Here is a 138,125-nt window from a genome sequence, read left to right on the forward strand (position 1 = left end):
GCGAGGTAATCAATCTGAGACGTGCAGCAGCACCACAGAATCTGTCTGTGTGTGAGAGGAGGAACGGTTCAGTCAGAGACCCCAGTGGCTGGTTTTTACCCGCCTGCTGGGACTGGTCGGGAAGGGGCAGAGGGGGCAGTAGCTCAGACTGTGTGAGCCTGGATGGTGATGGGATGTGAACTCTCAAGGCTGTGTGAGGCGGACAGAAGGAGACTGATGATCACTCTGTCCTCTACATGGACTCAGCTTCTCCACCATACAGTCCAAAACTGAACTGTAAGTATAACATTTCGCATACTGATTGATGAAGTTCCTTCCATTTTGGATTGTTTGTAGCCACAGTGTGATTTCCAGGTTAAAAAGTGACTTAGTTACTTACTTTGCTTTATCTTTTTAAAAGAGTCATATATGTTTTTTTTAGGAGGAGTAACAGTTATTTCAAACTCTTGTTAGCAAGAAAGTATGTACCTCAAACCCTCAAATGGATTGTTAGTGATGACCTGCAACAACAAATAATTTTACAAGCAAAAAAAATTTTTTTTAATAATTGGCAGATTAACCTATAATGAAAATAATTGTAAGTTGCAGCCCTAGATGTTTTTTTAAATGGCTCTACTTTAAAATATAAAGGGGTGAAGTCTAAAGTTTTCATAACAACTGTTGTTGGGTGGCCTGTGTGGCACTGTGAGGTTGGTACGAAGTGAGGTTGGACCAAGGTGTCACATTCCACAGTTTGGTGTGTGTGTGTGTGTGTGTGTTTCAGTTGATCAGTTCAAGTAACTACCCATCTATGTACAACAGAGAATGTACTTTATCTAAACTTGCTTAAATTTAAAATGCAGTTCCTCCAGTTAATTCCTTCATTTTCTGGGTAAAGTTTGGTTGAGTGTGTGTGTGTTTGTGTGTGTGTTTGTGTGTGTTCATGTGTTTGCGTGAGTGTGTGCACACACTAACTGCAAAAATCTTAATCTAAGCAACTACTGTGTCCATCTTCCCCCTCAAATCTGTCTTATATTTTTATCTGTAGAGTTACAGTAAGATATGACAATGAAAAATGATGAAACTGCAGCTCTCCTGTCATCTGACTAATTTGTTCCCTTGGTAGATTTATCTGATGGAGTTCCCCCCCTGAGACTGCCCTATCTGTTTTTTCAGATCACATAAATATTGTTTACCAGAAGCCTGCGTAAATGCGGCTATTTTAAACCTTATAGTTGCTCATGGAAAAACAACAGGAAAGGTTTAATTCTTGTAGTTGTACAAACATATTATTGTAAGTGGAGCTGATGTCCTACTGTCCAGAACTTCACTGCTGTCTTGATTTGAATCAAAACAGTAGATAAGGACGTATGAAGCCCACCGATGGATTTATTTCAGTCTTTAGCACAGGGACATCAGCCCTGTGGAATAAATCACTGTGAATTCAAAACATAAGTCTTGGCTCCAGGACACACTGTTGTTTACTGTCCATCCCAGTGGAGCAGGGCATGCTCCTGACCTAAATCAAACACACACAGAAGCCACCTCTAGTGGCCACAGAGGAACAACTTGTCTACTTTCCTAAATGGGACATAGGAAGAGGAGAAAATATATATGGAAGGAGTTGGTGTTCATCTTATTAACCAAAAATCCTTTCTGAATGAGTTTGAAGTTTTTATGGTTCTTTTACTGGATTACAGATAGTATATGCCATTACACATTATAGATTTCTTTCAACCCACCAGTAATCCCCCAGTTAATCCCTTAACAGTTTAAATTGAAGATTATAGAAGGGATTGGTAAATATACTGCATGTTTAATAGAAGGTACAGAATAGGAGACATTTATGGTACACACCTACAACTGTACACTGAGCAGTAATGCTGTGGCTACTGGGAAACGATTTAAAAGTATAAAAAATAATTTGGATCACTCACTGCAGCTTTTAATCCCCTAGACAAAGACCCTGTATTGCATTGCTAAGAATAAAACATAAATATCCTGCATAAAATGCTGTATTATATTATGCAGATTGTTTCAGTATCATAACTCTGATCTACTCTTGAGATGTGCCCTACCTGATACAGTAATTCAGATTTAGACAATGGTATCATCAATGAATACATATACTGTACATGCATATGGTTTTATTGCAGTCATACAAATATTGGAGTATCTGTCCACTTCAATGTCCATTTGTTTTGAAAGAAATTGAGTATAAATCTAACATTGAAATATAGCACTCTGCTTGAAAAATCTAACCATTGTTTGATAATCTCAAAAAAGCCAATCACCAATAATAAAATCTGAGGCTATAAGGTTTTGGAGCATAGTTTAGTTCAAGATCAACCATGGACCAAATTGTTCCCAGTATGGGAGCTTCATGGGATTTCTGTTGCTTGTCATTCCCACTCACTTCCTGTCATCTCTGTACTGTCAACTTGGGAATAAATACATAAACTGCGCCCAAGATTCTTAAAAAAAAACACAGCTAGTCACTATGTGGCCATGACTTACATGGCTGCAGCCTCACTTCCTTGACCAAAATTATACAGGACGGACTAAAATCTGCTTCAGCGGGCATCGTGCTGGCTCAGTTGGCCAACGCGTCTGCACCTTGGATGTGTGCCGACCTTGGATCTTTGTTGACTTCAGCTTGACCCATTTTTTTTTGTGCTCATGTGCAGTAATTTCAACCCAGTTAGATAAGTAAGAATTAAAAAGAAGGAAAAAGAGAAAAAAGGGGCAAATGGAGGAAACATAAAAGAAGAAAATCAGCCCTCGCTGACAGTGAAACCAGCCTAGTGGAAAAGGCAAGGGCAGCAGAAATTATAGGGTCAACCATGGCACAACAGTTACGTGTTGGAGAGAGGAGTGTATATTTGCATAGTTCATATGTGAGGTATGTGTCCGTCTGTTTATATGGCAGATTATACGGTAGACATATACATGAGACTAAATGTAGATCCACTGTATATATAACAATACTCGCAGTTAGTGATTTACATTGTCACTTCTGAGTTTACAGTAATGTCTCTGCTTCTTTTTGCTTCCCAGAAGTGTACTACATCAAAGTCTGAATTTCCCTCAGTACTTTCGTCAGCAGCACAGCAACTCCAGTGTATTTGTGTGAGCCAGAGTGTGTTGTGTGACTGCAGCCAGTGACAGTGTGTCCTCTTGTCTCTGTTGGATCATTGTGATGTCTGGCTCTAATGGCGTCTGACAAGAATCTAGTGCCTCTCTCTAAATATATCCAAACCTAATTAACTATCCTCACTGCCCCCTCTGTTTAAACAAGTTGGCTTAACACGAACTTCGCATTTTCACACAAAGCATGCGTTCTCACAGAAAATGCTGCATTCCAGCAGTAAAGACATGCTCACCTCTCTGGTTGTTTTAGTGTCTCATTAAGGGTTTTCTTGTGATGCCTGTCAGATGTTACATCCTCTCATGAAAAGCTTTAATAAATAACAATTTACTGTTCTTTTTAGACATGAAGATGACATATCTGTCTTTGTCTATAACAGGAGGATATATGTCAGTGGTTTGTAACGGCCAGTTAAAGGATTGGGTATTCCCCTGACCATATTTAAGGGGAACGCCATTGTAGGGAGTGACCTGAGCCACCAATCCTATGCTGATGTCTTCCTTTCTTTTTCCTTTTGAAAAGCAGCAGAATAAGCTGAAACCCTAGTCCATTTGTATTGTCAGGACAAAGAGAGACCATTGTGGCAGGAGGGGTGGAGAGGAGCTGCCGGTGGAGGTAGGGGTGTAAGGGGTCAGGGGGGGCAGAGGGGACTTAGTCAGAGTCTGACCCCTGCTGGGTGGAGTGTTGGGGCTCAGAGTGGTGGGGGTGTGCAAGTCAGGTAGTGTGTGTGTGTGTGTTTTTCTGAATGATGAGCCTGAAGTTGCAGCAGTGTCCATTTATCCAGCTGGAAGAGGCTTCAGTAGCAGAACAGCAGCAGGGCGGGGGAGGTTATGTTGGAGAGAGGGAGGGAGGATGAGTGACGAGGAAGCCAGCGCACTGCCTCTCTCACGCAGCTTAATCTGCTCCAGCTGCCAACACCACAGCAGACGGAGAGAGAGAGTCGGAGAGAGGGCAGAGAAATTGCACTGGACCTGTTGATATCACAGCAATGAATGACTTACAGCACTTACGGAGTGGATCATACACTGGATTCTAGTACTTGGAGTTGATGTGACTTATTTATTTTCTTAAGTGTGGGATTTTTTTTTCTGTGGGTGTCTAAATGCTGTCACTGGGCAAAATGCACTCCAGAGCAAAGTCCCGGAGTTGTGACAACTACCTGAGTATAAAGGTATGATCTTGAAACATGCTTTGAATTTCTCACCATTAATGTTTTTGGAAGTTGCTGTCTTGTGCTTTTTTTCTTGTGTGATTAAGCTCATTGTGTTGTGTTTTAACTTTTTTTGGCTGTAGCCCTGGCTTCTTCAGCAACTGTGTTGTGTGTGTGTTATTGTGTACTTTCAAAGGCTGGATGTTTTTAATGCCTCAGCTTGTAGACAGCTGATATTTTGACTTCTCGCTCCACAGCCAAAACATAGCTGGCAGCTTTTTACACATGCATAAAGTGAGGGAGAAGGGAGTACAATGTGTACACTGGTCTGGGGTTATATTATTGCTCAATATATAAATATATACACATATCCCTTCATTTTCATTTAGGGAACCAAACACTGAAATTGGAGACCAGAATAAGGTGTAATTTAAATTCTATTTTTATTTCCTGGGTAGGTCGCGACATATTTCAGTTATGTGCAATCGTGAACAAAAAACAAGTTTGTATCTGGAAAAAAGAGGGGAAAAAATGTTATTTATCTTTTCTGGGGGTCAGTGAAATACACAAGTTTGTGTCCTCTCTGATAAGGCAGGTTTCTTTATCATCCTCCCACTTGTTTTGGTATGCATCCTTTCTATATTTACCCTGTCGAGGTATCAACAGACTTTGTTAGTCTCCTTTGTCTCTGCTGTCACCGCTCATCACTGCTCTGATTGGTTGAAGGGCCACTTTTTACCTTCTTGGTGGGCTTTCTTTTATGCAAAGGCCAAAACAAATATGTGAATGTGTGTGTTATTAAGTGCATGTGTATCTGTCTATAGGGTCTGTGAAGTCTGTCAGGGCTGCTCAGGAACAATATCCTGTCAGTGTTGTTTACATCCTGTAGGACAAAGTCGCTAGGCGCCTACTGATGACATAAATCAAATCTTTCTGATAACTAATGTGGGAATTTGTAAAAAGTAAAAAAAAAAAAAATCCCCCACGTATCCATTAGGCTGCAGTATAGTTTCCTTTGGTCTTATTAAAAAAGAAAGAAAGAAAATACTATTGCTGCTCTGTAACTATCGTGTAGTCAGGTCATAGGAATGTAACTGTAAATTGTAGGAAAATTAAAAATAGTAAGTTTTGCTTTACACAAGTGGGTGGGCCAGTTTATCACCTCCAGACTTCCATTATTGTTGATCTCGCTGTCACCCAACAGACCGAGCTGCTGTGTCACACAATCAGTGTGTGCCTCTCAAGGTTAAAGTTTATCTGCTGAGATAACATTATAACATTTACTGAAGTGTCTTTTTACAATGCCATTCTAATATTGTGCTGCTGTCCACGGAAGAGTGTGAGCTCTAATGTCTATAGACAGAAACAAAGTATGTTTTTTGTGTATAATGTATCGGTGAAATGTTTGTGTGTTCAAGGACAAAACAGTTTGATACGTAGGTGGGTGTCATAAGATAAGACACTTTAAAAAAAAAAAAAAAAAAAGAAAACCTGAATTCAGACAAAAGGTCTACAAACTCCACTGTTTACTTCCAGTAAATTCAGTTAAACAGAACAATGTTTTTATTTAACAGGGATCTTTGTCTGGCATTGTTAAGTAACTTTACTCGGTCGGTCTGTCTATAAGTAATAAGGGTTAAGGTTGTTCTTAGATTTATTGGGAATTTTTAGTACATCATGCAGGTATTTTGTCTGCCCCTCTCCTCCTCTCATAAGATAGGATTTCTACTGGTACAGATCAAAAGCTGAATCAAACTGCAGACTCTATAGTGAGGTCTCACTAGGCTCCTTTGTTGGCATCCTGGCACCTGGCAGTGGGGCAGGTCTGTGCAACCTGTGGCCTTTGTCAGCACCGCTGCCTTTGAGGCTGTTAGCAGATTGGTTAGTGAGCAGCCTGTATGGGGGCTCCAGGGCTCTCCTGTTACACTCCCCTGGTGGCTTCATGGTCCACTGGAGGCCTGGTAGGCAGCGCCTTTTGTGTCCCTGACCCACTAAATGTGTCAGTGACCACCTCGCATTCACTCTCTTTCTGTCTGTGTGTCTCTCTCACTCTTTCTTTCTCTGTTATTTACCCCTTCTCTTTTACCCCCTTCCAACTCTTTCTTGTTTTTCCACTTTGTTCTCTTGACACATGCTTTAGATTTTGCCATGCTTTTAAAATGACCAACTAACACAACATTTGACGATGTTTGATGTCTCTTATACACTGCAAGATTTGCTCTCAACTCTCAGTTCTCAACCAGCATCCATCCTCTCATTTTGCCTGCTTCACTGAGAGACAACCCACCCCCATCATTTAGCCTACCTACTTGCCCTGTGCACCTCTTGAACAGCTGGTTTACCAATGGCACAGACAAAAATGTCCCACCTGGAGCACAAAGCCATTAATTACCACCTCAGTCCTCCATTGCACAGGCAGCCGCTTACAAAGACCTGGCCTCAGAAAGGGTGGGACTTCCCACTCCACTCGTGTCCTGGCTGAGGGTCTGAGGCTAGACATACACAGCCATACGCACCACATTCCTCTCTGGCTCAGAGCGGATGGGAAGCTCAGTCAGCTCTGGCGGCTTAGCCCAGTCACTCTGCTGAGACATGCAGATACAGCATGTCTCCCACTCACCAGGTGACACTTTCTGAAAAGCTTCAAATGCTTCCTGACAATGGGACACTGAATCTGTTGTACCTTATATAAGACAACATCACCAGGGTGATGATGTAATTCTTATTTGCCACAGCTCTGAATGTAAACAGCGTTATGCACCTATTGTTCACATAAGTGCAGTTTTTGTGCTCATATTGTAGCATTGGATTACATGGACAGCCACTCCTATGCAACAGGTTGAATAGCATTTTATTTATCACTACACTCAAGTAGCTGCTTCCCTGAGTAATTGTCCTTCAAAACACTGCTTCTGTCATTACCACTGTTTTTTTTTTCTGCCTTGGGAACCTGAAGAGAAACTTGCTGCTCTGTCCTAACTATGTAGTGAGGGCTTTCCTCCCATTGTTAGCTTTCCTCCAATAAAACACCATGTTATTCTTCTCCTCCCGGGTGCAACAGTGACTAATGCCCAGAGACATTTTTGTCTCACTAAAAGCAGACTGACTGCTAATGGAGGTGGGCGTTTTGTTTCAGGGCACCAACACTGTACTGCACATACCACTTAGAGAGGCGGAGTGCACAATGAGCGCCTTGTAGTAGAGTGGTGGCATGTGTACCAATGCACTGAACTGTACTCACTCGCCTCTAATTGATGGTTCTGAGCTGCTTAGATCAACAGGACAGATCCTACAAAGGGTGAAACATGGGCTGTCTGACAGGTTGAATTCACCCGAGCACAGGCACATCTCTTGATTTCCATGCGTCGTTTTTTACACACTTGTATTATCATGTAAATGCAGCGTAGACAGTCAAGTGCGAGTTAGTTGTGAGGAGCTGCATCATCAACCCCCACGTTCTTCAGCATGGTACACAGTTGTCATAGTGTGGGACTTTTCCTGGCATTGCTGTTTGTGTGGTTATCACTGGAGACAGATGTCTCTAGTACACTGTTGTGTTCCATTCGGGAAGGACAGATAGCGAAGGGATGTTTGGCCTTGGCTATCACCGCTGAGAGGAAGGTCATAGCCTGAACCATGAGCATAACTACAAGAACAGGTCAACCTAATCCAGGACTGCTGTAATCCCAAATGCCCCCGTCTCATTCATAGACAAGTTGTAACTAACAGTATCGGACATGTCATCTGTTCTGCTTGGGGACCATTGTGGTTGCTCAGGTCATGTAGGGGTCAAATAATAGTCAGCAATGACATGGGTGTTATTAGAGGGTAACATCGCACCATCCTGGCCAAAACTGGAGTCCAGTCTGGACTTTCCAGTTCAGCTGTTTGTGTCTGCTGACAGTGACGTCACTCTTACCAGGTGTTTCCCCTCTCTCTGATGGAAAAACCATCATGGCCGACATGTCATGTTTCCTGTCATGTTTAAACTTCCTGACTATCTGGCTAAGTGGGATCATTCTCTGTAAATCATGCGCATATGCCAATGCATGTTTATCTAGTTGAATTTATCTACAGTGAGCAGATGGATTGTAATTTGATCATAGTTTTGAAAGTGTAACCTGTGTTTACTTAGATCAGTACTTTTACTACTTCACACATCTGAAAACTTTCAAATGAAAGAGAAAAATCACTCTCTGTTTGGCCTTCTTACGGCCTGTGTCCACATCAAGGCCATAACCTGTGATGAGGACTCACAAGTAGATGCTGCTTTGTTTTTAAGGTGTTTGAAAAAGCACAAAAGGGTTGACATACCCATATCAATTAGATTGTGTCTTTTATTCAGTTGCTCCTGCTATGACAAAATTTAGCACAGGGAAAAAGTCCTAATTTTGACACTGACTTTGGTTAAATGTTATTTTAAGTGAACTCAAGCCAAAAAGGCCAGGATCCACTGGTCTAGACTTGCATCTCCAGGTACCTTATGCTATGATGTTTTGTTAGATCTTGAGAAAAATGACCTTTTGTGTGACCCTGAGCATTGTTATGTTTATTGTCGCACAAGCTTGACGTGATTAATTATGTCCATCCTAAATTGTCTCTCTCTTTCCTCAGGACGCTGAGTCTTTGGACAACTGCATCCAGGGCACCTTGTCGGCCCTGTACCGCCCCTTCACTGCCACCGCCGCCACCGTCCTGTGGCAGCTCTTCAGCGTGGTAGAGAGGCAGTATCGAGGAGACGGCCTCCGCTGCCTCATCGACTTCTTGCTTCCTGCCAAGAGGATTCTGCAGATCATCCAACAAGAAACCTCTGTGAGTATCTGATATCACTGACATGGCATCTGAGGTCAAATGGAGGAATCCAAGAATGCTTACTATGATTTGTTTCTGAATTCCTTGTTGGGATTTACCTGCAACTAACACCGATGGAGATGTTTGACTCAGATGAGGAGGATGTGGAGAAAATACAATAAACGCACCATCAAAAACACCTCAAACATGGAATAATACTCACCTTGAAAGATAAGCGACTGGAGTGATAACACAAAATATTTGTGCAAAAAGAATGTGCGACCAGCTCTGCTGAGTGTGAATATCTTTGCTGAGTGGGAAGGGGGAGCGCTAGACTGAGACAGAGTTGATTATTGTTCCGAAAACAAGCTGAAAAGCAGCCATCCTTCTCTGAATAGGGAAACAGAGGGAAACTGTGGTCTGTTTGAGAGACTGTCATGGACTCTTGTGTCCAAAGTGAAACTCAATATTCTCTCTCAAAAGCTTTCACTGCTTTGGGTTAGGGCTCTATGACCAAAGCACTGAAACGTTATTCCTCTGTATTCATCTCTCTGGTGATTACACTGTGACGATAGCCACAGAGCAATAGTTTTACCTAAGCCTAGCCCCTGAGAACAGCCTGCTGTGCATGAGAGTCTTTGTATTGCAGGCAATATGAGAGGCTTCAGTGGAAGATCACATCCCCAGTCTTTGCCTTGACATTCATAAGAGATGAAAAAAGCCAACCCTTGAGCACCATGTCTTTTCTCCTTCGTAGGATCTGTTTCTTTATGCTGTCACTGTGAAGATTTGTGTTGCGGTTGCTGCGAAACCAGGCCTGATCAGACAGGTTTTCCTCTTTAGTAAGATGATCGCTGACAGTGATTCATGTGATGAAAACATTGCTCCTCTCCATTTAAGTTAAACATGTGTTTGGACACAGCTTGAAATGATGCAAGACAGCTGAGCTGTGACACACAGATGATAATAATGTTTTATGAGAGTGGATACTGACTGACTTCTCTGTTTTCTCCCAGGTGAGGTTCAGAGGCCTGTTGTTCTATCATGAGGGGTGGCCTCTCTGCATCCACGAGAAAGTCGTCCTGCAGCTCGCCCCTCTGCACAAAGTCCGACTAAAGCAAGGAGACTTCTACCTACAGATAGTTCCATTAGGCCGCAAGACTGTCAAGCTAGTGATAAAATGTTTGTCAGCCAGTGGGCAGGCCATTGCAGAAATCCCCATCGCAGAGAGCATGTATGGCAGCGTCTTCACAGCTGAGTTTTTGCAGAATGTAACGCGTGACCGAAACCTGCACCCGCTACAGAACTGTCTGCTCACCACTGGTACCTCTGTGTACAGGACGCCGTGGAAGAACGTGGTCAACCCTCTGTTTGTCAGCAGCACGTCGGACGCCATCATGCAAGCACGCTGCAGCAGAGGTGGCTTCCGCGGCCATCTCAGCACCTGCAGCACTAGCGGATCCACAGGGACTCTGGACAGCCACCGCAGCTCCAGAGAGTCGCTGCACTCTCAGGGAACTGACTCCATCTTCTCTGAGCCCACAACACCAAGCAGAAACCACACAGACTCCATCGGTGAGAACCACAACATCAGTGCAGCAGACACTGCTACACCCATCATTAAGATTGAAAGACCCACTGAAGAGTGTGGGATAGGACAGGGGGGTGAGGACAGTGGTGGGAGAGAAAGAGGGCCAGGGTCCAAGATGCTCTCTTTTAGTACAGACCTCAGCAACCCAGGCCCTCGACGTCGCCTCCAAAGGGACTCTGTAGCCTTCGAGAGCAAGAGACTTTTCAGAAAATCTTACATGGAGGCGTTGCAGAACCCTATGAGCCTTGGGTCCAGCTCTGAGTCCATCCTGGAGGAAAGTCCGGAGCACAGTGCTGGCCTCAGAGAGAGAACAGTGACAGCAGGCAGCAGTCCTGAAACCCGTACCTCCTCCAGAGAACACTTATCTCGAAGGTTGGGTAGCCGGAGTTGGCTCAGTAGTGACGACTCCAGGCCCAGCACACCTTTGCTTTACTTTCAGAGGGGGTTACGGAGTGCAGAAAGACGTGCAGAACGCCGTTCAAAGTCACTGGAGAGGACTAACAAGGCAGGCCAGGTTAAAGGCCACCGGGAACGATCCTCCTCTGGAGGCTCAGCCAGTATCTCACCCAAAAAGCTGATGAACGGCTACACTCTTCGTTTTGGGAAACTGGATGTGGAGGCAGTTTTTCCTGGTTCTGAGAGGAGAAGCAGCAAAGAGGAGCCAGGTGTGTGATATTGCTCCTTTTAACCCCTTGTTGTCACAATGTACAAAAAAAAAATCACGCTGAAGTTACAGTTAATCATATTACAGGCAAATACCTTGTTTATTTGCTTTACCTGCCGTAAAACATGCTCAAGTGCATTTGCTAGTCCTGTTATACAGTATGTATATTATTTAATTTCCTCAGAGTACATTTTACCTATAATAATTTGGTATGTACATTGTACATTTAAAGTTCTGAATAAAGGACAATATGGCATTGATATTTTTACTTAAGGATAAGGCTCACAGTGTTCAGTTTTTTTTACTGTCAAAAATCCTTTGAAAACACCAAAATCAACAAGACGCTGATCATAATAACAGATACTGCCTGTGAAGCCAAAGCTTGTTATAGCTTATTGAGCCATGCCATAGAGCTCCATTCTTGTCCAGAACTGTTAAACACAAGTCACTGAGTGACACTGATGGACTGTGTGACATCTTCCTTCATCAAAATGAAGGAAGCAGTGTAGTTCATTTTGATTTTTGGTTTTTAACCCCATATATACAGTGCCATAATAGACTACCGAAATGGGTATTAATCCACAGCTGAAAATAGTCCTCAATAAATGCAATGTTTTGTCCTGCTTGATTAAAACTGCAGTGCTCAGCTGCTTTAGAAAATTACTGAGCCTTTATTAAAAGTGCAACTATATATTTGTGATCTGTTTTTAAAGGTTTATGTCATCGATAGAACAAATGATGCTGAGTGCCACTGGGTAGGGGAGTTGGAAGTATTGACAGATGGACTAACACATTGTTGGTTTTGGTTTTTACATGGGACAATAACAAAAATATAGAATAGCGCCTTTGTCTTCAAACAAAGCAATTTTGTTTTAGTAATATGTTGCTTTATAGAACCTTAAACTTCAGTGTTGACAAGTTTCATTTTCTCCAGTGGATGAATCATCAGTCCACAGCTCATCATTTATTGCTTATCAAATAATGCGACCTGAGGGCGTGAAAACCAAGTTTCACTCTTTAATAGCGAGATAATGGTGGTTCCTCGCCAAGGTGTGTAATCATACCCTGCAGCAGGACTGGTTACAACAGTTCACCAGGTGGCTGATGCTGGAGTCTGAGCTGAGACAGCTCACATCTCTGGAGCATTAACGCTGTCATCGGTGACAGATTGCCTTTCAAAGCCCACATTCTGTGTTTCTTGGCACGTTGAGAAGGCAGGTATTGCCCTACCCTGGAAACAGAACTTTAGTCACAACCCTGTGTTTTCTTTACCACTGTCAGTCTGTTTTGTTTTGTGTTGGTTCATACTGAGTAGCTCAGGAAAGCGGCCATGTGAGAATACCACCAAGGGAATCGTGCTGTTTTTAGAAAACACAGCTTCTTCCGTGAATTGAAATGTGAGGCTAAAACTGAATTTGTTTAAATCTCATAGCCGGCACTGTCCAGGGTTAGGGTGTGAGTAGGCATTTTTTTTTTTTCAATAAATCATATATTTTCTTATTTAAATATATTAAAAAGGACGCTACACTACCACTCAGCAAAAATACAGTAGTTAAATCACATCACTGTTGCTGAGATTACCTCAGAGGGGATTGTATTTCAGCTATTGCAAAGCAGGTTTCCACAACGACCTTTCAAAGGCAACAAAGGATCCTGTAAACCCTGTAAACTAACCACAGGGACCCCAGCATCCCACAATGAGATGACCCTACAGTGTTATTGGGGGCTGGGGGCTGCACTGATCCCAGATGGGTTCCCTCATTTACAAAAGTTTCTTTTGTGAACCAATCAGCCACTGGGGATCCATGGGAAAAAAAGGCTTTCAAACTGTGCCTATGTCTTTGGAGAGTCCATTCATGTCAGAAACATGAGAGCTAACTTGCACGGACTCACGAAACTCTGAAAAAAAATACTCCACAAGTAAACTCCTCAATGTCACAACACATCGCTATTTACTGATGTGACCAGTAGGTCAAAGCAGCAACCAGTGCAGGTTTAGCCCCTATCATGGCTTTGCATCCAGAAGAGTACACAAAAAACAGACTCTCACACAGGACAATACTCAGGAGGCTTTACTCTACTTCTGTCACTTCCTCTGAAAACAAAGCAATTTAGGAAACATGCAGCAAACACAAGCCCGGCCACACAGTCACACAGGAAATGCACTGACTGTTTGAAGACAATAGAGGCTGAGCTGGGAGGGTTTACTGTCACAGAACAGAGCAGGACAATGCAAGAGGCCTCAAACTGTTTAAAAAGACAACACACAACAGGTGTCCATCAGGCACAAATCATTCGGCAGAGTTTGTTGAGCAACAGCCAACCAACCAGGTTTTATGTCAAGTTTTAGGCCTGTTAATACTTTGATGACTGATGTTGCTTGGGCCTTGCTAATGACTGTCCTGTCCCCTCTTTTTAGATGGTACATTCAATTGTCGTAAAATATTCAGTGTCAACTTTTGTCTCAACCCGGCTCTTAGACTGGGACAAGGATGGGAGACATACAAGTATAATCAACAATTAAGTAAATGTCCAAACAAAAGAGGTAAATTCAGCCAATGAGTGAGAGTTTTTGCCCCACAAAAGCCAGAAGCTAGAACTGAGGCGTGTTTGGATAGACTAGATTTTGCTGCTGCACTCTGGCCTTATAAACAAATGGGAGGCACCAGGCCAAGGTGTGTACCATGCTACTGTTAGAGCTGCCTTCAAGGCCAGCCTATTTTTATGAAAAGCTCCACAAATCATACACAAATCAACAGTTATTTTGTTAAATGTAATCTTTATTGTGAATTATGATTTCCCAGTGTCCAAAGTGATGTGTTTAGATGTTGTTCTTTGTCTGATTAACAGTTCAAAACCCCAAATATTCAATTTAACATCAAATGTGATAGAGAAAAGCAGTAAGGCCTCACATTAGACATGTTTTTTAGCCTGAGCTCAGTATCCAGTAGAGTATATACAGATAGTGCACTCTGTATGAAGACTTGCAGTCTGTTTTGCTGCCTCAGGAACAGGATCGAGTCTAAAAACTGTGGTACCACTTGGGAATGTCAGGAGCAGCATTCCTGTAAACAGAGCCTCGAGGTATGGAGAGTTGAAGAGGAGGAGGTGAAGATATGAGAGTCTAATAACACAACACATGACTCAGGCTGACTTAACACCTGGTCTCCACGATGAGTCAGTGTGAACTCACTACTAGAGCACACCTATGTTACCGCTAGTAAACACTTGCTTCATGAGGTATTACGGTGAGCTAAGAAAACCCTGAGGTGAAAGGAAACTTCTAATTTCTGTTGATTGTACTGTATTTTTGTGCAGTAAATATCACTTAGACAGTCCGTCAGATCTGTGCTCACTATTTATAATTATCTCCACAGGACAGCACGATCACGACATCAGCAGTGAGAGCAGGCGACACAGGCAGAGTGGAGAAGAATCACACAGTCCTAAAGCTGCCAATGGGAGCGCCATCCGGCTGGCCTCAGTATCAGGCTCTTCATATGACAGTGCCCTCCCCAAACTGGTTTCAGAGGTCAATCAAGAGCTGCTCACATCGGGTGCTGTGATCTTGCCAGGTAGGAGACGAGCAATTAGGGGATACATCTGATTTTAGCTGCTTTCATTTCCACCCATCAGCTTGTTCTATATTTATTGTGTTCACATTAGAACTGCTAAAGTCATTAAATAGTTTCAGATGTCCGTTACATTTTCACAAAATCTTTGTGTGAATTTTGAGTTTTTCTATTATTTGTTTATTTCTTGTTAATAGTGCAGTGTGTTTGGTCTGTGGGTATTTCTGTGTTCAGTCTTATTTCCGATGCACAACGCGATAGTAGACATCTGTGAGTGTTAAGTGTTGACCCTCCCTGCCGGCCTTCTCTCTTCCAGGAAACCGAGATCGCAGTGGGAGGGCAGTGCTGCAGGTGTGCACGAGAGCTCAGGTGTGGGCAGGTGAGAGTTGCACGGTCAATGACCTCACCTGTTTACTGGGCTACTACTACTCCACGCTGCGGTAAGTGGCACATACTTAGGTTTTATTTTGTCTGTGTTAAGAATAACTCCAGCAACTTTCACACCTGTCCTTTACCCTTGAGGTGACCGTAACTACTGTTCCATCCAGAATTTATTAATGCAGTTTACATTTTTCTGCTTAACATTTATAGTCCTCCTATATGTCCCTAATAACCATGTATGTAAACATAGAATAAATGGTTTATAACACACTGCGATGTAGTGGTAAGCTTATAGAAGGACATTTTTAAGTGTTTATTAATGAACTGTATTTGTTAGCAATTATCACAAGTCCTATGAAGACATCTTTTATCTTAAAACAGCGATGCTCTACTTTGTTGTCAGCCACGATCTGATTATACAGCAGCCTCATTACACTTTGTTATTAAACCATTTATCCAGTGTTCGTATAACCTGCTCATAAATGCTAAAAAGGTATTTTAAGTAACATTTTGCTAAAAAATGTTTTAATAAAATGCATAGTTTGGAAACTTTTTTTTGTCATGCATTATAATACCTATATTCACCAAGGCTGCACAAAATAAATGTCTCTTTACCCAACTTCAAAAGTCACGTACTCCCTTGTTCAGGTTTTTCTCATCAATTTCTTAGCTGTCAAAACATAGTATTGCACATGGTCAGCTGTTTGAGAAAGGCAGCAGACTGACTTTAATGCTCTGGTTTCAGGAAAGAAAGGCGTGATCAAGGTCTAACTGTTGTAATAGACAGCAGGAGGCAGCAGCCTGTCCCAGCTCTGTTGTCATCTCTGTCTGAATTGCAGGTGAGCCCGCAGTGGAAAATATGTAATTACCCTCCAACGCACCCAGAGAGGTTTCAGGCCCTGCTAAATCCCTGTGGTCTTCTGAGCTGTAATACTGTGTCTCTCTTTGTCAGCGTTACTACACCATGGCATTCATTACACATTTCCTATTGTTCTGCCTCTCAGCTTCTGACACAGTTTTTTTTTAAGGGCACACCTTTAATTTGTAGTGTACTTCCAAGACATTTTTGTGAAAAAAAAAGGCTAGCCTCAGGGCTCTTGTGGAGAAGCCTGTGCTTACTTGTCTGTTTTTAACCACGCACTGGGAGCGGGTTGGCTGTAGCCGACTCGCAAGAGACATATCATCATGTTATGATGATGAGTTGCTCTCTGATGTAAGGCTGATAATTCTGTAAACCACAACACATACATTAGAAGTTGCTTCAAATGCGTATTTCACAGTATTTAGCTGTTCTTGTCAGGAATATACATCTTGTAATTTTTTTTTTAATTTTAAGAGACAATAAAAATAACATACTTTTTTTTTCAGGCTTCAGTACCAAATGCACTTTACTCAATTCTCTTCCTGGTGGACAAGGAGGCAGCAGCTAAATCTGAACGAGACATCAATGTGCAGGTAAAGAAAGAAAGACTCTTATCAGGTGGATAAGAGGCATTTCAAATAAAGTGATGTATTTATGTTGCTGAATGCCAGATTTAAGTAGATTTGATAAAGGATTCGCATGAATTCGGATTCAATAAGCCAGTTTGTTAGTGGATTCACATTTGATGAATCCCTGTCTAATCTCATTGCTATAGGCTGTGATGACAGAGATTGCAGACGAGCAGGAATTGGCCTTTGGGTAGAAAAAGTTAGTTTAGCTTTGAAGGAGAAAAAGGAGACACACTCTAACTGAGACCTGTGTGTGTGTTTTTTGTTTTTCTTTGTCTTGCCACAGACTGAGATGCTGTCATCTCTGAAGGCCCTGCTGAAACACATCGACCAAACCCAGCTCACACGAGACTTGGAGGGCACCTTCCACTACGACCACAACCACTGGATCCACTTCAGACGGGTGGGTGTGACAGAGGTGGCTGGACTGTAGCCATCACTATAAACATACTGTATTTGTAAACTTACTTAAGAACCTGGCAAAGGTAGAGAAACATTCTGAAGAATTGTATGTTCAGTTTCCTGTTAGATTTTTTTGTTTGTAGGAGAAAAGAAACAATTATATTAATTACTGTTTTGGTTACGTATAGTTACAAGTAATGGCTTCTGTGGACCAGTTGAAACATGATCAGGTTAAGATATGTAGATATGACTTTTCTTGACTTATCCCTTTGCATTTCAGGCAAAGGCACGGGGCCAATTTGTTAATTTTCTCCAGAACGACGTGCAGAATTTAAGAGTTTGCCATGTTTTAACACTTTGAATTATTTCCTTTGTCTCTTCTTCTCTGTCTTCCTCTCACAGAAAATTGAACCATTTGCCAGCAGTTGTAGCGCAGCCATCACCTCCCTTCAGGAGTCTATCAGCACACTGAGCAACAGCGGCAACCTGAAGACCTCTAAGGTCAGACCCAGGTCCTGCAGGCAGTCTAGCCTTCTGATTTATGTGTCTCTACTGACACACAGTAACTCCCCGCTGGAGCAACCAGTTGAGCTCTTGCCAGGATTTTGTTTTCAGTTTAAAATAAAGCAGATATTCCACAGTGAAAATGTACTAATTTATACAATTTGCTTGCCTTTGTGCGCGTTCGATTCAGGAGGTGTCTGAGGTGATGGAACAACAGAGGCACCTCATGAAGTGTGTGTTAGACGACGCTCGTCTAAACAGACTGCGTCTAGAGGGAGGAACTGTCCTTGCCCGCATCAGGAAGGAAGAGGCCTGTGAGAGTGAAAACTACAGGTACTGCAGCACGAGTGTATAAACTCTAAACCAAGATAATAATAAGCAGTGCCTGTCATGATAAAAAAAAAAAAAAAACTGCTTTTCATTTCCTTTTTCTCTTTTGTTTATTCAGGGATGCTGTAGACATGTTAAATGCACTGTACAACCAAGTAGATGAAGAGGTTCATAAGCTTGTGATCTTGTCCAACAAGTCTCAGAAACAGTTAGAGAGCCTGCTGGAGGTGCGCAAGTTTGAGGAGCAAACACAACAGGTGACCTCAAGTTTTATTTCTCTTCAGATATGGTCATCTGTGCTACAAAGTTTCTCTGCTCTCAGAGCAAAATTGGATAACAAATCTATCAAAAATCCTCTCTCTTTTTTCAGATCAAACTCTGGTTCAGTGTAGAAGGAGAGAAGCAACTCACACCTCTGGAATCATTAACTCTGTCTGTGGCCAAAATTAAGGAGATGAGAGAGGGACTGGACCAGTTTCTGGAGGAGTCTGTGGTAAATATTGCCACAATATGGTTCCACGACAACCTTTTAACCTTTTTTAAACCTATTCAGAGGACCATCAGTGCTATATTGATTTTATCCTCACAGCACCAACAGAGGCATGGCCTGCAGCTTGTGAAAGAGTCCCCGGAGTCCCTTCCAGGCTCGGTTCTTCTCGACTTTAAGCAGCATCTGGGCTCTATCCTAAGCAGAGTGGAGCAGAGGAAGGCCCAGCTCGACATCCTAACAAACCTGTATGAGTTCTATGACTCAGTAAGTATTTAATAAATCTGGATAGGATTCAGCACGGTCTTTAATGCAGAGCATTTTACAGTATCACAAAAGACAAATCTTAAACCCTTAAGAATATGGACCTAAAATCTGGATTCTGATCTTTTAGTTGGCTTAACTTTTATTTTATTATGCTATATTGCTATATTGCTATATTACTTTATAACTATCACTCTTTCAAATCTGTAGGCCAACCAGTGGATGGACCACTGTCAGGATTATTTCCATCACCTCAGCCTGGACAGTACAGGGGTCACACCTTCGCCAACTGTGGTGCAGGTCCTGCAGGATTACTGCACAGAGGCCTCCAAGTTCTCCATGGACAACTTTAGCAGACTCAATGACATGGTGCTCTCCCTGGAGAGTGCTCAGCAGCTGCAGCAGTGGAACACCGTGTGGCACAAATGCCAGCAGACCAAACAGCAGCTGGAAGAGACTTTGGCCAGAGCTGTGACAGCAGTACAGAACTCCACAGCCATTGATACGGCGGCTTCTTTAAAGACTGCAGAGAGTCAGATTGCCACAACAGAGCAGCTTGGGGCTAATGGTTGTTTGCATTTACCTGGGGCAATTACACCATTGACTTTTGAAGATAAGCCTCATTCTGCTGGGCCTTACTCCAAAAGCTCCTCTGGTTCAGTCTCCTCCTCCACACACTTCACGTTCCCGCCCGACTGTGACAGCAAACTGAGGCAGAGTCCGTCCATGTTTGACGACACAGACAGCGACTGCACCATCGACTCTACCATCTCCTGCCACTCGGAGCCTGTCTACACCGGGGCCGCCCGCCTCCGCAAGCAGCCGATGAAGAAGATCATGAAGAAGACCATGAGCTACGAGCTGACGTCAAGAGATAATGGTCACTCAGATGTCAGCCACATTCACGGTTATACGGGTGTGTACATCAAGGGTTTGGAGGTGGCAAATAATGTGTCTGCAGAGAAGAAGCTGCAGAGACCTGATGTGTTGAGCCCTGCATTGGGACGGAGTCGCAGCATGTCCACGCCCTCCAGGATTCATAACAGACGCAGTGATGGAGACAGCAAGAAACAGAGCAGGTGAGGAAGGGAACTTCTGATACATTACATAAACTGTGGCATTCCTTTATGTGTATGTAGTAAAAAAACAAAATGTGGGTGACCACCTTCAAGAAGAGCCTCAGTCCTGCTTAGTTGTGTTGAATTATAATGCGTTTTTAACAAAGTGCTCACAAAAAAACACTTAACACTGACAAGTATGGTGTTGTGGTGTTTTTGTTATTTTGTCTACCCAACTTTCTTATACATCAAAGTTAGTTACAGACTTATAACAAAGTTAATAAAGTGATAATATAGTCTTTATACTAATTTATGCTGCAGTCAAGAATTACTTTGGTTACTGATTACTGGTAATCTGTTAATTTCCCATAGCTAAATTTTAAATTAGTTTAAATTAGTCTGGCAATTAATAGACCATCAAAACTGTTAACATTCTATTGATTACCTAAGGTTGTTTGATATCATATGAATAATGATACTAATGTACAGTAAATATCATCAAGAATATTCTTAGTCTTACGCCCTCCTTGTTACGTCTTTCTGTTCACCAGCAAAGTGCAGCACATCATGGATGAGATGATATCCACGGAGAGGGAGTATGTGCGGTCTCTCAGCTACATCATCGAGCACTATTTCCCGGAGATGGAGCGCCTTGATTTGCCCCAGGACCTGCGGGGGAAGCGGAGTATCATTTTTGGGAATGTGGAGAAACTGTGGGACTTCCACAGTCAGTACTTCCTGAAAGAGCTGGAGTCATGCTCCCACTCCCCTCTATCCATCAGCAGCTGCTTTCTGAGACACGTGAGTCCATTCAGTCAGCCCTGAGGCAGCACATTGACAGTTTAAAAACAGCACTCAGGTCTGGTGGGTCTCATCAACAGTCACTGTAATGATGTGTTTACTGACTTCTCTTAAACAGCTCAATGTGTTTCCAGTGTAGTGCCATGGTTTCGCTATCAAGCTGTTCCATTATAGTTTGTATACCCATGTATTTAAGTCACTTGTCAGCATCAGCATAATGAGTGATGGTAGAACCCATACGATTATATTTCCAATCTCTTTTTGAGCCGAATCATCTATAGTGCTTGGCAAAGAATACTGTAATGTCAGCATGCTTTTTACTGTAGTCAGTGTTGTAACTTGTTAATCTTGTGTGCAGGAGGATCAGTTTGGAATGTATGCTCTGTACAGCAAGAATAAGCCCCAGTCCGACGCTCTGCTCAGCAGCCATGGGAACGAATTCTTTAAGGTGCGTCTGGAAACTCTGCCTCTGGTTATATTCCTCACACAGCGACGTGCCATCGTGCTATTGACTGATATATTATTGTTTGATTTTTTTTTTAACTCTTTAATAGAGATACATTTTAGTACTTGTTAGGCTCTAATACATGGCCTCAACTCAAGTACAAACCACATAACGACAGAATTAACCAACAGTTGGCACGGCTCGCCACATTTTTGACATTTGCAAGAATAGCCCAACATTCAAAAGACTGTTTATTTGCTAATCTGTTAACACCATGATAGTAATCCTCACTGTGTGTCTCTTCAGAATAAGCAGGTGGAGTTGGGGGACAAGATGGACCTGGCGTCCTACTTGCTGAAGCCCATTCAGAGGATGAGTAAATATGCCCTGTTGCTGAAAGACCTGATTAAGGAGTGCAGCCAGTCCCAGGAGCAGGAGCTGAGTGACCTACGCACTGCAGAGGAGATGGTCAAGTTTCAGCTTCGCCATGGCAATGACCTGCTGGCTATGGATGCCATTCGGGGCTGTGATGTAAGTGGGCAGAGAGCCATGTGCTGCTATGATGAATATTTTGATGTCAGTATAAAAGCCCAGCACCACTTAAATTAACATTATTATTAAGACAGTCTGGCAAGACAGAGGTCATTCAAACTGTTTTGGACTTTGAGGTCATCTTGTTATGTATACAGTAGCATGAGGTCAGATCCCCATCAGGAATTGTATTGTTCTCTCTGACGCATGTGAACGGTTGTGTTTCCTCTCTAGGTGAGCCTAAAAGAACAGGGTCAACTACGCTGCCAGGATGAGTTCATAGTCTGGTGTGGACGGAGGAAATACCTCCGCCATGTCTTCTTGTTTGAAGACCTCATCCTCTTCAGCAAGACCAAGAAGATAGAGGGAGGATATGACATTTACATCTATAAACAGTCCTTCAAAGTAAGAATTTATTGTTTGAGGAGGATTTTTTTTTGTCTGTTTTGTTACATTGCCTGTAAAATGACAGTACATTTAATGGGTTTTTAAAAAATAAATTTCTGTTTAGACAGCGGAGATTGGTATGACTGAAAATGTTGGTGACAGCGGCTTGCGTTTTGAGATCTGGTTCCGTCGGAGGAAGTCACAGGACACGTTTATACTTCAAGCCAGCTCTGCAGAGGTCAAGGCTGTGTGGACGGCCATTATTGGCAAGATCCTGTGGAGACAGGCGCTCAGAAACAGAGGTGTGTTCCTCTATCGGATTATACAGTTTTACACAAGCTTGTAAAATTATTTTCTGTCCTGGTATCATAAATATTTGTCAATAAAGAGATTTATATATTTATATATTTTTATTTTTATTTTTATATTTATATTTATATTTATTTTTGGCTCCAGAGTTGCGCATGCAGGAGATGGTATCTATGGGGATTGGAAGCAAACCTTTCATGGACATCAAGCCAAGTGATGCAGCTATCAGTGACAGAGCCATTGACTATATAATGAAGGGGTCAGGTGAGCTATTCTTGTACACCTTTTTGTATTTTAAGCCTGAATATGTGTTTATTCCTTCCAGCTGTCTGACTCCTCCAGCCCCTTTTCCCTCTCTAGTTTGTTTCTCTCAAGGAAAATACATGTGTTAGTGATTCAGTTACCTCATAAGATAATAATGCAGACGTGCAAGATTTTTCTTTGCTGAAACCACAAAAACTTGGCTCTGGCTTACAGGTGTTTTCATGTAAGTTGTATATTGAGGATTTTGTTGAGTAAACGCCCAGATGTAATCTAAGCCATGCTGAATTTTAAGCGTCATTACACCTACAGTAATTTTTTTTACGTTACCTCTCTTTCATGGTTTGCCAGAAATGCTGTAAAAAAAAAAAAAATTCCACACCTTAATTGTCACCATTAAAAACCCCAGGAATTTCCTTACATTCCTGTCACCTTTCCTCCCTCACATGATCTCACAGCTCTCTGTGTTTCTCTCTACTGACAGAGTCTAGGACGAGAGCTTCCATCGCGGTGCCTTCATTTGAACACTGCACTTCGTTCAAGAGACCTCACTCCACCATCTCTAACAGCAGCACCTCCTCCTCCAGCAGCCAGTCGTCATCCTCCCTGCTGGGCTCACTCAATCTCCACCTGTGCTCCTCACCCTCTTACCCCCACACACACCCATACCCAGTAACCAGTGTTCCTTCATTTGCCCAGTGGCCCTACGACTGCATAGAGGAGGACGAACTCGAGCAGGACACTGGGAGCCAGCCCTCCATGAGTGAGTGGCTATTTTCAGTTGTTTTCTTATTAAGTTTAGATATCATATCTGTGTTTATTTTTATTAAAAAGTGGTGACCATTAGATGCAGAAAAGTTGTGGGTGAAAATAAGATTTTATAGAATTCTATTTTCATCTTAAACACTGTATTTTAATGAGTAAATTCATAATCTGCAGCTCATTTATGCAATAAAAGAAGACACATGAATTTCAAAATGAAAACGGATCTCTTCAAAGTAATCTGAATTAATTACAATTATAAAGTAAATATAAAATGTGTCTGCATAGGTAGCCACCCCCTCCAAGTCAGTTTTAATGTATGTGCTTCACTAGACAATAAAATGAAGATAAACAAAGCAAAGGCGAGCACACCATTGAAGCAAACATAAGATATATTTTATTTTTAATATTTTCACTTCTACCACTAGGAGTTGCCAAAGTGAACATTTTAAATCCTACACATCAGAGCTGTAAGAATACATAAAAGCATTGGCAGTCTTGGTAACTGCCCACTTAATGGAACTCTTAATGGAGTTTTGTTTTGTTCTGCCCAGTATTACAGTGCTCATGTGTCTCTCTCCCGGTTGTGTCACAGTCACTGAGAGCTCAGAGACGTCCTCCCAGTGCACCTCCAGTGACAGTGTGACAGGGCTCAGTACCCTCACCATACCGGGGCACTCCAGCATTGTCATGGACTCCTACAACAACAACAACAACGAGCCCTCCTCTTTCCTCTGCTCCTCCACACCTCCCTCCTCCGTAACGTCTCCTTCGATATTCCAGAAAGATGAAGACCTCCAACCCCAGGGCACCAAGTTCATAACAGCAGTGAGTATTTAATTAACCTCCTTACATTATCTTCTTATGCCACAATGACCTGATGTACTGCTGATAGCTAGGGTGTATTTTGTGGAGTGTATGGGGATGTATTTTGAGAGGTATTAGATAAAGCATAGGTGTGGTGACACCCATTTATATTTTGTGGCTCACTCTCAGAAGTCTCAGTGTTTTAGCTGTTTTTTTCCACTATGGTCTATTTCATTGACCATGGGTTAACCAGCCAAAGTGCTTTTCTTTTGATGATTACATTAGTCTGATTTTTATATTGAAAGATAGTAGGTAACACAGATGTATTGTAGTTATGTTTGTACCCTCCCCTCTTTGCTCCTGTAATATTTATATCACATTTATTTATAAAGAGATTAAATTTAAATAATAATATACTGTCTTTTTTCCTGTTGATCCTGTGAGTCCCCCTAAGCCCAGCAAAATAAGAGTCCTACAGTAATTTCAGGCCTGTTGTTATTCATTTTAGTTATTAGGTGTACGAAATTAACTGGCAACTATATTTAAGTCAGTATATTTCCACTGATACAGAGTGAAGAGCATTTAAGTTTGGGTCTTTCTGTATATTTTGTATAAACATATGTATTTTTATTATTTCTATTCATCACACTTGTTTATTCTGTTTGGATAACTTAGTACACTTAAAGAATAAAATGCTATCTATGCTATGTTACTTTTTTAAAGAGTGAGGAAGACACGCTGATGCAGAAACTTACAAATAAATAAAATCTAAGCTCATATTATTCCAAACTGCTCCTGTTTTCTGGATATTGTTGCCTTCATATACAATGACAATAAAGTTCAGAGAGAAGAGTGAAGCCCAAGAGTTAAAGAAGAGTTAAAGCCTGATTATAACCCCAATTTGACCACAATCGATTTAAAAATCCAGTCAGTGTAAAGTTGTGGACAGACAGCACAGGAGATCTTGTATTGTGAAAGGCTGAAAAAGTTTAGGACACAAGTCTCACAGTCAAAGCTGTTGCAGTTACACTGAACACGTTTGATTTTTACACTTGGTACCTGGATGAATGTTAGCGTGAAGCTGTACTTCACGCAGACAAGACTGTTATCTGCAAACGTCTTTAGATGACAGTGTTTTGTTTTGGGTTTTTTTCAGTCACACATTAATCCATATGTCAGCTTTCATTCTTGCTTGCACACCGGCTCCTCATCGCACAGCATAATGAAATCCAGAAAATTACAAATTTTAAAAAATTAAGGTTGCAAATTGTAACCAGTGTAGGAGAACTAATTATTTCAGTTAATTTGTATGTTTTAAATTGGATTTCAGAATCTGAGGATTTAATGGAAAGTGGCAGAGAATAGTTGTACCTTCCATTTCACTCACAACCTTTTTGCTGTTTTGTTTTTGCCAGAGCAAGACCTCTCATGTAGCAGTAGGCCTCTCTACTGTGGTCTGACTCAGAGCTGGGGGGTTTTAGCTCAGTAAGTAAATGGTGTCACAAGAGTGGGCATCTGTTTTGTTTCCTTTACAGACCTCATTAACAAGTGTGAGGTTTTAACTTCTGCATACTAATCTGTGTGAAAATGTGTTTCCATGCTTGTGCTGTGTGCTGCATGGCAGTGTGTTCTGATGGGCTTAGAGGGCTCTCGTCCTGATGGGTGATTTGTTTTTCTTAACTTCTGGCTTCTTCATGTTTTTCTCTGGGTTTTCTCATCCTCTCATTGTCCTTTGTGCATCCATGTTGAAATGAGGATGAAATTTGGGTCACAAAATATTATGTTCTTGAGAGTTTTATGTATGTTTATACACATGCATGTTCTGTTATGGCTTTTGTTTTGTGGTTTGCAAAGCATTTTGGGCTGAAATCTTTTTTTTTTTTGTTGATACCTGAGTTTTGTGTTTTCAACAAACTGGTTATTTTTGTTTGTTTGAAATGTTCATGTTCAGCCTTTTTTGTATTTAATGGGCAAAAAAATGAATTCCAGATATAGAACTGCGTAATTATAAAATGCTTAAACATTAAATGCACAAAGTATTAGTACAAATAGCAGTATTAAATTGGATGACCTGGTTAGTGAAAGATATGCAGTGAACAATCTCATCTGCAGTTATATTTAATCAAAATGAAAGCATAAGTGAGAACTTAAGTGTGTTCATCAGTTTTAGGACCTAAATGGCACTAAAATATTTACCTTTTCATTACATCCCACCTTTAGTTGTTGCTTTAAATGTGTCATGCCTTTAACCAGTAAAACTCTTAGGAGGTATATTACAGTCTAAAATACAAATGTGATGTTTGCTCCTTCATATGTTCTCGTAAAGGTTTATGCAGGAGTATTTTTTAATGTATTTTTAACAGCTTTCTCAGTAAAAAAAAAATGCATTTTTAAAAGTGTTAATTTTAAAGAAACATTCATTTTTCAAGCTTCAGTCAGTAGTAAAAGTCATTCTCTGTATCTTTCAATGTGTAAATACCACTGTAATGAAGTCATGATACAGTAAAAAGTTCTATGGACCTGAATTTTTATATAGAGTATGCGTGACTCTATATATGCTCACATTTTGACTTCAAGAAAATACATTATGTTTTCCCCTTACTTTGTTAGTGCTGAGAAACTAGACTATTTAAAAGTAAGTCTGAAAATCTCTGGTTTAATACAATAACTTCATAACACATTTCTTTGTCCTTTAGGGAAAAAAGGGAATTAATAAGTTTGACAGAATCTATGTTGTGTTTACATCCTAAAACAGTGTTTGAAAAGGCCTGTTTTTTGGCTGACATTCTTGATATTGCATGGTGCGTGACATAAAAATATTTTGAGTGGATAATGTGTTGAAATTTATTTTTCTAAAATGTCTTTTCCTGTTTTTTTTCCCCTTTCTTTCTTCATAGCTGTGAAGTCCTCCAACGTGATGCCACAGCAGCTTGCATATCAGGACAAGGAGATGGAAAGAGGTCCAACTTCAGAGCACTAAGACTTTAATGAAGCTCAAATACTATATGACATTTCTTTATAATACTGTAAATTGGAAACTGACACATAATATACACTGTCATGATGGTACGTCAGTGTTCTGTACATTTGTTTTAATGAAATAGGCATGAATCAGTGTTTATATTGTAGATGAGTTTTTTATTATGTATTTTACAATACAGAACAAAAAAAATAGCAGGCAGATCCACACATACAATGTTGTACTGTCATATTTCTTCTGTCGCCAGTTCTGAGTTATGACAAGTTTGTACAGATGATTAAAATATTGAAAACATATTGTTGTAGTCATTTCTTTGCCACAGTAATGATTAACACGAAATTAAGTATTTCCACCTGTGGCTAATGACTGTATTATTTGAAAACAAAGGGCCTATAGCAGACAAACATTGTACAGTTCAGTTAAGGTTTCTGTTCGTGACACCTGCTGAAGGTTTGAGTGCACCTGAAAAAAGTAGCAGATATTTCCAATGATAACAAAGCATGGGTGTAAAACCACAGTCAAAGAGACCCTTGCAGATAGACCGAAAGAGCTGCGCTATGAGACCCGCTACTACCGTTACACGAATGGACGCAAAGGTTGAGGAGGATGAAGTGTGGTGTTTTTTTTTTTTTTTTTTCACAAGAAAGAAGCTGACATTTCTTAACCACAAGTCTTGTGTTCTCAGTGCAACTCAAACATTAGACACAGACCACAGCCCAGGCTTTTCAGCACAGGTTTCAGCTCCAATATAGGCAATCGAGACAACTGAAAGCCATGCGTGACATACCAAAAAAAAACCCATGAAAATGTTTGGTAATACAGTGGCTCTACTTCTTGTAAGCACAACAGTTAATTTCAAGTTGATATATATATATATATATATATATATATATATATATATATATATATATATATGTATATGTATATATATATATATATATATATATATATATATATATATATATATATATATATATATACACTATATATATATATACTGTATATATATATATACACTATATATTTGTGGTATATAAATACCAGCTTGATCATGGGGATTTTGTACGTTTCTCTCTAGAGAACCAAAAGCAGAGTACTGCAGAGAGGGAAGCCTCAAGCCCCAACACACAGAGTACCAACACCTCCATCTGTGAGAGACATAAAGATCATCATGTATATATTCATTTTATATTCGCAAATATACCAAACTACTCATTGCCAAACAAGTCCATATTTGCATACTCTTACCTTCAAGAAATCTTCATTTGCTGAACTCCATTGAGACAGATCAACACTTATCAGACAGACTGCAACCACAGCCACAATAATACAGCCACAGTTAACCCTGAGGGACACCTGGAACACAAGTCATTCCAATAATCTTTAAACTAAGAGTCGCCTTCACCAGCCGTAATGTCTTATTTGTCAAGCTTCTGTTGAGTTGTACTTACAGGTAGTAACCCTGGAAATCTGAACAGCAGGTTGGAAACAACTCCAGCAATGATGAACTGCTTAGAGGAGAGAAAAGCAGTTCAGAGTTGACTTAAAACATCAACACATTTTCACATTGTTTCACTCCATTTCTCGAAAGACATGGTTTTATCTGCTTCACTTGATGTATGCTTTTTAAGAATTGAGTTCTTATTTGAGCGGAGACTTACGAGTACTCCAGTCAGGTGGGAGATTCTGAACAGAGTGAAAAGGGAGTGTGTCATCTCCTGGGTTACCGCAAAAAGAAGTCCCACTCCGACACTGAAGAGACCACTCGCCACCTGCAGAGACTGACAAAAAAAAAAGGGGGGGGGGAGCGGTGTATTACAGTAAATCTTCAATAAATATCTTCTCTTAATTTATCAACTCAGCTTCATTTCCAAAAGAATAAACAGAATTGAGGTGCATTCAGCCGTTGTGCAGATCTGCAGCAACAGCAAATGCTTGGTTGAAGGCGTTTGTGGCTATTCTACCAAAGGGTGTTTAGTTAGTAAGATTTTGCAGGAAGGACACATACAGAAGGAAATTGCAAATACGTGACTGTGTAAATGCAGCAATAATATATTTGACTGAAGAATATGAGGAAGACACATTACCACAATTTCACTTCAGTTTTGAAAAGCTTGAGCTGAGTACATACGTTGATATATTTAACTAAAAAGTGTTTTTCATGCATGATTCAGTGCACTAGTTGATGCCAATGTTTCTGTCTTTACTGTAAACGTGTTTCTACATAAGCACCCTGGGCGAGGGTTGAGGATTGTAATTGTTTTTCAAGTGTTGTTGTAAATTAATGATATGTGTTGTTGTGTAACTATACAACACAAGTCCCTCTTGTAAAACGGCTAATATTCACAAAATTAGAAAAGATTATGTGTACATTCAGAATTTCCAGAGCAACCAAGCATTTCCTGTTTTTGCTACTCAGGTCAGCACAGCACATACATGTTATTTTGGACACATCTGTTTACAGCACCTCTTGTTTGTGACATTTTGCGTGAATGACTGTGAGCAGTGATGCCTGTACTTAAGTGTTTGCAAAGTAAAATACTATGTACACAAAGCAGGAATGTGTGAGAAAAAAAAAAATCCACCATCTCATTTCCTTCTTTGTATGACTGCACAATTGTATTGCAACTTAGAAACTGTGAAGAAATTCAGGCTGGGCTGGTTTAAAACAGATTATCACATTACACTATTCAACACAACGCATTATCCTTGGAATCAATAGTTACATTCATGAAACTAATAATGTTTCAGTGTGATGTTATTTGGCTGACTCTGCCCAGAGAAACATATCAAACTGACTCAACTCTCTACTTGAGTCATGAGAATTTTTGGGGAAAAAAAAATAGAGCCACTAGCCAAAAAATGTTGATAAACCCTAATCTAATGCAACTGACAAAATATCATGTTTTTTTGTTTTGTTTTGTTTTTCCAAAAAGAGAAGGGTGAGACTACAGCAATACTGCAACCACTCGACCTGGGTTGTGCTGACCTGAACACTGAGACCTTCATAAAGGTATTGTTTATTTCTTGGCTATTACATTGCATGGCTATGACACATTTCGTTCATGTTTTTGTATTTGATGAGCTGTTTTAACACTCTTACTCCCAACACAGCAGGTTGCTTCTGCAGCAGGTCATGCAGTGGCCCTTTTCTGTCTGGTACAAGTTCTGTAGCTTGGTAACATTGTACCACGGGCAGATCTTTTCTGTTGGAGCTGTCCGGCCTCTCATCTGCCAAAGAGATATCCATGTCAACATCAGCACAGGCCATGGTTCTTCTGTGATCTGGAGGGATATGATTTTCCTTGTGACCTATAATAAGATAATGATTTAAAAATTATAATATATTCTTTAAATTGTGCTGTGTATCCTATGCATGGGACAAACATGCTGCACACCTGACGGGTTATATTTCTACACCATTGTATATATTATTGTACATATTATTCTCCTTCCTGTTTTTGTTTTATGTTATTTTATTTATTTATTTGTTTGTTTGTTTGTTTGTTTGTTTGTTTGTTTGTTTGTTTGTTTGTAAATACTTTTTATATCTTTATATTTTGTTGCACTGTATTAGAGTTGCTAAGTGCTGCCAGTCAGCTGTCAACTTGCATACTTTTTATCTCGACTTTTTACTCGCTGCTGTAACATAACAATTTCCTTCTGGGGGATGAATAAAGTGTATCTATCTTCACCATCCAAACCTTGCAGTAATCTTAAAAGGCACACAGTGTGACTAGAAAACATGAGTCCACATATGTTAGACATACTTTACACGATAATGCAGTCTAATACAAATTCACTACAAGGTACAACTTTGGAAGATGCCTAAAATTAAATCTGCATTCTCAATAAAAATATTAAGGTTGTAATTTTGTTTTTTACTGCTGAAAAAGCAAGATTAGAGATTTAAATATCTGATGGTGTTTGAAGATTCATTCGTTTGCAGTTCAGAGAACAAGCATCACTGGCTTTTCATGATTACTAAACATACAAAAGAGGTTTTTATCAAACGAACTGGATAGGTATTAATCATACTTAGCATAACGTAATAAGGTATCACACATTTCTATCACACATTGTCATAGCTTTTGGCTATTTTATATAAAATGTGATATAGTACAAAATATTACCAGCAGTTCCCAACTGTCTAATCCTAATCATTTTTCATCTTTACTGAATTGTAATGTGTTTCAGGAGTCATATTTAACATACATGCACAAAACCTGTATATACACATACATATGCAGACTTTAAAATGTTTGCAAATTCAGATTCTGTATTGAAAATATGTACAACAAAGGAACAAAGTACTTTTTTAGTGCGAGTCAGTAAAGACCTTAGATTGTTATTCTTACCAGTTTTGGGTTGAGCCGTGTCTATTTCACCCTCTGAATCTGTCTCAAACAAATGCCTTGTTCTTCACACATTTTCACTTCGCTGCAAATACTTTGAAACACGAGGTCATCTCACACCTCAACTTCCTCACCGTGCCAGTGTCTGTATAGTATGTTCAGTCCCCTGTGCGTCATCACCCTGCAACACTATTTATTCAACAAAAATATTTTTCTTAAAATGCATGAACATGAATAAGTTAAAATATTTTATCTTTACAGTTTTTAATTTATTTTTGGGGTTTTTGTGCATTTGTGTGCATGTGTGTGTGTGTGTGTGTGTGTGTGTGTGTGTGTGTGTGTGTGTGTGTGTGTGTGTGAGGAGGGGGTGGGTGACTGGGGGTTGGGGGAGGAGGGGGAGTGTAGAAAGAGGATGAGAAACAGAGACAGTTGGTTTACCAGGTCATTTCCTTGTCAAACTTATTTGACAAAGCAGAGAATCTCAAGTCCAAATCAAGAGAAGAAAAAATAGGTAAGTTACTAAAAACATCAACAATAGATCACCTGTGATAAAATCTGCTTCACCATCTTCTGTGTTGATCTTCACAGGAGAATGAAGAAGACATTTGTGTGTGATGAATCAATGATCATCACTATTCCCATTGGGAATCTGAGGGACCGTGAAGTGAGCCATGTGATGCCAGAAAACTTCCGCTGTGTGTTCAAAGATTCCTTCAAGGTCTTTGTTGTTAAGGGAAAACCTAAACCTCTCGGAGTAAGTTGAGTTGTTTCTTTCACAGGTAGACACGTGTGGTACCATGCCGACAGACTCTTAAATAGTTTATGTTTCTATTTTGGCATAAATTTACACTCAAAAGTTGCAGCATTCTTATGCTGTATTTTCTGTTTATTCTCTCTTTCTAATAAGGCAGCCCAAGCCATCACTGGTGTGTTTCTTTGTGCTCTTGGTCTGATTTTGAGAGACTCGTTCACTATGATCTTCACCCTGCCAAGTGTTCTGGTAAATACAGTTTCAAAAACAGCTAGAAACTATGTTTCTGAGTGATTCTTTGCAGAACTTAAATGAGGAATAAAAATACAATTACAAATCAGCAAGTTTATGTTACATTTCTACTGTCACTGTTTCTTGAGAAGTGAGGAACACTGTTCATCTGTGCTTATACTTCCTTTTGCTGCTGTAACACATCTTATCTTTGTTTGTTAACACACACTAAATGTTTTATCATCACTTTAGTTTGTGGTCACTGGTGTGCTGACTTATGCTGCAGGACAAGCTCCACACATGCCTGTGGTAAGTAATCTAATTTAAAATAAAGATTTTGCTTGGAAGTGAAAAACCCTTCGGTGTGTGAAACTTGCTCTATTAGTGAAATTTTAATAGCAAAGAAATAATGTTGATTAGTTCATAAAGTTGATAACTGCACCTTGATTTTAAAATGGCATGTGTTGACTATTGTAAAGTATAATAATAAGTACATTTTTTAATTTTTGTTTCTGATAGTATCTTTGAAAATTGTATTTTAACATAATTAATTTTGTTCAGCTCAAGATTTAGGTGTGGTCTCTCATCTCCCAAATTGTGAAGTAAGGTGTTCTTTTGATATGAATAATCTTTAGTGCTCTTAAATAGATAGATTGAGAGCCAATATAGTAACTTGAAAACAACAATAATAGTAATATTCAAGATGACTCTGACCCTGGTTTGCAAAACTTGAATTACAGAATCTCTTTTCAAAAACACTGAGAAATGTGTGGTACAGCTGTTGATCACAGCTGTTCGATCACTTCTTTAGTCCTAATTCAGCAATGCATTAACCCCCACATTACTGCTGGATGGATGTTATTTATAGTACAGCAGATATTTATAATTATAAATAATGCAACATAATGTCTTTTTCCAGGCAAAGCTGTCATTCTCTCTGGACATTATCAGCTTCTTCTGGTCAATTGGAGCATTGTCTATCAGCGTGATCCACTTGTATGCCCCATATTATAACACCAGCAATGTGACGGTAAAGGACAACAGCATAAGCCAGTTGCTAATGCAGTAACCAATAGCTCTCTGAAATACAAAACAAATGTGTGTTCACTTCCAATAATCTCTCAACTTTTCCATAGGTGATGCAAGGAATCAGTGGATTGGTAATGAGTCTGCTGGTTGTTGAAAATTTAGTATCCCTATTCTTGATCTACTGGCTGAGTAAAGCTGTTTGCAGACAACACTTCAACACTTTGGTATGTTATTTTCTTTGCAGCTACATATACTGTTAGATGAATAAAATATTGTGTAAAAAAATGATTGTGGTTGTTCTCTTTCTTGCAGCCCACCATACTGCTGAAACGCGGTGACTAAATCTAATCTTCATGGAGCTCAACAAACCAAAGACCAAACCAACAAACTATATTTGTACATAAACTCTTAACTTCTCGACTGTATAAAATGTGCATAGCAGCCTGACAGTTTGGTATGTCACTCAATATCTGCAATGCAAAGCGGTATTACATATGAATATAATGTGTTAGCCATTACTTGTGTGTTAACTTGCCTGTTAATATTGCCTTTTGCATAACTTTATAACAGCAGTCACATCCATGTAAAGATTTTTTTAAGCTGTATAGAGTCTCAACTCCTAGCAGATGTTAGATAATATGTGAAAACCTGCACTGGTTCTCTATATCACTAATAACTTTAGACTGATTATTGATTGTTATGATAGCCTGTTGATCGGCTGGCTTGATTGCATGGCTGTTTAACAAATACCAAACATTCAGGAGTTTAGGAGCTTGTTCCGACACAATTCTTTAATTTCATTTAAAAAAAAACTGCAATGACATTTAGATTTGTCTTAAATTTTCAGCGACACATTAGGGGTTTTCTGTGAATTCAATCTCACCTTGACAGCTGCAATTTATGACCATTAAGACTTGATTTTAGATTTTGATTGTAGTAAGAGTCGGGCTCCTAGTACAAACTTTGATCTTGAATGATTCTACATTCAGCTTTGGATTAGTGTGTTATTCTGGACTGTTCTTATCTAAAAATAAAGGTGAGGCTTTTGTTGAGGACTCCTGTGCCCTCAAGCTGACAAGAGTCTGTCACTTTTTAAATTTTAATCCATGTTTTTTTTTGTTTCTTTTGTTTTTGTTTTTTTAAAAAAACTTTTTATAACCTGTTATTCGTTCACTTGTGAAACACGTAACTTTGTTTTGAACCTCTAAATAAAGCAAATTAATACATTTTGTTTACTTATGGCGAATTTGTCTTTTTATTAAACTAAAATAATACTCTTCTATTATAGACAATGCACAACTACAAAAGAATTAAACATGTCTGCTTTTAAGACTGGAAATATGTGAAAAGCAGGTAATTTATGTTTGAGATAAAAACATTTGTGGTGCATTCTCTTTTAACTTTAAAAATGTTAAATCAAATATATAAATGTTAAATGGGGAGGTTATGTGTAAAATAACTTTTCATGCGGATCTGTCTGCACTTAACTACCAGAAATAGCATAAATAGTATACCCTCAGAAAATTGCTGTCCATGGGGACGTGACTTTCTCGCTGCTCTTTGTGAAAAACGATAGGGACCCCTGCCGAGAGCTGAGGGTGGTTTTTTTTTTTCGGTTTCAGTGTCTTGTGAGGCCGTGAGCGGCCACAGGAGGGAGATAAGCACACACCAAGCAAAAGTAAAAAAATACCTTTTAGAGAGAGATGTACTCTAGGAAACGCATTCATTTGACATTCAAAGAAATGGCAGCGTGTTCAAGTTCACAAAAAGTACTGGCGGACAGGGTTTTTTTAAGCCACTGGTTAGAGGGTGGAGGTTTTGGTTTAAGATGAAGTGGATGGATGTATAAGTCAACCTCTGTTCATTTGTCATGGTTTTAAAGTCTTTGCATGGAGGTCACGCTAAAAACAATCATAGCAGCACATGATGAAGGAGGGCATGGTGACTCTTCCGCTTTGGGACACTCCCCAACAGGCATGTACACCAATCAAAATCAAAAGTGAACAATTTCTCTCCAGCCGTCTTCCCCTCGTTTAACCCTCTGCTGCTCGCCCTGATCAGTTGTCACTATTCCTCTGGATATGTAATTTATATATTCACTTTCACTGTTTCCTGTCTGCTGTAGAAGTTTGCGGTGCTGCTGCTGCTTCTGCTGCTGCTGGTGGTTGGGGTGGTAGTTGCTGCTGCTCCTTTCCTGGTTGTGTCCTGCTATGGCGTCTGTGTATAGCGGATCCCATACCTTGAGCAAGGATGATGTGAATTACAGGATGCATTTCCGAATGATAAACGAGCAGCAGGTTGAAGATATCACGATAGAGTTTTTCTACAGGCCGCACACGATAACCCTGCTGACATGCACGGTGCTCAGTTTGATGTATTTCGCCTTCACCAGGTAAGTCGTGCACAGCTAACGCTAGCTCAGGGAGGCTAGCTTGGTTAGCATTGAGCTAACAGTACAGAGATGCTCTGACTCTTTAGTGGTGTTTCTCGCCGAGAGTAACTTAACACCCTCATGTAGGCACTGGGATCACTTTCTCTGCCTTAACCACCGACATTTCACCGTCGTTAATCCCCAATCTGAGCTGATAAAGAGAAGCGTTGTGTTATATAATGTTAGTCCAGTGATGAGCTCTGTTTCCTGTGATGAAAGCTTAGCTACAACCATGTAACTAGCAAGAAGACGGGTCGAAACGTTACATTAAAAGCAATTATTTGCTTTACAAACCATATTTTTCCATATAGATATAATGTAATGTAAACATGAATGTCTTTACCAGTTTCTGTTTGAAACTTAAAGGCATCGAAGGCATATTCACATCACTAAGGTTGTGGAAGGAGCATATGTACTTAAAAACGGCCTCTTTATCTCATATATATATATATCGATAAAGATATAGGTAGATTTATAGATAGATGTGTATCAGCTGATGGTTCTGATTTCTGTTTTCCCCTGTCTACAGAGATGATGGAAACCCTGACAGTAATCTCTGGGTGGGGCTCATCCTGGTCATCTCCTTCTTCCTTGTCATCAGTGTTTTGGCATTTCCTAATGGTAAGAATAAAAAAAAAAAAAAGTCAGGTGTGTTCGGATACTGCTTAACTATAGTTACCCTGAAGGTAGTTCACAAACATGTCATGTTTTAGCACAGTGTATAATGACGGCCGCTTTACATGAGACCCTCAGTTGATAATGACCTCATTATGAGAGGAATTAAAAGATCAAAGACTGTAGAAGCTCAATTGCGTATAATCTTACTTATAGTTAAACTCCTGTTGTTTGTACAGTTCTCATCACAGGGATGGTAACTCTGGAAATGTGTCCAAAGTTATTATGATTTATTATGATAGAATGATAGCATATGTGACATAAAGAAAAGCTGATTTGTTTTGATGTTGTTTTGCTTGATGATTAGCAGAATGTGTAACCTGTGTATCTTATAACTTATTGTTGATTACATCTTTCACATCGTGTTTCTCCTTGTAGGCCCATTCACCAGACCACATCCAGCTATATGGCGAATAGTTTTTGGTGAGTATTTGCTGAAAGTGACTGAGTGCAAAACTGCTGTTGTTCGGACCTTAGATTTCCCTTCTTAATGTCGTGTTCTTCTGCTGCTAAGGTCTGAGTGTCCTCTACTTCCTGTTCCTGGTTTTCATCATCTTCCTCAACTGGCAGCAGGTGAAGCAGCTAATGTATTGGTTGGACCCAAACCTGCGCTATGCCAAGAGAGAAGCAGACATAATGGTGAGTGGTTTAGGCTTACACAGAAAATAATTTTCAGATTGATTTACATGCACTGGTTGTGTTCACTACCAGGGGATTATCAGTCACTTTAATGAGGCTATCTGTGTTGCTTTCTGTAGGAATATGCCGTGAACTGCCATGTCATCACCTGGGAGAGAATCCTAAGCCATTTTGACATTTTTGCATTCAGCCATTTCTGGGGATGGGGTATGAAAGCCCTGCTCATTCGAAGCTATGGCTTGTGCTGGACCATCAGTATTACCTGGGAGCTTACTGAGGTACAGGGGAACACACCAGCTGAATGTTGTCACCACACACCTCCGTCTCCCTCTGTCTCTTTCTTTTTATAATGGAGATTTTTTTTAAGGTCAGCTAAGCTGCTGATGAAAGTGGTTTATCTGGTGGAATTTGATGATGGGTTTTTGTCCTTCTCAACACTTTTTAATAACACATATTAAATATCATTGCAGGCTGAGAAGTTCACAGTTATATGGATATGGTTACATTACATTCTTTTCTCCTGTTTACATAGCTGTTCTTCATGCATCTGCTGCCTAACTTTGCTGAGTGCTGGTGGGACCAGGTGATTCTGGATATTCTGCTGTGTAACGGAGGGGGCATCTGGCTTGGCATGACTGTGTGTCGCTTTTTGGAGATGAGGACCTACCACTGGGCCAGTATTAAGTATGACCTTGCAGTCTGGAAATGAACTACAACTGTGTTAAAATTGTATCCAGTTCTGCGTTGATCCTAGGTCTGTGTGAACAGTGCGAACTCAAATATGCCCAGGAGTGGGGTTTGTGTTATAAGCCTATTTCACATAAGCAGCCCTGATTCAGTAACAGTACACCTAGTTTATTGGCAGGAAAACTAGCCTATATAGTTCCCTATTCTTTGGCCTTCATGTTTTATTATCTTCTGTTTTGTAAGCTATGAAAGATAGGTTTACTTCTACTTGAGTAGAGTTTTAAGAGTTATCAAAGAAATATTTAAGAGTTTTAAATATTTATTTGATAACTTTAATCCACATTATAAAAATATGTGCGTAAAGTCAGAGTAAGCAAGCCAGTGTACGTTCAGCTGAATATGCACTAATACAATTAATTTGCTTTTACTAATTTGTAACACAGTAATAAATTCTGTTCCACTCAAGAAAATATTTTCAGATGCATCTGAAGATGCATAAATAATTGTTTTGAAATATGATTCCACATGTTCATCAGAGAGGAGTGGACTGAATGATTAATGTGATGGCATTACTTTCATCTGGCTGTGTCTACTGCACTAACATAATACTTATTGTAAATCTGTCTGCAAGTCTTTGTAATCCCTATCCTGTACTTCCCATCCAGGGACATCCACACCACCACAGGGAAGATCAAACGAGCCGCGTTACAGTTCACCCCTGCAAGCTGGACTTACGTACGCTGGCTTGACCCAAAGTCCTCCTTGCAGCGAGTCATGGGCGTCTATCTGTTCATGATCATCTGGCAGGTGGGTCCATGAGAAATCCCTTCTTGCCATCTCATGGTGACTTAGTGCTGACTAGACCGAGATCATCCGATGTGCTCTGCGTGCTAAGTCCTGGCTAATCTAATTAACTCCTCCGTTGCTGAAATCTAAAACCTGTCCCGCATGGATCCATATAATGCATGAGTGTCCTGCTGTCTACACATTAACAGCTAATCCCTTAAGAGTGAAAGACAGGCTAGATTACTTGGGAGCAATTTATGGTAATGAGAAAACCATGGATGGAGAACTTGAGTAAGCTCCATTGCTCTCCACTGGAGAGTCATCTATGGGTGCCAAACTTTCTAGCCACTGGCTGCCATGGCGATGAAAGCTGGCTTTTCTCTCATTTTTGTGTGGTGATGAAACAACATCGTCATGCCCTCTCCCTCTCTCACTCAGGCAGTTCCCAACTCTCTTGAGGCTTTAAATAGTAATTACCCGTCTTTGAGAATTATCTGAAGAGACGGGGGACAGCTCCGCTCTGCTCGGTTGCAGTGACAGTTTAGCTGCTCTTCAGACACACAGGCTTCAGGCTAAATGAGTGAATAACACAGCAGCAGGCCTCCCTCTCATTATCTTCCAGTTCGGATGAGAGGGACTTGGACAGTGTGTCCCTCAAAATGAACAGTCTCTGTTGTTGCCAGCGTGTTAAATCAAGTGTGACTTGCATTGTAAGAGAATCTTGTTTGCTAGTGTCCTAAAACCAGACTGGTTTCAGCAAGAGTTTAGTTTATGTTATATAATAAAAAATGTATATAGTTTCTCAAAGTATTCATTCATTCATTATAAATAACCCTAATACAAAAAAAATCTAAGATTAGTTTACTGGAATTGACTTAGATAAAAAAAGAAAGGCGCAGATTTTATTACTAATGGTCAGCATTGCACAGGCTGACCTTTTCAGTGCATCTGCCCTTAACAAAGCACTAATTAAGAAGCTCATTGTCAGTAGTCCTTGTTCACAGCACCCATTTTGACTTGACTGGTATAACTACTAACAACAGAAATAATAATGGCTGCATTCCTTTAAGGTGGACCAGTTCCAGGGCACTGCTTTCCATGCGGTCTCACTGGCATGACTTGCTGGCACACGTTAATGGAACAGAGCCGTCCTTAAATGTTGTTTTCTGCACCTGTGCTTTTGCTTCTATGACATCAACATGTCTGTTGTGAAAGAGATTTATGGTCCCTAAAAACAAAGCCGGGAAAACTCTTATGCCTCTCTGCACTCATTGTGAGGGCCGAACAGTGGCATGGTCTTGATTGGCCAAGTTAGTCATCTGACCTAAATCCAACTGCGCATTTGTTTTATTTGCTGAATACATGGCGGAAGACAGAAAGCCCCCAAAGCAAGCCAAGCATCAGCAGGGAAGATACTGCTCATCTATGGAGTCCTGGACCTCAGCCAGTCATTAAAATTAATATGTACCAATTATTTGGATAAAAATATTCAAGATCATATTTATTTATTTGGAGGTCTATGTATAAAAGGATAAAAAAAAAAGTAACTTGAAACATGTTTGAATGCAGAGCCAAAGCAACAAGTATGTGTCTCCTGTCCTGCTAATTACAAACCACACAATAAATGTTTGCATAGCATTTACATGTATTATCTTCTGTCTGTCCTCTTTTTTTTTTGTTCACAGCTAACAGAACTGAACACATTCTTCCTGAAGCACATTTTCGTCTTCCCTGCAAGCCACGCTCTTAGCTGGTGTCGAATTCTGTTCATTGGTATAATCACAGCTCCAACAGTGAGGTAAAAACACAGTTTTATTAGCAGGGATCTGATCCTTAGAAACAGTTGATGACAGATACATTTTTTTCTTCAAGGTCTTGCACATTGCATATGCATATGTTCAGTTGCTTGTTTTCACAGTTTGAGAAAATTGGCAGCTGACAGAAACTGCGAAAACTGTGAAATGTCTTAACGTTTGCACTGTGTGTGTTTGTTTTTGCTTTAGGCAGTATTATGCATACCTTACAGACACACAGTGCAAGAGAGTTGGGACCCAGTGTTGGGTGTTTGGGTAAGTGAAACCTTTAAAGAAAAAAAAAAAAACATTTAAAATTGTCACCATGACTAAAGCTTTTTTTTAAGTAAGACCCCCAAAATCAGTTGTACTATAGTGCATATTTACATGTGAAGAGTTTTGTGGGGTTTTTTTTTTCCTTTGTTAAAAGTTTTCTGTAGGTGGGTCAGAGGTTTCAGTTGTATGTGTTTGTTTTGTTTTCCTCTTCTTTCCCAGGGCAATTGCCTTTCTGGAGGCCTTGGCATGTATTAAATTTGGACAGGACTTGTTCTCAAAAACACAGATCCTCTATGTGATCCTCTGGCTACTGTGTTTGGTAAGATCAGAATCACATGTATTTCTGTGTCTAAGCGATTTACTGTGGTTCTACAGTGCATAAAATTTTTTATAAAAATATAAAAATTGTCTGGGCTGCAAGTTATTGATTATGTATTTTCCATGAATCATTAATCACTCTGTTATCTTTTACTTGTTTTAGGCCTTCATTACATTCCTTTGTCTATATGGAATGGTGTGGTATGCTGAAACTTATGGTCCAAGAGAAAAGGTATGATTATTGCTTTAGATTTACTAAGTGTCCCTGTGGCCTTGTTATGTCTATCAAATAATGTATTACAAAAAGTAGTTAATGTTGGTCGCTGTTCAAAATACCTTAGCCTTGTCAGGGATACACGTCATGGAGAGTGTTTGCGAAAGGAACTAGTTAGTATTTGTGTTGGCTTAAAACCCTAAGGCAGTGCCGATTTATACACCTGCACAAGTGTTACAACAAAAGCCTCTTGGATATGTTGCTCCCAAAAGCATCCATTTCACTTTCATGTAAAAGTCACGGCAGCGGTCTTTCCATGCTGGACCCAGTAATATTTCCTTAACACTTCCAGTGAAAGGGCACTGGGGGAGATATTTGATATTTGATGATTTTTAACCTTGTGGTGCAGGCAAAAAAAAAAAAGACCAAATAAGCAGCTCCTGCCACTATTTTCATCCACAACAGTGTTACACTTCCACGTCTAATGAGTCAGCTGACTTTCTCTTGAGGAATCTCAGTGAATATTAACTTGTAGGCATAGTTCCTTTAAAGATTCTCGCTGGGGGTCAGTTAGCTTTTCTATGATCCATGTCCAGTCAATGATACAGTGTGTGTGTCATGTGTCTGAACCTGCTCTCCTCTCACAGAGCCTCTCAGAATGTGAGGACAGTAATTACACAGAATTTGCTGACCATGTGTCTGAAGTATTTAAAGGTACAGTGACTTTTTAATGTAATTTATCAAGTATACATCAATATTGAACTGTTATCCTTTAAACGGCTGACCTCTAGTATTTTCAATAGTGTTTCAAAAGTTCAGTTACATCTTTTTAGAAACACATTAGGATGTGATCGTCATGTTTCAGGAGAGACGGAGGTGGACGGAGACAGCCCTACTACCAGGCGAAGAGGGAAGGGATCGGGAAGGACCAAATCCATCAACGGCCTGGACGGCCAGTAGGAACTGGAGCCAGAGGGTGGTGGGCGACTCCCGAACTTATCCCAAGGAGCCAGGTGTGAAGGATCACAAGTTGAATAGGGGGTTAAGATACGACCACTTCCTCATGTAATTGAAGTCTAGAAAAGCCCTCAACTATAGTAGAAGGGAGTGTAGACAGGAGAGACTAAGTGGATGAACAGGTCCTTGCAGTGTTATTAGGAGAGTGCAGAGACTTGGACTATAGAGGTGCACATTAAACTGTGTGCTGTGGTCATAAAAGCTCCTAAACCACTGATCACAGGTTTGTGTGTGTGTGTGTTGTGTGTGTGCGCGTGCGAGACGAGAGAGAAATAGTGGTATTTTGTGTGTGTGATAGAAAGAGGTGGCAGTAAAAACAGCCAATTCTAAATGTGACTGCATGATCATTGTAGCTGGTAGACTATAATTTACAGACATTTATCCTACAATACAGTATATCATCGATGATTAATGTGCATTTGACTGGTTTGCACCAGCCTCAGCTCCAGTATGTTGGTTCAACGCATTTTCAATGTTAAAAGCCATTATGTAGAATTTATCACCTTAATTGGAGCATCTATCTTTATAGCACAGAAAAGTCTTTTTTATTAGCACCCGTCATAGATGGTCTATTCCATCATAGATATTCACACTTGTTTCGTGTTTATAACTTGAATGTGAACAGGATTTCAATGCAAGAGAGCTTTAGCTTGATCGGATCTTCGACTGAGGTTTGTGTTTGACCTGGAACAAAGCGAAGCACACAGTTTAAGCACTTTGCAGAATGTTTTCTTGGAAATACTGTACATTTTGTAATGTTTTAATGTTTGAGTATTTTGTGAATCATTGTGACTTTGAGTGATTTTACTCTCCCTGTCCATCTGTGGCTGCTATCTGTTGGTTTTTTTTGTTTGTTTTTTTTTACTGTACTGATAACAGAGGGCAATTATTCAAATTCCTGCATGTGTTGTCAGGCTCTTCCTGTCTGTGTGCAGGTGGTTTTGTTTTACCGTCGACCTTCTTGTTATTGCATAAATCGCATTTGCATGGCTCTGTCAAATCTGATCAAGTGTTTTAGTAGGAAAATGTTAAAGATTAGTCAATGGGTCTTTGTATTTCACCATATACCAGGATGCCAGTATTGTTATTTTTATGTCTTTTGCTGTAATTTTAACATTTTAATTCACCCCTTGTGCCTGTTTGCATGTTCTTTTTTTTATTCTTAACTTTTTTCAGTTCGTATTAAGACTAAATTCTTTGCCTTTTTGTGTTTGATGCTTCTGCCCTTATTTTCAATTGCTCTGTCGGTATCATCTCAGCACAGATATATCCCTCATAATCCTCGACAATCCAGACATTGACCTCTGTGGAATGGACCAGGCTGCCGTGCTACAGTAGACACTATAAATGGTACATTGTCTCTGGATTTAGATGACATTTGCCAAAAACAATTCTGCTGAAAATGACTTGTGCTGTTCTTTTTCACTGTGAAATAATGAAACATTAAAATGTTTTACATCTCCTCTTAATCTCTTTGTGAGTTATTGTTGAGGGGCTCTGCCCTTTTTTTTGGAATAGATCAGCAGCACTAGTACTTACACCTTACTTTCAACAATAAATGTCTTTATTACTCTGTTGACCAATTCTTTTTGTCCTTGCTGTCCCATTCATATAAGTCGGAGGCAGTTTGTGTACTTTACAATAGGAAATCATGAATGACCTTGCTCAACCCCTGAAGAGCACTGTGCTGCAGCAAAGGAGTGCCAGATTGGCTGACTCAAACACTGCCCCGCTCGGATCAGATTTCACTCTGTCTGCACACCATGAAACTGAAATAGCTTCCTCATGCTGACCCATAACAACATGTATTTAAAGGCACGGTTGATGTTCTCTTGGAAAGAGAGAGCAATAAATGTCATATAGTCCAACACATGAACATTAGTAGCAGAGGTACAGCAGACTCTGAATTTCTACAGAGTCCGCTGAAAGAATAACCCTTGAAATATCAGCACAAATCACCCTACAGTGAGTATTATGGCACAGTGCAATACTATAACACCTAACACCTAACACCTGTTGGAGATACTGGCTTTGAATCCAGCCAAATACCTTTCTATTTTAATATATATATATATATTAAAAGGGAAGGCTGTCCGCTGAATGTATTCTGAGCAGGCTGCATTGTTCACAAACATAGAAAGGGCTATAACCACTTAACCTCTCCAACTTGTGTGTAATTTGATTTCCAGAGGGGGGCAGCAGAGACCCTCAGTGCTGTGCAAAATGTCACGTGATCATCTGGGCCTAAAGCACAGGACATGAGTGTGTGCTCAAAAATGTTGCAGTACAACGCTTTATTAGACCTCTCTTCATAATTTGTTCCATCTCTATGAAATTACCGGTCGTTCTGTTTTGGTTTCCTGAACCTTCGGCTGCCTTCATCAGCTGACAGTCTCTGTTAGCTTTTAAAACATCAGGATATTTCAGTCATGGCCTTCAATCCTGGTCCCCGGCGCTGTGGCAGCCTGAGTCCTGAGGGGATCCTGAGGGAGATCCAGATCAATTTGCTGGAGTGTAAAGTTTGCTTTGAGAAGTTCTGCACTCAGCAGAGGGAGCGCAGACCACAGAACCTTTCCTGTGGCCATGTACTCTGTCTGGAATGTATCACAGCTCTGTCCCACCCTCTCCTGAGGAAGCTGGAGTGCCCGTTCTGTCGACAGCTGTGCAGCGTTGACAGTATCTCCCACTGCCAGGTTCTTAGTGACCTCCAGGAGCTGCTGTTGTCTTGGAGTCCCATATCCTCTGTTCCTCTTCACAGAGCAAAAGGAGCCTCTGACTTGGCTGCAGGTCTGACATCAACAGCTCTGCACCTCTACACAGCTTTTGGCGGTTGGGGGACTCTAATCAACCCCACTGGGATAGCTGTTTTAGGGTCCTCAGGGACAATAGTGGTGGTGCATGATGGTGAGAAGAGGGTGTTGGTGTTCAGCCCACAAGGCAGGAAGCTGCACAGTTTTGGGCGAAGAGGACAAGCCAGTGGAGAGATCTGTTACCCCTTGGATGTGGCGGTGACTCCTAGTGGTTACGTGGTGGTGACTGATGCAGGGGATAAAGCTGTGAAGGTTTTCACCTCCAGAGGGAACCACGTGTTGACAGTCAAGGATTCCTTCCAGATGCCCTGGGGTGTGGACATAGACAGCTGTGGGCACATCCTGGTCTCAGACACCCAGGCTGGCTCACTGTTTCATTTAAACGTGGACTATAGTCATGGTGTTACTATGAAGCATCAGGCGTCCATTTCAGACCTCCAGCATCCAAAAGCAGTGGTCTGCTGTCGAGTGACTGGGAACATTGCAGTGATGGAGCACTTAACTGATGACACACATCCACCAAAGAGGCACCAACACACAAGGCTGAAAGTGTTCAACAAAGACTTCCACCTCCTTTATCAGACAGACAGTTTCAGCCTCAACCTGCAGTCCACGGTGAGGCTGAACATGTCAGGTGTGGTGTTTGACAAAGATGGAGATTTGATTGTGACTGACTCTCAACAGGGGATGATTTGGAGTTTAGGGAAGCTCCAGAATGGCCCAGTCCTGACTCCTCTTGTGGGACACCACCTTATCCGCCCGGTTGGACTGGTGTCACTGAACAACATGCTCATAATTCTGGACAGCGGAGACCACACAGTAAAGATTTATTCTGCTAAATCTGATGCTGGACCCATGATATAGCTCATATATGAACAGGCCTAGAGTAGCCTATGTGAAATGTAGCTCACCATATTATAAAGTGACGAGGTGACCTTGCAATACTGTTTATAAATACAAGTAAAGTTCTATGTTGAAAAACATGTTTACATTGAAAATGAAAAATGAGAATATAATGAGTGCTGTAGCCTTCTGTAGTATTGTTTGTGCAATCATGTCAAACTAATGTTTCTGTCACATTGTTGTTGACCCAAATAAACTGCACAAATACATAATAGCCTGCATTAGTTTATTGTTTTTGTTTAATTTGCTTAATTTTGCTGTTTTCTTGTGAAATAATATTATCAACTTTTGGGGACCACAAAAAGCCTTCAAATAAAACAATCTAAGGAAAACAAACAAACAAGCAACAACAACAACAACAAAAATCACTTAATTCTTGTTCACAAGGCCATAAAGATGTGAGGAGAGGTGGAACCACAGGCTATATATAAAAAGCTGGGTGGGTGGGACAAGTGGAAATTCCTTCATTTTAATGGGGTCATATGTCTAAAGATGGGACTTCAGTGGGTGTTTCCCTGAGCTGTGGTCACCACTGAGGATACTCACTTAAACAATCCTTCAATTAGATTTTAAATATTACAAAAAAAAAAACAAAAAACAAACAAACAAACAAACAAACAAAAAACTCTTTTTGGTTCGATGGATAGCCGTAGTGGAGGGTGTGGGGTGAACTGGAACTCAAATTTCCAACAACATGGTTGAATGTAACTATTTTTCACAAGGAGAAAAAAGGATAAGTCACTTTTAATACAAAAATACGTGTGTGTTTGGTAACTGTTAAAAAGGATTTGTGTTGGGGAGGGGGGCACTGGGATTCCTGCCCTTCGTATTTCTAAAAACATGGCTACTGCCCTGCTGCTGTAAGAGCCAATACAATTCTATTTTTATGCATTTTATTACTCTCATGTTAGGTTTTTGTTTATAAAAAAAAAAATAGAGAAAAGAATGCTGTGTGTGTGTATGTGTGTGTTTATGCGTGAATGAGAGAGAGCGAGAGAGAGAGAGAGGGATTGGAGAGAGGGTGACTGTCTTTTTTTTTTTTTTAGACTATTTAAACTTCCTTTTTACTAAACCCTCTTCTATTTATTGTCACCTTCAAATTAATTGTCTTATCATGAGGCGGATCGTCGATCCATATAAATCAACTTGTCACAGCGCCTCGCATTTCTCGTCCCCCCGGTTTCACCCCCCGATGAGCGGCGCGGTGCGTAACTCCTTTCCCCCTCTCTGCCTCTGCCGTCTCCAGTCTGCCAGAGGATAGCAGTCGTGCTCCCAGTGGAAGATGGCGGTGGGGATGCTGTCTGGGGCTGGAGCAGAGTACTGGATTTGCACAAGAAGCGAACCCGGATGGATATAAAGGAAGGAGGGGAGAAAATGAACATATTCCCATCTCTTCTCCTCGAGGTCTGGACTCTTTTGGGGTTGTTTCAGTAGAGTCCGATGCCCTTTTTTTAAGGCAGGAATCCGGGCTTCTTGTCGGGGATTCACAGACTATACACACTGATAGCTCGGCGCATAGACAGGGTGGGAGTGAAAAGTGGACGAAAATGTCGGATACAAAGGTAAAAGTTGCAGTGAGAGTTCGGCCCATGAACCGCAGGGGTAAGTGCTTTTGTTTACAAACTCGCATTTCTGTCTCCTCCGATTCATGCTACATTATCATAAAGTTTTGATTTCTTCGCCATTGCTGCTTTCAGCCTTGAGTTATGAGCCTGGAGTCAGACTCGAGTGCAGTTTAAACACGGTTAGAAGCAGCTTGGATTTTCACTTTTCACACCCCCGCATTCTGCTTTACTCTCCCGACAAACTTCTCTCTGCAGAAATTGAACTGAACACAAAATGTGTCGTGGATATGGAGGACAACCAAACAGTTCTTCACCCACCACCCTCAAATGCAAAAGGAGAGAACAGGTAAACAAAGCTGAAAGACTGCCAACAGTTTACAAATATATCTTTTAAAACAGAAACACTACAAGCAGTATAATGCAGTTGGCTTGTTGTATCTAAGGCATCTTTTGCCTTACTGTGGTTAGTTTGAGTGCATAAGGGTGAAACAGTCTTTGCACTGCACACATTATGGAGACTGGGTATTTAGGAAATGCCTGTAAGAGAAGAATGCAGATTGCACTGTCATTGTAATAACTTTATTCCACCCTGCTCCTAATATGGTTACATTAACATTCAAGGTTAGCATGTGACTATATGTTCACTAACCTCCCGGTTACAAGTCTTGCTCAAATGTCTGAAAACACATGGCCATGATATACACAGCAGTGAGGATTAAACCTGCACCACAAACTTTCACTTGAATTCAAAGTGAACAGTTTCTTTACATAAACGCCAGTAAATAAATGCAGTGGACAGACAGGAATGCTGCACTGCTGTTGCTGCTGAGGACATGATGTCTGTCACCCACCTGCTTGCAACATGATATTATGTTATGTAATTCATGTGAACTTTCCAATACTGATCACCTCACCTCGCAATAATAACCGCACTCTTACATTTTGCATGTCTAATGTCGAGTTTCAAGACTCAGAGAGCTGGCTGAGTGTGCTCGACACATGAAGACGCCTATTAGACAGAACAGATTAATGTCGAGCCTCAGGGCATCACTGTAAATCTCCGGAGTCAGAACTAATTTAAGTTATGTAGCTTTCAAAGTGGAGTCAGACCACACCACGGCTGTTTGAAATGGTAGGATGCTGCTCGCTTTGTCGTGGCTAAAAGTGGAGAAAAGCATCCTCTAATGTTTCGCTCTCAGCCTGCACACTGAAGGTCAGCAAATAAGCTGCAGTTTCTGCTGGTTGGTGATCTGACACGCTTTCAGATTGTAAATGAGGACATGTCTGGAGTCACACAACATGTAGGCTAAATGACGGCTGCATGCTTGTGAAACCATTCAGATGTTATGCCCGTCAGCAACGGTCAGAGATTACTGTTTCACCCATCGTGGCCGAAGTAGCTTTCTTCATTTTTGCGCTTGGTTCGTTTGCTCTCCTCTGCTGTTGGTATCACACATGATTAGACAGCTGACCTCATTACCCACAGGCGCAAATAAATCTGAAAGGATGCTCATTTGGGAAAAAAAAAACAAGCCTGTTTGCTTGTTTCTTTGATTTATCATTCAAATAATATACTTTCTGATTATTTCAAACGAACAAACAACTCCTCAGGCTACAGTGGAAGTCCACAGTGTGACTGCTTAGAATGAAGTCATGGGAGGCAAATGTGTGCCACAGTCAAGGCTTTTCTCATGGCCCTGATCCAGTCTTGTTAAAGAGTAACACTTTCTCTGCTGTTCCATGTAACCAACAGTCAGCATTAAATGGTAATGAGCTCGCTCTCTGCACATTAACCTGTATTTAAGGTAATTGTCAGAACAGAAATTGCCACACAATGGCAGCGTTCCAGGCAATTAAACAAATCACGCTCAAAGCTAACATATGTGGAATCGGACAATAAGCTGTTGTAGGTGAGAGGTCAATGGAATGACGTTAACTGTACAGAGATCCAGAGTGACTACATCTCCAGTATTTTATTTTATTGGATTTTTCCGGAGCTACCTGTCGCCATGTTGTTGAGCGAGACACAAACACATTTCACATTTTCATTCGGCTGAAGTTTCCATATCAGATTTAGATGTCATATCAGTCAGGCAGAGATTTCTTACATGTACTTAGACATTGATATAAAATGTTTTTGCCCTGCCCTGGATTCACTTTTGCTCTGACTGGGTTTGTGCAGGGTCAGTTTGTATTCTGCCAAAGCTATTTAAAAGAAATCGAGCAATTTAATCAATTATAATTCCTACGAGACATCTTGTAACTGTACATTGGCTTTAGCCTTGGTTTTATTATGTCACATTTCTATTCTATAGTGTAGTTGAGGCATATAATTACTTGTTAACATTTCAGTGCTAGTGCTGTGTGTGTTTTGGGTCTCTGTGTTTAGGCTGCCATGGTTTTCTTAAACCATATAATTTTCCTCTCTGCTGCTTGTGGAGCCACATAAGGGGATACCCTGATCACTAAGACTTTGCCTTGTTTTGAAGACACCTGTTCCTGTGTGTTGGAAATGTGTCAGGTTTAGTGGGTATTAGCATGCCAAATATGGCTGCAGGGCCAAGATCATGGGAACTTTTTCTTTCTCATGGGAATTCTCAGGCAAAGCCTCAGAAAAGAAAAATCAGTAATAGATATTTTTATGTAGACATATCTGAAATTTCAACTCCTGTTCATTTCTTAGGCCATAGATTTTGAAATGCAGGATTTAACAAGGGGGGGAAATGGCATAACAAATTAGATCTTTTTACCCCGATAGTTTTGCTCAATACCTAAAAATATTAAATATGGCTTCAGTCTGATGAAATACAGAAATTAATTCTCTAGTGGCGTGAACTTGGAGCGAATACCATATTGGATAATTAATTAGACACTGAAAACTTTCCAGATTGTGCCTGTGTTTTAATCAGGTTTTGCACTGACCACACAGCACCGCAAAAACACGTAAGTCACGTAAAGAATTTGAAGAAATTTAAGGGATTTCCTTTGATGGCTAAGCCTCATTCTTTGCACCGCTGAGCATTATAGCAACACTCGTGATCCACCCCCCCCCCCCCCCCCTCCCCCCCGCCCACCCTCACCTGCCTCTCCTATTTCCCTGAGAAATGAACAGTAACCTCAGTGGTGGGCATATGAAACATGGATTTTGACTTCAGGGCAACAGGTTAAGTTTCCCAAGTTTCATCTTTCATCTACCTGTTAACCTGGCACGAATGGCATATTTGAAATGGGAATCTGGGAAAGTAGTTTAGCTTTCACGCACCAGTCTGCTCTCCTTAGACACAATGAGGGTTGGGGGTGGAGAAGCAGAGAAATACCTGAGGCTGCTGTCTGCACAGGGGATGAGCTGTGGAGCATCATGACAAGAAAATACCCTTGGACTCACACAATGGGGCTGTATTACATCTGTCATGCCCCAGCATGTCGGTCAACATGCAACAATTGAATACAGGGCCATCAAGTCTTGGAAAATCTCCCTTATGCAAACCCCATTCTTTGGTGTATTTCAGTCTAGATACACAGAGTTGTTGCAAAATCCAAAAGCTAACCGCAACTAAACTTTTCAGAGCGGGCACACTGGAGTTTATGTCAGAGGAAGTTGCTGTCTTTTGTCTTCCTTTCATTGTAGATGATTAAAAACATGTTGTTTTTTAAAAAAAAATACGTATTTAGCAAAACGTGTCTTTGTAAGGTAAAAATATCTCTTATTTTTCCTCATCCCCATGTTTCTGTAGCTCTGCAGTCCTGTTTCAATATGATGAGTGAAGCATGCTTCTATGCATCTATCTGTAACCAGGCTTGTAATTTCCGCTCTAATCTCATCCTTATCACTAATGGTTACAGAAGCTCAATTGGGTTTATCTCCACTTGACTGTGTTATCTTGCTTGCATGGGTATTGTTATCTGAACGTTGTGGAGAGGAGGTTCAATTAAGTCATCCACCAGGACGGTGCTACTTCCACTGTACTTCCCATTTTTGAGTTTCTCTGATGAAGTATTTTTTTGAAGCATTTTCAGAGATTGATGAGTGGTTAGGTCTTCCATGTTTACCTCCTTAGAACCTAAATGGCAAAGAAAGATATTTAAAATCAAAAGCTCATTAATTAACATGTTTTATCTCAATTGTGTAGCCTGTACAAAAGCTCAAGTGTAAGGTCATCAGTTTGCCGTTTTACGAGTGGTTATGTGCCAGACTGCTTCTTGGCTGAGAGCATTAACTTTCTGGAGTCCCCACTGGTTGCCTGGCAACTGCTCCCCACCAAGACATAGTTCGGCACATTAACCCTCGTAACACAGCAAAAGTTTTGTTGTTATACTTCATTGTTTGTAAAAACTAAACAAAATATATATGTTTGTTTAGCTCAGGTGAACTTTGATACCTTTGGTTGCATTTTTCATTATAGTCTTCCCCTGGTGACTGCCAGAGACCGGCCCAATGTGGTCAACATGTGTTGGGTTAAGGCTTTTACAGATAGCCTCTAATGCTTTCTGTTTGTTTGTTAGCTAACTTATGGTGCAGAGATGTCAAAAACGACAAAGCTTCCATCTTTTAAATAAAGGTGTAGAGTAAACAAGGCAGTCTCCTGTAATGTTGAAGTTTTGGAGTGTGGTCACATTTTCTCTTAAGTCACACATGACCACGTGTCATCATGCTTCCCAAAACTTACAAAACAAGCCTTTACTAAATGACAATGCTGCCTTGTCCAATGGCTGCCCTCAGGAATGTTCCCTTTGTCTTTCCATTTTGCTCTCAATGTGCCAATAATCAACCTTTCCATTCAGTAAGATGTTGTTCTCAGAGTTAGTTGGCCAGAAATACACACAATCAACCCAACTCTCCTCTTCAAGACCCAATTCAGGCATGCTATTAGGAGAAAGTGTTGTGCTTTGCTGATAAAAGGATTGTATTCCCTCAAGGTCTGTTCCCTGTTTGTTTAGAGGGTGGGACATTGTTTACATCTTGATACAGAATTGAGAAAAGATGGCGTCCTCTCTCTTTGTCAAGCCTGTGCCTCATTAATCTCAGATGTGGCTTCTCATTCTTAGAGGAGCCTATGTAAAAATCCACTCTCAGACATTTCTTCCATAACAATTCTGGTTTTCCTCTTCACATGATTCTCTCAGATGAGGCCTTTTTGAAGTTTTGAAGCCGGCCTGTTATGTTTACATGAATTTAATTTCATGGTGGGATAAGTTTATTGTGGACTCACTTTCAGTCTTATTTGGGCGAAGTGGAGCCAGGCAACATTAACGAAAGCTTAAAAAACAAGTTATTAACTAGTCTCTGGAAAGCAATACTCAGCTTATTAGATTTCATTATTCTGAAGCATGTAATTACAGTAAAAAAACATTGGGCATGTTTCCAGCTGCATTTAATAACTTTTGTGATATATTTTACACATGAACATGCTTACTCTGGCTTTTGCTGTCTATTGTCCTGAGCAGCCACATGCCACATCTATTCAGATAAGTGACATCTAGCAAGCAGACAGGGTCAAAGGAGGTGTGTCCTGGTAGTAAATGTGTCACTTCATTTCCTCTTCGGAGGAAGCCTTTCCATATTGAACAAATTGATGAACTTCGCTTCTTTCTGGTTTGTTTGTTGCCTTTGAAACGAACCAGATTTAAGGCGTGAGAGCAGATGTGGTCAGTATCCTTCTCTGTGTTTTAGCATACACATACACACACTCTTGGCCCACAACCTGCTGACCCAGCTCGTCACACAGTGGTGTCAGAAATGCCGGAGAGGATTAAATTAGACCCTGTCCGCATCATATGTTGTGTTGTTAACATTTGTTATGGAAACTTTGAGGTCCCACGCAGACGTTGGTATGAGCATCATGTGCACCGCTGATGGCTGAGCTGTTCATTAAGGCTGTTTTTGAGATCCTGAGTTTGGCTTTCATATTGGAACTTTGACTCATGAGGTTGGTAGGTTGTCTCATTGCCATGTTTACCTCCGTTGCTTAGCAATTGCTGTTGCCAAGATACAGAAAATTTATGCTGGAAAAGGAGTTGGGCTGATGACCTAATGAGTGATGTCCCTCAGCCTCCCCAAATATTTTCATATGAAGTTAATTTTAGCATTTACAAGGATGATCCATGGACGCATTAGTTTTAAGCACAGTTTGTAGGTACTTGCAATTTACATAGGTATTTCCATTTTGGCATGTTATACTACTTGATATTTCCACTTCAGATTCATTGGGAAATAATTTTATTCCACTACATTTATCTGACAGTTGTAGTTTCTATTTACTTTTCTGATGAAAATTTTACATACATACATTAAATAATTTAAAAACACAATGCAAATTATCCAATATTCAAATGATCAAAAAGCAGAGATCAGATAAAAGTTTAAAAAATTAAAATTTTGATATATCTGAACATTGTTTTTTATTCTTTCCTCTCCCATTAATCATTTTTCGACCCCTCAGATTCATCTTGTGATGTTTTGCAGGGGTGCGACCACAAAGTTGTACGCCATTGTACTAAACTTCCTAACTGTATATAAAGTGGTTAAAGTTAGCCCCACCTTGACCAGCTGCAACAGCTTCAGATATTTTCTGCAAAATGATCCCATTTACTTGTAATACTTCAAGTAAATTTAGCTGATAATATTTCTGTACATTTACTTAAGTAGGATTTTTAATGTAGGACTTTTTACATTGTGGTATTGTTACTTCTACTTAAGTAAAAGATGTGAAGGTTTTTTCCAGATCCACTATTAAGTAATGAATTGGAAGATGTTCCAGAAATGGTTTGTGTAACAGGAGTCAGAGTTAGCTGTCTCAGTAGCTTGGATCAGTCCTGCAGGTCTGATTCTATCCTCAGCCAGCAGACATCCTTCAGTGCTCTCTTGGAAATATGTTTGAATGTCTTGCATGTAAACCTATGACTTCAACCACTTGCCATGTTTACTTATGGATCACTGATGCTAATAAAAGCCTGGTCAATGCTTCCTTGGACTCATCTTAAATGTAACTGGTCAGACGAGAGACCCAACTCCCCTCCCATCTACTGTAACTCTGCTCGGCATATTCCTGTCTGTCCTGTGTGTCTCTCTGCGCAGCAGGGTGACCTCTGCTTTGAGTGGGTGTTCTGTGCTAAACATACTGGAAGACCATTTGAAATGTTAGCTTGTGGCCTATGAGAGCACAGTGTGCTGTAACCCAACTCTTACACATACACACACACACGCACAGCTCTGGACGTTGTGTTTGGCTCTTGAGCTTGTTGAATTGTAATTGTCTGAAGCATATCAAGAGCCAAACCGGGGAAAGAGTCATATGTGCGGTTAAATGGAGGTTAAAAGGGTGGGGGAGGCAAAGTTTTAGCAACAGATCAACGAGAGGAATTTGAATCTGTGGGGGTTGTCCCTGGAAAAAAATATGTTTGTGAGTGTGTATGTGCACAAGACAAATACATGTTGTAAATGTCCTCACAATGGGGGGTGATGAGGTTCACGTCCCCCCCTTTGAGAGGAACATGATTTTCATGTTCCATTTGAGCAGCAGGATTATGTCATCAGAAACTGTTGCAAAGCCCAGTAAATCACACAGTATGAATCTGACAACATATCCCTCTTGCAATGGCAAATGTGGAGCTACAACTTGTCCATTTCCAGATCTGGATTTGTTTATTGTGATCATGATTTGAAACTCTTTCTGGGGTCATTTCAGAGGATAACACCGCTTACATTATGTCTAGTAGCAAATTCACACCGGTCTGTCAGTTGAAGGGATGTCAGATTAGATTAAATGATACAAAAAAAAAATTAAATCTCTATTTGTTTGATAGTTATGTGAGTGTGGGCATGCAATGTAATTTTTTAAATTGTAGATAGATGCTTCAGTGGGTGGATGATACAGTGCATTAATCTGGTTTGTTGCCCACTGGGCAAGAAGAGTGCAGTTTTCTGCGGCATAATAACCCAGTGGCCTTAATCCTGCTCCATAACCACAGGGGGGATTCCACTGCTGCTCTCCCACTCTTCATACCTTCCTTTTGGGCACCAGCACATGCATGGATCTGAGCTGGAAGGCACAGGAAGATGCCATGATTTCACCTTTCATGTGTGAGGTCTTAACAGTGAATTTAGAAAAAGATCCCAGTCTGGCTGTGACTAGGTATTTCTGACTAAAAGTGAAAAGAAAAAAAGGATTTTATAAAGAAGATCCTCTAATCTGTCTGCCGCAACACGAGATCACTAGAGCAGGGGGGAGAGTCATAGTAGTGTGTGGGGCCAAGTTCCGTCCTTGGCCAAGTTGAAATCATTCATGAGTGCTTTGGCATCAGGTAGCTGGAGGCATGGGAGCCTGAGCATGCCCTTGATGACACACACATTAAGGCACACAACAAGCCCCTAGTAGGACTTATAGACCTCAGCCTGGCCCTGCTGGAGCTGCAGCATCCTCCTGCATCTGCCTCTGAGGGGGGAATAATCTGATGCTATCTGGCACTTCTGTGCCATACATGTGTGTCACACATTTGTTCAGTACAACCACACAACACAGCCTTTAATAAGCCCTCGAGCAATGACTTGACATAAATGGTCAGTATTAAGCAAATGGCCTGTGGGCTTCATGCTTGAGTCAGGCTTGGAGCTGTACTGTGCAACATTTGGGACCATGCTGTCGGTGGCATTTCTTAAATACGTTCTAAATACGGCTTAATTAATCATGTGTATCCAAATGAATTTCAGTTTGTTGGACGTAATTCTGGCATTATGTCACATACAACCAAATGTAAGTTATGATATCCCTGACAGATAGCACATAGCTTACATGGCTTCTGCAAGCAAGATACAAAATTGCTAAGAGGGACACAGATTTCTTGGGAGATTATAGAGATTATGTCTGAAGCAGGGTAGGAGAACTGGAGCCTAATATGCTTTAACTTATTGAGAGGCAGGTCTTAACATTGTGATGAGAGGAGGAGAGACAAGGAAAGAGTCTGTAACATCGACTTTGAGTCTGAAATTCAGTCAGTTTTTAGAATGAAATGAATTTCTTAGTAGACTTTGTGAGGAAGTGATAGTTCTATGAAATCCTAAATATAGCATCTTCGTAACAGTTCCCCCCATTGTCTTGTTCAGCATTCCAACCATACCAGATTTGGTTGCATATACTGTACATACAGTAGATAACACAGTGAGCAAGAGCCACCAATCCACTACAGTGACTCTGCCACTGCTTAATTTCTGCTGCAGATGCAGAGATTCTGCTATAGAGTCTAGACTGCACGGATTTCATAGCTGTATGTCTTTTGTCTCTGAATTCAATGTGTCTGTGTCTCTGGCTTTGTGTTTCCGGTCTTGTGTCTGTTGTCCTTTTGTTCTCCAGAGGGATGCATTTGTCCTCTGTCTTTATCCCTCTCTTATGCTTTATATGGTGCGTATTTCATTGTTAACATTTCAACTTTGTAGCAACAGTGAAGCTTGAAGAATTAGATTTTTGTTTTTTACCTTTCAAGTTAACATGCATTGGGACCTGTTCACCAGTCCTCCTAGTCTGTCCTTAATAAGTCTTATATGTGTGCCCCCTGCTGTCTGATGCTGATCCACATCTCATGCTATAGCTCCTCATGGACATTACATCTCTGCTGTGCCGTATGGAGGGACAGACCAGAGTACGGGACCCTGCTGCTGTCTTTGTCTGTTCTGATTAAGACAGTTTCAGTGGTTGTTAGTGGCCCAGATTCAGATTCAGGGTATGCACCCAAAGGAGGCCCTCTTCCCTTTACTCCTCTGCCCACTCTCATTCTGCCCCTCATCATAATGAGCCTGAACTCAGTTCATGGCTCTCAGACAAGAATATTGCAGCTCTTCAGTGGAAAGCAATTCATAATTCCTGCTTTTGTGGGAGTCACCTTGTTTTTTGATCTTTGCTTTCTTAGAAAGCATTATAGCAGCACGCATTTAAGACAATGAAAAAAAGCACAAAAGGCTATAGTGTGGATATTGTTGTGCTGCTCTCATGCTGTGCTGTTGTTGGTGACTCAGCTCAGATTGTGTGAGACTCTTTGGTGCAGTGTTTCAGTCTCCCTAAAGCAGTGTTTCAGTCTCCCGCCCTGTATTAGTTACTGTGTGAAGGTGATGCCCACCTCTGTCTCTGTGCCAGGAGAGGCCTGCAGAAGGGATCTGCTGACGGCTGAAGGACAGGATTGTCGCAGATGTAGAAGCATTAGGGTGGTGTACATGTTGTAATGCATCATACTGCAACATGCATGATATTTTTGCCATATACTATAATGGCTGTAACATTTGTTTGGAGCTGTTGGATCTTAAATTGGTGTTGTGTTTTTCTTCTTTGGGAAATTCCCTCTCTAGTTAAGAGAATAATCCCACATAGCTTACAGCCATATATATACTATCCTTTGTCCTTAGTTCCGGCAGCTGGTAATGCTGAGTGCAGCTTCCCCAACCTGGCCTCCCTGTTAAATCCACACGCATAAGAGCTATTTACTCAACAGAGTCAGTGGGACATTGAATCCTAAATCTCTTCCCTTCCTCACGCTCCACTGGCCCAATTATGAACCCAATCACAACCGCACCTACCACCAGGACATGCCACTGTGTGGAAGTGAATCAATGAGTGAATAAATGAGGGGAGGAGTGAATGAAAAAGTCACAATAGGAATTTTGAAATACAGAAAATAAGAGAAGAGTCTGAGGTTTCAAAAAAAAACTGAAAAAAGAAATACTTTTGGTTTCAGTGCAGATGTTTCAGTTAAAAAAGTTGTTTGTGTCAACACACACAATGAGAAGTTTCCTAATGTGACAGTTGCAGCTGCATTTTCCTGAGTGTGAACATGTTCTGTCTGCTAAACTGTATTCAAGGCTAACCATGTTCCTTCTCTCTCTCTCTCTCTCTCTCTCTCTCTCTCTCTCTCTCTCTCTCTCTCTGTCTTTTTTCTGGCTCACCCGTGGGTTTTTTCTCTTTATGATGGATTGCCCTTCTCATCCAACAGGAAACAACCTAAGGTATGTAAATTTCATCTGTCTCTGTTGCTACAAAAAAAGAGCTGATGTGTGTCAGCATAAGCAGTTATTTTAGTGCAAATAGCCATTTGTGGTGACTTCTCGCTCACTGTGCTGGCACAGATACTAAAATAATCCAGTGTCAAGATGCAGCACGGGCAAACGCTTATTCCCCTGAGGGGCTGAGAGGCATCCTGCACAGGTCTACCTACTGTTGGGACGTTATTTCTAGGGACATGAGTTTTTTAGCAGTTTGGTTGGTCAGCAGGAGCCGGATAGATGTCCGTGTGAATGTGTCAGCGCTCTAAGATCTCGTGAACACCCACAAAGGTTCTACAATGAGAGAGGGATGAGCGCTGACACTGGGGCAGTGTGTGTGCGCATTCAAAGCTGCATTGTTGGAGTGCACCCCCACCTCCCCCCTTGACAACACGCTGGTGACTAGCTCAGAGATGTTTCACACACCAGGGACCTGCTTTGTGCTCCGTACACTCGGTGGCTGACAGGACCAGAGAGTGTTAGCATGGGCCACAGGCGTGCGTGGTCCCTGGGGCCCGTGAACCTGAGTTACCCTGTAATACCCTTCAGCTAGATGAGCACGTGGCTGTCTGCTAAGTTATAGTGGCACTCAAATTAGTCTCCCCACATTCTAAAGGGAAAACAGAGGCTGAAGTCCAATCGCGTTTGACCAGTTTTCATCCTAGAAATGACAAAAAGGGCTTTGTGCTTTTCAGCTTCATCATTATTTGTACTGCTGATTAATAGTAATTGTCCAATCAAGAACAATTTGTAGCGCAGTCACACCCTCAGGCTGGACAGAGGCAGACCAGAGGAGATAGAAGCCCCAGTTTCCAAACCAGCTCTAATTGAGAATGATGGCACTTTTGTTCCTTTGAATGGCACCCACTCACTTGTCTGAAGTCACTGGAGGAGGTCTTGGTTTCAAAGCATTCAGTGATCTCAGTGCTTCCCATGCTGACTGTGCAACCAGTGGTTCCCTGGCCAATAGCCGGGGAGTTTGATTATTTTGGGGTATTTATGCCAGGGAAATCGCTTTTTAGAGCAGCAAGAGTGCACTGAAAGCCAGGATTGGTAATGTGCTGCAGTGCTGTGCCTGAGATCTTAAAAAAAGGGAAGTGGCTGAACTTGGATAAAAATAGAACTCTTATTTTTTCAAGATCATCCGGGCCAAGATAATGCAGCAATAACAGTGAGTTGCATAAAAACAAAATTTAAAAAAATGCCACCAAATCAGAATTAAATAGAAGTGCACTTCACTTGAAATACAGCCCTGCATTTCATCCTAGAAAACATCTTAATGGGACCTTAAAACAACCAAAGAGCTGTTTAAAACTATGAAAATAACTACGACCAGATCAGTATTTAACATGATAAAACTTCAATGAAGAGTTGAAACAAGCGGACAGACAATAAATAATACGAAAAATGTGATTGTAGCCACATTGGGGATCAAGTGTATACAGTAACAGGAGCTGTTCTGTCTGGGAGGATCATGGGGGTCCTTGGTGAATGAGGCCACTGGTCTTTTCCCACAGAGCATCCTCTCTGTGCGTTATCCGTCCAGAGCTGATGCAGGTGCCTGAGGAACACAAAGACCCTCTGCTGCTGAAGTCTGTGTTGTGAGACCCAGAACTGAGGGCTCAGAGCCAGCCAGCACCACCGGGAACAGCTACTGCCCCGTTTCCTTGGAGACGAGGGTCACTGGGTGCTGGAATTTCTTCTGGGGAGCGCTGACCCTGATTTATGAATTCATTTAACTCCAGCCACGATGACAAAACACGGGGCAGCTAACAGTGGATTTGTGCAGACAGTCATGGCGTGGTCTTAACGAACAACAGTACTCGGCTTAGGCTTCATCTTACTCACTCAGACAAGGTCGGTTGTGGTGATTTACTGCAGGGTGGCATGGTAGAACACAATAAGCCTGTTTTTGTGCCTCAGAAGAAGTGAGACCACTACTAAGAAAGTGTTGTACTGTACATGTTTGGGCAGGTGTGACAGCTGTGTGTTTACACTCCCTGTGCTGTCTCCTCTGCAGGTGTTCGCTTTTGACCACTGTTTCTGGTCCATGGACGAGTCCAACGTTCCCAAATATGCTGGTGAGTCATAAGTGCTGAAACTGATCCTTCACTCCTCAAATCATTTTCCATGTAAAGACAAGACCTGCTGAGCTTTGTGCAGTAATAGTGCAGGGAAACTCCCTACATAATGGGAAGGTGTTTTTGCATCATGCAAAGCAAAGCGCAGTGTGAGCACATACGGTAATTTGCATTTTGAGTGAATACATCAAAATATACTAACAAGGTAGTTGTCTTTGTATTGTCTCAAAACAATAAAATCATCATGCAGTTTAGTGCTATATAGTCAAAGATATGTGACATGTACAACAAATAATAATATGAATACTGCAGGATATTCTCATTAGCATTTCATATTGTGCTTGTGTAATAGTCTACCAGCGCTAGACTTCTCATGCACCCACTCACATGGTAAATTCAATGTCTTCAGTCTCCATTCACTTCTCTAATGATTGCTTCACAGAAAAGGTTACAGCTACCATTTTTTTTTGTAACATCTATAGAAAAGAGGTTATTACTGCCAGTCCGAGGCAGATTTACATAATCATTGTGGATATTTTCTTGTCTTAGCGCTCTCACTTTGTGTTGGGAATGTGATGCTTACATCTGCTTTGTGCTGAACCGACAAGGCAATCTGTTCGATGAAGGGCTGCCTCAAGGGCCTGGGCTAAGGCTTTATTTAGCTCATTAAACAGCTGTCCCATTCAGTAGGATCACGACAGCAAGCAACAGAAGAGATGTCTCAACACAGCCCGGCATTTTCCACACGACCAGACAGGAATCTGTCACCTTTTAGGAAACATAGTTTCCTGTTTGGTTGCCCTTGCTGATACAATTCTGATATCTAATTATTAATGAAGACGGCCAAAGACGAGTAGATAATAGTTCGTATATAACTGAAAGGTTTATCTGTTTACCATAGTCTCCATGGTGACTCTGATTCTTTGTCTAAAAGGTCAAGAGGTGGTGTTCAAGTGCCTTGGAGAGGGAATACTTGAAAATGCATTCCAGGGATATAATGCCTGCATATTTGCCTATGGACAAACAGGTAACTGAAAATCCACATGAAACCTACACTGACTCATTCATTCTTCTTCTTTTTTGCTAAATCCATTAGACTGTGCAGTCCTTAAATGATTTATATATGCGATTTATATATGAATTGCCTCTATTATTCTCAGAGTTAAGTCTCTAAGTATATTTGCAGGCCGAGTTGTCTCCAGATGTGTCCGTAAAGAGTTTAAAGAACAGGAAGATTTGTATTGCTGATCACACTGGTGAATCACTTAACTCATATCCTTCCTTACCCTGGAACAAATTAGCTTCTTTATTCCACTTCCTCTTTTAGAGGGAAATACTGAGGAGACAAACCTATGTAACAGTTTGAAGAGAGGAGCACCAGTATTACAGGTGCCTGCCAGTCATGCGATGGATAAGAAAAAAATGTTTTGTACATGCTACAAGCAGCACTTAAGTCATGATGGGAAATACAGAGGCATGTGGTATTTGCTCTGGCATTTCTGAGTAGTCTTGGTCTAATCAAGAAGCTTCATTTTTAGTGACACTAGCATGATGGCTCTAGGGATGGAAAAAACTCAAATTAAGTTTCACCATTATTGAGGCATTGCACTGTATAGCCCTCTCTCTTTATAGGGGATACAATCACGTGTGACTCTGCTGTGTCCATCCAGGTTCAGGCAAGTCCTTCTCCATGATGGGGAATGGGGAGCAGCCCGGTTTAATCCCTCGGCTCTGCTGCTCTCTGTTTGAGAGGGTCCACAGGGAGACAAATGAGGCCCATACTTTTAAGGTGGAGGTGTCTTACATGGAGATCTACAATGAGAAGGTCCGCGACCTGCTGGATCCCAAAGGGTGAGTCTGATTTGTAGTCTTGTATTTTTGCTGTTTTGAGTTGATGCTGCTGTGGTAATGTTTTTGGCCCTGGGTGACAGACTCAACTGGTTACACAAACTGCTGTGTAATTTCCTCATAGTCTTGGTTCACTCCAACTCCAGCATGAGCCGTGTCCTCTTCGTCAGCTGCCACTTTGTGCTGCTTTGCATATCTGTTTGTAGCTCTGTTGTGTCTAGTGGCCTGAATGGGGGACGGCGACAGAATGATGTGAGTAGGAAGCTCAACCCAGTCATTTCCTGCAGAACAGCGGCCAGCGCCGTCCTCTGACACTGCTGTGTTCTTTGCCTCCATGGTCTGATGTGGGTTGGCAGACAGACTGCAGGGGAGGGCGAGCTGTGAAAGAGTGTGTTTCAGGGGCATCTGTTAGTGAAGCTGGGAGCAGGAGAGCGGTCAGAGCTGCCTGTGAGCCGAGCCCCGGAGAGGGACTACAGTGCAGTACTCTGTGTGCTGCAGATGTGGGAAGATGCGGCCAGAAGCATTTCGATGGCAACTTCCTCTGGCTTATATTACCAGCCTCACACTCTCTGGATCTCCCTGTGTATCTGTCTCTGTGATTTTTAGGATTAAACATTAGCTGAAGTGTAGACATGTGATGTAGAGTCTCCCACTGTGAGTTGGTAGCTGTGGACTTTTTAGTGGTTGTATCCTCTTGTTTGCTGCAGTGGGTGGTAGATTACTAGAATGGAAGCAGGGGACCTGCTTTCTGCGAACCTCAGTCATTCTGTAGCCATGGAGAGGGATTCAGTGACTCTTACTGAAATATAGGATTTCTCCTCGACACTCGGCAGACAGCCAGGTGAAGATGAGCTTCAGTATACAAACGTGCACCATCTAGTGAGACTCCTACTTTCCCCGAGTTAGAGTTTTTGGCACAGCACATGGATGTAATTCACATCGTGTGATTCTCTCATGCAAGACCAAAACCAACAATAAATCAGTCCTACTAACAACTGTTGTCTGTGTTGCTAAAGCCTTACACAACTTATCCCTCTGTGCCATAGACCTCCATTGTGGTCCAAAAGCACATCAGTGAGCCACACTGTTGTACTGAGTGATGGAAACATTTTACAACAAAAAACTTTAATGTGACAACTCGGCATCAGACTCCCGTTAACATTTTATTGCTTGTTGATGGAGAGTTATTTCAACATTGCATGCCACCCGTTCCATTCATTTCAATTCATTTCCACAAGTAGTACAGAATGGTAAGAATAACAAATACAACAAAGGGAGATGTTAGAGATGTTTATGCTGTAGATGTTTTTCAGAAATAGAATTGTGACCAAATACCTACGGGAGGCTGTTTCTAATTTTCCAGCAATAAATTTGAATTCATGTTTCCAGAGGAGGGAAACTAAGTTATATGAGCTTCTAAAAACCCTGAAGCGTTCACTTAAGTTTTCATTCATTCTGATCCTGCTCCCAAGGTCAGAAGATATGTTCTCAGCTTCTCCAAAAAGAGAATGTGTTGAGTTGCCATGAGTGCCAAGAAGTGTTATAAGGAAAGGGCGTCAGAGAAAGAGGAATGCCAAAATGTGCATAATAAAACTCAAATTTGTCTTCATTCTGTCTTTTTGAACATATGTCCCCAATTGGAAATCGTAAGTATCCTCCCTTTTTTTTCCTCTCTTTCTTTTGCTCATGGTGTTGCCTTCTCTATGTTTTTAAGGAGCCGACAGTCCCTGAAAGTTCGGGAACACAAAGTCCTTGGTCCGTACGTGGATGGTCTGTCTCAGCTGGCTGTGACCAGCTTCGAGGTGTGTCTTTCACCCTTCTGTCATCGTGCTGCGGCGCTGAACCCACCCTGTATCACTGACCAGCGTGGCCTCATGTTTCATGTCCACATAGACATGATTTATAGCATCCAGCAGAAATGCCTTTAGATCACATCCCCAGTCGTCAAGTCTTTGGTTTAAATTCAGAAAAAACATTGAGCTTAAAATCCTCCCAAGTGCAGAAAGTGTAATGACACATATTCCTGATGTGGGATGTAGTCATGGGGTTTTGTGTAGTTTATATGCCTATCCTTGGCAGGGCCTTCCTTAATTATGTTTAAGCATCTCCACCCTCTTCCTCTCTGCTCTGCTCTGACTGATATTAGTCCAGTGGCTTTCCCATAGCCTTGGCTCACTGCCTGCTGTGACCCAGCTAAATCACATGGCATACAGCCATTTGTGAATACCGCCTGACTTTGCTGTAATCATAATGATGCATTTGCTGGTTTTGCCTAAATCCAGTTTTTATATTTATTTATTTTTTTTCAAATCTTCCTAAAACATTACATGCAACAGTGACTAATAGTGGAGGTTTTCTCTTTTTATGACCTCACTCTCTATCTTTTTAGGACATCGAGGTGTTAATGTCAGAGGGGAACAAATCGCGCACAGTTGCAGCCACCAACATGAACGAGGAGAGCAGTCGCTCACACGCTGTCTTCAGCATCATTGTCACACAGACACTTTATGATCTACAGTCTGGGGTCAGTCTTTTCTTGCTTTTCATTAACTTTTACAGTGAACTGTTCCTCGAGGACACCAAAACTCATTTGTGTTTTTCCTATTAAATCTTATTTATTTTATCATATGTTTGACTGGCTCCCTGCTCATGTTGTGATTTTAAACAGAATTCAGGGGAGAAAGTGAGCAAGATGAGTCTGGTTGACCTGGCAGGGAGTGAGCGAGTCTCCAAGACTGGAGCTGCTGGAGAGAGGCTCAAAGAAGGCAGCAATATAAACAAGTTGGTATATGTTTAATATGAAAGCCACACAAATGTATAAAGTCCAGTCAGTCATTTGACAGGTTAACACTTGAAGGGCTTAACAGGATTTTTTTGTGTGTGTGTGTGTGTGTGTGTGTGGTTTTAGGTCTCTCACCACATTAGGCTGTGTGATTTCTGCTCTGGCTGATCAGTCTGCTGGAAAAGGCAAGGCAAAGTTTGTGCCTTACAGAGACTCAGTCCTCACCTGGCTGCTGAAGGTTAGACCCACATATTATTACAGCCTTCTCTCTTGGTCATTATAATAACATATAACAGTGCTAGGTGGGCTGAAATGTGAAGCTGACCAAGAAAAAATGTGCCCTTTGTTGCACATTTTTCATGTGTTGCACGCAGACTGAAGGAAAAAAATTTAACAGCTATGCTTTCTTGCTTTTTTTGTTGTCAGGACAACCTTGGCGGCAACAGCAAGACAGCCATGATAGCTACAGTGAGTCCAGCGGCTGACAACTATGAGGAGACTCTGTCCACTCTTCGCTACGCAGACAGAGCCAAGAGAATCGTCAACCATGCCGTGGTGAATGAAGACCCCAATGCTCGGATCATCAGAGAGCTCAGGGAGGAGGTGGAGAAGCTCAGAGTTCAGCTCTCTCAGGCCGAGGTGAGAGGAGGGACTGGGTGGACCATGGAGGCTCACAAATTAAGAGTGAATTCATGCCAGATTTGTCATCAATCACATGATGGTCCAAACTGTACTGATTCTGATTGGCTTTTCTTTTTTTTTTTCACATCAGTCCATGAAGGCTCCTGAACTGAAGGAGAAACTGGAGGAGTCTGAGAAACTTATTCAGGAGATGACTGTCACCTGGGAGGAGAAACTAAGAAAGACGGAGGAGATTGCCACTGTATGCACATGTGTCATAAAAAGACACCAGAAATCTCCATTTTAATTTAGCAAATTTATATAAACAGTATCACATCTATGTTTACAGGAGCGTCAGAAGCAGTTGGAGAGCATGGGCATCTCTTTAGAAACATCTGGGATTAAAGTGGGTGAAGACAAGTCTTTCCTCGTCAATCTAAATGCTGATCCTGCCCTAAATGAGCTATTGGTCTACTACCTGAAGGTAATACAGTTCACCACTGCAATATTTTTTGCAAACTGTATACACATTCATTGTTGGGGAGTCTCTCTTTATACAAATCTAGGCATCTAAGGATTATACACCCAGCTAGTCTCAAACTCACTTACTCACTTTTATGACAGCATATTGTTGAAACACCTCACAGTGTTTCTGTACCCCACATACCACAGCAGTAATATTTACCCTCAACTGAAGCATAGCACACATGTTGTAGTGATCCAGATGACAGTGTGAGAGCAAAGAGGAGTTCAGTCAGAGCAGGTCTGGACTTTGCAAAGCACTGAAGTGGAACAAGCAACCAGCTAGATGGACCTGTAAGAGCAGAGGCATGTGAGAAAGCAGCCTGTGTGGCTTGCAGAACAACAGGCCTTTGTCTGGGTTCTGCAGGCCAGCCTGGCATATCAGCGTGGAATGACTATGGCAATGTGAATTGGGTTAGTTTGCCGCAGGGTAGGACATCCTCTTGAAGCTGGGATGTTTGTTCAACAACGCCCACTCTGCAGTGAAACAGACACAAGTTTTTTTCACGTAGGCCTGGTTTCGCTTTGGTATTATTTGTGATTTCCCCCGAGTTAATAAGTTTTATTTTCTGCAATTTGCTTGTTTGCAGCTTTTAGGGTTATGGCCAAAAAGTTGGAGTAAGGAAGGGGTCGTAATTACTTTCAGATCTGTCATTATAGTTTCCTTAATTTGTCCTCCACCTGTGTGTAGGAGCACACACGTGTGGGCGCAGACACGTCTCAGGATATCCAGCTCTTTGGGATTGGGATCCAGTCGGAGCACTGTGTCCTGGAGCTCTGCCCAGATGGTGATGTCACCCTGATGCCCATAGGGAATGCCAGGTGAGCTACTATACAACTACCTCCAACTACTCTCTATCTGTCTGTTTATCTCTGCGAATCTCTCTGTCCGTTGTCTCTCTCCTTCATGGATGACTGGACTTCAGTGGTTCACATGACCTCACTGTACAGGAATCTATGATCTGAGCTCCTCGCTTTGATATCAGAGCCTCGTCTCCCTCCCACCACAAAGGGATTGTTCTTTCTCAATTTGTTTTTCCCTGTTTACAGCTAAAGATTAAAATACCATCTGACATCTTCATTAAAAGAATTTCATCATGAACCTATGTGTTTTCTACAGAACGTGTGTGAACGGAACAATGATTGATTCCTTGGTGCACCTGTGGCACGGAGACCGGATTTTATGGGGCAACAACCACTTCTTCAGGTATGAGTTCTTTCATTTAAATGTGTGAACAGCCATCATGAAGTTAAAGAGTCACTGACTGGAAGTCGTGCCATATCGCAGGATCAATCTGCCTAAGCGAAAGCGGCGGGACCGTTTGAAGGAGCTGGAGAGAGCTTCTCCCAGAGAGAGCTTCGTCGAGGCAGATGTGGAGACCGCCAGCGAGGCCTCTTCCGAGCAGGACTACAGCTATGAGTTTGCCCAGATGGAGGTCATGATGAAGACTCTTGGGAACAATGGTATGATTAGTATAATCATACCATACCAATCTACATGATCCTTTAGGGTTTCATTCCACAGCTCTGTACAATGTGTATTCCGCTTAGTTTTCAGAACTTTCAGCTTGTTCCAGCTGCTCTGCCCAAAACCATAACATCTTTTAGAAATACCATTACTGTAAAACAATACTTTGTTTATCCCATTGGATGTACGAAAGCCTAAATCTAATTTTAACAATTTGACATTATTTCCTCAGAGAAATATTGCATGTTTTCGACTAACAAGCAGTTAGTTGTTATAGCATAGTAAAACAACTTGCTTGTTTTCTCTGACCCACAGTCAAAATGCCAAATATATTCAATATATCGCTAGCTGATATAAATATTTGCCATGAAACAGAGAAAACCAGTAAATCCTCACATTTGAGAAGATGGACAATCGAACTGCATGAAAATAAAAAGTACTTGATTAGGAAATTTGTTGTTGATTAATCTTCTGTCAGCTGACTTTAAGCCCACTCATAAACTCGCACAGTGTTTTGATTGTAAAATGTGTTGTTTCTCTCCTGTGTGTGTGTGTGTAGATCCCATGCAGAATGTGGTCCAAGTGTTGGAGAAGCAGTACCTGGAGGAGAAACGGACGGCTCTGGAGGAGCAGAGGATGATGTACGAGCGAGAGCTAGAGTCTCTGCGGCAACAGCTGTCTCCTGAAAAAACACCACAGCACCACCGCAGCAGCAGTGACCGCCTTACGTTCCCGACACACACATCACACAGCAAGCTCCGACTGTGGACGGAGGAGCGGTTAGTGGAGCGTGTACACACACACACACACACACACACACACGCTGATACACAAACTGGACACTGCAGGGAGCCATTTACCTTGTTCTTGTTTATATTATATGTGTCATTTCTGAGTATTTTGCTTTAACCAGAGATGCATGAAATATTTTCAGTAGTCTCCTTATAAGGTACACATAGCATGAAGTCAGTTAAATGTTATGCTCACATGGAAATCCATGTGCTCAGTGCTGACTCAGTCTGACTCAGTCTGTTCTTGCAGGTTTATGGGTGAGGCAGGATGCTAGGAATATAAAGTTACACCTAACCCTAAAAATACTCTGTGGAGTTGAGATCGGACTTCAAAATTGAACAGGAAACTGTTAGTTTAAGTTAGTTTTTAAGTCAAGTTGTTATCTTCCTATAATTATCATGAGATGTGACACCTGATCCTGCTGAAAGTATTCTTTGGAAAATGTTGCACTGAAGTCATGCAGTGGGTCAGTATCATTATTGTGGTGCACTGTGGCATCCAAACAGAGCAGAATTTTGTCCCAAGGAACTTTTAATTTGCCAAAAGAACACCTCACATTATTACGCATCATTTTTGCTGGATTCATCCTTGATGTCGTGTACTTTACTGAAAACTGTTTTCCCATTTATGGTCAAATTAGACTGCTGTGGTTTGTGAAAACATCAGAAAGAGCAGTATCTGAGACGCAGGGATCAGTGTTTCTACTTGAACAGTCAGTCATTAACTCGTAAACACGAGGATGGTAGACCTACTTATGTCAATCCAGGCAGACTGTACATAAAATATAATGACAGGTCTTCATCTTCATGAATGAATGATCCCTGTGTTCTGTTGTCTGTGTGTGTGTGTGTGTGTCTGTGTCTGTGTCTGTGTCTGTGTCTGTGTGTGACAGGGATGAACTTTTTCGTCAGAGTCTTTCTCGACTCAGGGAGCAGGTTGTGAAAGCCAACACCTTGGTGCGAGAAGCCAACTTTTTGGCAGAAGAGATGAACAAACTGACTGACTATCAGGTCACCCTTCAGATTCCTGCCGCCAACCTCAGCGCCAATCGCAAGGTCAGACCTCTGAACTTAAAAGAATATGGTCTCACGTTGGTCCTGATTTTCTTCTCATCTGTTTAAGTCTTTGGGCTGAACCTTTTGAAGTGTGTATATGTATTGAACTAGAACTAGAAGTGTCTAAATCTGTAAACATGTTTTTGTGTAGCGTGGAGCGATAGTGAGCGAGCCGGCCATCCAGGTGCGGAGGAAAGCGAAGGGGACCCAGGTGTGGACCATCGAGAAGCTGGAGAACAAACTGGTGGACATGAGAGACCACTACAGGGACTGGAGGGAAGGCACAGAAGAGATGGTGAGAAACAGACAACCAGAAAGAGGAAGAGACCAGTAGGAAATTAAAAAAAAAAGTTCATTTAATTATAAATTGTGCTCCCTTGTTTTTTTTTCAGTGTAACAAAGCAAACAGTAAGCACTGTGATCCATTCTACGAGGCGCAAGAGAACCACAACCTGATAGGAGTGGCCAACATTTTTCTGGAGTGCCTTTTCCATGATGTTAAACTGCAATATGCTGTCCCCATCATCAGCCAACAAGGAGAGGTAAGGGTACACCAGCATTAACAGATTTATACAGAGATATTCATGGTGCAGCTTTCCAGTATTACTTACACACCAGGTCCATATTCTGCTCCTTTGTACAGGTAGCAGGCAGGTTGCACATTGAGCTGATGCGAGTCAGTGGTGCCTTACCAGAGCGCCTGTCCGGCGGAGACGACTCATCCGAAAACTCCAGCGAGAGTAGCTGCTACGAGGTCATGGACAACAACGGGGAGATCGTCCACATGGCCAAGAGGCTAACGTGCAGGGTAAAAGCCACTTGTCAGTGGATTCTAACCATAATAGTCATTTAAAAATGATATTGGTATAGTATTGCATCTTCTTTTTGTTCGCAAATGAGCTTGCATTTCACTGGGAGACTTACCAACATACAAAAAAAGAGTAACTTCATCCCTTCTCTTTGTCTTGCTGCAGGTGCGGATCAGAGAGGCTACAGGTCTGCCGCTCAACTTGTCCAACTTTGTCTTCTGTCAGTACACCTTCTGGGAGCACGGCGAGCCCACCGTGGCTCCTCCCATGGTCAGCCCAGACAGACCTTCCCCTCGAAGCCCAGATGCCCAGTTCACTGTCCAGTTTGATCACTGCAAGGTAAGAAAAAGATGCAGCTGGTTTCTTCAGCTTGATATTGTTACTCTTTTACTTACTGAACGCTTGAGACTTTTGTTAATAACTTTTATTTTCAAATCATCTTCACTGCACCAAATCTCGTCTTTGTGCAGGACTATGTTGTGCATGTGACGGACGAGTTTTTAGAGTTTATATCAGACGGAGCATTGGCCATAGAAGTTTGGGGTCACCGCTGTGCTGGGAATGGACGCTCACTCTGGGAGTTAGACGCACTAGAGGCCAAGACCCAGACGCTCCGAGACAGGTACATGTTTCACTCAGACCTTTAAACATACAGACTCGCACAGACACAGACATTTCATACTTTACTAATCTTGGCCGATGATTGTTCAAGGTGGAGTGAGGTGTCTCGCAGGATCGAGCTTTGGATCTCCATCCAGGAGCTAAATGAGCAGGGAGAGTACTCATCTGTGGAGCTGCATTCTGGAAAAGACATTAGCACAGGAGGAGTCTTCCAACTCCGACAGGTCAGAGAAAAGGAATGGAAAAGTTTCCCTTTAGGTCAGACTGGCTGCCCTAGATCAAACACACACTTAACAGGATACTAAGTAATTATGTAATTATGAACAGACGTGAAGTGTTTTGAGAGTCTAGCGTTGGAAGCAGCACTCTGATGTTGAATTATGGGGATTTGTCCAAGCAGGGTCACTCCAGGAGGCTGCAGGTGTGTGTGAAACCAGTCCAGAACTCAGGCACTCTGCCTCTGCTGGTTGAGGCTTTGCTGTCCGTCTCTATTGGCTGTGTGTCGGCTCGCTCCACCAAACTACAGAGACCTCTCGACAGCTACCAGGTCTGTGGAACACACAAATTTTTTGGATATATTCACATACTGTTCACACATGAACATGAACTATGAAGCTATGGTGTTAAAAGAAATAGGTGATGATGATTTGTATGTAACTGACTCTGTTTTAAAGCAGAACAGTGTTTTGGGAAGTGTATGCTCGTTTCATGCCAGTGATACATGATATTATGCTGATTCAGCCAAAGTATGTTTAGTCTATCTTTGGTTTCATGCCATGACTGGTTCATCTGGGTAGCTGGCAGTCTGTCTAAGGCAGGCCAAGGAATGCACGAACTCATTAGTGCCCTGTTAGTTCATTTAACATGTACTGATGTGGCCTGATAAACAGGAAGTAACTGGTTGCTGAATTCTAAATTTATCAAGCCTTTTATTTATTTTTTTATTTTCCATATTCATATAGTTGCAAGAATAAAATCTGGGGTTGTTTATTGTTTTTAAAGACATCATTCACTCAAACATGGACATAAATCACATCACTGATATTCCGAGAAAGTTACATGGTTTGCTCAGAGCTTTCGTGTCTGGGACTTTTGTGGTTCCCCACATTTGACCGAGTGTGTTCTCTCCTGCCAGAGAGAGGCGGAAGAGGATATGGATAGTTATCAGGTAACATCTCAGTCCCCCCCTGCTGCCCATGTAGTTCACTCTGCAGCATGAAGGAAACCAACTGATTATGTGTTCACGACTAGGCCTGTCGCTGAGGGCATGTGAGGCAGGAGGCAGAGGGCTGTGCCTCTACCAACTAAAGGAGTGCTTTATTAAACAGCAGCTGCACATGTGGATGATTTCTGACGCTGTAATTATCAATCACACCAACCATTCTCTGGCAGCCCTCCGTGCAAAATACAGTTCCACCCATGGCTGAGCTCCCAGCAAGGAATCTGTCTGCCAGGGATCTCGTCCCACTCTCTCTTGCCTTTCCCCTCAGGTTGCGTGCACTAATGCTACTGTTTGCTTGTCACCACTGAAGAGCTGCAGGAATAATAAGCCTCACTTAATCACATGGGCATTGCATGGCTGCATGATTTACAGTACTTTGCATGGTGGACGTGTGCTGACGTCAAAAGCGTAATGTCATTGGCTTTGAGGTTTGTTGGTTAGTTTGGACGATGCAGAAGGGAATCTGCTCTCTGCGGTGCTCTCACTGAGCGATCTGCTGCGGATCCAGGTAGGACTTTGGGTGGCTGTGGCTACATGTGAGTTGTAAAGGGGTTAAAGGGAGGTTTTATGTTTTTGTTGTTTTTTTGTTTGTTTTTTTTTTTTTTTCAAATTTGAGCATAACTATTTCTTGAACCCAAAATACTGACCTGAAGGCTTTGTTTTTTAACACCTTTGGTTTGGGAACTTTGATCAGCATTAGCTTCACTTGGCTTTTCTAATATACTAGCCGTGGGTGCTAAGAAGTACGTATGTTCTTCAGACATGCCAGCCCAGGCCACCCTTGCCATCCCCTGGTAACACTTCACTGAGGCCTGCAGCAGATCCTCTACTCACTGAGCCAGCTGGCACTGATTCTGGTCTCTGTCTGCTTCCAGGAGGAAGATCTCAACTGTGTTAGAGAGCGCTGGTCAGAAGCCCTGATCAAACGTCGGGAGTATCTTGACGAACAAATCAAGAAAATCATCAACAAACATGGTGAGTCCTAGGCTCTGTGTTGCAGCTCAAGGTTAGACTATCTTTTTTTGTTTAAATTTTTATTTTAGTGTGCTGTGATTAAACCTCATTTTTCCTCACTTTATAACTCCAGAGAAGTCAGAGGAGGACATTGAGCGCGAAGCTCGGCTGGTGGAGCAGTGGGTTGGACTGACTGAGGAGAGAAATGCAGTGCTGGTACCTGCACCTAGCAGTGGCATCCCTGGAGCTCCCGCAGACTGGTAAAAGAAAAACTATAAACGTGACTCATCACGTTCACTTCATTTGCAGCCCTTTGCTTTTTTCAACATTAACGTCATATTCAATGGTTTGTAGGACCCCACCTGCAGGAATGGAAGCTCATATCCCTGTTCTCTTCCTGGATTTGAATGGTGAGGCAGACACGTCTTTTATGTCAGCTAATATTTCACAGATATACCCTCAGGCTTTATAAACCCTAACTCTTTTTTTATACCACCACCAGCGGATAATCTGACAGTGAACGAACAGCTGACCGGCCCACATGCTGCAGGTGTTAACTCTATCCTGCCTAAGGAGCATGGAAGCCAGTTCTTCTATCTGCCCATCATCAGGCACAGTGATGAGGAGGTGAGGAATGGGTTTGACTTTTCTGCCCTCTGGTGGCCAAAAAAGGAACTCAGAGAACCACTTTCTGTTTCTATCAGCATGGCAGAAAACTCTTACGAAAGGCAAATGAGCATAAGTGTGTGGGTCTCTTGGCAGTGCTGCTTGAAGTGGGTCAGTGTTCTTTTTGCAGTCAGTAGTTTCAGAGGTACCTAGTTTGCGGGTTGTCAGATGACCACATCCTCTGCAAGGCTTCTTCAACTGCAAACTGGTTGTAGTGTTTTGTTTTCAGCTGTTTTACTCCATTCTGTGTTATGTTGAATTTACTGCTTTAATTTCTGCTAAAAGTTCTTTTTCCACAGATAATTGCTTGCAGAAAGGGGACAGCGTCTTTTTTCCTACAATTATGTGCATAATTGAACAATTACAGTCATGTAATTGCATGGCATCATCCATAGCAAGCATTTAAAAGAAAAGTAATTTCTCTTAATTTCTCTTTCTTTGATGTTGACACTCCCACTTTTACTGTGCTGTTGTGTCATGAGATGGTGAGTTTTCCGCTCATTAGCCAACTGCTGCAAACCCAAATCTACAGCCCACCTACATGACTGTAAATCCATGTCTCCGTGTGTGCAGTTAGAGCCCGATGGCACAGATTGTTTCTCTGCAGACGACTGTGGAGCTGTATCAATAAAACACAACCCCTCTAATTTCCCAGGTGTCAGCAGTGTGCTCCTGGGATTCATCCATCCATGATTCTGTGCACCTCAACCGGGTCACGTCTCCTAACGAACGCATCTACCTGATCATCAAAGCCACGGTGCAGCTCAGCCACCCTGCCTCTATGGAGCTGGTGCTCCGCAAGAGGATTGCTGTCAACATCTACAACAAACAGGTGAATGGGGATCAGATTGAGGTCACCCCAGAGATGTGGTGGACGGCAGTGGATCTGGTTTAAATGTTCAAACCATTTTTTCTTTAATTGTAGAGTTTCACTCAGAGCCTCAAGAGAAGAATGTCCCTAAAGAACACACTTTACTCCTGTGGTGTGACTTATGACATCGTGTCTAACATACCAAAGGTACAACTTTTCTAAAGTGTTTTCAGAAATATGTCGTTCTGCCACTGGATCCAACAGACTGTTTTCTCAATGGGTTTCAAATAACCAGTACATTTTTTTTTCTCTTTCCTTTCCAGGCATCAGAGGAGCCAGAGGAGAGGGAAACCTTGGCCCTCATGGCTGCTCGCGGTGACAGTGAGGAGACTCAGGATGGAGAAACCTACATTGAGAAATACACACGGGGAGTTCTGGAAGTGGAGAACATCCTCAGTCTAGAGAGGCTACGCCAGGTATTGTATACAGTGGTATGAAGTATTATTTAGTGATAAAAGAATTCATTTATATAGTCACATGTAAAGATGCACATGTCCCACTCCCCCTCGCAGGCTGTGACAGTGAAGGAAACACTGGCTACTAAAGGGAGACACCTGAGAAGGAGTATCAGCACACCAAATGTACAGCATGTAATGAACACATCATTCAATGCAACTACTGAATGAGCCGCATAGAAATACCTGTTATAAAATATGACGACACTGATGCCATGTTTTTTTCTTGCTCTCTAGTCTTCGTGTAGTAAAACAGACCTGACAGGCTGTGAGGATGAAGACTGTAAGGTAAGGAACAAACCAGTGCTCTTTGTCCTAATTGCCACTTTGATAATAAAAACCAGTTTAAAAATTCAAAAGAAATTTCTTCATCTATTTATAAGGGCTGTCCATTTGGGTCCCAAGACCGTAGATAGTTAAAAGTGTTCTACAGCATAAAAGAGCCTCTTAGTTGCAACTTTACTTAAACTATATCATGAAACTGGCCTAAATGTTACTGTCTAGGACCACTGCGATCATGCGGACAGCTCCACCTGCAATCCCCAGGATGGCTCCCTTTGCAGCACACCCATCAAAATCAAGGAGAACCAAGGTAAAGTACAGAACATGCAAAATGTGCAGCAGCTGGATGGTGTCCTGACTTCTTCTGAGTAAGAAACCTTGTTTGTGTTGTTACATTATAACTGCATGTTCCCACACAGGTTTGGTTCCAGAGAGTCCTACCTTTTTCAACTCCAGCCCCTTCAAAGTCCTCTCCCCTCAGCCACCCAAGTTCCTCAAGTCTCTGCTGCCTGTCAAAGAAGAGAACAAGGCAAAGAAAGCCCTGGAGGCCCGGCCGCTGCTGGGACAAGAGGTAAGGAGGAAGGACTTAAATTATTTCTCGCTCAAGAGGGAAGCATTCATGTCTTTGTTTTTGCCATGTTGTTCCCTTTCCCATTGAATCTTTCTTCAGTCCCACATGTCCTTGTTTTGTTTGTCAAACACCATTTTAACATTTTACATTGACACAACATGATAAATATGTTACAAATGGCCCAAAGCTCCCTGATGATTTTGAAGAAAATGGCTTTGCTATTGTGTGACTGGATGAAAAACAAATAAGATGGTGCCATCCACTGTCTCCATGTCACTGTACTGAAATATAAGGGCACGACTCGCAGGAGCATGGCCTCAACTGGGGAAAGCCACAACACTTAATTAGACAAGGCTACACTGTAAAGTCTCATGTCTGATTTTGTTTGTGATGATTGGATTTTACAGATAGTTTGTGGCTGTTTCGACAATTTAAACTAACCTTGCATATTTGTTTTCATCTGTGCTTGAAGTGGACTAAAAGAGTTGGTACTTTACAAATATAGTTCATGTCAGGGATGCTGTGAAGATGGTTCAGTAAGCAGCAGGATTAAAGCAAAAGAGACAGGGAAGAGTTCTGACTGTATAGTTTCAGTATGGATAAAAAATGTTTAGACATTTGCTACAGACTGTAGAAGTGAGTGGATTAAAGAAAGTAAGGGTCAAAAAACTAAAAGCATGCTTTAATATAATAAAAAGTACTGTCACACGTACTCAAGACACTTCAAGCACTGTTTTTTTAAATATTAAACTGCATGCAACTAACTGTATAAATGGCCTGCCCAGCTCCATGCATGCTGTGTGTGTGTGTGTGAAGTGTGTGCTGTTATTCTGACCCATCCGCAGAGCATGCGCTCATGTGTGGACAGCCCTGCACTGCTCCCCCCTCCCTGTCCCTGGCGCCGACCCAGGGCAGGCAGCGAGGGCCACTGCAAGCCTTCCACCTCCACCTCCACCCCCACCTCCACTCCCATCAGCAGACAGCTCAGCCACACACTGCCACGCACTGCTGTAAGTGCTACACACACCGCTTTGAGGGTTACTGTAACAGTTTTAAACGCACACAGACTGACAGGAAACACATTCACACTGCTGTAAGCATTGCACTTACACGTGTACACACTGCCAAATACTTTGCTTTAAGGATTACACGTGTACCTTTTCAACCACACAACCAGGAAATGTGTTCCAATGGTTCTTACAATGAGTCTTTCTATAAACTGGCAGTATTTCTGCTGAGAGTCACATACAAACACAAGGTGTAAAGCCCGCCACTGGAGTCACACACTTTAAAAACACAAATTTACAGTTTTGGCAGCATGTGTATTCCTGAAATATTTTTTTATTATTAATTAATTATTTTTTATTATTAATTGTCAGAGAATTGGAGTAAATGTAGTTACATAAGCAGTAGCTTATGTAACTACATTTTGAAACCGAAATTACACAGTTATTGTATAGTTGTAGTTCCTACTGCCATCATGTCCAGTCCAAATACTGGCATAAAGTGGAGAAAACACTGTGTTGTCTGCAAAAAAATTGTTTTCTTCCTATGAAGAGAAATTGCTCTAAGGTATTTTCATATTAGTAATTCAAAATAAATGCAAACAAAACTCAGTTTACTTTGCTCATTATAGTACTAGAACCAGTTTCTGTGCAGTGAGAATACTCTGAACTATTGGAAATGTGCCCCAATGGGTCTTACAGTGTTTAAAAAGGGGTAGTTTTTAGTGTGAACAGTGCACACTGTTGATGGTACAGACATGTGACTACAGTGGCACAGCAACAAACACCTAAATACAATTTTAATAAAACCACATTACAAATGATTTGTCCATCATTTTCATGTTCCATTATCACATTCTACGCCATTTTTTCTTTGTTTTCAGTTGTTTTAAAAAAAAAAAAGTGTTTTTACAGGCTACTGCTCTTTAAAGGCTCTAGCTGACATCACATCCGGTGGGATGTGTCTTTTGTCCTGCTGCTGTTGTTTTGGTCAACAGGACTCTGAGGACGAGGAGACAGATGTGGACATGACTCTAAATCTCGATCGGGGCCCTCAGGACCACAGCAGCTTCCAGCCTTATATTCCAGAGGACTTTGCAAATTTTGAGATCTACAACGCCACTCTGGAGAGCCAGGAGGGGTTTCTATCCTCCCGTTCTGACTTGAAGGGAAGCCGGTGTGGAGGTGGGAGCGGCGAGAGAGAGGTGTCCCGAAGCCCCACTGCCAGCAGTTGCACTAGTGGCTACTTTTCACACAGTGCCTCCAATGCCACACTGTCTGACATGCCTTTCAGTGCCAGTGAGAGCTCTGACCACCTCAGCTGCACCTCCAGAGACCCCCATGACCCCCTCGGCTGTCCTGCTGGACGAGGCAGCACCCAAACCAAAAGTGTTTCTGCAGGGAGTGATGCCCAGCCGCCTCCTCTCTCAGCCGGTGGGGTCCAGGATCTGCTCACCCACCCTCAGGGCTCCTCACCTGTCGGTATTCCTAATTGCACAGACAAGCAGCAAACATTCCCTCTTCCTCATAACTGTGTTCTCAGTACCAGCCAGGAGTTCACTGACTTTAAAGGGGCTGATGACAGTATTGGAGAGAGTGATTTAGCACATTTTACAGAGGGATGGGAGCAGGAGGGATTGGAGCAGAAGAAACCAGATAACGTAGAAATATGTAACACTGACGATCGACACACCTCTGTTGTCTGTGGTATTATCGACACATCCAATCCTGAAGATGCAATAAGCAAATGTACTAATAATGAAGACTCTGTTAGTGTACCGGTGTCCTGCCCTAACACAACTGTAGTTTGCACTTCAGTCAGGACCCCAATAAGTGCACCTGACAAAGTCCCGGCACCATCTCCAGCCCAAATAATTCCCTCTGCATCAGTCCCACCCCCAGCATCACCATCCCCAGTCACCCCTTCGTCTACAGCCCCATCCTCTGCCCCAGCTCCACGAGCAGGAGGAGAACCTCCGATCCAGGAGCCAGCTCAGGGAGATCTGCCCCACGGGAGTCCTTGCCCCAGTCCTAATCCCAGCAGTGCCGAGCCCTCAGGGGACTCTAGCGGGGATGAGAGCACCCCTGTAGCTCAGCTTCCTGACTGGATGGCCCCTGGGGAGCAGGTGTGGGTGGGGAAGAGGAGAGGTACAGTCCACTATGTTGGAGGCGTAGAGTTTGCAAAGGGGATCTGGATTGGTGTGAAGCTGGATATGGCAGTGGGTGAGTCCCTTTGAAGATTTTGTTCCAAAAATATTAATATGTTCGTAGAGCCCAACAAATATATGCAGACAACAGAGCAATTTTAGCTTAAAACATTTTTTAGATAATTTAGAAATGGTGTTATCACAGAGTTTGTCCACCAGAGAGCACTGAGAAGTTCATTTTTCCAATGTTAAATGTTTCACTCAGCTCATATTTCAGTCTAAAACCACACGTTACCTGTCTGTCATAATCCTCTCTTGGTCCTACAAAATACGAAAGAGAGGTGTAGGTGAAAGTCAGGAGTCCTCTACAGCTTTGTTTGTATTAACCTCATATTCCCTTCGAAATGTGTCACATCATGAAAAATACATGCTTTAATGGTGAAGCTAATGAAGAGGGCTTATACAAAAAAGGAAAGTCTAATCATCCTGTCAATGTGTTGTCATCAAGACACTGATTCATGGTTATTAGGAGAAAATGCTTCACAAGTCCTTAAATCAGTTATGCTCCACCCTCCCACAGGTAAGCACAATGGGACTGTCCAGGGCAGAGTGTACTTCCGCTGCCCTCCAGGCCATGGTGTGTTTGTCAAGCCATCTCGTCTCACCAGAGGACCTCCTTCCATGGACACAGAACCCCAGACTCTGATCAGATAAGATCCAAAGCAGGACCATCTTTCTGAGGAAAAGCAGAGACCTGACATTGATCCTCAGAACCGGTGCGTATGGATGAACCGCAGGCTGACTTCAGTATGGCTCCTTACCTTCCATCCCTTTCACCAATCAAGTCTCTGAGCTGATATATTCTGTAGGTGTGTCTGCTTTCCTGAAGCGTAAATGCTGACCTGTGCATTTCATGAAGGTATATCCTGATTACTGTTCACTGAAACTTCTCTATGCACATATCTGAGTTTTCTATATGGCGATATTTTTGATAGAGAACTTAACTTTTAACTGGGAGTCCATATGAAAATACTACCCACATACTTTTTATTACATTGGTTTCTGAAAAGTATATATAATATTTTTATAAGACAATGCATCCTCCCCTGAGGCTCATAGTGGAGTAATCTGGGACATGAAGATTAAGAATGTACTACTGTTAATAAACATCAATATTTACATTAATATGATATGTCAGGGGTAACCAAAGAACTACGGTTCCATATCTGCTGTTATGAGTAATATGTTATTTTTGTAATGTACATTTGTGGAGGTATTCACAATATATCTATGTGTCCAAGTAAAGCTTAGTGCCATATCTCTAGGAGTAATGCCACATACCCTGAACAGAGGACAAATCTGCAAAACCTGACTTGGCTTTCAGTGTTTGAATGCAGTTAATTAAATTATCCTGTTGAAGTACTGTAACACTGTGGAGGAAATAATCCCCATCCAGCATGAGACTGTTGCTGTTTGAACGCTTGCACTGGAAAGGATTCTTGGAGAGTTCACAGACTGTCTTCCGTATTGGACTGGTGAAATGTTTTCTAACTGAACTGACTGAAGAAACGCGTCATCACTTTAATCCATGGGACGAAGCAGCTTGGCTTTGTATGAGGCCCGGATATACTGATGCCTTATTTCCCCGTTCCCACAAAGAAAGGCACATAAACCCCAGACTGCTCAATGGACTCCTTGACACGTTCACTGAGTTTATAAACAATAACAAACTTCATGGACCTGAAACCTGTGTATGTATATCATGAAGCCCAGAGGCATTCAAAATGCCATCCAGCCTCGCTGACTGATTGATTGAATACTTTTTTTTCTTTTTTTTTTAACTGACTGTCCATCTGCATTTTATATGTTAACTGACTGATGTATAACACAAGGTACTCAATAATGCAAATTTTCACCTGGGGGATTGGATGACTGGGTGATGGACAGTATCAGGTGAGAGAAAACGGTGCAAAAGTAGTTTAGTTAACAAAGAAAAGTTGTCTGATGAACCTAAGTTTTTATGGAAGTGGTGAACTGTGGAACTAACTAGAAATAGTTATATATTCAAGCTGTTATTTCAAGTAAATGAAAGAAACCCAAGACCTTACTTTAAAGAAGAGAACAAAGCTGCTCTCCCTCATAAGGAGTTGTAAATAGAAATGTATTTGAACATAGTATTTACATTATTATAATGTACAGAATTGTATTTATAATGTATCTCAAACTGTTTTAATTGGTACAAAATGTTCTAGAATAGAACATTTACAATCAGCGTGCTGTGTTGACTCTTTATTCATTCATCATTTTTGTGTATTATGTATGTTTTAGTAGTAAAGCACAATATTTTAGTAAAGCAGACACTGGGTAGACAATGTGTTCATCCCTTGCGTTTCCTTGTGCTTCCAAAAGAGATACTGTGAAGGATTTTTGATCATCTTCACAACGTGCAAGGATTAAACATTTCCCATTATTTATTCACCTCACTGACATATATTTCTAGGAAATGTATATATATATTTTTTATCTTTGTGCTGTAATGTCCCATTTTAAATACAGTTTCTTTTCAGATCTACTCTTCTCTTACCTTTTTTTCTATTTCCATTTTTTTTTCTTGTGTTGCAGTGTAAACAAGATATCATTTTAATATCTACAAGGTGACGCAGCAATTCACACCATCCTCCAGTTTCCTAAACCAAAAAATACCATGTCCTAATGCGACCGTCTTAATAAGTGCATATCTAAAGTGTAAACAAACAGGAAATAGATCTGCAGAAGATTTTGCTGTTACGTAAAATATGACCATGTTCTCATACATTCTTTGAAAACAGCTATTTTGTATATTTAGCTAACAATATCTTACCTTAGGTTATGTTAAGAAATGACTTTGTCAAAGCAGTGTACACAACACAAACATGCCCTCTGTCATAGCAACAGTGTTTACTTCACTACATCTCTTGGATGAGATGTCAACAGTGATGTTTGCTCCACTTCCCAGTTACCTAATGTAGAGCAAAAATGTCTCTTGCCACTGGCAGATTTATGGTCCCCTGGAACTTATCCTGTCTGGGGCTGATGTAAAGATAAACAACACAAACATGTAAACATGATGACACAGGCACCATGGACTGCCCCATGTATGAGATGTGCCTCTATACAGAAGGTCTTTTATTCTTTCAAGTCTTGACTATTAGTTGTGCAAATCAGTGTAGTTTTCTATTGCATGATCCATGAAAGTTTTCTAATAATTTGGCCAGTGGTGCCCTAATTGGTCACATTCGAATTAATTGAACTATATATTTAGAATTTTAAAGGCTGATTGTACTCATTTTCAGACATTTAAAAGAGCAGTTAGATACTATATATATATGTTTTGTTTTGTTTTGTTTTGTTTTGTTTTGTTTTAATTTTATTTTATTTCTGTGGGCTCGTATTACTTGCAAAAGCCTGTCAACAACCCTGGTAGTGATGTGCAATCTAATGTTGACTGCACGCCTTTCCACTGTTGTTGAGCAATCATTATTTTACACCCACTCCCATGTTGTCTCAAAGTCTAAAATCGTTTTCAAACTTGCCTTGACCCACATTTCTTTCTCACTTTATTGAGCAAATGAGGAATCAGAATTAGATTAGAGAGAATTAGATTTTTCTATGCTTGTTTTGCAGAGCGTGTCCTTGCCACTGTTTTAGCAGCTGGTCGACAGTAGGTAGCCTGAGCGCGGAGTGGTGGTCTGGATCTGGGTGGAGTTAAGTATCTATGTCACATTCTGACAACTGGGAAGCCTCCCGCGACAAACTAACAGGTGTCCTTCTTCTCCTCCTCCTCCTTCTAAAGATCCACAGTCACACTACCGGAGGGCTGCCCGTCCATGCTGCAGACTTTCTCCCTGACCCTGGCACATCTGAGCGCTTTTCTTTATTTTATCTGACCTTAAAACTTATAGGAAATTACTTATAGACACATTTAAACACACATACACAAAGACGCACGATGCACTCGGCACAGAAAGACACCACCTTCACCAAGATCTTTGTGGGAGGTCTTCCTTATCACACAACGGACTCAAGTCTCAGGAAATATTTCGAAGTGTTTGGAGACATCGAGGAGGCTGTGGTCATCACTGATCGGCAGACGGGCAAATCCAGAGGTTATGGATTCGTAAGTAACAACCTGTTGATATTATTTAGCTGACGTTTTAAATTTGCATGTACACGTGCACAGTCGATGTTAAGGTCAATTGAAGCGACTATGGGCACCCACCAAAGCTACTGCACTGCGTGACTGCCAGGTTAGAAATAGGTCGGCAGAATTGAACAGGCGACACTTGGAAGTGCTGGTACATGGTAAAAACAAACATAACCAAAAACAAAGTATGCATAGTTTCTGAGTGCCATCTGATCACTGTGACCATACAGTACACTCACACGTCTCCATGAGGTGAATGGAAAATGTTTTTTTTTTCTTTGTAGGTGACCATGGCAGACCGGGCCTCTGCTGATCGAGCCTGCAAGGACCCCAATCCCATTATAGATGGAAGGAAAGCCAATGTGAACCTGGCCTACCTGGGGGCCAAGCCTAGGGTCATACAACCAGGTGAGGGACTTACTTCACACAGCCTAATTTCACAGCCTTAGATAATCAGTGTGGCATGCAAAAAGCATACAGCAGTCCTTTACAAAGTCACTGCCACTGCTACATGGAGTTAATATAAGCATTCTGTTAGAAGTCGATACAAATATAAAATATAACTTAGAAAAAGTAGATGATTTGGAGAACATCAGCTTACTGTGGACTGTGAGTTTAATAATAATTTGTTTTCAATCCAGGATTTGCATTCGGTATGCCTCAGATCCATCCAGCATTCATCCAAAGACCTTATGGGTATGTTAAGCTGCAGAGCTTCCATTTCTATCACAAAATCTTCTGTATAAAATGGAAAAGGAAAATGTGCTATTGTCTTTTATGATGTTATATAATCAGTTTTTATAGCTGTAAACATTTATTTATCATTGCTTCCACCTGTTTAATCCTGAATGAGGACATGTGAGTGTTGATGTGTGCTCCTCTGCTTGGCGTTGACTGTGAAGGAAGTGAACACTTGTCCCTCAGCCACTACAGGACTTGACTTCATGTTGTCTATCTCTCTCTGATCTGACAGGGTCGGTAACGGTTAAAATAGCTGATGAAGGGACATGATGATTTGAGGAATAGCTGAGTCTGCATTGGGCAGAGCACTAAAGTGTTACCTGTATACTCTGACATACACAAACGAACTGAAATGGTGACTAGATGCATGGAAGTCTTCTTTTTTTTTTCTTTTTTTTTTTCAGTTTTCAATAGTACATAGATTGGTGTGTGCCTTGTTTTCAGTATGATGTGGTGTTCAGCTTAACTGTGTGCTTATTTCTACTTGCAGTGGGGGAGGTGGGGGGTGCAGGAGGTTTTTGTGCAGACTTTGTGAGTTTTGATAGGGAGTTGTAACTCTGCAATGGGGTGTTGATTCTTTTCCCCCTTTTTTAATGATTGATTTGTGCTTTAGCCTGTGTTTCCCCCCCAGTTTTTAGTTAACATTGAGTTGATCGTGTTTTGTTGTCTAAAGGGGGCTGATGATCACTCACAGTGTGTTTATTTCAAAATCGATCCCCTGCAACAAAACAAACACTGGCTTGCATGTGGGAGTTCTTTTTCTGTTTCCTTACCCATGATGCTGTGTTGTTCTTGTTGTTGTTGTTGTTTTTATTAACCCTATTGCTTTCACTTGTTGCTTACATCCACAGGTACATGATACTGAGCATATTTTTTTTCTGATAAACCAAAACCCTCCTCTGTGTAGCAGTTTTCTCATCCCCCCGGCGACTGTCACTGAACAATAAAATTAACATGTGTAGGGGGAGTTACAACACACACAGTGTTTTCACCACAGAAAAGCAACCTAACCAAATATGTGATAATGGATTCATTATTTAGCTCTGCAATAAACCTAAAAGTGTAGCCTTTTTTTTTTATATGTATAGACAAATGTTGACTGCACTGTAGGTTGGAGACAGAGATCTTAGCCGTTCTCTCAGGCAGCAGCTGTTGGCTACAGTGATCTCCATGGCCTCTCAAATTCAGATGGAAAATGGGACTCACTCAGCAGCGCTGTTAATAATGTATGGCACAGACAGGGCCGCTCGGCTGTGGACAACAGGTGGGGCCGAGCCATGTGCCCATGAAGCCTTTTGGTTATGTGCTGGGGATTACCCATGTGTCCTGGTGATTTACAAAGCACCTTTATTTAGCTCTGGACTCGCAGGACCACAAAATGTTCATCCCATCTCTTTCAATAGACATGGCTTAAGTCAGCTGTGCCCTTTTAGCACTTGGACTGTTGATATTCAAACAAGGTCAAATCACAAAGAAAAGATAACGGCATGTTAGTTCTTGTCTTTTCAAATTGAAAACCATACATGTGATTGGACTCATAAACAAACATAACTTTTACTGTGATCATTATGCAGCTGCAGCACAAAACGGTTAGCTCTTATTTACAGCCGTGGATCACGCATCCCACTTTGTAACTAGAGCACCATTTCTTGATCAGCTTGGACACCTTCAGTAAATAAATTCAGGAAAGTCACTGAGACGGTAGAGCGGCGAAGGCAGCCATTACAGTTGACAAGTTCCCTGCCATGTGTTACTGAAGGAGAAGATCAGCTTGTCCTTTGGAGATGACAAGGGGAGCAAAAATAGCATGCTTCCAGCCTCCCTTGTCAGTCAAGTTGCCGTGTGTATGTTTGTGTGGGGGTGTATGACTAAGGGGGGAGGGGGCACTTGTCTTTGGACAGATATAACAGTTTCACACCTGCTACTCAATATATTCACTGAGGGTGAATTTAACACAAGTTTAAAGTGGGACCAAATTTACCCAGATACCCAGGCTTGTATTTATCCATTTATACCCAGGTCTATGTACAGAGTATTGCTCTTCCAATGGAAATGACACCACGTTTTTTTCTTTAAGGTAGTTAAATGGAGGCCTCTGCACAACTTTATACATTCAAGCACCCACTTGTTAAAATACTGTAACTCTGCAGCTACATCAGCTGCATAGCAACTTATTGCATTTAATAGCTGCTCATTTTTGAAGGCACAGAAAGCCTATTTTTTGCCCAATTTGTTTGTGTTTAAGGACTAATTAACATGTGTGGGCATGCCTGTATGTGTGGTGTTGGTGTGGCAGTATGTGGACAGAATAATGTCCACTTCTCATCTTGATATGTTGTGGTGTTGTGCGATAAGCTCGCATTTTGTACAGTTTTACAGTTTTCAGTGAGACACTGGGTGCAGGGCTGGGCTGTGTTTTCTCTTAATGCCTTACTGTGTTTCAGATTCAGGTGCTTTTTTTGAAATTAAAAGCTGCGCTTGTGTTTCTTTGCGGTTTTGCTGCTTCCTTAACTTTTCATTTCTAGGTAGGGTTTTTCAATTGTTAATGAATGGATTTGCTGTGGTCTGAGGACTGGATTGACGTATTTGTGGCGCCTGCTTTTCAGTTTTCCAGAATTTTGTTTCAGCGTTGGACAGATGACTGGCTGTGGCTCTGCTTTGACCCCATGTGTCTTTGTGTCCTACAGGATCCCTGCCCACTACGTCTACCCTCAGGCTTTTGTCCAACCCAGCGTGGTGATCCCTCATGTACAACCTTCTGCTGCTACGGCAACAGCTGCTGCTGCCACTTCCCCGTACCTTGACTATACTGGAGCAACGTATGCTCAGTACTCTGCGGCTGCTGCTACTGCTGCCGCCGCTGCAGCTGCCTATGAGCAATATCCTTATGCGGCCTCGCCAGCACCAACAAGCTACATGACTACAGCAGGGTATGGATACGCTGTCCAGCAGCCACTCGCCACTGCTGCCACCCCAGGAGCTGCTGCTGCCGCTGCAGCCTTCAGCCAGTACCAACCTCAGCAGCTCCAGACAGACCGCATGCAGTAAAACCATCAAAACTACCTTATGGGAGGAAAGCAGGGGAGGACACCCCCTCCATTGACGAGGGAAAAGTTAGGAGGGGGGAAGACAGTAGAAGTTGAAGGATGGTCGTCACTCCCAGGTTTTATCTTAGCAGTCCTTCTACCAAAGAGCCTGAAGAAAATCACCAAAATGTGGAGAGCAATGAGGAATTACTTTTATATTATTTTATTCAAGTGAGATCAGTATTTTGCTGCTAATGAATATATATGAATATTTAATATTTATTCAGTAGTAAAATATTGAATGCTAATGGAAGTAAACTCACTGGACCTCATGTCAAACATTGCTGAATTTTATGTATATATGTTTTAGTGGAATTTGTATAAAATTCCCAATTACATTTATGTCTTATAATCAGGTTCCTTTCCCAACTACTTCCCCATTAAACCAAAACACTTGCATACATATGAGAACAGTATGTTACGTCATCTTGCAGTTTTCAGTATTTCATAGTTTTGGACCAGTATTTTGTTTGGTAAAGCTATGCAGACATTGATAGAGAAGTTTTGTTAAGACTGTTCTTTTTTTCTTTTCTTTTTTTTTTAAATAACTGTTTGGAGTGAGATAGATTAGACATCCTCAACTAGTTCCTTTTTAAAGTGTATTTTCTTGATAGTACATAAGACAGAATGCTGACAGCTGAAGCTGGTAAAAGCACTCACTTTTCTTCCCTTTAAATTGCACCTCAAGTAAACTCAGCAGAAGGGAAGCAACATTGTTGAATGTGAATCTTTCATTTTGAAAAAAATGTTTCATAATGTGCCTTTTAAATTATGCTATTTATGTATTTATTACGGAGCCTTACAGTAAAAACCCTTTATTTGTGTTTGTGTATTAGTATGAAGCCTGTTATAGAACATGTCCACATGTGCTGCTGCATTTCTCATGATCAAGAGCAAGCGTTGTTTTAAGAATGTTTAAACTTGGGTTAACAATGCGGTATACTGTGTATAAAGAACAAAATATGAGTGGAAAGGTAGCAATAACTCCAATGCTTTTTCTGTTTTCTGTAGATTTAATGTTGTCCAAAATATATCCGTAAGTCTTTGATGTCGCTTTTTATACTTGACCAGTTCGAAGGACAGTGTGACAGCTGTTAACTTTTTAATTTTTCTTTTTTACATTTGATGTCTTTTGACATTAAATGTTTTCTAAGGCGAGGGCATCACCCATCTCACCTTGCATTTTGTAATGCATGACTAAAAATAATGCAAAGATTTAATTTGTGAAATAAAAGGAAATTCACCTTCAACTTGTGTTTATCCTTTTGTGTTCTGTGTAATGTTGGTTTTGCTCACACTCTTTCATCTGTTTGATGAAATCGTGTCACGTTATGGTAACAGTGATGGATAAAGAATAAAAAAATGTAGCAGATGGTAAAATGATGCATGTGTACATCTGAACAACTGCCATGAAGAGTAAACTGCCTCTAGTGTTCTGTTTCATGCAGTCTATGTGCACTGGGGCAACACAAGTTGTGTTAGTAGTCCCACTACGATGTGAACCATAGACACTATATGAAAGTCACATAATCTGACATTTATTAACCACTGTCAGCAGGAGAGTGTCTCAAGTTTCTGTGGTAAATTTCAAAACAAAGAAAGAAACTCAACTGGCAAGGACATGCATCCTGCGTCTCAGAAAGCCCGAGTCACTAGAATGAATTACACGTCTTTGCAAATTGTTCTAAACTTGAAATACTGCTGGAGTTTGATGCTTTCTTCTGTTTATATTATAATTCAACGTAGGTGTTTGTGTAATGAATTTGACCTGTTGTGGCTCCAAAATAGTAAACAGGTCCCTCTTCCCACATTACACCACCACTAGTTGATCCCCTCATCAGTACTGTAAAATAAAAAGTTGTAAATGAACTAAAATATTAGACATTCTTGTTTTATAAATTCTGATTTATTTACATAGGAAATTCCAAAATACGGCAACAGCTGAAATGAACACTCATGGTCTCAGGGCCCTCTGATTGTCAAGAGAATTTACAGTCTATTCTTAGTTTTGTTCACCTGTTTTCAATCCTTCACTACAGTCTCCACCACTTATGTTTCTATACAGCTGTATAGAAACTTGTTAATGTGACCTGGGGTACAAGCTATGGGCGGAGGAGAAGACAGGCAGTTGCATGAAAGTTTGTTTTGTACTGTCCCTAGTTGCTGTCTCAGTTTTTTTTCTCACCAAAACTGTGCACTCCTGACACCTGCTGGTTAATGAGGGTCATTCCTCCTTGCCAAGCATTTTGTAGCTAAGATACCACTTTCTCGACCCCGTCGCGGTTGTGGCCTGTGATGTTTTCCGCACTTCACTTTCGAGTTTAGTAATGCCTCCTTCAAGTGACAGACACGAGTGTCGCGTTCAAATCACATGCAAATCAAGTAAACATTGACACCTTAATCAGTCAAAGTGTGTCGTTGACTGTTATTTATTGCTTTGAAAAAAAAAAAAATCTCACACGACCTAATCTATGATAACACAAACGTCAGGTAGTTGATAAAGATATGCTCTCAAGTAGGTCTCCCGTGTACCATCTATCCCATGTGACCTGAACGCGGCATTGGATTCCACAGCCCGTGGAGCTGAGGGGCAGGCAGCGGTTTCCTGGCAGTCTGTGAACAAAACATCTATACAAGTGTGAGAACCTGCGACCATAAAAAATCACAGAACATTTTAGAGGAAGCCTGCTGGGTTAAAAAATTTGACTGTGCGACGTGAGTAGCCTTTAAAGATTTTAACCATTCTAACGTTGTTTTTTTTTTTTTTGCATTTCCAGATGGCTAATGTTATTGTTTGGTCAGCTTGTGTTTGTAACCTAACCTAACGATTTCCTAGAACACTCGTAATTTGTTCTTTACCAAATTTTTACTCATCTGTGTTAATTTGTTACAAATAGCCAGTTGAATGTAGATTATGTGGGTTAAATTGCCCTTTCCTTGTTGAAAGTGGAATTTGTGGCCTAAATTTAGAAGCTAATTCTCGCGAGTCTCGGCGAACCTCGGGGAAATTTGAAGGCAGCTAATCACTAAACGTTTTACGGGAATAGGCAGAAATACCTGGTGAGGTAGGAGAGTTAGGGCAAAGCTGGTGTCAGGTTAAACATCCTAAAACACGACTGGTTGGGGGTTTAGATAAGGTTAGGCTCAGGCTGAGGCTCAGGCTCAGGTAAAGGTAAGGGGAAACAGACCACTTCCCCCAGAGTCTGCTCCGGAGCGTTGGAATGTGATACCAACATGTAAAATGTAAATGATGGGTTGGTGTCAAACCCGGAGCCTTAACACTCGTTTAAGCCTCAGATTGGTGGCGGGTTTAATGCTATAAATGTGTACAACACATAGAAATCTGTCGATGCTTATCAATTTCGATATGCACCGGAAGGCAGCACCGTCACGTGACCTCTTTGACGTAACTGCGTTTCGCACTATGAACTTCTGTTAACCGTCTTTGTCAGGGCTGTTTATTTAGCTCTTTAACATAACATAACATAACATAACATAACATTACATAACATTACAGACGGCTTCTCCCTTTTATTTTATATTTTGCAGAGCTATCCCAATAATACAACGCTTCAGTCTTTGCTCCTGATCCAAGCCAGAGATGACAACTGAGAAGACTGAATACACTCCCGTCCAAGGGGGGCCTTCTCCGCCTCTTCTTCCCGGACAGCCAGCATTTCCTCCTGCATATGACATGAACATGCCAGGCCCAAACATGTTCGGAGGCCCTGCTCCTGGAGTTGTCCCTTTCCCTCCACCAACTGCTTTTGGACCAGGTGTTCCTGGAGCTTTTGGGATGGCTCCAAACCCCCAAGGTGGCATGGGATATGGTCCCAGTCCGTCCTCTTTACCATATTGTCCACCAGGACAGGGCTTTAATAGCAACTTTGAAAGTGAGTATTTATAACATTGTGTTATATTTTATGTGGAATAAGATTTGTAGCATAATTTAATGAATGTGATGTTTCTTCTTGGTGCCAATTTCAGATGATGTTTTCACCAACCAGGAGGATCCACCAGCCTTCATCGAGAATGACGAATTTGATTTTGGATTAGATAACAAGAGCATAAGAAGAGCCTTCATTCGAAAGGTAAGGAGACAGATTGGTTGAAGATGTAGAAACCACATTATTTGCTGCTAAGTCTGCAGATTTCTTCAAATTTCTTATATTAATAATTCAATTTTTTAGCTCTGCATTTAGACATAGATTTACTTCAAATATACATTTAGTGACAAACAATCATGAGATTCCTGGTATTTTATTGTCCAAAAAAACCCCTTAGAATTCACAGAATTTCCTTCAAAATTATTTTTGGCAAGTTGCCATGCTTTCCACCAGATTCCACTGAAATCAAGTTTTTGACATATCCTGCTGATGAACAAACAACAGAAAAACAAACACAATCATGAACCTAATCTTCTTGGTGGAATGGATCATATACATTGATGCAAGTTGAGATACCCCTTAAAATGGACATTCTTTGTTAGAAAAATCATCTGTGTCTTCTGCCTAAAAATCCACTCTTCATTCCAGGTATTCTTGGTGTTAACTGCTCAGCTGATGGTGACATTCGCCTTCGTGGCTGTTTTCACCTTTGTGGCAGAGGTCAGGATGTTTGTCATGGTGAACACCTGGACCTACTTTGTGTCCTATGCTGTGTTCTTTGCGTCAGTTTGTGCAATCAGCTGTTGTGGAAGCATTCGCCGAAAACATCCTTGGAACCTGGTTGCGCTGGTAAGTCTGCTCAGTCTTTGTTTTTTCAGAATGACAAACAATGAGGGAAGGAGTTACAGCTCAGGAAGTACCATGCTTTCTGATTTCAGTTATTGTTGTCTTGGGAAACAAATGCAAAGTTTTAATTTTTCTATAATCCTTCCAACTTGTTCTGATGTGGTAAAGTGAGAGATAAGGCTGCCTCCTTGCTCAAAACACGACAGATAGAGCCTCACAAATCACTGTTGCAAAATGGTTTCTTATTCATGCCTTGAAATTGCACTCCACTCAAACATGTGCAGCAGTGCTGATGTATTTGTGTTTCTTGTATTTAGTCCATCCTGACTCTCAGTATGTCCTACATGGTGGGAATGATCGCCAGTTTTCATGACACCGACTCAGTGGTCATGGCGGTGGGCATCACGGCAGTTGTGTGCTTCACAGTGGTCATCTTCTCTCTTCAGGTCTGTATCTGTCAGTCCCTGCGTCTTGTATCTATGTCATGTACACCAATCACACTTTGTTATTGAGGTTACTTTTATGCCACTTCCTCCCACAGACCAAGTACGACTTCACTTCCTGTTACGGCGTGCTTTTTGTCTGTTTAATTGTCTTGATCTTCTTCGGCATCCTCTGCATCATCATCCGTGACAAGATTCTGCACATTGTGTATGCTGGACTGGGAGCATTGCTCTTCACCTGTGTAAGTGCTTAAACAAACTGTTTTCTCCCCACTTTACTGTATATGGTGGTGATGACAGCAGTGTGTCTGGAAAGGCACATTCTTGCTGTTGAAGTGAAATCTTTAATTGCTGTGAGGACCATTAACTCAGTTTCATTCTCCTCTACTGTTTTGAGGTGTAGGCAGAGATATCAGAGGCTGAAATTTCCTATAACTATAACCAGAATGTCTCTTCATAATTTGGGTGAACCAGTCCTTTAACCTGTGCCCACACAAAATGATTAAAATTCAGATATTGACTGGTATTCTACATCTTTATTTAGGGAAAACTGGTCTCAGTGTTTGACCCATTGTGAATTTCTTCTGTGTTTCAGTTCTTGGCGGTCGACACGCAGCTGCTGCTTGGCAACAAGGAATTGGCCCTGAGTCCAGAGGAATACGTCTTTGCTGCTCTTACCTTGTACACAGACATCATCAACATCTTCCTCTATATTCTTGCTATCCTTGGAAGAGCAAGGGGGGGCTGAGCAGGAGGAACAACAGAAATTGTTTTGAGTTCATGTATTTAAGTGAATTCCCATAATCTTGACTTTTATTTTTTCTAATTTTTCTGTGAACTGTTTTGTCTCGTAGTGTTCATCGATCACATATTCTGAGATTTCTTCTTGCTTTATGTTGTGCAAATGTTTTTTTTATAATAATACATTGTCTGTTTTATGAAGTGATATGTCTTCTGGTAAAAGACTTCGTCTTGGTTTAGAAAATGATTTCTTATGCCAAATGAAATTGGCAAAAGAATAAAAAGTCCACTTACCTACTTTTTTCAGAGCTTTCACCTTTATCACACGGTCTTCATCAGCAGAAGGAGTTTGCTCAGCTGTCTTGGTGAGCAGTTATGATTTCATCCATTTCACCTGTCTCTTCCGGGTTGGCTTCTTAAGTAGATGAAGACCTTGTGATACGGGCAAAACACGGGAAAAAAAACTAGTAAGTGGATCTCGAGTCAGGATTGTCTTGTCAAACTACTATTTCCAGGGTCAAGAATGAACTTTTATGCTTAAACCTATAGCCCACCACATGTGAAAATGGCTAAAAAGTGCACTGGATGAAATACCAGCAGCTGCTGAGCTTGAATGTCAGCAGATCTGTCTCCATGACAACCAGATATACTCCATCCACTTATAAAGGCTGTATGATACAATTGAAAAGCTAGTGTGTGCCCTCTGATTTGGGGATTTTTTTTTTGGGTCAAACTATTTCGAAGGTAAAGAAGAACTTTTAATAGTTAAATATAAAGGTTCTTTTCAAAGCCTGATCTCTGTCTTTTGTGTGGAGTGAAAACATCTTGACAGAATCATGTCTCACCAAAGAATTGTGTTCTGTTGTGATTTGATATATGATTCTGTCAGGATCCAGAAAGTTTTGTGTGTTTGGGGCTCAGCTGTGAAACTGGGAGCCCCAGAATGGACCTGGAGCAAACTGTTTCTGCCTTGCTGTCAAAAAATGAACAACTCGGGCAGGAGAACGATCAGTTGAAGTTGATGCTAAGTGTAGTCAAGGAAAACAGAGACCTGAGAGCCTGGATACAGAGCTTTGACAATTCTACTCTGGAGGATTTAACAGGTAGTGCAAGTGTTTTTCTTTGCCACTAGATGTCAGCCAGGGTGCAGTTCAGAGTTGTCAGTGTAGTTGCTAATAATTACAACAGGAACCAGAATGAGGTATGAAAAACATTTTGTAAACTCAGTGCTCTGTTTTTATAAGTATTTGCAGTTTTGTATTGTTTTGGTCAAGTAATCTCCTGTCTTTGTAACATAAAATAGTACTAAGCATATACAAATATAGGCCTTTTCACCGTGTTACAAATGTAAACAGACCAGATTTATATGTAGTTGTAGCATTTCATAGTAACAGCTGACAGGGACAAAACTGATCCAAACTGTTCCCTAGCAACACAATTCCAAAGAAATGGTCCAGGCAGTATATTCTGATTTCTGGTTGTAACTTTTTCTTTTTTTAATCATCAAAATAATCGGTTATTTTGTGAGTTTGTTTAATATCTTACGTGTTAAAATAGATATTGTGTTAAATATAAAATGATAAATAATATAAAATCAGTTGATCAATTCTAAAACACAATGGGTACCATTCTAAAGACGTTAAAACAGGTTGTGTCATTAAAGTATCCACTTCACAGACTGCTTGTCTTAATAAATGCAGTATGTATGACAAGAATAACATCTTGCTTTCTTGTTATCAGTTTGCTCACCATCAGGAAGAAAACCATCCAGTCTGTGGCAAACCACCTCTGATGAGGCACAGTTCAGAAAAGACTTGCAACAATCCGCAAGCAAACACAAACACCAAACCTCGTCCCCTGTCGACTTCAAGTCTTTCATACAAAGCTCGATGTTTACAGACACATGTGAGAAAGCAGAGTCTCAAAGCTGCCAGGCTGATGTTCCTCTTGAGGTCAAAAGTGAGTGATACCTAACATGGAAAGATTTTTGAGAAGTAATGGTAATGTTCCCAGAAAGAAACATTTTCCTAATTTTAGTTATTTCATTGCTCTTCCAGACAGGCTGCTGGGAGAGATTGCTTACCAACTGGATGGGAGGATTCTCTCTTATGTCTTCCAGGGCCACAAGAGGCTTTACGGTTTCACACTGCTCAATTTGCCAGAGAAGATCATTCAGGTAAAAACTGCTCACTGATATTTTATAATCATTATTATTTTAATCAAAAACCTGGTTCTAGAAAGTTCAGGAAAAAAATATCACTTTAGAATCCAAAGAGATCAAGAAAGCTTCAACCATGACTCATCCCAGTATGAGTTAATTTAGAAAAACAATAATGACCATAAAATTCCACTTATATAACTCAGAGGAAACTCTCAGCTTGTTTTCTTCTCTTGTAGGTTAGCACCCATCCCCTGACAGGGAAGGTGGATGAGGGCTATCGGCTTCATCTCACTCAGAGGTATGCTGATCTCATGGAGCAGTTGAACCGGCTCGGTTTTAAAACAACACTTCACCCCCCTTTCACCGAATTTATTGTCAACACTTATGGGATCCTGAAGGAGAGGCCTGATAAATACAGCACTCAGACAATGGACTACAATAATCCAGACTTTCTGAGGGAGCTGATAGTGACGACAGCACCGGGAAAACTTCAGAAGGACCTGCTGCTTGTGCTCACCTGCCTCTGCAGCATGGCCCAGAAGGACAGAAAACCTCTTCTTCTCTACTAGTGATGACTGCATTCAGAGACATTTACAAGCTTATTTCCAATTCACAAAATGGAAAAAAAGAGTTGATAAATGATGTTGCATGATAAAATTTGTGTGGCTATGATTTTTTTTTTTATCATACTTTTAAGTATTTGCTTATTAATATACACTTTCTAACAAAACAAATTTGGACTAAAGCTTGCTCCACAATGTATCTGAAGCTTTATTCTTATCACGCAGGGTACAAAAATGTAAACATGAATTGCTTTCAATCATGATAATGTGGTATAAATTGTTCACTAAGAATAATACATTAATCAATCAATCAATCCAAAAATGATAAGGATGTCATATAAAACATGCATTTTTGATGGTGTGGCTCAGTCTTTACCCATATTGTCTTCTACTGGTTCATTTGGTAAACGGTTTCCAGAAGTCACTGCTTAATTAGCTGGGAAACTTAAAATCAAGAAGTACTCAGTGATTAGAACAGACTGTAACAGGTCGCCTCAGGTAAGATCACGTGTCAGACGGGCCGGACACCATGACACCGCCATTGGGGCGTGGCTTAATAACGCCAGAATGATCAGCGGTTGAAAGCAGGGTGGGCTATTAGTGCTGAACTGTTTTTTTTCCCCCCTAAGCCCAAATGTGGACTTCATTACAGCATGTGGCAAACTAATAAAATGAATGTAACAGAAGAAATACATTAGCAGGCGGCTCGCTGTGAGGGTTCTTCAGACGGACTGTCCTAGTTTTCGTAGTAAGGTAAGACCATTAGGGCTGCCACGTTAGCGGAGTGTTTTAAGCTAGCTCAACAACAGGACAGGTGACAGCTTTCATTTGTGATAACGAACACACACGTAGACTCTGAGGGATGTTTAAAGTGTGGGAATTTAGTAACCATGTGCTACAATGACACAGCGACCTGTCGTGACCATACGCACCAACGTTAATGTGGGTTTGAAAGTTTTTCTGTTGCGTTTATGCGGTTATGTGAAACTGTTAGCTTAGCATACCTGCACACGGGCGTTCACAGTACCTTTGCTGAGACTCCCCTCACCTACCTGTGTGAGTGTCGACAGGACAGACACGACACATGAAGCTCGCTTCCTTTGACTGCTAAAAACTTGCATGATGGTAGAATTTATGGTTGTCTGCTTTGCATGGGGTCTTTATATGGATAATCGGGATGTTGAGGGTTTCCAACTTCCTGATTGTCCATCTTTAGCTGAAGAACCAGAGCCCAGTGTCAACAGTGGGAGTGAACCCTTGAATGTAACGTTAAAGGGCAAATCCACACTAAAACTGTTTATAGTACAGTCTTATTTTTCACAGTAAACGCAGGTGTCCAGACTCCTCGGATTGTATCACATGTTGTGAATGTATTACAGTTGAGATGTTATTGTCAAATGCTAATTTAGCAGTACAAGATAAGAAAAAAATATTTGTGGTAGGTTTTACCTTTGACACACCCAGTGAACACAGTATAATGAAAATGTCAATACACATAAAGGTGTGGCGTTCAGGCTTTTTTTCATTGCAGATTTTTTTTCCCCAGTGATTAGAAACTGTGCAGATGGTGGCAGCTGGATTATATGGAGTTTACACAATGTTTTTCTCTTTGCCTCCTTTAAAAGTGATCATGATGCATTGCATAAGGGTGCAGTAAGCCAGTCTGATCTTCCTACTGCCTCTGACTGTACTGCATTCATGCCACTACAGTTGTCAATTTCCTCATGTTTTCCACAACTGCGTGTACAGGCATGAATTCAGTGAAAGATAAAAGTCAGTTAATCCTGTGAGTCCACATTGTGAATGTTTATAGAGATCACAGGAACAGAGCCACAATATAAAATTCTGATTTCTTTCTCCTGCCTTAGTGTCCTGTGGAACCCATGAACGAGGAACGAGGAATGAGGGTAGAACGGGAAGTGCCAGTGTTGTTCATACAGATTGCTGCATAAAGAAAGGGCAGAGGCATGGCTCTGCGGGTGTCTCCCTTTCCTAATGGCTTTGTTGCAGGCCTCCATGCTGTGGGATGGGCATTCATCCTGCCTTGTTTCTGGTTTCTTGATCGCCTCATTGCTGTGTGCAAGTCCACCACCCTGGAGAAAACGCAGCGACTGGAGCAGGAATGCTACCTCCACCCCCTCAAGGTCTTCTTTGGCTCCATTATTTTCTTCATTCTTTTTCTTGCCACAGCCCCCTTGGCCCTCCTGGGATTTCTGCTCTGGGCTCCTCTTCAGGGCTGCCGCAGACCCTTTAACTACCACAGGGAGACGCCATCCTCACCAGAAACAGAGACACACAGGGGCTTTGAGCTGGTAGGAAAGGCCTCATTTGGCTTTGCCACAGCCAACTTGTGTCTTTTGCCTGATAGCTTGGCTCGCTTTAACAACCTGGGGCACACCCAGCACAGGGCAGCTGCCATTGGTCAGCGCATTCTGCAAGGTGTGTGTCGACCCCATATCCGCATCTTTGTTGACTCGCCCAGCAGCTGTGGTACTCTCAGCCCCTCCAGCAGCATACTCCCCACAGTTAACTCATCTACTTACGGGGCTACAGATAGACAGGGCCAGCCCCCAGTGAGTCACCATTCAGACCCAGCTGAAGGACATGTTTCAGTCCCAAAGTCCAACACTCAGGTGGTTTGTGTGCCCTGTGATGACACAGAAGATCCCTCGACTGAGACACCCTCTCCCCTCCTCAATTGCAACCAGAACTCCAACCAGCAGGGCCGAGCGGGTCACCGGAGGAGTGCACCCCGAGCTTTACTCTCCCAGGGTCTCCGCCAGCATGACGATGTACCATGGGAGGTATCGTCATTGTTTCCAGCTAATTTGGATATCCTGTGCCTAGAGGAGGTGTTTGATAAGAGGGCTGCACAGAAACTCACCCAAGCACTAAGACCCATGTTTGGCCACATATTGTATGACATTGGTGTGTATGCTTGCCACCCACCATGCAGATGTTCCTCTTTCAAGTTCTTCAACAGCGGCCTGTTTGTAGCTAGCCGATTCCCGGTGCTCAAGGCCCAGTACCACTGCTTTCCCAACAGTCGTGGGGAAGATGCACTGGCTGCTAAAGGCCTCCTTTCTGCTAAGGTACGTTACTTAATATCATGTATTTAGCCACTATGAGTTACTGATGTTGTCCTTTTTGATTTGCAGAATTCATATTAAGTAGTCATGAATTTGTAATAATGTTAAGATGGTGAAAATAGAATTTGAAAAATGATTTTTTCAGGTGCTAATCGGGCAGAATCAGAAACAGAAGAAAGTGGTTGGCTATTTTAACTGCACACACCTTCATGCACCGGAGGGCAAGTCACATTTCCTGATTTGGTCGTCACAGAAAACTGAACAGAAAATTTTGCATTTTCTTATAAGGAAGCATGTTCATCATAGTCTTTCTGTGTTCTCTTATCAGGTGAAGGGGAAATTCGCTGTGAGCAGTTGGACATGGTAACCAAGTGGATTGGTGATTTTCAAGCTGCCAACAGACAGCCTGATGAGGATGTTGTTTTTGATGTGCTCTGTGGTGATTTCAACTTTGACAACTGCTCACCTGGTGTGTCTTTATCTCTGACAATTTCCTGTTTTTTTTGGCTGATCTTCCTGAAAGCACCTTCTCCTCAAGTTTTTGAAATTTAGTGCTTATTAATGTTTTTTGTTTGTCTAGATGACACCCTGGAACAGAATCATTGTCTGTTTGAGGAATACAGAGATCCTTGCAGGGCAGGGCCTGGAAAAGAGAAGCCCTGGGTTATTGGTTCGTATCATTTCAACTACAGTAAATGCTGCATAGTACAGTATATTTTGACATTGATTGGGTATTACAATGATTTTCTTCCAAAGGTACTCTACTGGAACAGCCCACATTGTATGAAGATGACGTAAATACCCCAGACAGTCTACAAAGGTATACTCAGTTTCACTGTCTCTAGCGCAGCACCACTAATGCAATGTAAACAGATGACATGAACATCTGCTCTTTCTTCTCTCTGTTCTCTCTGTCTCTGTGTAGAACTTTGGAAACAGAAGAGCTAAGAAAGAAGTATGTCTCCCCTCCTGTTCCTGCACAGGGCTGTCCACTGGTTTACCCTGAGACTGGCCAGTCGTGGGTGGGACGTCGGATTGACTATATCCTGTATCGCGAAAACTCTATTTCAAAACACTGCCGAACAGTACGCGCCCCTCTATGTTTTTACTCTTTCTTCTCCATTGCCTTTGTTTCTGTGGAGTTGCAATTCAACAAGGTGCAATAGAAAAGTTAAAACACAACATGCCATAAAAAAAAGAAAAAAGCATCATGAAAACCACACTCTCCTTTTGTCTCCATCTAGGAAATTGAAGAGGTGACGTTTATAACCCAGCTGGCTGGCCTCACGGACCATATTCCTGTGGGTTTGAGACTGAATGTATTAATGGACTCTGACTGTGCTGATGAATGAGGACTAATGTGAGCACAGCTTTACTTTTGAACAAAGGGAACAAAATGTACAAAAATGTACATTGCTCTAATCTATACAGGCACGATAATGTTTTGTTTACATACTTGAATTTGTAATTTCAATGACAATGTACTGACCAATGAGATTTTACCTCAGGTGGAATTTAATATGGATTTATTGAAATTTTATAATGTATACAGTTTTATGCATTAAAGCTTGTTCAGGCCAGAGGTATTGATTTTGTAAAACACTATATTTTTAGGATTTTTCATTCAGAATTTTTTCCTACAGAAATAAATGCAAAGAATGAATTTTACACTATCTTGCTAATTTGTCATCAATTATTCAGGTGCATAATTTGACTACACCCATCTGACACAGCAGAAGTAATTTACCTCATGAAACTTTAAAGCTACGGTGCCAATTCAGTTGCTATCTCAAAAGAGCAAAATTAAAAAGAATTTTGCTGCTCAGGGGGGCTCAGGGGGGCAACTTACAAGGCAAGACGTGCAAGTATAGCCAGATAACTTAAGGGCATGAAATAGGCTAAGACAGATTGTGTAATAAAGCAGATGATTTTCTGCTACTTTACACTCAGAGGCAGCTATTGTACTTTTTCCTCCATTTACTAGCTACTTTGCAAATTCAGAGTAGACTACTTTTTACTTTTACTAAAATAAAAGTATAGTAAAAGAGTATTTCTGCACTGTGATATTGCTATTTATACTTTCTAAATTCTTCTTCCACCACTGCAGATGTCAAACATGCATGACTGAAACATATTTCTAAAACATCCTGGGGCTATGTTTCACAATTTTAAAGCAGTATCACCAGACTGAGTCAAAATCTAAATCACAAGGGAATTTAATGCATAATCCTGCCTTGTGAAATACAACACACCCACAGACCATATACTGATTGGCAAAATCACCGGCCTGATTTCTGAGGTCAATACCCTATATGATCGATAGGGTGCGCTCTTCATTTATTTCAGGCAAAGCCCAGAAACCAACAAAAGAAGCCGAACGAACCAATCAAAAGCCAAGGCCGAAATTCACTTCCTGTTTTTAGCTTAGCCCTTGACAGGCGCGTGGATTGACACTGATAATGTTATAGGCGCTAACATCATGAGTATTCTCAATCGCTGTAATAAACTGGTATCGTCGGCGTTTAAAAGAAGCGTTTTTGCGGAACAAACGGGTGTTTTTAGAAGAGTCTGCCCGATTCCCAAAGCTCGGTGTCACAGCTTCTGTCTCACTCGACAATTCACACCGAATTTAGCCTCATGTCAGCGTCGTCGTTTTCAACAAGTTTTCACTTGTCATCTAGACACAAAAAGATGTTATTCAGAGATGTATAGTGGAAGTACTAATTCAGACAAGGGCACTGATATGTCTTCCGAGGACTCACATGAGATGGACAGTGACAGTCGAGCCCCGAGTCTAAGTAAGTACTTAGTTTTAGAGCTGAAATTATTAGTCGATTAATAGATTTACCTTGATAGACAGAAAGTCAGTCGGCAGTTGTTTCTGTAGTTATTGATCTTTTAAGCCATTTTAAAGTTAAGTACTAGATTGGATGTTGTTAAATGGCCAGTGAGTTAAATGGCCTTTTCCTTGTTTAAAAAAATAAAAGAAAAATTGAAAAATTAGTTAATCGTTATTTTTTTTATATTGCTTGAATATTGTCTGACAATATGTTTCACCCCTGTTTTCTCCAGGACCCTCAGAGACTTTCAGTCTTGATGTGCTGGTGTCTCTGCTGCGTCAGGAAAACGCAGTGGACATCTGTGTGATTGAAGTTCCAGACCAGATCAAATACGCTGAGTACTTCATTGTCGTCAGTGGTGTATCACCGAGACACCTCCGAGCAATGGCACTTTATGCTATCAAAGTGGTAATGTTATTTTTTTTTTTTACTTTGTTAGATGTTAATATGTGCAACCGGTTTTGGTTTTTAAATTTTACACAAATGACGCTTTTCCTCCAGTATAAGTTTCTGAAGAAAGATGGAGATCCAAATGTCAAGATAGAGGGGAAGGATGCAGAGGACTGGATGTGTATTGACTTTGGTAAATGAAACACAGAGATCCTATCTTTAAGTATCCGTTTTTGTAAACTGTTGTGTGTTATTATAGTTACTAGTGTCCATTTGTCTTCGCCTCAGGTAATATGGTTGTTCACTTCATGATGCCAGAGACCAGAGACATCTATGAACTAGAGAAACTCTGGACTCTCCGTAAGTATGATGAGCAGCTGAGGAGCATGCCTGCTGAGATACTACCAGAAGACTTTGTATATGATGCTGACGTCACAAAGTGATGACACAAGACAAATCATCAAGTCGTTCACAGACTTTACTTCTTCATTGTAATGTTGGATTCATCCTTTCCTATCCCTGGGAGTAGAAATGAAAGTTTTTTTTTTGGACATTTTAATTATCTTTGGACAATAAAACAACACATTTTGTGTTGAGAACTGATGGACTGGTACGGATTAATCTCTGATGCAGAAGCTTTACTATATGAATTACTTCTCCATCATATTGATTAATTGCATACACCGCTTTTTCATACTATCTGACTTTGAGAGGGCATCATATCGTATTTGCAAATTATGTTTGATGTTTTTTTGCTATGTCAAAAAAAAGTTACCATATTTTGATGGTTAAAAATAAATTATGTTAAAAACATCCTAGATTTTAAAATTATTCTCTGAATATTTCCTTGTACTGTGAATTTTACTCAGCCACATTTACAGGAACGTGGGTATTTGCTCTGTCAAGATTCATCTTCTTCATAAAGGCAGGTAAATATACAAGTTATCAAACAGTTAACCATGTCTGTATGTAAAGTGATAAACAATAACAATAAAAACAAATAACAATAATAGAAATTATAATTACTAAACTATAGCATTTAAATGCCTTTCAAGTGGCTGCTGGGTCACTGCTGATCATTAATGACAACTTGGCAGTTATACTGTTTTTTGTATTAATAACTTCCTCAGGTAGACGGGAGTTGTTACTATATAAACAGATGTACAGATTGGAATTATACAGACTGAACGTACAGAACCAATTTTGCTGTAAATTTGTGAGAATTTCTGTAAGTAAGCTGCAGTTTCAGATTTTTGAGTCGGAGCCTTATTAACTTTTGAATCAACTAGTTCATTAAAAACAATTAAAATCCTTAAGTATATTACAGTAAATACCACAGTGTAAAAAATGTTCTTTTAGAAGTAGGCCTACAAGTCTTCTGTTAAAGTGCTAGCAGTAAATTGTGCACAGTAAATATTAGTTTATAAGTAAAAGTACTTATTGCTAAGAATAGTCCCTTTTTAAGACTATTTAAATTATTGATACTTGACACATTTACATCTAAAATGTAGGGGAGCCAAAGAATCAAAAACTACGACAAATTACCAGATTTTCAAAGTTGTACTGAAGCACTTTGCTTTGGTTAAGGTATATTGTCATCTTCCACCTGTGGGTCCAATTCACTGGGCAGTTTGTTGTTTGCAAAGAAAACATTTTTGGAACATTTTCCCAAAGCCATGATTGTGTGGGGTTATCGAAACAAGCCGTTTCCGTTGATGGTTTCAGTCAAATCAAACAAAAAGATTGCTTCTTCCAGGAAAAGAGAAGTTTTCGGCCAAAGTCATGACATGCATTCACTCAGCACTCATCTGCTCTCAAAGATTGGTCAGTGAATTGGTAACATACAAATGGGTCGATCAGCACAAAGAGTCTACAGTCTGAAACTGTGCAGTGTTTGAATACTAATCTGTACTACATTTTTAGTTTCTGTCCTGACATCACATTAAAATACACCGGTTAAAAAGTGCATTTTTACTAAGCTCCTAATACCTGCAGACGAGCATTTTTATGGAGAATCAGAGCTTGAACCAAACACAGAAACAGTAGCTAAGATACTATAAGTGCACACACACCCTCATAAGTTCCTAGCAAGTGACCATTCCGATTCATTGACTTGCTGTAAGTCATGCTGGATCAGAACATTAGCTAAATGTAAAAATGTAATGAGGCAGGAGATGCCTGCATGGAGCCTGACAGGACCCAGTATTTGAATGTCTCTGTGACTGTTCTGGTTGTTTATGCTTACATGGTCTGGAAATGAAGAATGTGACTCACTAGTGAAGAACACTAGTGAATCACAGCAGCGTCATCTAACAGAGCTTCCTGCAATACACCCATCAAAAAACCCCACTAAAACGCAACGTGGACTTGAAATTATGGATCATACTTAAATATTTATGGTTCGACCAAAGACAGACAGTCAGATGGCTATTTTGAATTGCACTATTTGCATGCTCTTTACGGATAATGGTGGTACATGGGCTAAATGGTACAAAACTAGTTAATGCAACCTTTTGCTTAAGCTTTGGACCGTTTGTGCCTCAAACTGTTTTAAACCAACTGCTTTCTGGTGGATAAGCAAAATGACACTAGTGGGACAATTGAATTGAGTGAAAGAAAAAGTTAAGTTCTGTGTTACTGCGGCTAATGTTCTCATTAACTAGCCATAGCCATTTTACCAACTGTTGTTTAGCCATTTGTGGCCATGCAGGAGTCGATATATACTCTGTGGTGGAGGATACTGAGAAGAACAGTGAGATTGGTTAGCTTTTAGAAACAGCAGTGGCACAGTATCTGCCTGAGGTACACAAGGTGGCTCAAAATGACTTATTTCATTGCACTTGTTTTCACTTAAATTTATAAAAAAATGTATACACAGTATAAAGTTAATTCCTTATTTGTGTACATGTAATCAAAAGTTTTTAAAAATGTGTTTATTGCTTTAGTCCCAATTTATTTTTGTGTGTTATTGCTTTGGTCTCCACAAATTTTGAAGTAAAATGTAAACACTTTTTTGCTGAAATGAAATGAGTCACTTTAGCATACAACATCTGGATTCTTCAGTCTATAAGGCTGAAAATATGCAGTTCTTAAGTACTTTTCCTGAGCAGACTGTGGCTCTGGAATAGAGCTCTCACATGACTGTCATAGGAAACAACAACACCAATCAACTGTCAAATTTCAGCAGAGTGCTCTTCAAAGAAAATAGTTGTCATTAAAGTTATCTTACCATTTAGAGGGTGAAAGCTTTTTGTGCCCTCTATCATCTGGAATTGAAAGTTTAACGGGTCTGTGTAATTTACTGCCCTTTCTTGTGTGGTTTGGTGTAATTTGGAGCTATGCTCGATGGTTTGGCCAAAATGCTTTAGTTATTATTATCTTAAGACAACTATACGTCAGTCGGTAGTGTTTAAGGTGGAGTTGTATGGCTGCTGTTTTGCATTCACATAGAATTAGAACCTTTGAATTGATTAACTCCAAGACACTGCAGATATCATCATGTCTTTTATTTCTAACAGCTCAATTACATATTTAAGGTTATGAATGCAAAATTAATGAATGTTTTTGTTTCTTAACGCAGACCCCCTCTGCATATAGTCTTTAAACTAAAACATCAACACCTGGGGCATCCTAACATATTTCAAATTAATGTGAAAACAACAGACCATCACCAGCCACTTTAGGTTGCGCGTCATCAGTTTTAATGAAACTTGCCATGCGGGTTATGACTCTTAAGTGGACTGTCTAAAATAAATAAAGGTTTTAGACTTTCCGCTTGAACCTTTCTTTTTCTACAAAAGGGTAACATATGCTGTGATCAAATATACTCTTTTCTGTTCTCCAAACTTCTTACCCTATTTAATGTAGAAAAGACAGTAACTGAAGATAAAATGACCACTCTGCAAATTAAAAGGAATCAATTATGTGGGCCTCTGTGAGTTTATATTTAATAAACTCATTGCTTGTTGCAAAGGAGTTGATCATGTTGTAAAACAGAATTTTGTTGTGATGTAAATCATGAATAATTGGATCCTCAAAGCACACTTTAACTCTGAAGTGAATTTGTAATGTACTTCATTTTGATATATTAAAACCGTCAACATTTTGATAACTTAAACTCCACAAAATAACAGGGCCAGTACTATGATTTTTATATTTAAATGTTAAACAAACGAAGATTAGTTTTATTTGACACCTGACATGTTGTCTTTTTTCTATAATGTAACTGACAATCTCTATTTATTTTAACTGCCTTGCAATTCAAGGATTACTAAACTAATAGGGCAGTTGATATTTCTCAGGAGTGCCCTAAAACTGAATGAAATTACCCTCCCTCCCCACTCGACACACACTGTATAAAACTGGGGCAATGTTGGGAATCTGACAGAGGTACCTTGAACAGCGAGAAAACCAATAGTACAGCAGTATTAAGTCTCACGTTATAATGTAAGCCAAATTTTTGTTTCTCACTTTTTCATTGAAAAGCTCAATTTTTGATTGAAAGTCAGTGATTATTTATGTGTCTGATAGCTATTATGGTTTATGAACTATGGGAGCATCAGTCCAATATTGAGGTTCTAGTTCAGATTTTGGCATTGTGACATTATTGGATAATTATATTTTTTTTTACTATGTACTATGTTTTTGACTATTAATTTTCCCTGTGATCCAGGACTCGCTTGAGCGCTGTGATGTCGTTGAGTGTTCTGGCTCTCTGCCTGCTGGCTTGCATTCACTCTGGCATAAATGCATATCCAGCCAAGCCTGCCAGTCCTCAGGAAGGAGCACCACCTGAGGAGCTCGCCAAATATTATTCTGCACTGAGACACTACATCAACCTCATTACAAGACAGAGGTTAGTTCTTGAATTTCTATAAAATACTATAGATTCAGAAAATTATGATAAGTAAATGCAAAGATGTAATGATGTGTTGCGTGTCTTTTTTTATATGCAGATATGGGAAAAGAGACACGCCAGATACTGTATTTTCAGATGTGTTGGTGAGGGAGAACACAGAGAGTATTCCAGGATATAACTATGTCAGGTAAATTATTCTAAAATTACAGCGAAAGGCTGCTTTTTACACATTTTGTAAAGCTGTTTCACAAATTTGCATTTTCACAATATAACTTATGGTAATGCATAATAAATCATGTACAATGAGATACTGTAAATAACACAAACATCCATGCAATCTAGTGTAATGCTATTCTATTCTTGTGAAGAGCTGATGATGTTCAGTTAATGTTCACACAGTGTCAAAGAAGTGCTGATTGTACTTTATGGTGATTTTAGGGTTGCAGTAAGTGGGGGTGGTGTATTCTAACTCCTGATCAATGTGTATTGGGAACAAAAAAAATAGCATCTACATAGGTTTTAACGTTTAACGTCAAATACACACTTTTTTACTGACGCCCTTATATTACAGATATGATGAGCTGCCACTGTGGTGATGCCACTGGAGCCGTGATATAGAAGCTGACTACTTCAAAGCTGCTGCCATGTCTGTTACTGACATGAAATGAACTTGTGTTGCATGGAATAAATATTGTGAAATGCAACTGCTTTGGTCTGTAATGTTGCCAGTGCGTCACTAAAACGTGTTTTTAACATGTAGTCCCATCCTCTCACTTTGGCTCGACAAGCACCAAGTAATACTACTAAAACCATGTAGTATCTGCAGTGTAGGGACAGTTTGTTGAACAATGTCTTGTGCGTGATGAGTAACAGTGCTCTCTGCTGGTGAACTGGCATCTAAACATTGTGAATATTTTTCAAGTGAGGCAAATTCCTTATAATTCATATCTGCTGCTAATAATCCATTTGGGGTGGAGTAAAATAGATATTATTTATAAACTGAGTACACTACCGTGTTGCATTTTATTTTACTTGTCATTTCAAACCTGCTGAGATGTACCTGCACCCTGCCTGAACAGATTAACAGTTTAATCCCATCAAGTGACCTGGATACATCAAAAGAGAATCACGTAACACTGAGAATTTGGTTAACTCTGTTATGACACCTGGTCCAAGCTACTAGTTCCCTATAACTATGAAAGCTGGCAACTCTGGTTCTCTTTGAGGAGGCTTAATTACAGCTGAATTACCTGATTTGGTGAATGGGGTATTGCTTGGTGCTTGATTTTATTGATGGTTGGCACAAATTAAATTATTTACTGGCCAGATGTGGGGATATTGTATCACAGGTGTCATTAACGACAACAAAACCTACAGTTTATCTTCCTAATGGGGTAAGTGTAGCCACAAAGTTTCATTCTTAAATATGTTGTTTCCTGATCAATAACAGCTCCTGGCATGATAAATGATGTTTTGCCATAGGCAGACGAGTATTTTGTTATTACTGGTACACTCCACTGTAAGTGAATAGAGTAACAAATTCTATTGCTAATGCTATTGTTTATTTGAATTTGTGTTGACCAAATAGCTGCATTAGTCTATCAGCTCACAACACCACAGTGAGTGTTTACAGTCCACAATCAAAAGCTGCCAGAGGGTTTTTAACATTTAGAGGTCATTGGATTTGATATGTAAACAGTGTTGCAAGGAACCATGACTGCCGTTTACCTCCACACACCTTTTCTCAACTACCGGTGCTTATTTCAGAGTAAGGTTTACAGTAAATTATATGGGTGGGTTTTGCAGGAATTCAATGTGCTCGATATAACTTGAACGGCATTGGATGTCAGTAGCCCAGCGCAGTCTGTGTGGACGGGGAACTGAGGGAAGGGGCGCAGGCAGGCTCACTGGGAAAGCACTAACAAGTTACTGTTGCGCAAGTAATCTGCGAGACTTCGAAATGAAGGGAATCGTGAAAGCGTGACTGTGTGATACTGATTAAATCAGGTAAAGTATCATTACTTCATTTGTCCTGACATGTAAGCGACGGTCTCATCACGGGACCCTGTAGTTTCTTGGCTCTCACTGTACTACCAGCTAAGTGCAGCTAGCTGGTTTGAGCCACATGATATTGCTGTTAGCAACTAACTGGCTAATGGGTTGTAGCTACCTCTGCACTTCTACTACTACGTTACGAGAAAGCACTAACAAACGAAGTTAGTTGGGTTAATTTTGCCGACTCGCCTGTTCGATTGAGCTAACGTTATTATTTGTCAGTTTGGAAATGCTCTTACACGTGTATGCTCAGACTGCTGCTTGCTGGAAATCATTAGCATTGCTAACTTGCCTGTTAGAGCTGCAAACTAGCAGTGGCTAGCACTAAGTTTGCATGGGACGGGCGCCGGTGGAATTAACGCTAATGAGGATCTGACAGCATGTAGCTACAGTTTATTATATTTCGGTTACTACCTAATCGTTGTGTAGTAACGTTTAAATGAGTTTCCCCACTGCTAATTAGCTGCCAATGGCTAGTTATCGTTTTAGCCGAGTTAACTCATTTTCGTAGTGGCTACACGTGCCCAGTGCGCGTGTGGCGTGACAGCAAATGTCAGACCGGTTGCAGCCAACCCGTTTCTTGCAGAGACTGGTTTTGATTTAACATCCGTGTTAGTTGTAACTTTTGAGACCTTGTTTGGCTTAAGAACTATTCGTTACGAGCCTATATGCCAACTTGAGCAACGAGCGCTCACCTCCCACCAGGCAGCTCCTCGTGTGTTTCATATAGGACGGGAAGAGGCGGTGTACACTGTCTCAACCAGCCTGTGCGCTTCTTACCTATACGGAACCCCATTCAACAAGACTGGCTTTTAATCTCTGAAGGTTTTGAACGCGATCAGAACGAGTGACTGTCATATGTTATTGTTGTATCTGAACTCACAGGCAGTATAGGCCACCTTCCTGTATAAATATTGCGTTAAATATAAGACACGCCAGATATAGTGTAATTGCCCAAAAGGCTGTAGCTTTTAGCTCTACTAAAACGAATTGCTTAATGTAGTGCATTATAACATCATCCTCAGTTGTGTATGGACAAAGTTTACGTGTCTAAAAATATGTTTTTAGAAAGTGCGAGGCAGAGTGGTTGCTTTAAAAGCAGCCTACCCCCTATTTTATATTTTATTTTTTTAACTCAGCATTATTCTTTAATTATAAGGAATATTGTGGCTAAAGAACACTATTAATTGCTATTGATGTACTTCAGTGTTTTGGAAACCTTTTGTGTTATTTTAAATGTTGAGAACAGGGACATATTGGACACAAATAGCTGAAAACCATGTGTGTTTCTTCACACGGAGTATGCTGTGTATAATACTAAACAGACTATTCTTTGAGTTTTGATCTTTTTACATCCACAGAACACAGTTAATATACCACAGACACACTCTTCTGGAGCTTGATCTGACATAGTAGTACTAATGAGACTTTTTAAACAGACATTGGTCATGTGATTGACTTTAACAATCAGAATGGCTGCATCACAATACTCCTGAATGAACATGGAATGCCTGGGCAATGAAGGCACCCTTGGGGGTGAGAAGGAGCTTACTTAACCAGCATTTTGCTACTTTTATCAATACTGAGGAAGGGTTATTGACTGTCTGGGACAATTTAATCTAATAAAAAAAGTAATGCCCCCCCTTCCATTCTATCTGTAGCCCACAGGTACCAGATGAGTGTTTTGTAGAAAACGTGGGGCTCCTCGTCGGAGTGCTGCACTGATGATTTGAACACCGTTTGTAGGTGAGTTAATGCCTTTTGTGTTTTTCTTTATGGCTCTGCATAATTATCTGGCTTTTTGCTGTCTTTGTTGACATTGTGTAGATGGCCTGCAATGCTGCATTTATGATGTTTATACAGTTCACAATTTACAGTTCAATGGGGCGGTCTATGCTCAGCAAGTCCGTGCTTGTGTTTGTCCACCTACCTACTAAGGCGCAGGCAGATCTGTTTTTGCCTCACTCTGTTGGGACAGCGTGTTTGTATAGCGAGTCCCCAGGGGCCTCTCTGTGTGTGGCTGGCACAACCTTGAGCCAGAAGGACGGGAGACTCATCCTTTGTCATTCAATAGCCCTCTTTGTCATTCCCTTAATTCACAAGCACTCTCTGTGCTAACATGTGCATAAACCACGAAAGAAAATACAAAAATGTTTCTGTGCTATTTTGTGTGTCTCATGCCTCTGTGTCTACATGAGCTCTGTAGCAGTACATATTGGCAAATGTCTCAGCCTGCTTCTCTATTTTTTTTTTTTTTTTTTCCTGACATGGCTTGTGTGGGGATATACTGACTTGAGCAAGTTTCCTACCTTCTGCAGCCCTCCAGTTGCTCTGGTTTCTGTAAGTGGGCAGTTGGGTGGCTTTTGACCGTGTTTAGAGAGTTTCACCGTCCTGAGCTGAGGAATAATAAACATGACTGTGGCCAATGCAAACTCTGGCTCAGGTAAGCTGTTACAGTCAAAGCCCTTACTAGTCTTTTGCACAGGAACTGTTGCAATGTTGTCCGCGAAATTTTGACATCTGATTACCATTTGAACGGTATTGTGCCCACTGTCCAGACATAGTTGTGTGGGTGTGTTTGCTGCTGCCTGTGAACGTCCACATTTGTTCCTTTGTGAAATACAATAACCACACACAGCTAAAAGAAAGTCTCCTCATTTTTAACATATGATGCATTTGCAAAACAACAAACTGTCTCAGTTTGATCCATAGTGGCTACATTTATTTCTATAAGTGTATCATGAACATTTTATTATCTATTTTCAGGCTGTCTGAAAAAGGCAAAGAGATTACTTATTCCTCTAAAAAGAAAAACACGGTGTGTGACAAATCCTATTTCATTGGAAAGATAGTTACAAAAAACAAATATATTATTAATTTTATTGTGTTGACTGGTTAACAATACTACTAGCTATGTCTCATGGTTTTTATGCAAACCTAATTCTACAAGGCAGATCTGTTATTAGAACACTTCTTTTGTGACTCTGCGTGCTTGTTGCTGCTGCAATGGAAATGAGGGATGTTCTCTGTGAATTGGCCCATTGATTGATTGTCCACTTATTGTTCTTGGCTTGTAAGCTCTTATTATAGTCACATTGTTTTGTTGGGTTTTTTTCCCCATCTGTTTTTTTTTTATTGGCTTAGAATTTTAATTATTTCCATTATTACTGGCAATCAGCTTTGTCACTAACATTTCTGTCTGCCTTCACAAAGCAGCATATCAAGCTCAAATTGGTACGATTGGGATTTTCTTAGACCAATCTTTGATGTGTATTTTTTTTCCCTTCAGCAATGCAGCAGGTACTGGACAACCTGAAAGACCTGCCATCAGGCACAGGAGCCAAAGATATTGACCTTATTTTCCTCAGAGGCATCATGGAGAGCCCCATCGTCCGATCCCTCGCCAAGGTAACACAAACGCTCACTCCAGTGCTCTGTAGCATACACACACATAAACACACACACAGTCGCAATCTCATCATCAATCTTTAGTTGTAGTTGAGAGGAGGAGCAAATGTCACTGTGAGCCAGAGGGAATGAAGGTTATAAGAATGTCACATGTCACCATGCTTTCAAGATGATGTTTAACTCTTTGCGACAGTTGCACCAAACGAGACTCAGCAGCCTATTTCAGCCAAGTAGCCAATGCTTATTTGGGGTGGGAAATAGAGAAAGAAAACAAAATAAACTCAAAGCAAAGCTAAAACAAGGATGTGTGCCTGAAAACAAACCTCATCTTGTAATGTGCTACCATGTGACGTCAACTAATCTTGCTGTGTGCCCACTGTTCCGGTGTCAAGGTTTAAATTACTTGCAGGAAATATCTCCTGGCCAGCATGAGGTATAACGCTGCCCATCATTCGAAGAGCGGAACAAGCATCAGATGTACTGTGTGCAGGGTTGCACAGCACAGCTCCTGTAGTTTTAATATAAACGTTAAAAAAGGAATGTGTAACATTCAGAAAACTCAAGTATTTGCTGAAGTAGGCAGAAAATGTACCTTTAAATACCAGTTAAATCATGTTTTCACATGCTAAAAGAGGTTGACAGCAGGGCGAACAAATGGCTTACATAACAGAAAAAAATCTCTGATGCAGATTGAGGTCATCAGGTTCAGCTACTCTATCTATAAATAGAATGATTTCTATAGAAAACCTGTCACAAAGGCTCTTGTCCTCATTTCTAACAAATAGAGCACTGCTTTCCTTAGATATTAGATAATTAGATGGGCCCATATGTAGTTTCTGGTTTTATGTCATGTGAAATAGGGCCCCTTGAATGTGATCATAGACACTGTATATACAACTGCTAATTTCCCTTTGTGTGCTGTGTATCACAGTGGTAGTTTGATGAAGAATATGACACTTGACGGTGTTTCACTATAATCTGACACACAGCATGTGGGCACAGGAGTGATGTTTGGTATATGGTGTTGTATCAGCTGAGGTGTAACAATATGATCTCATTTCCCTGAGCCTGCAGCAGGCTGTTATACCCTCTCCTCAGTGATGCCAACATAGCACAGCAGTTTCTCAACAGTTCCCTGAAACATGTTATATTGATATACACAGAATATCAGTATTGAGATACAAAATTTTATTCCTTTTGTGCACCCTACTGTTTGGCGTCCATCCTGTCCTATTTTGTCTGTGTGCCCCATGGAATTGACCCCAATCAGTGCTTTTCGCTAAAATCAGTGAGAAGAGGGGCTCATTACATTTATGATGTTGTATTTTGTGGGTGGTGGGATAGTAGCTTTGTCTGTGCTCATGTGAAAATATCACAATCTACAGCAGGATAAAACAACCAATCCGAAGATTTCCTGCAGAAAAAGTATGAGACTGAACTAATCCACATCATATCCGCATGAACAGAGAAATTTGTGCATAGCTGTTACTTGCCTGACAGTAGGGTGTCGTGCTGTTTCGTTCATTTGTAATGTGGATTGTGTACTCACTTTAGCTGGTGAAAGAAATCACGCTGAAATGTTTTTCAAATTCTCTCAAGTTGTCAAAACAATTTCCAGTTTTACCAAAATAAATAAATTCCAGGCAGTGGGGCAGCAGCTGCCTATAGACAAGCAAATAAAGGGAATTGGTGGGATTTTTTTCTCCACTCCTAATTTGGTGAAGAAAAAATCCCTCTTATTGGGATGAATATCTTTCAGCACAATCTTCTGTTTGTTTGTAGGCCCATGAGCGTCTTGAGGAAGTTAAGTTACAAGCTGTGCGGGACGATAATGTTCAGCTGGTCACAGAGATCCTGGATTCCCTCAACAAACTGTCCGAAAAAGATGCTGCTGCTGCAGAACTTGCCAGAATCCTCCAGGAGCCTCACTTTAAGGTACCTTAGGCCTCATTCATCTTGTATACAATTGTTGCTGGGTTTAAATGGGGAAGAATAGACCAGAGATTAGTAGAATGAATGGTCCAGATTGTGTTCTACTTGCGTGGGAATGGATGTCAGAGCTTTTTACTCCAACCATTGCCTAATTTTCTCTGAAGTGCCTGTTAGGCAGCTCTGTGTCTTTGTCGCCCTTTATATTCTCGACCATTTGCAAGCTGCGGCATGGGAGGGTGGGGGTGTATTTCCTCGGGCCAATAGCAGGCTGAGTTATGTGGGTAAAGTGAGGGGGAGAAGACTGTGTCACCTACTGTTTCAGTAAATCTTCACATTTGCTGATGCAGTTTGTAGTCTCTGACCAATGCTAACTCGGTGTTGTGGCTGCCAGGGTAAGAACAAGACTAATTTATCTTCTCAATTTACCAATTAATCCTCTGTTATTACAGTCATGAAAGCGTCTTTTTAGAAAGGTTTTTGTCAAAGGAATGTGTACAGCAAAGTGAGTTATGTCTTTACTCTTTCATGTTAATGTTTTAAATGCGTGTCACTGTTAGTCACTGTTAGTTTTTAGTATTTTGCTAGATGAACCACATGGTAGCAGTGATTGCTGTCTTTCTTAATGAGAAAAAGGTGTTAGAAATGTATTTTAAGATGTCCTACAGAATTGCTGTGAGCCAGCCTTATCTGTGTCTCTGTTTCTCTCTGTCCTTCTCTGATCTCTTTGCACCAGTCTTTGATCGAGGCTCATGACAAAGTGGCTGCAAAGTGCTACGAAATGCCCCACGCTACGGTGAACAGCGATGCCAAGTTGACTAGTTCACTCATGCCAGCTGATGCTGTCAGGATGATTGGCATCCAGAAGAAAGCTGGGGAGCCACTGGTAAGTTCGCCAGGCATTTATATCAGCCACAGCTCCGCTGAGGAAGCGTAATACTCCTGTTAGGCTGTGAAGTGCTTTACACATGTCCTCTTTTTATTGGCCACCTGTGAGGAGAGAGTGACTCAGCTTAACATAGTACCTCAACATGAGCGAGTTCTTTTACACAAACCACACTGACCAACCTATGAAATAGGCCTCGGCTATGATTTATGAAGTGTGGATGTACAACACTGAATCACTGCTACTCTCTTTCAGGGGGTGACGTTCCGTGTGGAGCGGGGAGAGATGGTGATCGCACGGATCCTGCACGGCAGCTCGATTGACAGGCAGGGAATGCTGCACACAGGGGACATAATCCGCGAGGTGAACGGTCGCGAGGTTGGCAGCAACCCCCACGAACTCCAGGAGCTGCTGAGGGACTGCAGTGGGAGCATCACCCTCAAGGTCCTGCCCAGCTACAAAGACACACCGGCACCACCACAGGTGAGGAAGAGAGATGCTCCATGTTTCCTGTCTAACTTTCTCACCTGAGGGAAATTAGGAAAGTTAAAATTTATTTTCAGTTCTTCTTCATGTGATAATCTAATATTTATTGACATCCGTGCCGTACCAGTACAGGGATACGGCAGTGCTGAGGCTGTTCAGGAGTTAGGGAGTAAGGAGTTGTACTATACCTGTCAGGGTGAGAGTGGCCTGACCTGGCCAATCTCAGAATGCCAGGCTTCTGAAAACTGAGCCCTCAGAGGGTCTATTAATACTACTTCACACACTATCTGGGACATACACCACTCTATTCACTGGAGCAACCCCCCTCCTCCTTACTGTAACAGGCACACGCAGCAGCTGACACTGAGGAGCAGTATGTGGGGTTATGTCAGACACCGACCTTTGTGCCGGGGAGGATTGAATGATCTCATTCTACTGTTTGCTTATGTATTGGTTGGGTTTCAGTCATGGTACGAGTTTTAGCTTGAGAATTAGGCCTGCATAGTGGGAAAAAAACGATACCTGGGTCATTAAACTGCCAGCAACCCTATTTTGAACATGTTATTTTTCATAAAAATCTTCCTTGTGTTAGAAAGGAAGTGGACATGCACTCACTGCAGTTTAACATCAAATTAAGCATTTTAAGAGTCATCAGACATATTATTAGTTTGTTCTACAGCCACGTTACTGATGATCAAAAAGTTTCATTAATATTATCGAGTCAGTGTGGCAATATTACAATATTGTACACCTTAATAGGGATGGATTTAAGCTATTTTTCAGTTGTCGTGAATGCCCTAATGTAATTTAACTGTCTTGTATGTCTTTTACCTCCGAACTGTAGGTTTTTCTGAAGCCACATTTCAACTATAACCCAAACACAGATAACTTGATCCCCTGTAAAGAGGCAGGTCTGGCCTTTTCCAAGGGAGACATCCTTCATGTAGTAAACAAGGAGGACCCCAACTGGTGGCAGGTGAGTCGGCACATTTTGCTGTGATGGTTAAGCGCAGTGCTGCTTTGACTAGAGCTGCAAGACTAATTGGGGGGGTGTGGTACAAATATTGCCTGTTGAAAATTGCAAGAGACAGCTAAAGATGATGAGCAATATGTTTTTGAACAATACCAGTGCATGGGTGCATGGTATTCTTTCTGTGCGTGAATTATTTAAACCGATCATGTCTCAACTACTGTGATTTCCATCTAGGCACGTAAAGTTGTTGGTGGAGCCACTGGTCTCATCCCCAGTCAGTTCTTGGAGGAGAAGAGGAAAGCTTTTGTGAGAAGAGACTGGGACACTTCCGGTACAGGTTAGTTACTAGCCATGTTGTCTTTCACACCATGATACCATCTACTCTCATTTATCATGTCAGTCAAACATCTCTTGGCTTTAGCACCACCATGTGGTGACCTGACACTTTCTGTATGTGGCTCAGGGATGCTCTGCGGAACTCGAACTGCAAAGAAAAAGAAGAAAAAAATGATGTACCTCACTGCCAAGAATGCTGGTGTGTATCATCACTGGTGCTATTTTTCTTACGTGTAAGAGATTTTGACAGTGTTGAGTCATAAGTGCACTGTTGACACTAATGTACTAATTCAGTGTGTGTATTGCTTTGAACAGAGTTTGACCGTTATGAGCTGCAGATCTACGAGGAGGTAGCCAAGATGCCGCCATTCCAGAGGAAAACGCTTATTCTGATTGGAGCCCAGGGAGTTGGCAGGCGAAGCCTGAAGAACAGACTTATAGTCATGAATCCTCATCGATATGGAACCACTGTACCCTGTGAGTGTGTGAGACAGACAGCTGAGGCAATTGCATTGTCTTTACTTGAAGGAATCCTGCCTGGGTACATGTCACACCTTTCCTCACCCTTTACCTCCAGTCACGTCACGGCGTCCCAGAGAAGAGGAGAAAGATGGCCAGAACTACTGCTTTGTAACGCGGGAAGAGATGGAGAAGGACATCAAAGAGAGCCGTTACCTGGAGCACGGAGAGTATGACGGCAACCTTTATGGCACCAAGATCGACTCGATCCACGAAGTGGTGGACACGGGTCGCACCTGCATCCTAGATGTCAATCCTCAGGTTAATTTAAGACACACACTCTCAGTGTATAGGTTTTTTTATTTTGTACCTCAAGCTTTGGTTGTCGCAATCTGTTTTCTGTCTAGGCCCTGAAAGTTTTGAAGACTGCTGAGTTTATGCCATTTGTGGTGTTTATTGCTGCTCCTGAGCTGGACACACTGAGAGCTATGCACAAAGCTGTAGTGGATGCTGGACTTACTACCAAACTACTTACGGTAAGTTTTGAGTGGCTTTAAGGTTCTCTAAACACTTCAAAATGATGATGGGAGTTTCACTGGCCAGTACTTGAAAGTGGTTGTCCCATTCCTCCATCATCATAATGCGCTGAATCTCTTTCTGTACCAGGAGAACGATTTGAAGAAGACTGTGGACGAGAGTGCCAGGATCCGACGGGCGTATAGCCACTACTTCGACCTGACTTTTGTCAATGACAATCTGGACAAGACTTTTGACAAGTTGCAGGAGGCAGTAGAGCGATTATTGATAGAGCCGCAGTGGGTTCCAGTCAGCTGGGTCTACTGATGTTCTAACCCTAACCCTCGACGGACGAGGCTTTTGGAGCTACTAGGCCTGGGAGGAAAGGGGACACAACCCTGTACTGCACACACACAGACACGTGTTGGACATGAGCCCTGTGTGAATTTGGGTTTCGCTCAAAGCTGCATCAGAGTCACCTTGATCTGAATTATCAGATTCCTTAATAACACACTATGCAACTCACAACACACAGGAAGTGTACTTACTGGCAAAAAAAACAATTTAAATGTTTTCCATTCAAATGGATTGGAAGAAATCACTGGCCCGTGTGTCAGGATGTTTTAAAAGCAAAAACAGTTTTTGCCATGTCCCGTTAATTTTACATATGTATGTAAGATAGGTTAAGTGTATTTATTCTGCAAAAATGAGGAGGGCTTGCTCTTTGAAAAGAATAATACCTCAGTGTTACAGTTTACAGTGCATATGCCTCCAGTACGCCATCTCATCTGTCACTACAAAGTTGTCATTCATTTAGAATAGTGTCCTGGGGTCTTTGCGGTTTAACCTCATAAATGGAACATGTCTTGCCAGTCACTGTTTGATGTTGTACAGGAAGTAATACCATAGTGTTTACCCATTATTTCTCCTTCACTCAAGCACAACAGACGTTAATTACGTTGATTGTGGGACATTTGGATCGTACGTGTTTTTTTTTTTTGTTTTTTTTTTTTGTTGGACGGTTAGACCAGTGGATATGGTGCTGTGTTTGTGTTTGTCTGGAAGAAAGAAAAACTTTCCACAGGACTCTTGAACAGGGTACTGCATCTCAGTGAACCATCCCTTTTGATGTGATATTACTAAAAAAACTTAACTGTTTTAAATAAAGTTCATAAATTACTTATAAAGCTATATTTTACAAGATTTCAGAAAAGATGTATTTTCAGGTGTAAAATAAATAACTGGTGTTTTCTAATAATCTCCTTTGTTCTTTTGGCAGAATTACTTGACAAATGTTGAGTATATGTTCGCAAGCTGGTAGAGAAGGAAATGGTTACAACAATCTTGCTGTTAAGGTCATGTTTTTCTTTTTGCACCATGGAGATAAACATATTAAAATGGATACTGATAAAAAAGGTAGCAAGCTGAAACAATATTCATGATTGTCAATGATGTTCTCTAACAAAGTCAAAATATAAATGCTGAAATAATACTCCACAATTAAAGGCACAGTAAAAATCAAAAGACACATGCAATCAAATTGCATGAAAAGTTTAAAAATTCATAAACCAATTTGCTTGTTTGGTTTCAGACTGAGGTTTGTAGTTGGTACTTTGAAGCTTAACAGCTTCAAAGACTCATGTCTGCAGGACAATTGCATGGTTTTGAGTGGGGAAATGAAAACTCATAAATATTTGATCTCACAATACTTAACAGAGGAATGATATGCATGATATCCTACAGTTTGTAGGACAAAAGGCTGAGACATAACGTTAGACCCTTCCATAAAATAATTACTGATATTCTACATTGTATCACAGCCAGTGGCAATACTTTCTTTTCATTGGTTTTCATTGGCTTGAAGGTGTGCATTAACCTTTAGTGATGCTACTGAGGTTATTTAAAATTTTTAATCAATCGTTTTTTCTATAAAATCAGAAATCAGTGAAAAGTGTCCTTCACAATATCCCAGTGGCTAGAGTTGTTTTGCCCAACAAAGTCTGTGACCTAAAGGAATTGCTTGTCAAAATCTTAGAGGATTTGCCACTGACCGATTGTCAGTTCACTGACTAAAGCACTAACTGTTCCACCACCAGTAAATTTATGTAATTACAGTAAAATGCAATAGTGTTTTAAACAATATTTTGCAACACCAAAAAACCCCCACAAACAAACCAAAAAAAAAGATAAATAACACTTGATATATGTGATTCCCTTTACCTCATTCCAGTATTTAAGGTTTCTGGTGGATATAAAGGCATCTTCAGTTCAAACACAGCAGACTAAGGAGCCGAGACCTCTGACAGCGATGCACAAGGCCAGAGGAAGGTTTCCTGGCTCTTGGTTTATTTCTGTCTTCACTGTGTCCCCGTCTCTCTTCAGGGACACATTAGAGGTGGCAAAAAGATGTTCAGCCTTTTCAAAGACGTCCTCTGTCAGTGCAGCCTGCCCTGCACGGCTCAGAGACAGTTCCCCCTTTTCTGATACACACTGCACCTGGAACAGGTGTGAGAGAAAGTTAACAGGCAGCTAAATCCCTATGATGCAGCATTTAAAGACAAAAACCTCACGTTATTGTGTAAAATTCATTTTGTAAAAACTGACTTTACTAACCAGTAGCTCCATTGTCTGTAACATTGTGTGATTGCAGCAGATTCCCAAGACAGCAAGACAATCATTTGTCATCTCTGAAACACAAAGACCCAGATGCAGCATGAAAACAGAAATTAGGTTTTGGGGACATTGTGCATGCAGTTGGAACTCTTCAACTCTACATGCTTCTCCGAAGAAACTTAAAATGATTATTCATTTGACAGATTTAGGACTTCAAACAACATTTCACTTAAGTATTTCTCACCATCCAAAGCACTGCTAATGAGGTGAATGGCTGTGAGGACTGATGTGGACTGGCCTGTCTGAGCTAACCCCACTTGACCAGATTGCTCCACAAGATCCAGAATTGCTTGGATGTTCTGTTTTTGAGGTTCTGTGGTTGTAGTATCACCCTGTGGAAGACTCTTATCCAGGCACATCTGGTCCAGCTGAGGCAGAGGAGGACAGACACGTTTAAAAGCTAATGTGACAAACGTTCATGATCCTAACTCCACATTATCATAGTCCATCTGTGCTGCCAAGATGTCTCTCTCTCTCTCTCTCTCTCTCTCTCTCTCTCTCTGTGTCCCACTTACTACATTCTGAAGTGCACTGACGGCCGTTTGGTCCTGCATAACTTCTGTGAATTGCTGGAACAGAGAGGACCTTGTGGTGACAGGAAGAGATGAAAGCAGCTGGAAATGATCATTAAGTTGCTCCAGGTCTGTGCATGAAAAAAAAAAAACCCAACATCATCATTCCCTCCAAAGACAACATGTGCATGTCATGCAGCAAGTCCCTAAAACCTAAAGCTGAACCAGATTTTTGAAAATAAAAACAACTTTAAAAAAAAAGTAAACTCCACAATGCGAACTAACCACATAGATTCTTGGTTTAAAGGAACCAGGTCAAAGCACATGTTTACAAACAGAGATTATACAATTCTGATAAGACAGAGCTGGGGCCGCCGATCTCTCGCGACCCTTTGTGACACACATTTCTGAACACATCATCATCTATAGTCACATGTCCTTTGGCTGCAGAGAGAAAACTATAATTTACCTTGTCGAAGGTGGTTATTTTTGTGTGCAAGAGCTCCCGAGACATCCACCGGTCCTTTGTGAGCAAAGCTGTCTACTTCAAAACCTCCCATGGTGTCTGACATCAGACACAACTCTGAGGAAAAACGCGTCACGTTTCAAATTACCCAGATATTCTATAGATACTTTAATCAGCTTTTCTGGTCAAATCTGCAAAGTTAATCTATCGATTTAGTTATTGATTTCTCACTGTAGCTTCCATCGTGTTTGACCTCTAGTTCTATGAGGCCATAGGCAATGGTAGTATGGGTGGGAATCTCCACGGTAACATTACTGTCTGTACTCAGGCTCCCATTCTCTTTCAGTGAAACCTGCAGAAACAACAAAGACAGAAGATTTGAAACCGAACCCACAAATTCCAACAAAAGTTGTTGGTTTGTCATCACTAAGAGATGAGCAGTGAGTGTCCAGTTTTGAGTTCAGTCTCAGAATCAAGCAGCAAAGGCTTCTCTCTAGACTGAACATTTTGAAACAACAATCACACTTTAACACAGAGGGGGCCCAAATTATTCAAAAGGAAGAGAAGTCAGCTTTCCCACAGCTGGTAAAAGCAAGTGGCACAAATTTCACTTCTTCTTCACTTGACAAGACGAGAAAATCCCACTACTTCTTTGAGTAGAGAAGTTGCGTGCAGAACTAAAATCTGTCCAGGGAAAAGCAGGACACTGCTAACTGAAGAGGAAATACCAAAATATACAGAGGAAATAATTTCATTACCAATAACTGCTGGAATATCACGTTATATAACAGTAAGAGACTGAATTCTCATACAGATTGAACTTGGAAAAGACAGAATTCATTCTGATAAAAGAGCATTTTCTATTGTGATATCAACCCTTACACCACAAACATTTAAACTATCCTGAGAATGAGTGTTTCAGTGCTAGTACTCTACTCCTGCCTTAGGGTTCTTGGGCCCACAGAGGCTCAGTCTTCCTCCACACTGTCCGCCCTGCTGCACCTCCTCTATGACCGAACAGGGGTTAGTGGTCACGATACGCTCCTTCACAATCCCAAATACCCGTCTGTGCTTCTCCTTTGCCTGCTGGATCAGGCAGTGGGACATGTCCAAGACCCTGAGACAATAAAAAAAAAAAAATCTGTTATGTTTCACTAGGAACATTCTTGGAAAGTTTGTTTGCTTATGAGTCTTTGATAAAACACTACTGCAGATAAAACTCTAAACAAAAAAACACATTTTCTTCTTTATGAGTGTTAATATTCAACTGAGCCTCGTGTTCAGCGTGCATCTTTTACGAGAGGACAAAGATCATTCCTGCTGCTTGCGTGTCTATGACAGATTGAATGTCAGGTGATGTTTCTTGTGTTTTTCTTTCACAGGGGGCACAGCTGAGGAACTAACCTGCCTTTGGAGTCTTGCAGCAATTTCTGCACATTCACTTCCTCTTTTTTCAAACCACCAAAGGATGACTGGAGTTTGGAAGAGTCTTTAGCCTCCAGGCTCACATTGGAGTGGACAAAATTTGCGTTCATAGATCCCTGAATGTTGTCACCATATGTACCATTATATTTGATAAAGTCTGTCTCTTTGGTATCTGTGGACAGGGAAACATTGAAGATTTATGTGACCTCAGAAGAATAAATTAGTGGTAATACTATAGATATTCAACAAATAACATTAAAGCAAATGCATATACCAGCACAGAGGGCTCTGATGTTTACCTGGCTGTATAGGAGTGTCTCCTTTTAGTATATCATTGAGGTTAAAATCAGTGGTAAGATACTTGGGCTTCTGCCAGAGCCAGAAACGTTTTCGTTTTACGACCACTGTCAGGAGAGTGATAGTGTCATTCAGGCTGGACACCGGGATCAGCAATCCCCCATGATCCACCTCCGCCACAAAGTTTCTAGTAGCTGTGGCAAACATCGCCCAACTGGATAAAACCTGTGAGGGTGATAACGAAGGCAGGTTTAAAAAAGAAAAAAAGAGACTTGTTTACTAAGGAGTCTAAAGTAAGCAGCACTCATGTGGGCTCTTGCCTGACTTCAAACTAATCAACACCCCTTTCTTTTTTCTTTCTTTAAAAAGGTTCCCATAACACTCTACAATTAATACTTATTCCATTTATGATATTTTGCAGCATAACAAGCAAAAACGGCGTTTAAAGAAACAGCTTATCGCATACATTGACACAGCGACTAACTTACGAACACCATCAGCGTGTTGGTTTGTTGCTGTGATCAAAATCGAAACTTCAGAAAACAAATGCAAATGCGACGAGTGCTACCGTTTCTCCAAAGGGCTTGTTTCAGTGCGGAACCAGACGAAGTTTTCTTTAGCGGCCAGACTTTCAGATCACACGATGCTTCCCCCCACCACTCTCGGTCTATGCTTCCTCCGGACAAAAGACGCTCAGACGCTCCGCCTTCTCCACAGGAAACTGTGGGTGTGTTACTGAAGACGCTGTCAAAACACATCAATAATAATAATAATAATAATAATAATAATAATAATAATAATAATAATAATAATAATAATAATTAAAGGTGCAAGCAGCGATGGGCGGGCCTTCGCACCCCTTGCGAGCTGCGGGAGTCGCAGCCAGCGCATCCACGCACAAGAGTCCTCCTATGCTCTCTCCTCTCTCCTGCTCTTCTCCCCAGAGAAGCAGTATACAGCAACAGAAAAGACATGACCCCTTCCCAGCAGGGGGCGCTATGAGTGTATCATATTAAGATTAAGATTAATATTATATGAGCATATAAATGAGTTGAGAGTGTGAAGGTCATCCTGATTATCTGTGCAGAGCAAACATGTAATTTGGTTTAATGGACAATGTGTTATTTGTAAATTACTTTAGTGTTGTTTAGAGTTTCTGTAGACATTTCAATGGTGTTATTTTTAGCCATATATGTTAAGAATACCAGGATGTCCTTGGTTAAATATATCCTGGTTTTTGTGGATATATATTTGAAAAAGTTAACTTTAATGGACAGTTTGAGTGACTTCTGTTTATGTGACTACGTGTGTAATGTGGTTACAAGAAAGTTGCACGTTAAGAGACAGAGGATAACTCATGCAGTCAGTGTTCAGTTTGAGAGATGTTGATGAAGCAGGTTAATGGAGCCTGTTGTTAAAAGTTAGACATTGTTCTTCCAAGCATTGTGAAATTTGTATTTTAACCATACACATTTCATGATTAAATGTAAGGAGGTGGGACTTTAGTTGAGTGGGACTAGTTGTTTGGTTCAGTGGTGTCTTATGATTGATGAATGATGTCTGTGGCCACACCCCCTTTTGTTTTGGGAATTCTGCCAAAGTGTGAATAAAATAAAAAGGTGAGTTTAGGTAGACATTTTTGCCATGTGGATGATTTGGTAATACTTAAAGCTTTGTATAATTTGTATAGTGTGTTGTTTTTTGGTTAGATGGGGTTTATTTTGGCAGTACAAATGTTGATCTGCATTGTAAGATGAATTATCTGCGCAGATAAAAAAAAGTCATTTGGTTTGATGGACAGTGTGTTATTTGTAAATCAACATAGTGCTGTTTAGAGTTTGTGGATGGAGGTTGAAAATGTTTTAGTGAATAAAAGCAATTTTACAATGGTTGTGTCAAAATCGGCAAAAAAAAGTCATATTTTGGTATGGCATCAAAATGTCATAAAAGATGTCAAAGTACAGTAAGGCTTCAAAATATGGCAAAAAAGTAATATTTTACTAGGACCTAAAAATTTTATAAAAAATGTCATAGTGTAGTAAAGCTTAAAAATGTACCAAAAAAGTAATATTTTACTAAGACCTAAAAATGCCATAAAAGATGATATATAGCCGTAAGGTGTCAAAATATACCAAAAAAAAGTGATTTTTTAGTAAGACCTCAAAATGTCATATAAAACGTCATACTATAGTAAGGCGTCAAAATTGGCAAAAAAAAGTCAAAATTTTTTTTGACCTCAAAATGTCATAAAAAACGTCATACTATAGTAAGGCGTCAAAATCGGCCAAAAAAAGTCAAAAAATTTTTCGACCTCAAAATGTCATAAAAAACGTCATAGTATAGTATGGCGTTTTTTTCGGGCAAAAAAAGTCAAAATTTTTTCGACCTCAAAATGTCATAAAAAACGTCATACTATAGTATGGCGTTTTTTTCGGACAAAAAAAGTCAAAATTTTTTTTGACCTCAAAATGTCATAAAAAACGTCATACTATAGTAAGGCGTCAAAATCGGTGAAAAAAAGTTAAAAATTTTTTTGACCTCAAAATGTCATAAAAAACGTCATAGTATAGTATGGCTTTTTTTTTGGACAGAAAAAGTCAAAAAAATTTTTGACCTCAAAATGTCATTAAAAATGTCATACTATAGTAAGGCGTCAAAATCGGCCAAAAAAAGTCAAAAAATTTTTTGACCTCAAAATGTAATAAAAAACGTCATAGTATAGTATGGCGTTTTTTTCGGCCAAAAAAAGTCAAAATTTTTTTTGACCTCAAAATGTCATAAAAAACGTCATACTATAGTAAGGCGTCAAAATCGGCCAAAAAAAGTCAAATTTTTTTTTGACCTCAAAATGTCATAAAAAACATCATACTATAGTAAGGCGTCAAAATCGGCCAAAAAAACTCAAAAAAAATTTTGACCTCAAAATGTCATAAAAAACGTCATAGTATAGTATGGCGTTTTTTTCGGACAAAAAAAGTCAAAATTTTTTTGACCTCAAAATGTCATAAAAAACGTCATACTATAGTAAGGCGTCAAAATCGGCCAAAAAAACTCAAAAAAAATTTTGACCTCAAAATGTAATAAAGAACGTCATAGTATAGTATGGCGTTTTTTTCGGACAAAAAAAATCAACATTTTTTTTTACCTCAAAATGTCATAAAAAACGTCATACTATAGTAAGGCGTCAAAATCGGTGAAAAAAAGTCAAAAATTTTTTTGACCTCAAAATGTCATAAAAAACGTCATAGTATAGTAAGGCGTCAAAATCGGCCAAAAAAAGTCAAAAATTTTTTTGACCTCAAAATGTCAAAAAAAACGTCATAGTATAGTATGGCGTTTTTTTCGGACAAAAAAAGTCAAAAATTTTTTTGACCTCAAAATGTCATAAAAAACGTCATACTATAGTAAGGCGTCAAAATCGGCGAAAAAAAGTCAAAATTTTTTTTGACCTCAAAATGTCATAAAAAACGTCATACTATAGTAAGGCGTCAAAATCGGCCAAAAAAAGTCAAAAAAATTTTTGACCTCAAAATGTAATAAAAAACGTCATAGTATAGTATGGTGTTTTTTTCGGACAAAAAAAGTCAAAAATTTTTTTGACCTCAAAATGTCATAAAAAACGTCATACTATAGTAAGGCGTCAAAATCGGTGATAAAAAGTCAAAAATTTTTTTGACCTCAAAATGTCATAAAAAACATCATACTATAGTAAGGCGTCAAAATCGGCCAAAAAAAGTCAAAATTTTTTTTGACCTCAAAATGTCAAAAAAACGTCATAGTATAGTATGGCGTTTTTTTCAGACAAAAAAAGTCAAAAATTTTTTTGACCTCAAAATGTCATAAAAAACGTCATACTATAGTAAGGCGTCAAAATCGGTGATAAAAAGTCAAAATTTTTTTTGACCTCAAAATGTCATAAAAAACGTCATACTATAGCAAGGCGTCAAAATTGGTGAAAAAAAGTCAAAAAAAATTTTGACCTCAAAATGTCATAAAAAACGTCATAGTATAGTATGGCGTTTTTTTCGGGCATAAAAAGTCAAAAATTTTTTTGACCTCAAAATGTCATAAAAAACGTCATACTATAGTAAGGCGTCAAAATCGGCCAAAAAAAGTCAAAAAATTTTTCGACCTCAAAATGTCATAAAAAACGTCATAGTATAGTATGGCGTTTTTTTCGGACAAAAAAAGTCAACATTTTTTTTGACCTCAAAATGTCATAAAAAACGTCATACTATAGTAAGGCGTCAAAATCGGTGAAAAAAAATCAAAAAAAATTTTGACCTCAAAATGTCATAAAAAACGTCATAGTATAGTAAGGCGTCAAAATCGGTGAAAAAAAGTCAAAAAAATTTTGGACCTCAAAATGTCATAAAAAACGTCATACTATAGTAAGGCGTCAAAATCGGTGAAAAAAAGTCAACATTTTTTTTGACCTCAAAATGTCATAAAAAACGTCATAGTATAGTATGGCGTGTTTTTCGGCCAAAAAAACTCAAAAAAAATTTTGACCTCAAAATGTCATAAAAAACGTCATACTATAGTAAGGCGTCAAAATCGGCCAAAAAAAGTCAAAATTTTTTTTGACCTCAAAATGTCATAAAAAACGTCATACTATAGTAAGGCGTCAAAATCGGCCAAAAAAAGTCAAAAATTTTTTTGACCTCAAAATGTCATAAAAAACGTCATACTATAGTAAGGCGTCAAAATCGGTGAAAAAAAGTCAAAAATTTTTTTGACCTCAAAATGTCATAAAAACGTCATACTATAGTAAGGCGTCAAAATCGGTCAAAAAAAGTCAAAAAATTTTTTGACCTCAAAATGTCATAAAAAACGTCATAGTATAGTATGGCGTTTTTTTCGGACAGAAAAAGTCAAAAAAATTTTTGACCTCAAAATGTCATAAAAAACGTCATACTATAGTATGGCGTTTTTTTCGGACAAAAAAAGTCAAAAATTTTTTTGACCTCAAAATGTCATAAAAACGTCATATATAGTAAGGCGTCAAAATCGGTCAAAAAAAGTCAAAAATTTTTTTGACCTCAAAATGTCATAAAAAACGTCATAGTATAGTATGGCGTTTTTTTCGGCCAAAAAAAGTCAAAAAAATTTTTGACCTCAAAATGTCATAAAAAACGTCATAGTATAGTATGGCGTTTTTTTCGGACAAAAAAAGTCAAAAATTTTTTTGACCTCAAAATGTCATAAAAAAACGTCTTACTATAGTCAGGCGTCAAAATCGGTGAAAAAAATTCAAAAAAATTTTTGACCTCAAAATGTCATAAAAAACGTCATAGTATAGTAAGGCGTCAAAATCGGCCAAAAAAAGTCAAAAAATTTTTCGACCTCAAAATGTCATAAAAAACATCATAGTATAGTATGGCGTTTTTTTCGGGCAAAAAAAGTCAAAATTTTTTTCGACCTCAAAATGTCATAAAAAACGTCATAGTATAGTATGGCGTTTTTTTCGGACAAAAAAAGTCAACATTCTTTTTGACCTCCAAAAGTCATAAAAAACGTCATAGTATAGTAAGGCGTCAAAATCGGCCAAAAAAAGTCAAAATTTTTTTTGACCTCAAAATGTCATAAAAATGTCATAGTATAGTAAGGCGTCAAAATCGGTGAAAAAAAGTCAAAAAAATTTTTGACCTCAAAATGTCATAAAAAACGTCATAGTATAGTAAGGCGTCAAAATCGGAGAAAAAAAGTCAAAAAAAATTTTGACCTCAAAACTTCATAAAAAACGTCATACTATAGTAAGGCGTCAAAATCGGCCAAAAAAAGTCAAAATTTTTTTTGACCTCAAAATGTCATAAAAAACGTCATACTATAGTAAGGCGTCAAAATCGGCCAAAAAAAGTCAAATTTTTTTTTGACCTCAAAATGTCATAAAAAACGTCATACTATAGTAAGACGTCAAAATCGGCCAAAAAAACTCAAAAAAAATTTTGACCTCAAAATGTCATAAAAAACGTCATACTATAGTAAGGCGTCAAAATCGGTCAAAAAAAGTCAAAAAATTTTTTGACCTCAAAATGTCATAAAAAACGTCATAGTATAGTATGGCGTTTTTTTCGGACAGAAAAAGTCAAAAAAATTTTTGACCTCAAAATGTCATAAAAAACGTCATACTATAGTATGGCGTTTTTTTCGGACAAAAAAAGTCAAAAATTTTTTTGACCTCAAAATGTCATAAAAACGTCATATATAGTAAGGCGTCAAAATCGGTCAAAAAAAGTCAAAAATTTTTTTGACCTCAAAATGTCATAAAAAACGTCATAGTATAGTATGGCGTTTTTTTCGGCCAAAAAAAGTCAAAATTTTTTTTGACCTCAAAATGTCATAAAAAACGTCATACTATAGTAAGGCGTCAAAATCGGTGAAAAAAAGTCAAAAAAATTTTTGACCTCAAAATGTCATAAAAAACGTCATAGTATAGTATGGCGTTTTTTTCGGCCAAAAAAAGTCAAAATTTTTTTTGACCTCAAAATGTCATAAAAAACGTCATACTATAGTAAGGCGTCAAAATCGGCCAAAAAAAGTCAAAAAAAATTTTGACCTCAAAACTTCATAAAAAACGTCATACTATAGTAAGGCGTCAAAATCGGCCAAAAAAAGTCAAAATTTTTTTTGACCTCAAAATGTCATAAAAAACGTCATACTATAGTAAGGCGTCAAAATCGGCCAAAAAAAGTCAAATTTTTTTTTGACCTCAAAATGTCATAAAAAACGTCATACTATAGTAAGACGTCAAAATCGGCCAAAAAAACTCAAAAAAAATTTTGACCTCAAAATGTCATAAAAAACGTCATACTATAGTAAGGCGTCAAAATCGGTGAAAAAAAGTCAAAAAAATTTTTGACCTCAAAATGTCATAAAAAACGTCATACTATAGTAAGGCGTCAAAATCGGCCAAAAAAAGTCAAATTTTTTTTTGACCTCAAAATGTCATAAAAAACGTCATACTATAGTAAGACGTCAAAATCGGCCAAAAAAACTCAAAAAAAATTTTGACCTCAAAATGTCATAAAAAACGTCATACTATAGTAAGGCGTCAAAATCGGTCAAAAAAAGTCAAAAAATTTTTTGACCTCAAAATGTCATAAAAAACGTCATAGTATAGTATGGCGTTTTTTTCGGACAGAAAAAGTCAAAAAAATTTTTGACCTCAAAATGTCATAAAAAACGTCATACTATAGTATGGCGTTTTTTTCGGACAAAAAAAGTCAAAAATTTTTTTGACCTCAAAATGTCATAAAAACGTCATATATAGTAAGGCGTCAAAATCGGTCAAAAAAAGTCAAAAATTTTTTTGACCTCAAAATGTCATAAAAAACGTCATAGTATAGTATGGCGTTTTTTTCGGCCAAAAAAAGTCAAAATTTTTTTTGACCTCAAAATGTCATAAAAAACGTCATACTATAGTAAGGCGTCAAAATCGGTGAAAAAAAGTCAAAAAAATTTTTGACCTCAAAATGTCATAAAAAACGTCATAGTATAGTATGGCGTTTTTTTCGGCCAAAAAAAGTCAAAATTTTTTTTGACCTCAAAATGTCATAAAAAACGTCATACTATAGTAAGGCGTCAAAATCGGCCAAAAAAAGTCAAAAAAAATTTTGACCTCAAAACTTCATAAAAAACGTCATACTATAGTAAGGCGTCAAAATCGGCCAAAAAAACTCAAAAAAAATTTTGACCTCAAAACTTCATAAAAAACGTCATACTATAGTAAGGCGTCAAAATCGGTGAAAAAAAATCAAAAAAAATTTTGACCTCAAAATGTCATAAAAAACGTCATAGTATAGTAAGGCGTCAAAATCGGTGAAAAAAAGTCAAAAAAATTTTGGACCTCAAAATGTCATAAAAAACGTCATACTATAGTAAGGCGTCAAAATCGGTGAAAAAAAGTCAACATTTTTTTTGACCTCAAAATGTCATAAAAAACGTCATAGTATAGTATGGCGTGTTTTTCGGCCAAAAAAACTCAAAAAAAATTTTGACCTCAAAATGTCATAAAAAACGTCATACTATAGTAAGGCGTCAAAATCGGCCAAAAAAAGTCAACATTTTTTTTGACCTCAAAATGTCATAAAAAACGTCATAGTATAGTATGGCGTTTTTTTCGGCCAAAAAAACTCAAAAAAAATTTTGACCTCAAAATGTCATAAAAAACGTCATACTATAGTAAGGCGTCAAAATCGGTGAAAAAAAGTCAAAAAAATTTTTGACCTCAAAATGTCATAAAAAACGTCATAGTATAGTATGGCGTTTTTTTCGGCCAAAAAAAGTCAAAATTTTTTTTGACCTCAAAACTTCATAAAAAACGTCATACTATAGTAAGGCGTCAAAATCGGCCAAAAAAAGTCAACATTTTTTTTGACCTCAAAATGTCATAAAAAACGTCATACTATAGTAAGGCGTCAAAATCGGCCAAAAAAAGTCAAATTTTTTTTTGACCTCAAAATGTCATAAAAAACGTCATACTATAGTAAGACGTCAAAATCGGCCAAAAAAACTCAAAAAAAATTTTGACCTCAAAATGTCATAAAAAACGTCATACTATAGTAAGGCGTCAAAATCGGCCAAAAAAAGTCAACATTTTTTTTGACCTCAAAATGTCATAAAAAACGTCATAGTATAGTATGGCGTTTTTTTCGGCCAAAAAAACTCAAAAAAAATTTTGACCTCAAAATGTCATAAAAAACGTCATACTATAGTAAGGCGTCAAAATCGGTGAAAAAAAGTCAAAAAAATTTTTGACCTCAAAATGTCATAAAAAACGTCATAGTATAGTATGGCGTTTTTTTCGGCCAAAAAAAGTCAAAATTTTTTTTGACCTCAAAATGTCATAAAAAACATCATACTATAGTAAGGCGTCAAAATCGGCCAAAAAAAGTCAAAAAAAATTTTGACCTCAAAACTTCATAAAAAACGTCATACTATAGTAAGGCGTCAAAATCGGCCAAAAAAAGTCAAAAATTTTTTTGACCTCAAAATGTCATAAAAAACGTCATACTATAGTAAGGCGTCAAAATCGGCCAAAAAAAGTCAAATTTTTTTTTGACCTCAAAATGTCATAAAAAACGTCATACTATAGTAAGGCGTCAAAATCGGTGAAAAAAAGTCAAAAAAATTTTTGACCTCAAAATGTCATAAAAAACGTCATAGTATAGTATGGCGTTTTTTTCGGCCAAAAAAAGTCAAAATTTTTTTTGACCTCAAAATGTCATAAAAAACGTCATACTATAGTAAGGCGTCAAAATCGGCCAAAAAAAGTCAAAAAAAATTTTGACCTCAAAACTTCATAAAAAACGTCATACTATAGTAAGGCGTCAAAATCGGCCAAAAAAAGTCAAAAATTTTTTTGACCTCAAAATGTCATAAAAAACGTCATACTATAGTAAGGCGTCAAAATCGGCCAAAAAAAGTCAAAATTTTTTTTTGACCTCAAAATGTCATAAAAAACGTCATACTATAGTAAGGCGTCAAAATCGGTGAAAAAAAGTCAAAAAAATTTTTGACCTCAAAATGTCATAAAAAACGTCATAGTATAGTATGGCGTTTTTTTCGGCCAAAAAAAGTCAAAATTTTTTTTGACCTCAAAATGTCATAAAAAACGTCATACTATAGTAAGGCGTCAAAATCGGCCAAAAAAAGTCAAAAAAAATTTTGACCTCAAAACTTCATAAAAAACGTCATACTATAGTAAGGCGTCAAAATCGGCCAAAAAAAGTCAAAATTTTTTTTGACCTCAAAATGTCATAAAAAACGTCATACTATAGTAAGGCGTCAAAATCGGCCAAAAAAAGTCAAATTTTTTTTTGACCTCAAAATGTCATAAAAAACGTCATACTATAGTAAGACGTCAAAATCGGCCAAAAAAACTCAAAAAAAATTTTGACCTCAAAATGTCATAAAAAACGTCATACTATAGTAAGGCGTCAAAATCGGTGAAAAAAAGTCAAAAAAATTTTTGACCTCAAAATGTCATAAAAAATGTCATAGTATAGTATGGCGTTTTTTTCGGCCAAAAAAAGTCAAAAATTTTTTTGACCTCAAAATGTCATAAAAAACGTCATACTATAGTAAGGCGTCAAAATCGGCCAAAAAAAGTCAAAAAAATTTTTGACCTCAAAATGTCATAAAAAACGTCATACTATAGTAAGGCGTCAAAATCGGCCAAAAAAAGTCAAAAAAAATTTTGACCTCAAAACTTCATAAAAAACGTCATACTATAGTAAGGCGTCAAAATCGGCCAAAAAAAGTCAAAATTTTTTTTGACCTCAAAATGTCATAAAAAACATACTATAGTAAGGCGTCAAAATCGGTAAAAAAAAGTCAACATTTTTTTTAACCTCAAAATGTCATAAAAAACGTCATACTATAGTAAGGCGTCAAAATCTGCCAAAAAAAGTCAAAAAAATTTTTGACCTCAAAATGTCATAAAAAAACGTCATAGTATAGTATGGCGTTTTTTTCGGACAAAAAAAGTCAAAAAATTTTTTGACCTCAAAATGTCATAAAAAACGTCATACTATAGTAAGGCGTCAAAATCGGCCAAAAAAAGTCAATTTTTTTTTTGACCTCAAAATGTCATAAAAAACGTCATACTATGGTAAGCCGTCAAAATCGGTGAAAAAAAGTCAAAATTTTTTTTGACCTCAAAATGTCATAAAAAACATCATACTATAGTAAGGCGTCAAAATCGGTGAAAAAAAATCAAAAAAAATTTTGACCTCAAAATGTCATAAAAAACGTCATAGTATAGTAAGGCGTCAAAATCGGTGAAAAAAAGTCAAAAAAATTTTTTTACCTCAAAATGTCATTAAAAACGTCATACTATAGTAAGGCGTCAAAATCGGCCAAAAAAAGTCAAAAATTTTTTTGACCTCAAAATGTCATAAAAAACGTCATACTATAGTAAGGCGTCAAAATCAGCCAAAAAAAGTCAACATTTTTTTTGACCTCAAAATGTCATAAAAAACGTCATAGTATAGTATGGCGTTTTTTTCGGCCAAAAAAACTCAAAATTTTTTTTGACCTCAAAATGTCATAAAAAACGTCATACTATAGTAAGGCGTCAAAATCGGCCAAAAAAAGTCAAAAAAAATTTTGACCTCAAAACTTCATAAAAAACGTCATACTATAGTAAGGCGTCAAAATCGGCCAAAAAAAGTCAAAAATTTTTTTGACCTCAAAATGTCATTAAAAACGTCATACTATAGTAAGGCGTCAAAATCGGCCAAAAAAAGTCAAAATTTTTTTTGATCTCAAAATGTCATAAAAAACGTCATACTATAGTAAGGCGTCAAAATCGGCCAAAAAAAGTCAAAAATTTTTTTGACCTCAAAATGTCATAAAAAACGTCATACTATAGTAAGGCGTCAAAATCGGCCAAAAAAAGTCAAATTTTTTTTTGACCTCAAAATGTCATAAAAAACGTCATACTATAGTAAGGCGTCAAAATCGGTGAAAAAAAGTCAAAAAAATTTTTGACCTCAAAATGTCATAAAAAACGTCATAGTATAGTATGGCGTTTTTTTCGGCCAAAAAAAGTCAAAATTTTTTTTGACCTCAAAATGTCATAAAAAACGTCATACTATAGTAAGGCGTCAAAATCGGCCAAAAAAAGTCAAAAATTTTTTTGACCTCAAAATGTCATAAAAAACGTCATACTATAGTAAGGCGTCAAAATCGGTGAAAAAAAGTCAAAAAAATTTTTGACCTCAAAATGTCATAAAAAACGTCATAGTATAGTATGGCGTTTTTTTCGGCCAAAAAAAGTCAAAATTTTTTTTGACCTCAAAATGTCATAAAAAACGTCATACTATAGTAAGGCGTCAAAATCGGCCAAAAAAAGTCAAAAAAAATTTTGACCTCAAAACTTCATAAAAAACGTCATACTATAGTAAGGCGTCAAAATCGGCCAAAAAAAGTCAACATTTTTTTTGACCTCAAAATGTCATAAAAAACGTCATACTATAGTAAGGCGTCAAAATCGGCCAAAAAAAGTCAAAAATTTTTTTGACCTCAAAATGTCATAAAAAACGTCATACTATAGTAAGACGTCAAAATCGGCCAAAAAAACTCAAAAAAAATTTTGACCTCAAAATGTCATAAAAAACGTCATACTATAGTAAGGCGTCAAAATCGGTGAAAAAAAGTCAAAAAAATTTTTGACCTCAAAATGTCATAAAAAACGTCATAGTATAGTATGGCGTTTTTTTCGGCCAAAAAAAGTCAAAATTTTTTTTGACCTCAAAATGTCATAAAAAACGTCATACTATAGTAAGGCGTCAAAATCGGCCAAAAAAAGTCAAAAAAATTTTTGACCTCAAAATGTCATAAAAAACGTCATACTATAGTAAGGCGTCAAAATCGGCCAAAAAAAGTCAAAAAAAATTTTGACCTCAAAACTTCATAAAAAACGTCATACTATAGTAAGGCGTCAAAATCGGCCAAAAAAAGTCAAAATTTTTTTTGACCTCAAAATGTCATAAAAAACGTCATACTATAGTAAGGCGTCAAAATCGGTGAAAGAAACTCAAAAAAATTTTTGACCTCAAAATGTCATAAAGAACGTCATACTATAGTAAGGCGTCAAAATCGGCCAAAAAAAGTCAAAAAAAATTTTGACCTCAAAACTTCATAAAAAACGTCATACTATAGTAAGGCGTCAAAATCGGCCAAAAAAAGTCAAAATTTTTTTTGACCTCAAAATGTCATAAAAAACGTCATACTATAGTAAGGCGTCAAAATCGGCCAAAAAAAGTCAAATTTTTTTTTGACCTCAAAATGTCATAAAAACGTCATACTATAGTAAGACGTCAAAATCGGCCAAAAAAACTCAAAAAAAATTTTGACCTCAAAATGTCATAAAAAACGTCATACTATAGTAAGGCGTCAAAATCGGTGAAAAAAAGTCAAAAAAATTTTTGACCTCAAAATGTCATAAAAAACGTCATAGTATAGTATGGCGTTTTTTTCGGCCAAAAAAAGTCAAAATTTTTTTTGACCTCAAAATGTCATAAAAAACGTCATACTATAGTAAGGCGTCAAAATCGGCCAAAAAAAGTCAAATTTTTTTTTGACCTCAAAATGTCATAAAAAACGTCATACTATAGTAAGACGTCAAAATCGGCCAAAAAAACTCAAAAAAAATTTTGACCTCAAAATGTCATAAAAAACGTCATACTATAGTAAGGCGTCAAAATCGGTGAAAAAAAGTCAAAAAAATTTTTGACCTCAAAATGTCATAAAAAACGTCATAGTATAGTATGGCGTTTTTTTCGGCCAAAAAAAGTCAAATTTTTTTTTGACCTCAAAATGTCATAAAAAACGTCATACTATAGTAAGGCGTCAAAATCGGCCAAAAAAAGTCAAAAAAATTTTTGACCTCAAAATGTCATAAAAAACAACATACTATAGTAAGGCGTCAAAATCGGCCAAAAAAAGTCAAAAATTTTTTTGACCTCAAAATGTCATAAAAAACGTCATAGTATAGTATGGCGTTTTTTTCGGCCAAAAAAAGTCAAAAATTTTTTTGACCTCAAAATGTCATAAAAAACGTCATACTATAGTAAGGCGTCAAAATCGGCCAAAAAAAGTCAAAAAAAATTTTGACCTCAAAACTTCATAAAAAACGTCATACTATAGTAAGGCGTCAAAATCGGCCAAAAAAAGTCAACATTTTTTTTGACCTCAAAATGTCATAAAAAACGTCATACTATAGTAAGGCGTCAAAATCGGCCAAAAAAAGTCAAATTTTTTTTTGACCTCAAAATGTCATAAAAAACGTCATACTATAGTAAGACGTCAAAATCGGCCAAAAAAACTCAAAAAAAATTTTGACCTCAAAATGTCATAAAAAACGTCATACTATAGTAAGGCGTCAAAATCGGTGAAAAAAAGTCAAAAAAATTTTTGACCTCAAAATGTCATAAAAAACGTCATAGTATAGTATGGCGTTTTTTTCGGCCAAAAAAAGTCAAAATTTTTTTTGACCTCAAAATGTCATAAAAAACGTCATACTATAGTAAGGCGTCAAAATCGGCCAAAAAAAGTCAAAAAAATTTTTGACCTCAAAATGTCATAAAAAACGTCATACTATAGTAAGGCGTCAAAATCGGCCAAAAAAAGTCAAAAAAAATTTTGACCTCAAAACTTCATAAAAAACGTCATACTATAGTAAGGCGTCAAAATCGGCCAAAAAAAGTCAAAAAATTTTTTGACCTCAAAATGTCATAAAAAACGTCATACTATAGTAAGGCGTCAAAATCGGTGAAAGAAACTCAAAAAAATTTTTGACCTCAAAATGTCATAAAAAACGTCATACTATAGTAAGGCGTCAAAATCGGCCAAAAAAAGTCAAAAAAAAATTTGACCTCAAAATGTCATAAAAAACGTCATACTATAGGAAGGCGTCAAAATCGGCCAAAAAAAGTCAAATTTTTTTTTGACCTCCAAAATGTCATAAAAAACGTCATACTATAGTAAGGCGTCAAAAT

General features: G+C 40.0%; 14 protein-coding genes across 22 annotated transcripts; 12 read left to right on the plus strand and 2 right to left on the minus strand.

Moving 5' to 3' along the window:
* Nucleotides 1-4,052: 4,052 nt before the first annotated feature.
* zgc:158766 (uncharacterized protein LOC100009641 homolog) lies at nt 4,053-27,389 on the plus strand. Of its 2 annotated transcripts, XM_041044483.1 has the most exons (24): nt 4,053-4,298; nt 8,892-9,089; nt 10,085-11,324; nt 14,701-14,898; nt 15,212-15,335; nt 16,022-16,115; nt 16,645-16,731; nt 17,054-17,170; nt 17,572-17,670; nt 17,864-18,006; nt 18,122-18,260; nt 18,374-18,496; nt 18,593-18,757; nt 18,965-19,833; nt 20,364-20,613; nt 20,972-21,061; nt 21,365-21,589; nt 21,824-21,994; nt 22,101-22,278; nt 22,433-22,549; nt 23,031-23,309; nt 23,904-24,136; nt 25,531-25,600; nt 27,013-27,389. In XM_041044483.1, the coding sequence occupies exons 1-23, from the start codon at nt 4,230-4,232 to the stop codon at nt 25,573-25,575; spliced, it is 5,253 nt and encodes a 1,750-aa protein (XP_040900417.1). In that variant the 5' UTR covers nt 4,053-4,229; the 3' UTR covers nt 25,576-25,600; nt 27,013-27,389. The 2 variants fall into 2 exon arrangements, with proteins under 2 accessions (XP_040900417.1, XP_040900418.1); XM_041044484.1 differs by lacking the exon at nt 25,531-25,600 and having other exon boundaries at nt 4,054-4,298.
* A 295-nt stretch (nt 27,390-27,684) lies between these two features.
* si:ch211-269k10.4 (uncharacterized protein LOC100150242 homolog) lies at nt 27,685-31,599 on the minus strand. Its single transcript, XM_041044485.1, has 6 exons — nt 31,454-31,599; nt 30,199-30,407; nt 28,757-28,876; nt 28,547-28,603; nt 28,344-28,451; nt 27,685-28,243 (listed from the first exon to the last, which is right to left on the minus strand). The coding sequence occupies exons 2-6, from the start codon at nt 30,364-30,366 to the stop codon at nt 28,145-28,147; spliced, it is 552 nt and encodes a 183-aa protein (XP_040900419.1). The 5' UTR covers nt 30,367-30,407; nt 31,454-31,599; the 3' UTR covers nt 27,685-28,144.
* Nucleotides 31,600-31,862: 263 nt separating this feature from the next.
* On the plus strand, nt 31,863-34,690 carry LOC121186121. Its single transcript, XM_041044761.1, has 7 exons — nt 31,863-31,961; nt 32,039-32,204; nt 32,358-32,450; nt 32,685-32,741; nt 33,352-33,462; nt 33,569-33,685; nt 33,774-34,690. The coding sequence occupies exons 2-7, from the start codon at nt 32,043-32,045 to the stop codon at nt 33,801-33,803; spliced, it is 570 nt and encodes a 189-aa protein (XP_040900695.1). The 5' UTR covers nt 31,863-31,961; nt 32,039-32,042; the 3' UTR covers nt 33,804-34,690.
* Nucleotides 34,691-35,477: 787 nt separating this feature from the next.
* ptdss1a (phosphatidylserine synthase 1a) lies at nt 35,478-43,759 on the plus strand. The gene is made up of 13 exons (XM_041045135.1): nt 35,478-35,853; nt 36,422-36,513; nt 36,946-36,990; nt 37,082-37,206; nt 37,326-37,484; nt 37,739-37,890; nt 38,559-38,700; nt 40,365-40,477; nt 40,683-40,748; nt 40,968-41,067; nt 41,230-41,298; nt 41,928-41,994; nt 42,146-43,759. Exons 1-13 carry the CDS (start codon nt 35,672-35,674, stop codon nt 42,238-42,240), a joined length of 1,407 nt encoding a protein of 468 aa, XP_040901069.1. The 5' UTR covers nt 35,478-35,671; the 3' UTR covers nt 42,241-43,759.
* Nucleotides 43,760-44,643: 884 nt separating this feature from the next.
* LOC121186247 (E3 ubiquitin-protein ligase NHLRC1-like) lies at nt 44,644-46,116 on the plus strand. The gene has a single exon (XM_041044931.1). The coding sequence runs from the start codon at nt 44,727-44,729 to the stop codon at nt 45,969-45,971; it is 1,245 nt and encodes a 414-aa protein (XP_040900865.1). The 5' UTR covers nt 44,644-44,726; the 3' UTR covers nt 45,972-46,116.
* Nucleotides 46,117-47,280: 1,164 nt separating this feature from the next.
* kif13a (kinesin family member 13A) lies at nt 47,281-81,927 on the plus strand. Of its 5 annotated transcripts, none has more exons than XM_041044385.1 (40): nt 47,281-47,612; nt 47,831-47,921; nt 58,550-58,562; nt 60,619-60,679; nt 61,614-61,706; nt 62,350-62,530; nt 64,242-64,329; nt 64,917-65,051; nt 65,196-65,308; nt 65,436-65,547; nt 65,736-65,948; nt 66,082-66,192; nt 66,280-66,414; nt 67,144-67,274; nt 67,573-67,659; nt 67,741-67,916; nt 68,480-68,699; nt 69,605-69,767; nt 69,919-70,062; nt 70,160-70,309; nt 70,411-70,575; nt 70,742-70,915; nt 71,047-71,198; nt 71,289-71,421; nt 71,598-71,744; nt 72,333-72,365; nt 73,295-73,394; nt 73,507-73,633; nt 73,728-73,783; nt 73,876-74,000; nt 74,695-74,871; nt 74,965-75,057; nt 75,174-75,326; nt 75,423-75,500; nt 75,603-75,653; nt 75,870-75,957; nt 76,067-76,218; nt 77,004-77,228; nt 78,221-79,445; nt 79,950-81,927. In XM_041044385.1, the coding sequence occupies exons 1-40, from the start codon at nt 47,558-47,560 to the stop codon at nt 80,081-80,083; spliced, it is 6,060 nt and encodes a 2,019-aa protein (XP_040900319.1). In that variant the 5' UTR covers nt 47,281-47,557; the 3' UTR covers nt 80,084-81,927. The 5 variants fall into 5 exon arrangements, with proteins under 5 accessions (XP_040900319.1, XP_040900322.1, XP_040900320.1 ...); XM_041044388.1 differs by having other exon boundaries at nt 77,064-77,228; XM_041044386.1 differs by having other exon boundaries at nt 75,423-75,491.
* A 1,142-nt stretch (nt 81,928-83,069) lies between these two features.
* Nucleotides 83,070-88,623, plus strand: rbm24b (RNA binding motif protein 24b). The gene is made up of 4 exons (XM_041044939.1): nt 83,070-83,525; nt 83,837-83,960; nt 84,194-84,248; nt 86,981-88,623. Exons 1-4 carry the CDS (start codon nt 83,358-83,360, stop codon nt 87,339-87,341), a joined length of 708 nt encoding a protein of 235 aa, XP_040900873.1. The 5' UTR covers nt 83,070-83,357; the 3' UTR covers nt 87,342-88,623.
* A 1,313-nt stretch (nt 88,624-89,936) lies between these two features.
* On the plus strand, nt 89,937-93,806 carry grinab (glutamate receptor, ionotropic, N-methyl D-aspartate-associated protein 1b (glutamate binding)). The gene is made up of 7 exons (XM_041045022.1): nt 89,937-90,094; nt 90,929-91,272; nt 91,367-91,470; nt 91,915-92,115; nt 92,430-92,558; nt 92,654-92,797; nt 93,151-93,806. The coding sequence occupies exons 2-7, from the start codon at nt 90,981-90,983 to the stop codon at nt 93,301-93,303; spliced, it is 1,023 nt and encodes a 340-aa protein (XP_040900956.1). The 5' UTR covers nt 89,937-90,094; nt 90,929-90,980; the 3' UTR covers nt 93,304-93,806.
* A 144-nt stretch (nt 93,807-93,950) lies between these two features.
* On the plus strand, nt 93,951-96,054 carry LOC121186329 (speriolin-like protein). The gene is made up of 3 exons (XM_041045023.1): nt 93,951-95,255; nt 95,354-95,472; nt 95,694-96,054. Exons 1-3 carry the CDS (start codon nt 95,186-95,188, stop codon nt 96,024-96,026), a joined length of 522 nt encoding a protein of 173 aa, XP_040900957.1. The 5' UTR covers nt 93,951-95,185; the 3' UTR covers nt 96,027-96,054.
* Nucleotides 96,055-96,582: 528 nt separating this feature from the next.
* On the plus strand, nt 96,583-100,777 carry smpd5 (sphingomyelin phosphodiesterase 5). Its single transcript, XM_041044461.1, has 8 exons — nt 96,583-96,773; nt 97,889-99,112; nt 99,255-99,330; nt 99,438-99,578; nt 99,690-99,779; nt 99,866-99,929; nt 100,035-100,194; nt 100,354-100,777. Exons 2-8 carry the CDS (start codon nt 97,988-97,990, stop codon nt 100,459-100,461), a joined length of 1,764 nt encoding a protein of 587 aa, XP_040900395.1. The 5' UTR covers nt 96,583-96,773; nt 97,889-97,987; the 3' UTR covers nt 100,462-100,777.
* A 714-nt stretch (nt 100,778-101,491) lies between these two features.
* Nucleotides 101,492-103,152, plus strand: malsu1 (mitochondrial assembly of ribosomal large subunit 1). Its single transcript, XM_041044462.1, has 4 exons — nt 101,492-101,907; nt 102,182-102,357; nt 102,451-102,532; nt 102,628-103,152. Exons 1-4 carry the CDS (start codon nt 101,589-101,591, stop codon nt 102,780-102,782), a joined length of 732 nt encoding a protein of 243 aa, XP_040900396.1. The 5' UTR covers nt 101,492-101,588; the 3' UTR covers nt 102,783-103,152.
* Nucleotides 103,153-106,873: 3,721 nt separating this feature from the next.
* Nucleotides 106,874-107,882, plus strand: LOC121185935 (peptide YY-like). Its single transcript, XM_041044463.1, has 3 exons — nt 106,874-107,194; nt 107,295-107,384; nt 107,769-107,882. The coding sequence occupies exons 1-3, from the start codon at nt 107,031-107,033 to the stop codon at nt 107,791-107,793; spliced, it is 279 nt and encodes a 92-aa protein (XP_040900397.1). The 5' UTR covers nt 106,874-107,030; the 3' UTR covers nt 107,794-107,882.
* A 1,124-nt stretch (nt 107,883-109,006) lies between these two features.
* Nucleotides 109,007-119,675, plus strand: pals2a (protein associated with LIN7 2, MAGUK family member a). 3 transcript variants are annotated; one of them, XM_041044020.1, is made up of 14 exons: nt 109,007-109,204; nt 110,914-110,998; nt 111,571-111,695; nt 112,542-112,660; nt 114,443-114,595; nt 115,326-115,475; nt 115,731-115,958; nt 116,806-116,937; nt 117,169-117,271; nt 117,398-117,469; nt 117,586-117,747; nt 117,848-118,050; nt 118,137-118,265; nt 118,396-119,675. In XM_041044020.1, exons 3-14 carry the CDS (start codon nt 111,665-111,667, stop codon nt 118,570-118,572), a joined length of 1,659 nt encoding a protein of 552 aa, XP_040899954.1. In that variant the 5' UTR covers nt 109,007-109,204; nt 110,914-110,998; nt 111,571-111,664; the 3' UTR covers nt 118,573-119,675. The 3 variants fall into 3 exon arrangements, with proteins under 3 accessions (XP_040899954.1, XP_040899955.1, XP_040899956.1); XM_041044021.1 differs by lacking the exon at nt 111,571-111,695 and having other exon boundaries at nt 109,009-109,204; XM_041044022.1 differs by lacking the exons at nt 109,007-109,204; nt 110,914-110,998; nt 111,571-111,695 and adding an exon at nt 112,051-112,070.
* A 465-nt stretch (nt 119,676-120,140) lies between these two features.
* On the minus strand, nt 120,141-124,318 carry gsdmeb (gasdermin Eb). Of its 2 annotated transcripts, none has more exons than XM_041044024.1 (10): nt 124,187-124,318; nt 123,621-123,843; nt 123,301-123,493; nt 122,839-123,013; nt 122,128-122,248; nt 121,900-122,013; nt 121,434-121,561; nt 121,103-121,286; nt 120,859-120,932; nt 120,141-120,741 (listed from the first exon to the last, which is right to left on the minus strand). In XM_041044024.1, exons 2-10 carry the CDS (start codon nt 123,823-123,825, stop codon nt 120,514-120,516), a joined length of 1,422 nt encoding a protein of 473 aa, XP_040899958.1. In that variant the 5' UTR covers nt 123,826-123,843; nt 124,187-124,318; the 3' UTR covers nt 120,141-120,513. The 2 variants fall into 2 exon arrangements, with proteins under 2 accessions (XP_040899958.1, XP_040899957.1); XM_041044023.1 differs by having other exon boundaries at nt 124,107-124,252.
* Nucleotides 124,319-138,125: the final 13,807 nt, after the last annotated feature.

Source organism: Toxotes jaculatrix, chromosome 8, assembly GCF_017976425.1.
Source record: "Toxotes jaculatrix isolate fToxJac2 chromosome 8, fToxJac2.pri, whole genome shotgun sequence".
Taxonomy (NCBI): Eukaryota; Metazoa; Chordata; class Actinopteri; family Toxotidae; genus Toxotes; species Toxotes jaculatrix.

Coding starts and splice junctions, on each gene's coding strand:
- LOC121186247 (XM_041044931.1), top strand. CDS start 44,727: ATGGCCTTCAATCCTGGTCCCCGGCGCTGTGGCAGCCTGAGTCCTGAG.
- grinab (XM_041045022.1), top strand. CDS start 90,981: ATGACAACTGAGAAGACTGAATACACTCCCGTCCAAGGGGGGCCTTCT. Junction 92,559..92,653: donor TGGTCATCTTCTCTCTTCAG/GTCTGTATCTGT, acceptor TTCCTCCCACAG/ACCAAGTACGACTTCACTTC. Junction 92,798..93,150: donor GAGCATTGCTCTTCACCTGT/GTAAGTGCTTAA, acceptor TCTGTGTTTCAG/TTCTTGGCGGTCGACACGCA.
- rbm24b (XM_041044939.1), top strand. CDS start 83,358: ATGCACTCGGCACAGAAAGACACCACCTTCACCAAGATCTTTGTGGGA. Junction 83,526..83,836: donor AATCCAGAGGTTATGGATTC/GTAAGTAACAAC, acceptor TTTTCTTTGTAG/GTGACCATGGCAGACCGGGC. Junction 84,249..86,980: donor TTCATCCAAAGACCTTATGG/GTATGTTAAGCT, acceptor TGTGTCCTACAG/GATCCCTGCCCACTACGTCT.
- kif13a (XM_041044385.1), top strand. CDS start 47,558: ATGTCGGATACAAAGGTAAAAGTTGCAGTGAGAGTTCGGCCCATGAAC. Junction 67,275..67,572: donor ATGCCCATAGGGAATGCCAG/GTGAGCTACTAT, acceptor TGTTTTCTACAG/AACGTGTGTGAACGGAACAA. Junction 70,916..71,046: donor TCCAGTTTGATCACTGCAAG/GTAAGAAAAAGA, acceptor GTCTTTGTGCAG/GACTATGTTGTGCATGTGAC.
- smpd5 (XM_041044461.1), top strand. CDS start 97,988: ATGGCTCTGCGGGTGTCTCCCTTTCCTAATGGCTTTGTTGCAGGCCTC. Junction 99,331..99,437: donor ACACCTTCATGCACCGGAGG/GCAAGTCACATT, acceptor TTCTCTTATCAG/GTGAAGGGGAAATTCGCTGT. Junction 99,579..99,689: donor CTTTGACAACTGCTCACCTG/GTGTGTCTTTAT, acceptor TTGTTTGTCTAG/ATGACACCCTGGAACAGAAT.
- gsdmeb (XM_041044023.1), bottom strand. Junction 121,562..121,899: donor AAATAACCACCTTCGACAAG/GTAAATTATAGT, acceptor TTTCATGCACAG/ACCTGGAGCAACTTAATGAT. Junction 120,933..121,102: donor CATTAGCAGTGCTTTGGATG/GTGAGAAATACT, acceptor TTTGTGTTTCAG/AGATGACAAATGATTGTCTT.
- LOC121185935 (XM_041044463.1), top strand. CDS start 107,031: ATGTCGTTGAGTGTTCTGGCTCTCTGCCTGCTGGCTTGCATTCACTCT. Junction 107,195..107,294: donor AACCTCATTACAAGACAGAG/GTTAGTTCTTGA, acceptor TTTTATATGCAG/ATATGGGAAAAGAGACACGC. Junction 107,385..107,768: donor CCAGGATATAACTATGTCAG/GTAAATTATTCT, acceptor CTTATATTACAG/ATATGATGAGCTGCCACTGT.
- LOC121186329 (XM_041045023.1), top strand. CDS start 95,186: ATGTTTACAGACACATGTGAGAAAGCAGAGTCTCAAAGCTGCCAGGCT. Junction 95,256..95,353: donor TGTTCCTCTTGAGGTCAAAA/GTGAGTGATACC, acceptor TTGCTCTTCCAG/ACAGGCTGCTGGGAGAGATT. Junction 95,473..95,693: donor TGCCAGAGAAGATCATTCAG/GTAAAAACTGCT, acceptor CTTCTCTTGTAG/GTTAGCACCCATCCCCTGAC.
- LOC121186121 (XM_041044761.1), top strand. CDS start 32,043: ATGAAGAAGACATTTGTGTGTGATGAATCAATGATCATCACTATTCCC. Junction 32,451..32,684: donor TCACCCTGCCAAGTGTTCTG/GTAAATACAGTT, acceptor TCATCACTTTAG/TTTGTGGTCACTGGTGTGCT. Junction 33,686..33,773: donor GACAACACTTCAACACTTTG/GTATGTTATTTT, acceptor TCTTTCTTGCAG/CCCACCATACTGCTGAAACG.
- ptdss1a (XM_041045135.1), top strand. CDS start 35,672: ATGGCGTCTGTGTATAGCGGATCCCATACCTTGAGCAAGGATGATGTG. Junction 37,207..37,325: donor AGAGAGAAGCAGACATAATG/GTGAGTGGTTTA, acceptor TGCTTTCTGTAG/GAATATGCCGTGAACTGCCA. Junction 41,068..41,229: donor TCCTCTGGCTACTGTGTTTG/GTAAGATCAGAA, acceptor TACTTGTTTTAG/GCCTTCATTACATTCCTTTG.
- zgc:158766 (XM_041044483.1), top strand. CDS start 4,230: ATGCTGTCACTGGGCAAAATGCACTCCAGAGCAAAGTCCCGGAGTTGT. Junction 17,171..17,571: donor ACTGGATCCACTTCAGACGG/GTGGGTGTGACA, acceptor TTCCTCTCACAG/AAAATTGAACCATTTGCCAG. Junction 17,671..17,863: donor GCAACCTGAAGACCTCTAAG/GTCAGACCCAGG, acceptor CGTTCGATTCAG/GAGGTGTCTGAGGTGATGGA.
- si:ch211-269k10.4 (XM_041044485.1), bottom strand. CDS start 30,366: ATGGCCTGTGCTGATGTTGACATGGATATCTCTTTGGCAGATGAGAGG. Junction 28,452..28,546: donor GATTTCCAGGGTTACTACCT/GTAAGTACAACT, acceptor CTTGTGTTCCAG/GTGTCCCTCAGGGTTAACTG. Junction 28,244..28,343: donor CAAATGAAGATTTCTTGAAG/GTAAGAGTATGC, acceptor TGTCTCTCACAG/ATGGAGGTGTTGGTACTCTG.
- pals2a (XM_041044020.1), top strand. CDS start 111,665: ATGACTGTGGCCAATGCAAACTCTGGCTCAG. Junction 112,661..114,442: donor TCGTCCGATCCCTCGCCAAG/GTAACACAAACG, acceptor GTTTGTTTGTAG/GCCCATGAGCGTCTTGAGGA. Junction 117,272..117,397: donor CTGGGACACTTCCGGTACAG/GTTAGTTACTAG, acceptor TATGTGGCTCAG/GGATGCTCTGCGGAACTCGA.
- malsu1 (XM_041044462.1), top strand. CDS start 101,589: ATGAGTATTCTCAATCGCTGTAATAAACTGGTATCGTCGGCGTTTAAA. Junction 101,908..102,181: donor CAGTCGAGCCCCGAGTCTAA/GTAAGTACTTAG, acceptor TGTTTTCTCCAG/GACCCTCAGAGACTTTCAGT. Junction 102,358..102,450: donor CACTTTATGCTATCAAAGTG/GTAATGTTATTT, acceptor CTTTTCCTCCAG/TATAAGTTTCTGAAGAAAGA.